This window comes from Pelodiscus sinensis, chromosome 24 (assembly GCF_049634645.1).
Source record: "Pelodiscus sinensis isolate JC-2024 chromosome 24, ASM4963464v1, whole genome shotgun sequence".
Classification (NCBI taxonomy): Eukaryota; Metazoa; Chordata; order Testudines; family Trionychidae; genus Pelodiscus; species Pelodiscus sinensis.
The window spans coordinates 15,602,926-15,733,090 of NC_134734.1; the positions used below are offsets into that span (position 1 = coordinate 15,602,926).

Sequence of the window (130,165 nt, forward strand, 5' to 3'; positions counted from 1 at the left end):
TCACTTGTGCAAAGAGGATTATTTCTTGTCCTACCCTTAGGGGACATGAAGAAGAACTCTTGGGTGGAAGGTGCTAGATATGCTAAAGCTCCTGTTTATGAGTTTCCAGATTAGCGTCTTACATAAGTAATGAGCTCTTACTGAGCGGAACTCTTACTGCAACAACTGCACAGAGAACCACTCATTTTCCCATTTTCGTCAGAGCATGTTTCATCCTGTGGACTCCTGCTCTGAGTCATGGGGTATTAAAAGGATCCTGAAATTCTTTCCCCGTTTTTATTGTGCTCTTTAGATAGTCAAATATTGACTTGTGAAATTCAAGAAGGGTCATGATTTCACTGTTTCCGGAAACTGACTCATTCCCATGGTGTCAAGCCCAACCTCCTTCAGAAAATTACACCTTGCATCAGTTACTGGCACATGAAAACTCCCCTATTAATGTGGGTTAGCCGTGCTTCTATCCTTCCTGAAATGCACTTCTCCCCAGACATGGGAGCCGGCAACAGCAGAGCTGAAGAGCAATTGCTCCATACTTTTTAAATGGGGGGGATGCTGTTCATTTTTGAGAACCTGAATTTGGCAGAGATACATTGAGGGGAGGTGGGCAAGGGGCCAAGCCCCCCTTGACCTCTGACCCCAGCTGGGTGGCATAAAGGGAGAACCCCTATGCTTGACCCAGCTATCCCAGCTGCATGATGGAGCAGTGGCTAAGACCAAATGTGAGTGGCATTGAGATCCTGTGTCTCAGGTCACAATACTATTTGGCTATCCCTCCCTTCAACTTCTGCAGTCCTTCTGGCACCACTGCATATCTACTGGGACTTGCACCAGACCCATACCTCATGCCTCCCCTGTGCAGATATGCACTAATGCAGTGGTCCCCAACGCGGTGCCCATGGGCGCCATGGCACCCACCAGGGCATTTAAGTGCTCCTGCAGAACAATCTGGGCCAGCCTCGCCCCTGGGCGCGTGGCACATGCGCAGTGCCAGCTCCTGGTGCATGGGCGGCCCCTGCCAGCCTGGGCATGAGGCGCATGGGCAGCCCCTGCTCCGGGCACACAGCACATGCTAGTGCCGGCCCTTGGCACGTGGCGCATGGGCGGCCCCGCCCCCAGGCGTGCAGCACATGCCAGTGCCAGCCCTTGGCACGTGGCACATGGGCAGCCCCACCCCCAGGCGTGCAGCACATGCCAGTGCCGGTCCTTGGCACGTGGCGGACGGGCGGCCCCGCCCCCGGATGCGTGGCGCGTGAGCAGCCCCGCCCCCAGGCACCCAGCAGCCCCAAAAGGTTGGGGACCACTGCACTAATGGAACCAGTGACTGAAACTTTAGCTGCAAATAATAGAGAGTAAAAAAATCCAGGCAGAAACCTTGCAACGAACATGACTGGTGCTAAAAGTTTGCATTCCATAGGAACAAAGGAAATTGGATCAAACTTGAAGTCCATCTTCTCAGTAATGCCCAGCACCAGCTACGTCAGAGGTAGGTGGAAGAGCTACACAGCACTGTGGGATAATGTGCCCTTCACAGTAGGGTTCACCCTGGTCTCTGTGTGGCGGTGCGTCGGGGTTCCCCCGCCTCCTGCACCCCCGTAATGGCACGAACAGACTCCACCAGCAACTAGAATAGAGGGAGTTTATTGCTTCTGCAGGATACAGCACAGCACAGATGCAATCCAGTTACAGGGCCAGGCCTAGGATGCCTCAGCCCCCCTTGAGATGGGGGAGACTGGGCCCTTAAATCCCAGGCCCCTTGCTTAGGCTGCCTCCTCCATGATTCCAGCCAGAAACTAAAAAATTCTCTTCCAGCCCTGCCCCCCAGCCAGGTGTTGGTCTCCGTCCTCCTTCCTTTGTCTCTCTCCCTGGGAAGCTGAGCCTGGGTGTCTGGGTTAATACACCTTTGGGAGAGTCAGTCACGGTGCAGGGGGACCCCGGGTCACAGAGCAGACAGCACCCCCACTATGCCACAGGCTATACTGAAAAAAACTCCAAAAAACCAAGCCACCTGGCAATTAGTAGTTTTCAAAGCCAGAATAGAAGCATCCACACAGCTGTTTTCAGCCCGGTAGACCAGGGCTCTGAGACTTGGTGCTGTGGGAGTTCCCCACCCCCACCCCGGGTATCCGATTCATACACTATCAGTCAGAGATCCGTTTAAACACTGAGGCATGAGATAGATAGACTATCCCGTCCAGAAATGTCGTTAGCAATGACTATGCTAACTCTAGTGATAGAAATGTAGCCGTGTTAGTCTGGTGTAGCTGAAATAAAATACAGGACTATGTAGCACTTTAAAGACTAACAAGATGGTTTATTAGATGATGAGCTTTTCGTGATCTGAGGAAGTGGGTCTGGTCCACGAAAGCTCATCATCTAATAAACCATCTTGTTAGTCTTTAAAGTGCTACATAGTCCTGTATTTTATTTATGCTAACTCTAGAAATTCTGGTTATCCACAGAAATACCCAACTCTTCTTTGAATTTTGCTGCATTCTCGGCCCTAATGACTGCATTTAGCAGTGAGTTCCGCAGTCCGCTTGTACACCGTAGGAAGAAGTATCTCTGATCAGTTTTTAACTTGCCACCTTCTCATGTCATTGTTCATTCCACATCACACTGATTTTTGTGTGTTGCTTCCTCCATCTTCAATTGGAAAATTGTATATTTAGAGAGCAAGGTCTTCAGGCAGGGGGAACATGTGGGAGCAGGTACAAAGGGTCACATGATCTCCCAAATATCATGGGGGGGAGGGACAAGAGACCAGCAGATGGCAGAGCCAGTGGCTCGCACTATGGGGGGCCCTGTGAGGCCCAAGGTGGGCTGGGGTATTAGTGGGGGCCTGGCACTGGCAGTAGGGTCGGACCTAGCCCAGCACTCACTGGTAGTGGCAGGAAGCGGAGCAACCCAGCTCCAGCTCACTTGGCTGGCTCTCAGTGGCATTGCTAAGGGGAGGAGGTTTGGGAAAGGGGTGGAAAGAGGAGGGAATAGGACAGGGCAGGGCAGGACAGGGGCTTAGGGAAGGGGTGGAGTGGGAGAGGGGCAGGAGCAGGCAGAGGCAGGATCTGGGGCAGAGAGGGGAGGGGCTGTCCCAGCCCCAGCACCCTCCTAGGGACGGCCCTCCCCTGGCCTGGGGGTGGGGCAGGGAGGAGTCACATAAGTGGGGGATGGTCACTTGGCCAGTGCCCCATTTATGTCCCTCCTCAGCTCCTAGTAATTGCCATCGCCCACCAGGGCTGTTCTTAGAGGGGTCTGGGGCAATCCCCCACCACAGGTCTCACCTCTCCTCCACCCCTGCTCCCCTTCCATCCCTTCCCCCAAGCCCCACCCCCTGCTGTATCCCTGTCCCCCTCCCCTGAGCAGCGCAAGCTGGGGGATCAAAGGGTGTGTGTGTGACGCACAGGGCAGCAGCAGGGATCCATCTCCCTCCACACACACACTCATGACTGCAGCGGGAGCCAGAGTGACCTGGCAGCTTCCTCCACTCTGTTCTGCCCTGCTGCCCTCTCCCGTCCCGCTGTTGCCTGCTTCTGCACAGTGGTGGGAAGCGGAGCACCTTGGCTCCAGGGGGCTCTGGTTCCTGCTGCCATGGAGAAGTGGAGCACAAAGGGCCGAGAGAGCGGCAGGGCGGGGCATAGCGGAGCAGGTTGCGAAGCTGCTCCGGCATCCACTGCCATGATGGATGCAGGGGGAGAGGGGCAGCCTCTGCTGCTGCACGGTGCCAGCCCCTGCCCCAGTAATCCCCTGGGTCCCATCCACGCTGGGGTTGAAGCGACCATTGCAAGGCTCCCCCAAAGCGTGGGACCAGGGTCAGCCACTTTGAATCATCCTATGGATGGGACAGCTCTGGTCACCACTCTCTTCAGGGCGAAGACTGAGTCTTGTTACCTTGTAATGACTGATGGCTTTGAAGCGAATGTTTAAAAAAATGTGCATAGTCCACAGGTTGAGAAAAAGCATTTCTGTACATCTGAGTGTCATGCTTCGACTATCTACAAATAACACGTTTGCTTAAGGGTCATATGATACATACAGGATGTAATTGGCGATCACCAAGACTGAGGTGTGCAAGTTTAACAATAATGTTGAGATATTAGCAATCAATATGTACAGGGTGTGCTCCAGAATACAGGTAACCCCTGATGATCCCAGCTCCAATTATCTGCAATGTGGATTATCTGAAATTTGAAATGTCTTCTAAGTCAGAATTTTATTTTTTTGAGAAGTGTAATTGAAATGGATTTGCTGAAACAACAGTTCCCATTTGGACAGTCCAAGATTCTCTGTAGATGATGATGATTTTAAATTTCTATATTTTTGTACATTCAGAAGAGGCCCAAAGCCCTTTACAAGTTACAGCACAACTAGGCATACAGCAGTCCTGTCTTCCAGCAGGGGGGTGGAGCATAGCACATAGAAACACCATGCAGGAATTTAGGACGGGAAGACTACATATACTAAATTAGCTATCCTGCGTCTTAAGAGCAAGCCCGTTCTATCGAAATTTATCGGACTTGCTATTCCAATGTCTCTGTAAACCTCATTCCACGAGGAGTAAGGGACATTTTGGAATAATGGGTTACTTTAAATTATGAAATAAGATATCTTGAAATTGACTCGAAATAAGGTATGGAATTTGTATAGCTCAGATTGGGTGCAGTGTAGATGCATGCTAAGTGAAGATGTTATGGTTTAGATTGGAATGTGTCCAGGACACTTGGGCTGTGTCTACACTGGAGCGATCTTGCGCAAAAGCAGCCGCTCTTGTGCACTTGCTGCCTGTCTACACTGGCCGCGTGTTCTTGCGCAAGTAAAGTGATATTCTAATGTATGAAATCAGGGCTTCTTGCACCAGAACTCTGACGCTCTTTGTGACGGGGTGAGACCCGCCTACCCCACTGAAATGGGTCCACCTCATACTGACCCCGCGATTGCCCTCTCGCTTGTGGGGGCAACACAGCGGGAGCTGATCGCTTGCGGGTTGTGTAGCGCCGCCGCTCGTCGGCTGAACGGCGGCCATTGCTAAGCAACGCGGATCGCACGGCCACAGGGTAATGGCGGCCAGAAGTGACGGCAGGGGCGGAGGTGACGTCAGACACCCAGGAGGAAGGGCAAAGGGAGGGGGATAAAAGCCCCGAGGGAAGTGACAAAGGGGGGAGAGAGACAGAAGAAGGAAGCAGAGAGGACAGTTATAAAAGAAGCGCGAAGGAGGCGGGGTGGAAGCAGCCCAGGGCAGGGCACGGAGCCGGCGCACCAGTGGGTTAAGGGGACATACCCCCTCCGGTGGGACAGGTCCAGGAGACTCTGTCTTTAGGGCCCTGGGCTGGGGTCTGGGAGTGAGGGTGGGCCCAGACCCCCCACCCCGCACACCCAGCGGAACAAAGTTCAAAAGCAGCTGCCATTCAGCAGCTAGGGAGCGTAAAAAGACAAGGGCAAGAGAAGGAGGCAGGACCAGACCCCCACACGTGGTGGAGAATGTGGGCAAACTGAACCCCAAAGGGTGCCGTTAAAAAAAAAATTGGGGGGGGGTTTCAATAGACGCAGAGGGAGGGTGGAGGGAGGTCCGTTGGTCTTCTTTTTTTTGTGTGTGGCACACGATCTAGGAGTATCAGGTAGCACCTCACCCTGGAAAAGAAGAAAAGGAAAAGACTGACAAAGGCGGAATTGATAGAAGGAGACGTAGGGGTACAACCAGACACCTCACCCCGCACACCCAGCAGAACAAACTTCAAAAGCAGCTGCCATTCAGCAGCTAGGGAGCGTAAAAAGACAAGGACAAGAGAAGGGGGTGGGACCAGCCCCCCACACTCTTGCTCAGGAATAAGCCCTTTTGTGCAACTGTTCTAGCACAAGAGGCCAGTGTAGACAGACAACATGAATTTCTTGCACAAGAAAGCCCTGTGGTTAAAATGGCCATCAGAGCTTTCTTGCGCAAGAGAGCGTCTACACTGGCATGGATGCTCTTGCGCAAAAGCACATCTCTTGCACAAAAGCACATGCCAATGTAGACGCTCTCTTCTGGGAGAGTTTTTGCAGAAGAACTCTTCCACAAAAGAGTTTTTGCATGAGAACGCGTCAGTGTAGACGTAGCCCCAGTTTATGAGCCCCCTGCTATTGAAATAGGGGCATCAATGACCACAGATGAAGTGTTGTGGAGACAGACAGTTTACAGACATCAATAACTTTTTTGATTGCAAGGGAGACTTTGAAAACTGGACTAGACAAAGCAGTGGAAAATGTCCCATAGAGAACAAACTTTTCCCATCCTCAGGGAGATGAGCTGGATAATGTAATAGGTCTTTTCTACTTTGATGATTCAGACTCCCACTGACTTCAGAGGATTTTGGATTAAGCTCCCAGAGAAAAGGGAGAAGACACGGTTCCAGAAAGGGCTTTTTTTTTTGGGTTGCAAACTTTGTTGTGTTAAAAAAACCTCAGCTGGTAACAATCTAGAATTATGGCTAATTCATTGCTTAAACCTTTAATGTGTTAGGACACTCTGGAAGCATTGTTACTGGACATAATTTGGACCACATTCTCATCTGCTGTAAATAAGCAGAGCTCCGTCAGCTTGTTTTGTAAGAGGGCCGTACGTCCCGGCGGGGCCAAGCTGGTGATTTGAACAACTTTTAAAAAAAAAGGTCATTATCCTACTCAGATGGTCTTGCTTATTTCAACAAGCCAGTGCCTGAGAAATGCTGCGCTTCCTATGAATCTAACATTAATTGCAGGAGCACAGCAGGATGTGGCTTGTTCCTCATGATAAAAGGCACCCACATAACACCCTGCATGGGCAAATATGTATATATGGAGTTAGACACAATTCTTGTGATTTATTTATTTTACATTCATCATTGGAAATCCCTTGAAGCTGAGGATGATTGTCTTTCATGAATTGTTCATTTCAAATTATCTGTGTCCCCACTGATGGCTCTTATGGTACCAGTTTAAGCCATAGCACACACTTTCTGTTGCTTCCATTTTTCCATTACGTGTAATTGCATCTGATTCTCAAAGTACTAAATTCCCTGCCTCAAGCGGTTCCTCCCTTATTGTCAGTCCTGGGTTATACATTTCCATAAATGACTGTCAAATGTTGCATTTACTCATATTAGCCTTGAGGACATCCCTGTAGTGTTTTTCCTGCCCTCCTCGGTCATGTTTGCCTTGGCTGAGTTGAGACTAGACGACTTGTCCAGATGCTTGATTCCAGGCTGCCAAACATGGCCTGCCCAGGGAAGTTGATGATAAATTATGAATCACCTTGGTGCATAACATTGGCTTGCAAGAGGATGCTGATATTGGTGCATCTATCATTCATTTGATTTGCAGTTAAAAAGAATCCATGCTGTCACAGCATGGGGACTTGCTTCCACAGCGCCTCCTGCTGGTCACACTGAGAAGCAGCACTGTCCACAGCACAGCACCCCCTTCTGGCCAGCATCTCACCAGTCATCACCCCATGCTCTGCTTTGGAGTTGTCACTTCCAGGCCTACTCTGTCCTCTTCAGGAGACCGCCCTCCAGGGCTATGTCTACACTGGCGGCTTCTTGTGCAAGAACATCTTGTGCAAGAAGTCTTGTGCAAGAAAACGTCCACACTGCCATGTGCACGCTGTGCTTTTGCGCAAGAGCTCCCATGGCAGCGTGGATGCTCTCTTGCCCAAGAAAACCATTTTAGCCATAGGGCTTTCTTGCGCAAGAAATCCCTGCTGAGCGTCCACACTGCCCTCTTGCGCAAGAGCACCTGCGCAAGGGGGCTTACACCTGATAAAAAAAGAGCGTAGCTCTTGTGCAAGGAGCCCTCTCTTACCACGCCATACTGTAAATTTCCTTGCACAACAGTGGGCGGGCAGTGTGGACGCTCTGCAGATTCTTGCGCAAGAACGGCCATACTTGCGCAAGAAGCCGTGAGTCTAGACATAGCCCAACCGTGCCACATAGCCCCTAGCAGGGGGATGAGAAGGCAATCAGCAGTCATCAGTCTCACCTGCCACTGTGGCCAACTGCAACCCCAGTTTAGCCCCTCACCTTAGGGGCAAGCCACAGTCTATACAGACCACCATCTCTGTTGGCAAGGTGCGGTGTAAGGGGGAAACAAGGCCCAACCACTACTCTGGATCCTGGCCCAGCAACACTGTGGCAGCAGCCTCATCCTGCCCTCCTTCACTCCCCTCTTAACTGCTTTCAGTTCTTTGGGCCACTTTCTCTGTGACCCCTGCATCTCCCTAGCCCTGGCATCAAAACCTGCAGTCTGGCAGGTATCAGGTTAGACCTTCACTCTCTCCAGCTCCCCATAGCCTGCCCAGCACTGCTTTCTCTAAGGAGCTTCCCTGAGAAGCAGTACTGCCCCCTTCCTGGTCAGGAGACACCTCCTTTTCTATGCTGAGTAGCGCCTTATATACAGAGCTGCCTCAACAAGCTGCCCTCTAATTGGCTTCTTAAAAGCCTCTCCCTGATTGGCCAGAGCTCTGTGTCGGCTCCCTCTGGCCTGCTTTAGCCCTTTCTGGCCTGTAAGCATGCATAAAGGTTTACATTCATACCAGGACTTCAAATCTACTTTAAAATATACATAACCCAAGTATACTTGTTTCTATCTTACTATAACAAACCCATTAATAACCTTTCTAGTCAGTAGAAGGGGCCCATAATAGACTACTCAGCACATCTATAGCATTGTATGTGTTCAAAGTACTGATACACGCTAAGTAACTGAGCCTCATCACACTGTGTTTGGGCGTGGGGCTGGCGTGCTGCAGCAAGGAGTCTGACAGCAGCATCCTACACCCTCTGGAGTTCTGAGAGCTCTGACTCAGAGAGATGACTAGTTCCAGATTCCTTCGGTGGGACCCAATACAAACAGCACCCATAGAAGAGATGTATATAAGCTGCTGGAAGCTAATAAGACTCTCTGCTTGTGTGACCTTTCCTGGGAGCTAAACAGAATCCATGCAGCCAGGAAGGTCGTGTGAACTAAACCCTTCAGCTCTTACACCCACATGTGTATCCACCAAAGCCCCAAAATAGGTCCAGCAAGATTTGCTATTACAAGAATCAATATTAAAAATAGATTACCTGACAAGCACTCCATCCCATGTGGCAGAATGATTCTGGGAGTTACTGGGTGGCCTTATTCTAGATGCTGTAATTAGTTACATTTTATTTTGCTTAAGGCATTCACTGAGTAACCTCCCCCCAACACATCCTTTAACAATAATACACAAAAAACAGTCCTTATACGCTAAAGAAAAATAATTGACAGCTGTTAAAATAACACAGAATAATCCTGGTAACTAAGATCCAGATCCTCAAAGGTGTGTAGGTGCCTAATTCCCATTTGAGGTAGGCCCCTAAGTACCTTTGGCTTTGAAAGCCGTTACCCGTTGGTCAGTGACAATGCCCCTACATCTGGTCTGCACATATCCTGGGCTGAATTTATCTGTGATGTAACTTCCTTGAAATCAATGGAGTTTTATCAGGGAAGGAGCTGGCCTCTTTTGTCTCACAATAATTAAGCCTGTCGCCTTGCAGTCTGTACTCGGGCAAAGTTCACATTGACTTAAAAAAATATGCATGAACATTAACTTCATTCCCATGTTTGCGCTCGAACCTTTAGACAACACTGTAATGAATCTCAGAAAGCAAAAGCAATTTCAGACAGACAACGCAGCACAAGCAAACAGCAATGCACATGCACCGTTTGGATTCTCAGCCTGGTTCCTTATTGTCTTGAGTGTTGCGTTGTTATTTACATTAATGCAAAGCGGGTTTTAAATTATATTGTTCCAATGCAGGGTAACCATCAATCAAGCCAGAGAGAGAGGAAATCTTAAAGGGCAGCAAAGAGCAGAAGGATGTGAGATCAGATAGGTAATGGAATGAGTGTTATCATACAATCTCCAAACATTATTTCTTACCACTTATACGAGGAGGAGCTATTGGTCCCAGCAAACCTGAAACTAAAACCCAAGTGAGTCAAGTTAGATTTCCTACATTTAGGCCTGGTCTGCAGTACACAGGTCAATGTTAGCTGCCTTGTGGTGATCTGGCTGTGGAAGTGACTTCATTTACATTTGGCTCCGACTGGTGTTTATGTGCCTCTCTATGCCAAATTAGTAATACATCTCCCCAAGCGGCGTAGAGTCATGGTCAATGAAATTAGGGCTGACCCAGCGTCAGTGTAGACACTGAGATACTTATGTCAACTGTTCGTGCCTGTCAGGAGCTGTCTCACAGTGCCCCACACTGGCAATACAATGGATACTAGAGCTCCTGGTAGTATCCACCAACACAAGGAGCCAAGCGTGCATGCACACAAGCAATTCAATAGCTGCAGTGGCTGCATGAAGATGTAAGTTAGGTCGACAATGAGCACTTATAATAATAATATATGGTGATATACCATCTAATAGAGCTGGAAGGGACATTGAGAGGTCATTGAGTCCAGTCCCTTGCCCTCACAGCAGGACCAAGTAACATCCCTGACAGATTTGCCCCAGATCCCTAAATGGCCCCCTTAAGGATTGCGCTCACAACCCTGGGTTTAACAGGCCAAGGCTCAAACCACTGAGCTATCCCTCCTCCTTCAGAGGCAGGCACCTTCGTTTTCCCCTCCCCAGAACATCTCACCAGCCAGAGGGACTTAAGGATCAATTCCCTCCCCTCCCTTCCAGCACCTGGCCTTTACAATCAGCTGCTTTGCAGTGTGCAAGAAGAGCTGGAAAGGAGCACTCAGGAGAAGGGGTAGAACTGGCCAGGAAGAGGCAAGGCAGGGGCCCAACATGGAAAGGAAGAGGCAGGGTGAGGGTGGGGCCTGGTGAAGGGATACAGTGGAGGTTGAGTCTGGGGTTGAGCACTCCTGGGGAAAGGAGGAAGCTGGCACCTGTGTCCTATGGTGTGAAAAAACCTGAAAGTTCCAAATTCAGAATCACAGAACATATTTTAGCAACAAAGCCGATCAAGAGATAATTAGTTCATCATGCATTATTAGCTGAGTTTTGTAAGTTTCTTCCGGGTATATTATCAATCTAGATTTATAACCAAGATGAGTTAATCATGTTGAGAAATCAGAAATGAACACCCCATAACAAAGGCATGCTTCGTGGAAAGTGTTCAAAAAACTTCCGCTGCAGAGACAGTGCTAGTGAGAGTCAAGATTTGGTTTATTTTTCTTTGTGGACCAAATTAATCTCTTGCTGTTAGTGAATGCAATTGCTGTTGACTTCAATAGGATTGGGCATACTGAATCTGGCCTATGGATCTTTGTGTCTTACACTGGGATAAGACCAATGGGCAGATGTATTTCCCATTGGAGGCCACAAACCCATTGTGCTGTGGTGGAATTATAACGAGGAGTCCTGTGACATATTTGTTTGGGCATAAGCTTTTGTGGACAAACCCCCACTGTGTTAGATGCTTACAGTATTTTTTTTGTCCACACACAGGCCCATTGATGGGGAGACAAAGGGATCTGGCAATTCAGAGGGAGTGGAGTAGAAGTGGTGGGAGCCTGGGCCCTGTAAATCACTATGGGAGCACTGCATGGCGTGCTCCAGGTGGCTCTGAGGTTTGGGAGAGAGGGCAGCATGGCACACTCGAGGCCGGGGTGGGCAATAATTTTTGACTGGGGGCTACTTCAGAAATGTTTGAAGTGGCCCCAGGCTGCTGGAAGGGGCGGGACCTCAGGCAGAAAGGGCAGGGCCATGACACTTCAGTGCTTCTCCACCCACAGACTCTGATTGGTCTGGAGACAGGGGAGCACGCAAAGTCTTTGTCTCTCACCCCTGCAGAGAGAATTGCCAGCTCTTCTGAACAGCTGGCAGTTCTCTCTAGGCACCCGTTCCCCAATGGTTGGAGGAGACTTCACGTGCTTCCCCTCTGCTTCCCAAGTCAATCAGGCCTTGGGGGAGGGGGAGCACGCAAAGTTTCTTGCTTCCTGCCCCAGACCTGCAAGGGAGTACCACCCTTAGGCCTTGTCTACACTGGGCCACTTATTCCGGAAAAGCATCCTGCCAATGTAGACGCGCTTCTTCTGGAAATACTTATAACGGAAAACTCTTCGGCTACGTCTAGACTGGCCCCTTCTCCGGAAGAGGCATGCAAAGCAGGCAAGTCAGAATAGGGAAATCCACGGGGGATTTAAATATCCCCCGCGGGATTTAAATAAACATGGCCACTGCTTTTTTTCCGGCTTGGGGAAAAGAGCGTCTAGACTGGCGCGATCCTCCGGAAAAGGAATAAGAGATCCTCCGGAAAAGGGCTTTATTCCGGAGGATTGCGCCAGTCTAGACGCTCTTTTCCCCAAGCTGGAAAAAAAGCGGCGGCCATGTTTATTTAAATCCCGCGGGGGATATTTAAATCCCCTGCGGATTTCCCTATTCTGACTTGCCTGCTTTGCATGCCTCTTCCGGAGAAGGGGCCAGTCTAGACGTAGCCTTCCGTTTTAAGCATTTCTGGAAAAGGGTGCCAGTGTAGACGTAGCCTTAGAGTCAACCGCCAGCAGAACAGCAGCTGGTGGTTGACTTTAAGTACTGAGCTCCTTGCAGGGCAGGAGGAGATTTTGTGCGCTTCCCCCATCCCCAAGCCCTGATTTGCCTGGGGATGGGGGGAACATGCAAAGTCTCCTCCCGCCCTGCCCTTGTTCTGCAAGGAACATGCAGCGCTTAGAAGTGCCGTACACTCCTGGCAGGATGGGAAGAGACTTCCCGTGCTTTCCCCTGCTCCCAGGCCCTGATTGGTCTGGGGGTGGCGGGGGGGGGGGGGGGGAGCACACAAAGTTGCTCATTCCCTGCCTTCTAGCGCATGGTGCTTAGAGTCAACTGCCAGGGTTCACCGTGCTGTGCGCTCCCCCATCCCTAGGCTCTGATTGGCCTGGGGGGTGGGGGAGAGGCAAGGCCAGATCAACGCACTTGGTGGGCCAGATCTGGCCTGCGAAGGCCCTTTTACTCATCCCTGCTCCAGGTGGTGCTGAGGGCTTCCCAATCCCGCCCCCTCCTGTCTGAGGCTCCGCCCCTTCTGGGAGCATGGAGCTGCCCAGCCTTGCCCAGGAGCCCAACAAGTCTGTCAGCCTCCCAGCTCAAACCAGGAGGCTTCATGGCTGCAGGGAAAATTGAAAATAACAACACCTTTAGCATCAAAATCCAGATGGCCAGTAATGGATGATTTTTTTTGTATTACTAGAAGACGAACCCGGCATTGCTCAAGTCAAAAAAGTTTTTTTTTTTTCATTTAAATCATTGTTCTGCAAAGGGGCGTGGGGTTCGGTATTCAGGCTGCCCTGGGGAGAGAGGACCACTCCAGCCCTCTGTCACCGCAGCAGCTTGGGGCCAAGTGAGAAGCATCTGTCCATGGCCACTACAGCTCCAGCGGGCACAGCTAGGGGAGGGGTTCATGTCCCCCAGCTGGGGGGCTGACAGACACACAGACAGGCTCTCTGGAACGTGCAGTAGAGGAGCTGTCCCTGTCTCTGCTTCTGTCCCCAGCTGGCCCAGTGGGGTTCTACCTGGGCAGCCTGGCTTCCATCGATCGCTCGGTGCTCCATGGTTCTCCACTGGCCGCGCCTCCCCGCCTCGATCTCTCGGCGCTCCGTGGGCTGGATTCGCTCGGCGGTGCGCTCGCTCTGGCCTGGGCCAGGCCTGAGCAATCGCTCGCGGGGCCCGGCGGCTGGGGGATGAGCCTGGCGGGGGGCAGGGCGCCGCGGCGCACGGCGGGGAACCGGCTCGCGGGGCTGCTGGAGGCGGAGGAGGATGAGTTCTACCAGACCACCTACGGGGGCTTCACGGAGGTGGGGGGGCTATGGAGGGATTGTAGGGGGGATACGGGGGGGCTGTGAGGTGTCCCTGGGGGGCGGTGGGGGGATTGTAGGGGGGATACGAGGGGGGCTGTGAGGTGTCCCTGGGGGGGGTGGGAGGCTGTGGAGGGATTGTAGGGGGGATACGGGGGGGCTGTGGGGTGTCCCTGGGGGGCGGTGGGGGGCTGTGGAGGGATTGTAGGGGGGATACGAGGGGGGCTGTGGGGTGTCCCTGGGGGGCGGTGGGGGGCTGTGGAGGGATTGTAGGGGGGATACGAGGGGGGCTGTGGGGTGTCCCTGGGGGGCGGTGGGGGGCTGTGGAGGGATTGTAGGGGGGATACGAGGGGGGCTGTGAGGTGTCCCTGGGGGGAGTGGGGGGCTGTGGAGGGATTGTAGGGGGGATACGGGGGGGCTGTGAGGTGTCCCTGGGGGGGGGTGGGGGGCTGTGGAGGGATTGTAGGGGGGATACGGGGGGGCTGTGAGGTGTCCCTGGGGGGGGTGGGGGGCTGTGGAGGGATTGTAGGGGGGATACGGGGGGGCTGTGAGGTGTCCCTGGGGGGGGTGGGAGGCTGTGGAGGGATTGTAGGGGGGATACGGGGGGGCTGTGAGGTGTCCCTGGGGGGGGTGGGGGGCTGTGGAGGGATTGTAGGGGGGATACGGGGGGGCTGTGAGGTGTCCCTGGGGGGGGTGGGGGGCTGTGGAGGGATTGTAGGGGGGATACGGGGGGGCTGTGAGGTGTCCCTGGGGGGGGTGGGAGGCTGTGGAGGGATTGTAGGGGGGATACGGGGGGGCTGTGAGGTGTCCCTGGGGGGTGGTGGGGGGATTGTAGGGGGTATACGGGGGCTGTGGGGTGTCCCTGGGGGTCGGTGGGGGGGCATCAGTCCCTTGTGGAGGTTGAGTTGGGGACTGGCTGGGGTGGGGGCAGTGTGGGTGGGGAGCAGAGGGGCCCATGGGAGGGTAACATGCTTGGGCGAGTGGGGGCAACTCACTTCTGACTGTTGTTTCCTCCCCCCCCCCCCCCATCTCCTGGGCAGGAGTCGGGCGATGATGAGTACAAAGGCGACCAGTCGGACAGCGACGACGAAGTGGACTCCGACTTCGACATCGATGAGGGTGATGAGCCGGCCAGCGACCAGGATGATGATGAGCCCAAGAGGAAACGCAGGGTGGTCACCAAAGCCTACAAGGTGAGGACAGAGCAGCTGGTCATGGTGCTGGATGGCTCCCGCTGGTTCTGTATTTGGCAGCACCCACTAGTCATGGATTAGGGATACCCCCCTGTGTGCTGGGTGCTGTATGGCCCATGAAAAAAATGGTGGTTTTGGCCCCAAAGAGCTTCCAATTTGAGTAGATGACAGGAGGTGCCAAGTGGATACAGATGGGGGAGCACAAGAAAACAATGAGACAACCACAGTCAGTATGATGGGCAGTGTTCTCTACACAACAGCTGGCTAACCCCTGTTTCTGACATAGCCCTGTGGGGCTAAGGGAGGGACCCATATGAAAACTGCTGGCAAAACTCTCAGTATAACCAGATTATAACCTAATTTAGGGGATAACTGGGGAGTTGACAGCAATTCCATTTATAGGCTGTTTTATTTATGTTCTTAGCTGCAGTAGAAGCTTGAAAGCATAGTCTTCCAGAGCAGGAGTGCAGTCTCCTGGGCAGGACTCCTGGGTTCTATTTCCAGCTCTGGGATGGAGTGTGGTCTCAAGTTTAAGCAGGAAATTTGCAGTCAGGACTCCTGAGTTCCATTTTTGGGTCTCTGCGCTAGGTATGTGAAGGACTAGTCAGCTATCCAATAAGTAAACACTTATCGGATAGTCAACAGGATAGTCAACCAGTCACTTCCCCCCCATTTGCCGCCTCTATCAGATAGAGGCAGCAAGGGCGGAGGGAAAAGAGGAGGTACTTCAAAGTGGCAGCACCACATGGAGCTTGGGGTCTGTAAGGCGCTGCTGACTCTGGGCTCTGTAAGGCGCTGCTGCTTTAAAATGCCACAGGAAGCCTGGTGTTGGGCTTCTTGTGGCATTTCACTGCGGCAGTGCGGGGGGAGCCCGCGATCTGCCTGGGCTCCACACAGTGCTTTTGCTTTTGAAATGTAGCAACAGCCCTTAGGGCTGTTGCTATACTTCAAAGGCGGAGGCGCCCTATTGACTAATCAAATAATCGATGCAAAATGCATTGACTATTCGATTAGTTAATTAGTCGATACTTAACATCCTTACTTTGCGGGAGTGATGTTAAGTGATTAGAAACTAACCATAATAAACAGACCATAGTACAGGCAGTCCCCGGGTTACGTACAAGACAGGGACTGTAGGTTTGTTCTTAAGTTGAATTTGTATGTAAGTCGGAACTGGTACATATTGTAGGGGAAACTCTAGCCAAACATTTCTCCAGAGCTCAATTTTATTCCCCCACACCTCACTTCCCTCAGTCCTTTATTCTCAAGCTAAGGTGTCTGCTGAGAAAAGCCGCTCCGTGTCTCCCTGGTCTGCTGGAGGGAAGCAGCTAGTGCGGGGTTGCCTCACCCCGTTTGTAAGTAGGGATCCGATGTAAGTCAGATCCATGTAACCCGGGGACTGCCTGTAATAGTAAAAGTAAATCAGAGACTGAAAATGTTCTTTCTGTAATCAAAGGTGTAACTAGTATTACGGGCAGAGCACTTTTAAAAAAAAAAAAAAAAAAGGCATTTATGTCAGCAAGGGCCTTCTGGCAAAAAGCAGCAGCAAAATCCCTTGTTTAAATAATCCCTTTAATTAAATGGGGCTGAAATCTCCAAAGCAGCATTATATAGTAAGTCCGCAGGAGGTTCTGCCTTTCTGCACATCAGCTCTCATCTGATCCCACTAGGAGCCCATAAAAAGCTTGAGACCCAAGAAGCCCGATACAGCTGCCAGCAGCTCCCAGAAGGCACGTGAGGAGAAATCTGCGCCCCTGGAACTCCAGGATGAAGTGGGAGACAGTAAGTGTGTCTGATGTGAATTAGGATCAAAGTTATTCCCTTCAGGTGAGCAGAAACACATTGTTTGTAAGGTTTCTCTCAAAACTGCTGCATCATTTTGCAGAGCAGAGGTTTGATTTGAGGTTATTTAAATATGGCTGCTGAGCTAGTTGTGACCCACAGAGAGGGAGGAGTCATCGTGGGGCTGCTACACTGGTTTCTTGGGAGCTATGATGTCTCTGCTTCTCTTGACTTTCCCTCCTGCTCCTTGGACTTGCAGGCCGCAAGTACATGCGCCAGTCGACCACGGAGCACACACGTCAGACCTTCCTCCGTGTCCAGGAGCGTCAGGTGCAGTCAAAGCGCAAGAAGGGGGGGCCAAACTATGACAGGCCACTGACACAAGACGAGCTGCTGAGGGAGGCCAAGATCACAGAGGAGATTAACCTGCGGTCTTTGGGTGAGTGACATGGGTGGAAAGGCAAGAGGCTTGTGGGGCCTTCAGGCAATAGCCTTCACCCCAGTGCAGTGGCAGGATTGAGCTACACAAGAGACACGAGGGCCGGGGCTCAGAAAGTTAACTGACTGGGGAGCCCATGTGTCCATCCATCCTTGGTTCTCAGACTACTAGGGAGGAGTTTGCAGATCACTGGTGCCCTGCCGTGTGAGAGCTGTTGGTATGGCACAAGTCCCTCTGTTGAAATGCTGGAGGCTTGGTCACTTGACTGTTGATGGCTCTTGCAGTGGTTCCATATGGTTCCTCCCAATGTGAGGCAAAGAGCTCAGAGCTTTGAAGGCAGTGGGGAGAGGTCAGTGCCTGGGTTGTTGGCTGCTGGTGTTTTCCAAGCGTCTCCATTGCTCCAAGCCCTGCTCTGTTCATGCTCGATTCGCTCGCCCTTGCAGAGAATTATGAGCGGCTGGAAGCTGACAAGAAGAAGCAGGTGCAGAAGAAGCGGAAGTGTGTGGGGCCGATGATCCGCTATTACTCAGGGACCATGCCGCTGATCACTGACCTCGGACTGAAGGAGGAGAATGTAGATGTGGAAGGGTAGGTGTAGGGGGGTTGTATTCTCTCCTCCCATCTCCCAAGCCTGAACTCAAGTTGCCAGCTCCCACCTAGGTCTCGCTGTCCCTGCTGACTCCTGCACTCTAGCTGGCAGGAGCCAACCCCAGTTGCTAGGAGATGCCCCTGAGCCAGCTCTTGGGAGACATCAGCCCTGACTTACAGACAGCAGCCATTCACTGAGTCCCTGTGGCGTCCCAACCTTCAGCGGCTTCTGTGAACTGGATCCTGAGTCCCCACAGCCACTGGTTCATTCATCTCATTGGTCTGATCTGGATCCCCAAAGGGCGGCAGGTGTTTGGGCCCTGGTTAGTCTCCTGCTGAGGACACGGGGCCAGCTGTGCAATTCAGAGTTAGAGGGTCCAGAGAAGAGCAACAAGAATGATGAAAGGTCTAGAGAACATGACCTATGAAAGAATTGGGTTTGTTTAGTTTAGATAAGAGAAGATTGAGGGGGGACATGATCGCAGATTTCAGGTATCTAAAAGGGTGTCACAAGGAGGAGGGAGAAAACTTGCTCATCTTGGTCTCTGAGGATAGAACGAGAAGCAAAGGGCTTAAACTGCAGCAAGGGAGGTTTAGGTTGGACATTAGGAAAAAGTTCCTAATTGTCAGGGTAGTCAAACACTGGAATAAATTGCCCAGGGAGGTTGTGGAATCTCCATCTCTGGAGATATTTAAGAGTAGGTTAGATAAATGTCTATCAGGGATGGTCTAGACAGTATTTGGTCCTGCCATGAGGGCAGAGGACTGGACTCGATGACCTCTCGAGGTCCCTTTCAGTCTTAGTATTCTATGATTCTATCTTGGGTTTCAAACACAGCTTGAGAACCTGCTGATCTCCCAGGGATATCCCAGGTGGGGCTGGAAGGATTAGAACTCAGGCTCGGACAAGGCAGGGCCATGCCTCCTTTCACTGGAACATGCTACCGCAAGCTGGGACTTATCTGGGGTTTTGGGGTTCTCACCCTGATTCATGTTGAGGTTGCCTGGAGATTTTTACTGAACACAAGTGCCCGAGATGTCGTCTGCCTTGTCCCTTCAGGCCCAGAGTCCTGGATGCTCTTGCTCCTACTGTGCATTTGAGCTGATTCTTGTGTTTTCTCCACACCCCCAGGTTGGATCAAGACATGCAGCAAACAGCAGAAGCTCCGCAAAATGCTGCCTCCCCGGTGGGAAAATGCTCTCGCACTTTCATCACCTTCACTGACGACGAGACCTTTGAGCGCTTCTTCCCTAAGGCCAAGCAGCCCAAGCTGCCCGTGAAGGAGATCTGCCCCGTCACCCACAAGCTGGCCGTCTACCGGGACCCCATCACCGACATCCCCTACTCCAACATCCGAGCCTTTAAGATCATCCGCGAGGCCTACAAGAAATACATCACTGCCCATGGGCTGCCCAATGCGGCGGCTTCTGCTGCCCTGGGGGCAGGGCCGCCTGCAGCAGACCCAAACGTCCGGGCCACCAGGCAGAAAATCATCATCAAACAAACTGTCCCAGCCACATAAAGCCTGGGAGCAGCTGTTCCCTTTCCAGGAAAGAACTTAAAGGGACACAGGCACATTTGGGTGACTCAGTATTGACTCACCCCTTCTTCCCTATGTGTCTTTGTCTTTCGACCTCAAGCAGGGGATGGTTCATTGCTCTTCATTTTAATTTTTTTAATTTTTTTTTTACTAAAAAGCAATGCCTGCAGCAGCCCACAACAAACCAGTATTCCCAGCCCACCCCTCCTGGGAAACCCTACAAAAACCCAACCAGTATATACAGCCATTTCACCCTGGGAGATCCTATCAACGACAAAACAACACACCCAGCTCGCCATTCCCAGCAGACTGCACAAGACCAAACCAGTGTGCACAGTCACCTCTCCTGAGAGACCCTACCAAAACCAAACCAGTGTGCATCAGGGGGTGTCACTTTTGCTGTAAGGAGGCAGGAGGGATTTTCAGCTCTAAAATGGTTGTTTGTTGTTTAGCGGTTTAGAAGGATAATAAAATGACAGGACAGACGCTGGCTGTACGGTGCGGCTCCTTGGGCGGTGGGGAGGAGCCAGGGAAAGAGGTCAGATTTTGCTGAAGCTTGCTGTCCTCTTCTCCCTGATCAGCTACAGCAAGGGCAGTGCCAATGTATGATTGCTCTGCCCTGCCCTGCCCTGCCCTGGAGCGCGACTTGTGCCATATGATATGGCGACTTGTGCCGCTCTACTCTGCACTAGTTAGGCCTCAGCTGGAGTACTGTGTCCAGTTCTGGGCGCCACATTTCAAGAAAGATGTGGAGAAATTGGAAAGGGTACAGAGAAGAGCGACAAGAATGATTAAAGGTCTAGAGAACATGACCTATGAAGCCAGGCTTCATAAACTGGGCTTGTTTAGTTTGGAAAAAAGAAGATTAAGGGGGGACATGATAGCGGTTTTCAAATATCTAAGAGGGTGTCACAAGGAGGAAGGAGAAAATTTGTTCCTCTTGGTTTCTGAGGACAGGACAAGGAGTAATGGGCTTAAAGTGCAGCAGGGGAGGTTTAGATTGGACATTAGGAAAAAATTCCTAGCTGTCAGGGTGGTCAAATATTGGAATAAATTGCCAAGGGAGGTGGTGGAATCTCCCTCTCTGGAGATATTTAAGAACAGGTTAGATAGACATCTGTCAGGGATGGTGTAGACGGAGCTTGGTCCTGCCTTGAGGGCGGGGGGCTGGACTCGATGACCTCTTGAGGTCCCTTCCAGTCCTATGATTCTATGATATTCACTTGATTCTAGCTGAGACTGCAGATAGGGTAAAACTCCCACTGCAAAAACCGGAGGGGCAAGGTGCTGTTTGTGCGGAAACCCTGACTCGGGCTGCTGGCTGGAACTTGGGCAGAGCTGTAAAGTACAGGCCGTGCCATCTCCGGTTAGATGTGCTATGTCTACATAGCTTCCCTCGTCTGCAAAAGCCTATGCAAATGAAGCACGGATTAGCACATTGCTGTGCTTCATTTGCATAATGAATTAGGAGCCGCTTTTGCGCAAGAGCCGTTCTTCCTGAAAAAATGAGGAAGAACGACTCTTGCACAAGAGGGGTTTTTGCACAAAAAGGGGCTATGTAGATGGCGCCTTTTTGCACAAAAACCTCTTGTGCAAAAACGGCTCCTAATCACTTATGCAAATGAAGCCCAGAAATAGGCTAATCTGCACTTAATTTGCATAGGCTTTTGCAGAAGAGGGAAACTGTGTAGACATAGCCGTGGTGGCTGTGGCCTGCTGGTTCTCTACTGTGGGCTGGCCAGCCTGCATGGCTCTGATAAGTGCTGGGAGGGCTGGAGCCCTGTGTGTTATTCCTCGGAATTGTCAGGCAGCATCACCAGGCCAGCTGCTTCGAGAAGAGAAGAGAAGAGAAGAGAAGAGAAGAGAAGAGAAGAGAAGAGAAGAGAAGAGAAGAGAAGAGAAGGGAAGGGAAGGGAAGGGAAGGGAAAGGAAAGGAAAGACTGCCCTTTCCTAGGGCAATTGCCTCAGTCACCCATCCAGTTTCCTACTTACACCCACACTGATCTTGCCCCCTCTCGACTCCAATTTGGGTTGAAGTGTCTCGGGCACTGGGGACTCCATACCTCGGGGGCTGAGTCTGCAGTTCAGTACAGCTCGCTAACAAGCCCTTCCTGAGCTTCAGCTGCTATTTCTCCCTCTCACTTCTAGTTACCCCCAAGCACTTCTCCCTCCTTGCAGATGGCTGTCATTATCCCCTGTCCCTTGCCCACAGGGTACATCTGCCTGTGTAGCTTCTTACCCAGCCCCTGTCCTCAGAGTATCTGAATGCTTTGCCTTGGGGCATGTGTTGTAGCCAAGGATGTAGCATTATCCCCATTTTATAGGTGGGAAAACTGAGGTACAGGGCCTCAAACTAACAGCATCAGAGCTGGGAATTGAATCCAGATCTTCTGAGTTCCAGACTAGTACCTTCACTGTAAGCTCACCCTCCTTTCCTTACCCCACATCCTTTGAGCTGTCATTAATTAGCCTCCCCCCCTGCTCCATCTTCCTGCTGTTTCTCTTCACTCATTCAGTTGAATAAATTACAAGGCCAGAAGGGACTTTGATTAGGTGAATTACAGTAGCTACTAGGTGCCCAGTCATGGCCCAGAAGTCCCTGGTGCTTGGTGCTGTACAGACACATCAGAGAGATGATCCCTGCCTCACAGAGCTCCCAATTTCATCTGCTCATCTGATCCAGGCTATAAACTTTCTCTTGCCTGTTTGGCCCTGAGCTAAACCCGGGAATTCCCAGACCCATCCCACTGGATCTGGAGTGAGAGGAGTCCTCTCTTCTTGACTCTACCAGGGTGCCTGTGTGGCTGGCCCTGACCTGCCAGAGCCATTCCTGCAGCTAAGGCCTCATCTTTTGCCCTCCCCACCTGCAAAGCAAAATGCGGGGGGGGACGGGGGGACGGGACCCATTTGTGACTGTAGCCCAGAAGTGCTGTCTGCTTTCAGTGGCATTTCTGGCATGTGACCACTAGGGGTCTGCCAGGCACTGGGAAAGCTGCTGGGCAGTTGGAGTGATTGATAACCAGCCTGTATATGGGATCTCACTCTCCCACCTCCCCCTCTGCCCAGCTGGAGCTAAAATAATAAAATGCTGATCTCACACACTTCGCTGGCGGTATCCCTTGCCTCAGCATTGTGCTGCTGCTACTTTCCCCCAGCCTGGAAAAGCAGCGCCCTGGTCTGCCTGGGAAAGGTAAGCGGGAAGCCCTGCTCCCGAGCGGTGGATTTCTACACGGGGCGTGAGGCTGAGCTAGTAACAAAGCCAACGTTCCGAGCGGCTCATGGAAGGGCCACGGGGCTGGCTTACCCTCTTTGGCCATTGGCTTCGGGCTCTGGATTCTCCCCTTCAGTGTAGGGGATGAGCTGCCCCTGGGGGGATCGGTGCCTGCTTTTCTGTAGGCTGTAGGGCGTGTTTTCCTCTTGTTGATCGGTGAAAGACCCTTCCCTGGAGCTTTCAGGAGCTCTCTCTGCCTGGGACATGCACGGCTTGGACTTGACCCTCGGAGTAAACAGCGTTGTCTCCTAGCCTGGCTCCATGCAAGCTCCTGATGGAGGATGAGGTTTGGCTACTTTTCCCCCACCAAAAGAACATAACAGGCGTTATATGGCTACAGTGCTGCTGTTGCTACAGTGCTCTGCAGCCCAGAGGGCTGTGTAAATGTGACAGACCCATGCAGGTTGGTTCAACTAGTGCTGAAATGTGGCCACCTCTGGGGAGGGCTGCAGCAGCTGTTAGAACCGAGTGAGGACAGGTCCTGACTAGCGTAACTGCAGGAGGACTATTAGGGAGATGCCATCACATTTCCGAGGCTGGAATTTGGCTGGGCCTCCGGGGCAAAAACCTGCTTAAGCACTAGGACGGGTGGGGAACTTTTTTGGAGTCAGGGGCCACTGACCAACAGTCAAATCAGCTGGGGCTGCACAAAAGAAGAAACAAATTTCCCCAAACACAATCCACATTCCCCTATTCCCTTCACACACCAGAGCCTGGGTAGGTGGGTGGGTAGGTGGGGGACAAGCTAGTAGATTTTGGGGGCCCATCTATGCTCTGGGGTTGGGCCAAAAAGGAGTTCAGTGTGCGGGAGGGGACTGCGGTGAAGCAGGTGTGGGGACTGGGCAGGAGGGAGGGTGCAGGAGTGGGATGGGTGTTGGTGGACATGGGAGGGTGCAGGAACAGAGTGGGGGTGCTGGGTCTGGGAAGAAGGGGGGGTTGCAGGGCTGGAGTGCTAGCTCCCCAATGCTGAGCCTTGGAGGCTGGATCCAGGCAAGCCAGGGCGTGCCCCATGCCTGTACTAGGAGATTGCCAATGTTACACCTGCCAGCAGCCCTCTCTATGCTATGCGGGGGTGTGACCCAGCAAGGAGAGCGCCACCTATTGAATCCCCCAGGACTGCAGATGTGGGTGGGTGGGTGTCCCTTGGAGGTCTCCTCTCTGTCTTACCAGCCCAGCCTGTCCCGGCTCAGGGTCTGATCTGGCTGGATCCTAGCCCCATGGGGGCAGAACTGCACTGGATTACTTGGAATAAAACAAGAGGACTGTCGCATTTGGCCCTGCCGTGTTTCTGGGAAAGGCAAAAGGGCTATTGCCAGATTCCCAGGGCCCTCCAGGACACTGTGCCCTTGCTTTGTACTCAGCAGGCAGCCCAACCCCGGTAAGGCTGCGGCTCCAAGTGAGCACCTGGCTGTTCCGATCTCAGCAGAGCAAGGTCAGGCTGGAGCAGGGAGCAGCGTGGCCGGAGGGGCTGTGAGAAAGGGCTTTTTTGACTGGAGCTGGTGCCTGGCTGTGGCTTTAACATACGAACGTGGTGGTAATATCAATAATTCCCTCCAGGGCAGGTACCCTGGGAGAGCGTCTCTGGCCTGTGGCAGGCAGATCAGACTAACCCAGCCGTTTTCAAACTTTTTATCTCATGACCCAGTTGAAGAAAATTGTTGATGCTGTGACCCAACAGAATCTGAGTAGAGTGTGGGCTCCGGAGTGGGGCTGAGGATGGGAACTTTGGGCTGTAGAAGGGGGCTCTGGCTTTGTGTGTGTGTGGTGTCAGGGCTGGGCCAGGAGGAGCTTAGCTTGAGCAGCTCCCAGTCAGCAGTGCAGTGGGGAGGTTTAGGCAGCTTCCTGCCTCTCCTGACACCGCAGACCGTTCCGTCCTAGAAGCAGCAAGCAGCAGGTTCCCAGCCAATGGGGGTGCGGAGCTAGTGCTCAGGGGAGGGGCAGTGCTGGAGCCCTATGCCCTCTCCTGCCCCGCCACCTAGGAGCCAGGCTGGCTGCTTCTGGGGCACAGCGCAGTCTGCGGTGCCGGGACAGGCAGGGAGCTGCCTTAGCACCCCCACTGCTCACCTGACCCCCCTGCGGCACCCAGACCCAGTGCCCGACATTCCACAGCCCAGTCCTGGGTCGCTACTCGTAGTTTGAAAATCTCTGGTCTAACCAATCAGAGCGACTCTGCCTTAGCGGTTGTAAGCTTGACTCTGATTGCTCTGATGCTGGTAAATCGAGAGGAACTGCATGGAAGACTAAGGTGTGAGGTCAGAATCCTTCCGTGTGGCTCTTGGGATTCAATGGAATCCTCGGGCCCTGGTCAGTCCCAGCTGCTTCGATAGTCTGCCCCTGACTCCCAGGGTGCCCATCCCCAGGGGATCTGGGCCCTGTGCCAATGCACCTACGAGTAACAGGCGGCAGCAGGCAGGGCTTGAAGCGGAGGAACGGTCTGTAGACGCTCCCCTTACACTGCCAGAGCTGGGTCAAAGGGCCCGACCGTAAATGCAACTCAGGTTCATTCTTTAAAATGCTTCCCGGCTGCGGCTCTCCAAACACCACCTGTTTTATGGATGGGAAGGCTCCGGGACTGTCTACTCATGGAGCTCATAGATTCCAAGGCCAGAAGGGGCCAGCGTGATCATCTCTGTTACCCAGGCCAGTGACTTGCCCCAGAGGAATTCCTGGAGCGGAGCTTTAGAAAAACACCCCTAAAATGGGTAGTGCTGGAGAATCTCCCACAACCCTGGGTAGATTGGGCCAAAGTTAATTACTCTCCTGGTTTAAACATGCCCCTTGTTCCCTGTCTGACTGTGCCTCGTACCCACTCCCAGCCACTGGATCGCGTTCGACCTCTCACTGCTAGCGCGAAGTGCCTGTTGTTAAATGCTTGTTCCCTGTGTAGGTACTGACAGATTGGGGGCAATTCTCCCCCCCCCCCCGCCATTAATCTTCTGGAGCGTCTTGCTTTAAGGCAGCTTTTCCCACACTTTAATCCTCCTCCCAACTCTTCCAGACCCCTCTCTGATTTATCAGCATGGTGGGAGGCCTCAGATAGCCCCAAAAAACCCACCACATCATGTAGCATTGAGCACGGTGACTTTAAGGCCTGCTTCAGAGCCTGTTCCAGTGGAGGTGGGGTGGGGCGGCCATCCTCCCTGCTCTATGCACAGGTATTGCTGCACACAGGGGTGGGCGCCAAGCTGACCCCTGCCCAGCCAGGTTGGCAGATTCCTGGAGCAGTTGCCTTGGCAGTTTTGGTCAAAGAGCGGAGGGTGCTGGCTGCACCATCTGCCTTGTAGCTTCTACCCCAAGTGCCCCTTCTATGCCCTGGCCTGCCCCCTCCCATCTCCAGGGTCCTCTTCAGTCCCCAGCATGATGCCCTCCATCCCCATGATGCCCCCCTCCATGCCGCAAGGACCCCTTCCATTCTCAGGGCAGACATTCCCTCTCCAGCTCCTGTACCATCTCCCTGCCATCCTTAGCCCCTGACCATCTCCATCCCCATCCCACTTGGCTGTCCCCTCCCAGCATGGCTCCGCTGGAGCTGTGGCCTTCTGTGGACTCTGTGGTGCCTCTGGGGGCTGTCTCCCTGGGGCCTGGGCTCACTGATAGCCCCTGCCTCCTTCCACCCTGAGCAGCGCATCTGTTTCAGACTTGCTCCCTTATCAGCCGGTGCTGATGGCTGCAGGGCTGATATGGGCCCTGGGTGGAGCCGTGGGGGTCTCTGATAAGGGCACTGAGCTACTGCAGCACTTTGGAGGCAGGGAGGGGCAGCTTGTGGGGGTGGGGAATGGGGAAGGATTTCACTATTCCTGGCACTGGACCCTTGGGCTTGGGAGAGGGGGTGGGAGATGAGGGCAGTTAATGCTGCATACCCTTGGAAGGGGACAGGAGGTTCAGCTGTGCCTGACTGCTGGATTCGAGCCCACTGCTACTTTGGACCTTAGTGTCTTTAGACTGCAGGGAATTCAATAATAGTCAATGGCAGGGAGGCCCACAGGCTAGCCTCACTAATATCCAGTGGCAGGGAGTCCCTAGGCTAACCTAATAGCCATACATTGGCAGGGAGTAATCTCATTATTATCCAGTGGCAGGTAGTCCTGCAGGCTAACCTGGGTAATATCCAATGGCAGGGAGTTGCACTGTCTAGTCTCACTAATATCTCTTGGCAGGCAGTTCCACAGAGTGGTGTCATTAATACTCAGTGTCAGGAAGTCCCCTGGACTAACCTCGCAGTGAGTTTCAAGGACTAATTTGACTAATACCCCACATCGGGGAGTCCCATGGACTTATCTTGCTGGAATCTTGTAGCATGGAGTTTCACAAATTAACACCAATCCTGTCCCTTTGCACTGAGTTCCATAGGTCTGTGTGGGAGCAGGGAGTCCCATGGGTGAACCTGATGAAAGCCCCGCCGCAGGGAGTGCCCACACCTGTCTGTGTCCCCACTCAGGCTACGTTTCTGTGCTTGGTCGCTGGGGAGGGGCCACCTCCGACGCCGCTGAACCATGACCTCCTACCGGATGGAACTGGAGAAGTACCGGGACATCGATGAGGAGAAGCTCCTGAGGGAACTTTCCCCTGAGGAGCTGGACCAGCTCGACCTAGAGCTGCAGGAGATGGACCCCGAGGTGAGGTTGCCTGGGGCTGGGGTGGGAAGGGAGAGTTGCTGTAGCTTGTGAGATGCTGACCTCCAGGCTTTGAAGCTTCGAGCCCTGTCCCCGCCAGCCCTGACTCTCACCTGGGCCTTGGTGGGATGGCCATGCCAGTCGAAAACCCTTCAAAACTTGGGCCCGTGTGGATGGGAGGGGAGTGCAGTTCAGTGGTCAGAGCACAGGGTGGGAAGGGAGGACTTCTTGGTTCTATGCCCAGCTCTCACACTAGGTTCCTGGGTGAGCTCCTGCTGGGTGCCTCTGTTTCCCCACTGTAACATGGGGCGTTGGTGCCAGGCTTCATTCATTGCCACTTGCAAAGGGCTTTGTGCCCTCCCCAGGGGTGGGGATGGGGCTGTGATCTCTAGGGGGGGCTGTCCCACCTGTGACTTCTTCCTGCCTCCTTCCAGAACATGATGCTCCCAGCTGGGCTGCGCCAGCGAGACCAGACCAAGAAGAGCCCGACGGGGCCGCTGGACCGGGACGCCCTCATGCAGCACCTGGAGAAGCAGGCGCTGGAGGCAGAGGAGCGTGAGGACCTGGTGCCATTCACCGGCGAGAAGAGAGGTACTGGGGTGCTGCAGAGTGCATGGGGCGGGGGAGGGAGCTTGGCACAACCTGCCCTGGTGCAAACAGCAGACTCCTACATCACCTGATCCCGCCCCCTGACTAAGGGAGATGGGCCCAAGCTGCCAGGAGTCCCTGGCCCTGACATGGGGTCAGTGCCAGAGGGTACATGCCCCCCCCACCCAGGGCAAGGACAGGCTTGGGGGTACAAGTCCACAAGGGCCACTGGGAGGGGAGAGCAAAGATCACTTAACCCCCCCCCCACCTCAACCCTGCTGCTAGTGCCCCCAGAGCCCTCGCTGCTGCTGCAGCTGCTGTCACATCCTGAAAATCAGGTGTCGGACAGTGGCAGGTTTCCCCTGAAGCTACAGCTGTGTCTGCACTGGGAAGGTTTGGTGACAAAAGTGCGGTTGAGACGTGAATGTCACCAAAAGTGAAAACCAGTCAGACTGGTTTGTCTGCCTCCCACTGTTGACATTTTGTGGCCACATTGGTAGGTCCCCTGTGGACAGATAGAGCAAAGCCATGTGGGTCAGCAAACCCCCCCCCCCCCCCCCACTGTGCAGTGTTGCAGGAAAGCAGAGCTGATCCCTGCCGCTGTGTTCCTAGCAGGAGCATTCCAATGATTTGTTCTTTGTTTGTTCCCTCAAAGGGAGCAGCTCATTCAGCTGTCAGATACTGCTCAGAGCTTTGAAAGGGGGGAGGGGCATGCCTGCAGGGCAGCTCAGATCACAAAACACTGAGCAAAGCCATCAGGCCAGACATTGTGGAATACTGGTGAAAGCCAGTTCTCTCGACAAAACAAACAGCAGAGTACACGTTGGCTATCAACTATAACAGAAGGGGAAAAGACAAAAGTCTTTCCTAGGACTGGAAGGTTTTTCTCACCCAAACTGTGTGTTTTTCCCAACAAAAGTTGCATTGCAGTATAAACGCTCTCCCTATTTTGTTGCCAAAAGGCAGATTTTGGCGACAAAACGTGCCTGTGTAGACAAGCCATAAGACCCGCAAGACTCTTCTGGGTGTCCTGCTCTGCTCCATCTCACCCAAACTTCCTCTGGCCCCTGCTCACAGCAGGGCCTCCTGGTCTATGCAGTTTCCTATCCACCCATTACCATGGCGTGTGAGCACATTCCAGGTGTGCATTAAACCACCTGAGTGCCCCCATCACTTGTGACTTGTTCTCTAGCAAGGAGGAGGATTGTGTGTGGGAGGGGATTGTTTTGGTAGAGTTGCTCTGGAGTATTGGGGAAGAGCTGGGTGGAGAAACAGACGGGGTGAGGGGATGCTGGGAAAGTCCAGTCTTCGGGGAGTTCATGCCCGGGGCCTCGCACAGATGGTAGAAAGTTCCACTGGGCATGGAGAGCTGCCACCATAGCTCAGATTTAGGGTTTTCCAGAGCTGCTAGGCCACTGAGCTCTGTGTGAATAAGGCCCAAGGCTGTTCCACAGGACAGAGAGCAGAGGATCTGGCCAGTCCTGATCTCACTGATGTAGGATCTCACACCAGCACCTATCTCAGCGCTCCTGGGTCCGGTGCAGGGTGCCATATACTCACCGGCTACGTCTACACTGGCCCCTTTTCCGGAAGGGGCATGTTAATTTCACCTATCGTAGTAGGGAAATCCGCGGGGGATTTAAATATCCCCCGCGGCATTTAAATAAAAATGTCCGCCGCTTTTTTCCGGCTTTTAAAAAAGCCGGAAAAGAGCGTCTACACTGGCCCCGATCCTCCGGAAAAAGCGCCCTTTTCCGGAGGCTCTTATTCCTACTTCAAAAGGAGGCAGAGGAGCGCTGAGATAGGTGCTGGTGTGAGATGGAAGTAGGAATAAGAGCCTCCGGAAAAGGGCGCTTTTTCCGGAGGATCGGGGCCAGTGTAGACGCTCTTTTCCGGCTTTTTTAAAAGCCGGAAAAAAGCGGCGGACATTTTTATTTAAATGCCGCGGGGGATATTTAAATCCCCCGCGGATTTCCCTACTAAGATAGGTGAAATTAACATGCCCCTTCCGGAAAAGGGGCCAGTGTAGACGAGCCCACCATGTCTGCACTGATCAGGATAACCTAATAATCCCCCTCCCCGGCTTCTGTTCCCCTGTCTGTCTAACTGTTTGCACCCATGGGCAGCAGGTGAAGACCCAGCTGGGGAAGGCAGCTGAAGCCCTGCCCCTTCCACCTAAAGCCACACCCCTTGCCCCAAGACCATGCCCCTTCACAACCTTCCGCCCTCCCCACCAGCCAAGCCCAGGAATTTTATAGAGCAGAGCCCAGAACTCCCCTGTCAAAGGGGTGGGCTTAGGGTTGCCAGGTGTCCGGTAGTGACCCGGACAGTCCGGTATTTTCGCCTCCTGTCCGGTAAAAAAAATCAGAAAATACCGGACACCTGGAATGTCCGGTATTTTCTGGTTTTTCCCCTGCCAGGAGGTGAAAATACCTGACACCTGACAACCCCACGACACCCAGCAAGTGGGCCGGCTCCCCCTGCTAACCTGGTTCCGCAGGGAAGCTCCCTTCTGGCTCGACCAAGAAAACGAGATGGCCACTGGCAAAAAACCTAAAGACCTGAGCAAGGGGAAGCAATGCCTTCCCAGGGTCTAAGTGCTCACCCTCTCCTCTTCCTATCCCTATTCTGACTCTGCACGCAATTAAAGGGGCCATGCTGTTTTAATTTATTTATGTATTATTTTGCTTAATAACTCTTGGGGTCCTTTTTTTTTTGGCTCAACAACTTTGGTCTCCCCCACTTCCCCCCCCAACAGAATTTTTTCCCCGGTGGTGTTGTTTTTTGGTGGGGGGAGAGGGGAGTGTGTTTGGTATTTTTGTTGAAACCATCTGGCAACCCTAGGTGGGCTGCTCTCTCCCATTCTGTCACTCAGCGCTCCCCCCCAGCCCTTTCAGTTGGATTCTCCTTTGCTTCCTGTCCTGAATTCACTGCATTCTGCCCTGAAGCTGGCTGCATCTGTGCACCACCCGTCTGATCTGGGACAGCAGTTCCCCCTCCAGAGCTGGGGGGAAGCAAGCATTCCAGGGCAGACTGCCCTGTGGGAATCTAAGATGCCATCACCAGTCAGTGGCTACGTGGCATCAACAGGCCTCTACTTATAACCCTAGTGTCAGGGGGAATAGAAACCACATCTTCCTCCTCCAAAAATCCTGCCATGGGAGCTGCAGGTGAATCTCCACTGATTGCTGGCAGTAGAGGGCCTATGATGCACATTCCTGATTCCATGCAGCCGAGGGCAGGGGCGTACACACTGCACTATATGATGGTTCTAACCCTTGGTGCTCCCCAGCCCAGACTCTAACCCCTGTCTGTCTTCTTGCAGGGAAACCCTTCATCCCAAAGACCCCCCAGCAAGAAATCCCCAAGGAGGAGCACGTCACTTTGGAACCTGAGCTGGAGGAAGCCCTGGCCAATGCCACTGATGCAGAGATGTGTGACATTGCAGGTACGGGATCTCTGGGGACAGCAAAGCCTGTCTGCTTTGGGGCCACAGTGGTGGGGAGGCAGCAGTGTCCTGCCTTTAACCGAGCCTGGGCCCAAGTATGTGCTGGTGGGGAATACCTGGAGCCCAGGCTCTGGCTTGAGGTTGCTGCCACTGGGCGGCTGGTGTTTCCGGGGTGGATGTGTTGTGACTGGTGCTGAGTGAAGATTGGCCGGATCCTGGCAAGGGATTCAGATGGAGTTGGTGAGATGCTGAGCCCTTGGGCGGGTCATAGGTTCCATCCCCACTGCCAGAGATCTGCTGCCCAAGTGGAAAGGCGGGTCTGTTAGCAAAGGCTGTAGCAGGCTTATCTGCTGTGCATGAGTGTGTGAGGGTTTGGGAGATGCTGACAGCAGGGAACGGGTCCTGCCTGCCCCATAGGCTACGTCTAGACTGCAGGCTTCTTTCAGAAGAAGCATTTTTCAGAAGAGATCTTCCGAAAAAGCTTTTTCCGAAAGAGAGCGTCCACACTGCAAAAGTGCATTGAAAAAGCGATTGCTTTTTCGAAAGAGAGCATCCAGACTGAATGGATGCTCTCTCGCTTGTAAGCTGTGATTGCTATGGACGGAATGGCTACCAGGGCACCTGTGCTTTTTCCTCTTTCCTCTTCTTCCGAAAGAACTCTCTCTTCCCCATCCACACATGCCTTTTTGCAAAACAGCTCTTTCACAAAAAGGCTTCTTCCTCGTAGAATGAGGATTACCAACAGGGGCGGACTGGCCCAGCAGAATACTGGGAATTTCCCGGTGGGCCGTTGTATCCACCCGTGACGGGCCGCCGTTGCCCCGCACTCCAAGCGGCTCTGCGTCCACGCTGTATGCGGTGCATGGAACCTGACCCGCCGCTCGTGCTGCATGCTGGACGTGACGCAGGTAAAGGGGTGGTGCTTGAGGGGCATGGAGGGAGGGCTATTCCTAGGCCTATTTTGATTGCCAGTCCACTCCTGATTACCAATGCTGGAACACCCCTCTGTTCTTTTTATTTTCTTGCGGAAGAACGTGATTGCAGTGTGGACGTTCCTCAAGTTTTGTCAGAAAAATGGCCATTTTTCTGACAAAACTCTGTAGTGTAGACATACCTACCGAGGGCTTGGCTGTCATCATGGGAAGAGCTATGTGACATCAACAGGCTGCGACATACCCTTGTGGTGGCAGGGGGAAAAGAAACCACATCTTCCTATTCCAAAAATCTAGGCCCCTGCCATGGGAACTGCAGGAGAATCTCCATTAGTGGGTGACAGTAGAGGGCCTATGACACACATTCCTGATTCTATGCAGCAGAGGGTAGTGGCACACAAACACCACAGTATTACAGCTCTAACCTTCAGTTCTCCCCAGCCCATACACTAACCCCAGACTTCGGGGCTGAAGACTATGGAGCTCTGGGAACAGGCTGCCCTAAAACATCCCTTAGGGGTGGGAAACAGGGCAGGGGCACAGCCACTGCTGAAATCAATGTTCGGCTGCCAGGGATGGATTTCACCCCTCCAAGCTCCTGTGATTAGCAAGTGGGTCATGAAAACTCCAGTGGGGCTAGTGGCAAGGCAATGAGTTGAGGTTTGGGGTTTTGCTGCATGTGAAAATGCCTGGCCAGACCAGGGAGCTGGGAAGTTTTGTCCAGATTGAGCATGGCAGTGCAGGCCAAGGGAACTTGGTGTGAGATGCTGCTGTGTGCATGCTGGCAGAGGCGTATTTGTGCATGGTGCTTGCATGCACGTCCCCATGTGAATGCATATGGGGGTGTGTGCATGCTCCTGGCTAAGCCTCTGGGTTTAGACAGGCCTGTGTTTTGGGTGCATCCATGCGAATACATGCACTGTGTGAATACCCGCCCCTGTGCATGTGGGCGTACATATGTGTGTGTGGGTACACATTTGTACACTGGTGTGTCGATGCATGTGTGTGTACCTGCATGTTTGTATGAACCTGTGTGAATCCCTGTATGTGTGAGCACATGTGCACGCATGGCCTGCAGTGTGCATACACTCTTGCGTGTGTGTGCCCTCACCGTGCTTCAGGGGCAGCTCCTCACACATTCTGGCTGGCTTGTTGCCTGGCACAGCAGCCCTCTGAGCTCCCTGGGGCAGGGGGTGCCTAGAGGGAAAAGGGGGGTAAAGCGAGACCCGGGCTCACCCCTTGCCCAGTTCAGCAGCACACAGGTTGGCCTGCTGTAACTCCGGGACCCAGCTTTGGTTCCCAGCCTCCCTGCCCCCATGCCGCCTCGGGGCGGTTACCACTGCTGCCCATACAAGCTACGGTGAGCTCCGATTCCCAGAGCTCAGCAGCAAGCGAGCTGGCTGCGAGCCAGTGGGTGGCTAAAATGAGAACGGCAGGCTCCAGGGCTATCCGCTTACACCCGCTGGGGAGATGCTAGGCCAATAAAAATACATGAGGCATGTGGTGAGAGATTACATGGAGGGGCTTTTCCTAAGGCCTCCCATAGCCAGCCGCGATCGGGTTGGGAGCATGGCCACAGGGCTGCCTTGTGGCCTGCTACAATAATAGTGAAGTGCCTTCAATCCCCAGAGTCATGGGGCGCTTTGTGAGCTTGTCCATTGGCTGGCATGCAGCCAGCTCTGGGGTGGAACAGGATAGCTGCTTACAAAACGATAGGCACCCACTATGACCATGCAACCTTCACTGGGGTGGAACACAAGAAGACTTATTCCTCCACTATGGACAGCCAGCCACCTCTGGAGTGGAAGGTTTTATACAGGGAGCACTCTCTCACTGGTGAGATGCAGCAGCTTCTGGGGTGGAATGAGCAAACTGTTTACACAGGGATCCCTCGGCCAGTGCTGAGATGCAGCCACCTCTGGGGTGCAAGGTGGTAACTGGTTAACAGCAAACAGCAACACTGTCACTTAGTGCAGTTTAGGGAGATTGGGAGGTTCCCTTCTGCCAAACAGGGACAGGGTGAGCCCAGAAAAGCAGAGAGATGCAGCAACCACCTTCCGCTACCTCTGCAGCTCAGACCCTCGGCCTTTCCTATTAAACCCAGTGGTCTGTTTACTGTTGCCTCCCCAACAGCCATTCTGGGGATGTACACCCTGATGAGCAACAAGCAGTACTATGAAGCCATCTGCAGCGGCAACATCACCAGCACCGAAGGCATCAACAGTGAGTGCGCTTCAGCCGGTGGGGCGGGAGGTTGTGTGGTCATCCCATGCGCGCACCGACTCCAGTTTGGCCGCTCCGTCTGTCACAGAGCAAGGTCTGGATGCCTAGGTCTGGGCCATTCCCCCGGCGGGGCTGAGAACCCTCTGCCAGAAGCGGGTGTGAAATGCATGACACCAGTGGATGCGGGAGGAGAACAAAATGGGGTTTACGAATTCCTCTCTGTCCGGATTGTTGTGAGTAACGCAGGGCAGGAGATGCCGGGACACAGGGCCAAACTCTCCCAGCATTTACACCGGTGTAAATCAGGAGTGACTAGCCATAGCGAAGCGTCTTTGGCTGATTGATTGGCAGTGTTCCTTTGGCTTTGAGGCCGGCTGAGCTTTGGGGTCCGGTGCAGCGTGAGAGGAGCAGGTTGGTGAATCTTCCCCTGCTGACCTGGTGGTGCATGTGTATCCCTCCAGGCGTGGTAAAGCCGGATAAGTACAAACCCGTCCCAGATGAGCCGCCTAACCCCACCAACGTGGAGGAGACCCTGCAAAAAATCCGGAGCAACGACAAGGACCTGGAGGAGGTCAACCTGAACAATATCAAGGTCAGTTTGTGCCAGGGCAGCAAGGGGCATGGGAGAGGATGGGAGCTCTGGGGCGTGGGGGCATCTGGCCAGGGTGACAGATGGGCCCCGGGGATGCCAAGCAGAATGGGGCCTTTGATTGACTGGGGCCAGGACCTCAGCCCCTCAGAGAACAGAGCCTGGGCCACAATCTTGGGCTATGTTGGACCTTCTCCATCTTGCTCTCCTCTGGCACCATGCAGAAGAGAGATGCACGGAGCAGATCAGCACTGGCCTGGCTGCAGCCTCAGGCATGAAGGGCCTTCCCTTCCTCTTCTACCGCTGCTCTGACAGCACCGTCCGCGTGACCCGTTCTTCTCAGCCACCACGGGCTGCTCTGCCTTGGGCAGTAGCTCCATCTCCCCCAAACCAAAGGGAGGTGGCTGGCCAGGCCTGGCTTTAGAGCTGTGACCCCACCATTAGGAGAGGGGAGCAGATGGAGGGTTGAGGAAGGCAAAGATGTGCAGGGCAGGGAGCTGGCAGTGCCCTGGGGGCTCCTGGGTGTGACAATCCCAGTCCCTCGCCCTAGCTCCCATGAGTCAGGGCGTCCAGCCTCAGCATGGTGCCATGGCAGCAGCCAGTGCAGTGCTCAGGTGGCTGGTTGCTTTTCAGGTGTCCCGAGACACCTTTGCTCTGGCACAGAGGGGAGTAAATAACAGATACATGCTGAACTCAGACCCACTGACTGATCTCTTGGGCTGCCTTCCCTTTGATCCACCCCCCTGATATCCTCCTCCCTCCATCTACCCCTTTAATCCATCCCCCGATATCCACCTCCCTCCCTCTACCCCTTTAACCCATCCCCCGATATCCACCTCCCTCCCTCTACCCCTTTAACCCATCCCCCGATATCCACCTCCCTCCCTCTACCCCTTTTACCCATCCCCCGATATCTACCTCCTTCCGTCTACCCCTTTAACCCATCCCCCGATATCAACCTCCCTCCCTCTACCCCTTTAACCCATCCCCCGATATCCACCTCCCTCCCTCTACCCCTTTAACCCATCCCCCGATATCCACCTCCCTCCCTCTACCCCTTTAACCCATCCCCCGATATCCACCTCCCTCCGTCTACCCGTTTAACCCATCCCCCGATATCCACCTCCCTCCCTCTACCCCTTTTACCCATCCCCCGATATCTACCTCCTTCCGTCTACCCCTTTAACCCATCCCCCGATATCCACCTCCCTCCCTCTACCCCTTTAACCCATTCCCCGATATCTACCTCCTTCCGTCTACCCCTTTAACCCATCCCCCGATATCCACCTCCCTTCGTCTACTCCTTTAACTCATCCCGATATTCACCTCCTTCCATCTACTCTTTAACCTATCCCCCGATATCCACCTCCCTCCATAAGAACGGCCATACTGGGTCAGACCAAAGGTCCATCTAGCTCAGTATCCTGTCTGCCGACAGTGTCCAATACCAGATGCCCCAGAGGGAGGGATCACAACAGGTAATCCTCACGTGATCCCTCTCCTATCACCCCCTTCCAGAGAAACAGAGGCTAGGGACACCATGCCTACCCTTCCTGGCTAATAGGCATTGATGGACCTAACCTCCATGAATCTATATAGCTCTTTTTTGAACCCTGTAAAAGTCTTAGTCTTCACCACATCCTCTGGCAAGGAGTTCCACAGGTTGACTATGCACTGAGTGAAGAAAAACTTCCTTTTGTTTGTTTTAAACCTGCTGCCTATTTATTTCATTTGGTGACCCCTAGTTCTTATACTGTGAGAATAAGTAAACAACTTTTCCTTATTCATTCTTTCCATACCAATCATGATTTTATAGGCCTCTATCATACACCCCCTTAGTCTTCTTGTTTCTAAGCTGAAAAGTCCAAGTCTTTTTAATCTCTCTTCATATGGGACCTGTTCCAAACCCCTAATAATTTTTGTTGCCCTTTTCTGAACCTTTTCCAATGCCAATATATCTTTTTTGAGATGAGGTAACCACATCTGTACGCAGTATTCAAGATGTGGGCGTACCATGGTTTTATATAGAGGCAATAAGATATTTTCCATCTTATTCTCTATCCCTTTTTTTAACGACTCCTAACATTCTATTTGCTTTTTGACTGCCGCTGCGCACTAAGTGGATGTTTTCAGAGAACTATCCACAATGACTCCAAGGTCTCTCTCTTGAGTCGTTGTAGCCAAATTAGTCCTCCTCATATTGTATATATAGTTGGAATTATTTTTTCCAATGTGCATTACTTTATATTTATCAACATTAAATTTCATTTGCCATTTAGTTGCCCAATCACTTAGTTCTGTGAGATCTTTTTGAAGCTCTTCACAGTCTGCTTTGGTCTTAACTATCTTGAGCAGTTAAGTATCATCTGCAAATTCTGCCACCTCACTGTTTACCCCTTTCTCCAGATCATTTATAAATAAGTTGAATAGGATTGGTGCCAGGACAGACCCTTGGGGGACCCCACTAGTTTCCTCTGTCCACTCAGAAAACTTACCATTTATTCCTACCCTTTGCTTCCTGTCTTTTAACCAGTTATCAATCCACGAAAGGACCTTCCCTCTTATCCTATGACAACTTACATTACTTAAGAGCCTTTGGTGAGGGATCTTATCAAAGGCTTTCTGGAAATCTAAGTACTGTATACTATATCCACTGGATTCCCCTTGTCCACAGATTTGTTGACCCCCTCAAAGAACTCTAGCAGATTAGTAAGGCGTGGTTTCCCTTTACAGAAACCATGTTGACTTTCCCCCAACAAATTATATTCATCCACGTGTCGGACAATTTTATTCTTTACTATAGTTTCAATTAATTTGCCCGGTACTGACGTTAGACTTACCGGTCTGTAACTGCCAGGTTGACCTCTAGAGCCCTTTTAAAATATTGGCACCACGTTAGCTATCTTCCAATCACGGAAGCCAATTTAAAGGACAAGTTACACATCACAGTTAATAGTTCTGCAATTTCCCATTTGAGTTCTTTCAGAACTCTTGGGTGAATGCCATCTGGTCCCAGTAACTTGTTACTTTACGTTTATCAATTTGTTCCAAAACTCCTTCTAATGACACCTCAATCTGGGACAAATTCCTCAGATTTGTCACCTAAAAGAATGGCTCAGGTTTGGGAATGTCCCCAATATCCTCAGCCATGAAGACTGAAGCAAAGAATTAATTTAGCTTCTCTGCAATTACTTTATCGTCTTTCAGGACTCCTTTAGCATCTCGATTGTCCAAGGCCCCACTGGTTGTTTAACCGGCTTCCTGCTTCTGATGTACAGGCAGTCCCCGAGTTACGTGGATCCGACTTATGTCGGATCCGCAGTTACGAACGGGGATTTTCTCGCCCCAGAGGACTGGAGCAGCGGGATGCCTGGTCCCACTGCCCGCCTCCTCCGGGGCGAGAAAAGCTGCTCCCCGTCTTCCTGGTCTGCTGGGGGAGCTAGCAGACCAGGGAGACAGGGAGCAAAGCGGCGGAGGACCCGGGCCGGACCCGCGGCGCTTCCAGCTGATCTGGAAGCGCCACGGGTCCGGCCCGGGTCCTCCGCCGCTTTGCTCAGCGTCTCCCTGGTCTGCTGGGGAGGGACGCAGCTAGTGCCCCCCCCCCAGCAGACCAGGGAGACGTGGAGCAAAGCCCGGGGCCTGTGGTAGAGCAGGTGGGGCGCTGCCGGTTGGTCCCGCAGCACCGCTCCTTGGCGCTACTGGATCAGTTTCAGCAGCGGCTGAATCAGGACGCCTGGGGCAGAGCAGCTGGGGTGCTGCTGGGTTGGTCCAGTAGCGCTGAGGAGCGGCGCTAATGGAGCAACCCAGCAGCACCCGAGCTGCTCTGCCCCAGGCGTCCCCAAGTTAGCCGCTGCTGAAACTGACCAGCGGCTGACTACAGGAAGCCCGAGGCAGAGTTGCTCTGCCCCGGGCTTCCTGGAATCAGCTGCTGATCAGTTTCAGCATCGGCTGACTTGGGGACGCCTGGGGTTCTTAAGTTGAATCTGTATGTAAGTCGGAACTGGAGTCCAGATTCAGCCGCTGTTGAAACTGATCAGTTTCAGCAGCGGCTGAATCTGGATGCCAGTTCCGACTTACGTACAGATTCAATTTAAGAACAAACCTACAGTCCCTATCTTGTACGTAACCCGGGTGTACTTAAAAAAGAGTTTACTATTACTTTTTAAGTTTTGGGCTAGCTGTTCTTCAAACTCCTTTTTGGGCTCATCTATGTGAAAGATTCGACAGAGGATATGCAAATTCTGCAGGAATTAACATATTTTCTTCCAATCTCACTTTTGAAAGCAGAGCTTTGAAAGTGAAAGTAATGAAGACATGTTTTTTTCAGCAAACCTCCCCCTTTTTCGAAAAGCTGCTTTTCCTAAAAAATGAGGTTTTTGCGGCTTTTCAAAGAAGGGGAGGGGTTGCCAAAAAAACCCATATCTTGATTACTTTCATTTTTGTGAGATCGAATCTTCTGTGTAGTCTAGATGAGCCCTTTGGCTTTTCTTATTATATTTTTACACTTAATTTGACAAAGTTTATGCTCCTTTATATTTTCCTTACTAGGATTTGACTTCCACTTTTTAAAAGATATCTTTTTATCTGTGTCTGCTTCTTTTACCTGGGTGTTAAGCCATGGTGGCGCTTTTTTGGTTCTCTTATTGTGTTTTTTAATTTGGGATATACATTTAAGTAGGACCTCTATTATAGTGTCTTTGAAAAGTTTCCATGAATTTTGCAGAGATTTTACTTTTGTCACTGTACCTTTTAATTTCTGTTTAAGTAACTTCCTCATTTTTGTGTAGTGCCCCTTTCTGAAATTAAATGCCACAGTGCTGGACTGCTGAGGTGTTTTTCCCACCACAGGGATGTTAAATTTTATTACATTATGGTCACTATTTCCAAGCGGTCCAGTTATATTTACCTCTTGAACCAGCTCCTGTGCTCCACTTAGGACTAAATCAGAATAGCCTCTCCCCTTATGGGTTCCACAAGCGGCTGCTCCAAGAAGCAATCATTTAACGTATCAAGAAGCTTTATCTCTGAGGTGACATGTACACAGTCAATATGGGAATAGTTGAAATCACCCACTATTATTGAGTTTTTTAATTCGATAGCCTATCCATCTAACCACCCCTGCAACCCATCCCCTGATATCCACCTCCCTCCATCTATCCACCTCTGTGACCCAATATCCATCTCCCTCCATCTATCCATCCATTCAACCCATCCCCTGATATCCACCTCCCTCCATCTATCCACCTCTGTGACCCAATATCCATCTCCCTCCATCTATCCATCCATGCAACCCATCCCCCGATATCCACCTCTCTCCATCTATCCACCTCTGTGACCCATTCCCCAATATCCATCTCCCTCCATCTATCCATCCATGCAACCCATCCCCCGATATCCACCTCTCTCCATCTATCTACCCCTGCGACACATCTCTCCCCAATTGTCCCTCCATTATGATGCCAGAAAGACCAGTGAGGCTCCTGTTTTCTCGCATTCTCCTCTTGCAGAACATTCCCATCCCCACGCTGAAGGAAATCTGTGAAGCCATGAAAACCAACACCCATGTGAAGAAGCTGAGCCTGGTGGCGACTCGGAGCAGTGATGCGGTGGCCATGGTAAGCCCTGCAGCTCCCGACAGATGGACGCTCTCCAGGGAGCTGCATGGGGCATCTCCCTTGCCCCCCTGAGCTCTGACAAGCCACAGCTGGCATCGAAATGCCCCAGGGAGCCTGACTCTCCAAGAGGGAACCAGCTTCCCTGACAGGAATTCACACCTGGGCTGGATTCAGCAAAGCCCTTAAGCAGTTGCTTAACTTCATGTACCCAGTTAGGTGCTGTTGGCCTCAGTGGGTACATCTGCAGTGCAGCTGGGAGGTGTCAGGGCAGCACCTGTAGATGTGCCCCAGCCAGTGGATCTGTGAGCTCGAGTCTCATGTGTCAGCGACGCTGCAGCAGCCCAGGCCGTGGCCCCTGCTCGCTGCTTGTGCATGTCCCCAGGGACCTGGTGGGGCCAGTGCAGCCACTGGTGCTGCTGTAGCTTCCCTGCTCTTTGGAGTTGGGCTAGCTTTGATCCATTCTAGCTAGATCCCAGCCAGCTCTGGTAGTTCGCTTCCCCGTAGCAGTGTGGACACCATCTTACGCTCGGGTGGGGGGATGTCAGGGGACGGGTGAATGGGGTAGATAGATGGAGGGAGTGGATGTCAGGGAGGTGGATAGATGGACAGAGATGGAAACATACTTTCTAGCGGGAACCCAATGGACAAGGGCCGTGTAAGAGCCGGGCTCAGAATACAAGCTACAGCTGAGGAGCAATTCCCTTAGCTACCACTAGAGATCCCAGGGTGGTCCCGTCCATAAAGCCCTGGCCTTGGAGTGGGTGGTGCTGTTCCCACTGAGTCATTGGGTGACCGTGGCCATGTCACCTCACCTCCTTGCGACTCAGTTTCCCAGCTGTACAATGCCGGTGACAATGCTTACCTCCCTTTGCCATCTGTGGATGCTGAGCAATAGGTAAGAGTTTGGGGTTGTTATTACTCTGGGCCCTTTCAAAGCCTCTGGCTCGCAGGGGACGGTTATTAGTGACTGGAACAGGTTCCTGAGGGTTGTGGCTGAGTCTCCATCGCTCACAGTGTTTCAGGGTGGACAGGCTGTGTCTAAGAGATCTGCTTGCAACCTTGTTTCGGGAGCTTCTCTGGCCGGTGCATGCCGAGCGTCACAACTGCCCCTTCTGGCTTTGGAAGTGCTGAGGCTATGGAAGGTGGTGGTCGGGCTTAGTGGCCCAGGGAAGATGGCTCAGCTCAGAATCTTGTGCATTGTTAGAACGCTTCTGGGACCATCCTGCAAAACAGGCCTAGTGGGAGTGGCGTGTACGTGCCATCCCTCAGCCGGTGAGAGTGGGGAGGGCAGCTGAGTCACGCCACTCAACAGCCACCCCGATTACTACCCTTCTTGACTTCCAGCCAGCCAGGGTCCCGAGAGAGGTGGCTCGAGAACAGGCCAGAGACATATTAGCAGTGTTCTGTGCCAGGGGCTGCATGGGGAGGATGTCAGACTCTGCTCGCAGGCTGTGACAGGTCGATACGACTGACTCTGGTCTGGGACTCCCACAGGCCGTGGCTGAGATGGTGAAAGAGAACAAGACCCTTCGGAGCCTCAACATTGAATCCAATTTCATCACTAGTGCTGGGATGATGGCTGTCATCAAGGGCGTGCAGCAGAACACCACGCTGGCCGAGCTCAAGGTGGACAACCAGGTACGGTCACCAAGCCCAGCTGCCAGAGAATGCTGGGGCAGGGGGCCATGTGCCGTTTAGTGGGGACATGGCATTGGAATGGCTTGCAAGTTGTTGGACAGCTTGACGGATGGTTGGGAAGCAAAAGGTGGGGCCAGTGGACATTGGATGTCGTCGGTGTCTTGGATACAGACTTGGGTGCTGGGAACTTTTAATTAATTCAAGCTCAGATTCTGTGGGTATGTGGAGTCAAATCCTGACCCCACTAATGTCAGCAGGAGGGAGGGATAGCTCAGTGGTTTGAGCATTGGCCTGCTAAACCTAAGGTTATGAGTTCAATCCTTGCAGAGGCTATTTGGGGTAAAAATCTGTCAGGGATGGTACTTGGTCCTGCTGTGAAGGCAGGGGACTGGACTCAATGACCTTTCAAGGTCCCTTCCAGTTCTAGGAGATAGGCAATCTCCATTATAAAAAAAGATTCTAATAGGAGGGTGAGTGTCCCCTTGTGGCCTGGGATGGCTCTGCAACATTCCTGCCTCAGTTTCCCCTCACTCAGGGTTTTGTGAGTCCAGGTGTTTATCAGTTAGTCCTGCCCCCTCAGGCTAGGAGGCTGCTAATGATGACACTGGCTGGACTGGCTCCATTTCTCCTTAAAGGATGCAGTCTGCCTGTGATTAGGAAGCTGGCCATTCTGTGCTTCAGTTTCCTGCAGGTAAAACGGGGATAATGCTACCCGGGTGTGTACGGAACGTTGACACCCATAGCTGGGATTCACACCCAAGGGCTGGGATTGTCTTTCTGGGGGTTACAAGAGTTCACATTTGTAGACAGAGGCTAATTATCTAATTATCCATTGTCATTGGCCAGCTGCACGTTGCTAATCGAGGGCCCAATCCAGGGAGGGGCTGAGTTCAGTCTGGACCCAGTGGGTCTGGGGAGCAGAGGGGACACAGCACTGGTGGGCTGGGTAAGGAGAGGCCCTATGAAATGAATGGAAATGCTCTGGTTGACTCCAATAGGCCCCAGTGAGTCAGGGCAGCCAGAGGCCAGGACTGGATGTCTGGTCCGGTCCCAGAGCAAGGGATCTATGGAGGGTACAACTGGGAACAAACAACCATCTGCCCACACGGCCCAGTCTGGGATGGGCACCACGCTGGGGCGCAGGCCCTGGAGAAACCCGATCCCTCCTGCTTTGGGGGGAGGCCAGAGCTCGATAGATCCCAGCTTCTGGCCATGGAGGCGGGAGCTAGGACCAATATTCCCACTTGCACAGTGCTGCCCTGCCCAAAGCTGCTCCTGGCACCAAAACCCCATGGGCAGGGAACCCAGCCTGATTACCGCTTGGCCCTTCCTGCACACTGAGACACAGAAACGACGGCTTGATCCTTTTGCTCTGGGCTACCCCCGTTGCGAGACACCCAGGAGCCAGTCCAGGCCGAGGTCCTGGGCAAGCTCAGGTGCCGAGGCTAGGAAGTGCCCTGGAGGCTCGGGTGCCTGGTGGGACCCCAGGCACCATAACCCTGAATTGCCATCTGCACTTTTCTGCCAAAGCCTCCTGGAGGCCTATGTCTGTCCACAGTAGCCCCTGTTTCCTGGGGCTGAGTAATGGGAGACAACGCCTCTCACGCTAGGGGTCGGCTTGGAGCTGGCTGCGCTTCGTAGTCACCCCACAGCAGCTGGTGTGGGACGAGTCTGGCGGCTGTCAGGCGAGCTCCCAGACGCCTGGCGGCCTCTGCCGAGACCCAGACTCGGCTGGGCCGGGCCCTGGAGGCTACAGCGTGGGGTGTGTGTGTGTGTGTTTCCAAGGCTACCCAGGCCTGCAATCAAAGCAAAGACAGCTGGACGGGTCCCTGGGGCCATGCCCCCCATGGGGCTGGTGCGGCCTGTGTCAGACTGGCCAGTCAGGCTGGGCTGGAGATGGGAGCAGAACTCCCCGCCCCTGGGGCCCAGCTCAGCCGGGCTGTCATTTCTTTGCCCAGTGTCAGCGGCTGGGGGACTCGGTGGAGATGGAGATGGCTGCCATGCTGGAGAAGTGCCCCTCCATCATCCGCTTCGGGTACCACTTCACGCAGCAGGGACCAAGGGCCAGAGCCTCTATTGCCATCACCAAGAACAACGAGCTCCGTAAGTAGCAGGCTAGGAGAGTGGTGGCGAGGGGACAGACTGCTCCTGCCCCCTGCCCCTCCGCAGCCGCTCTGGGAGCCTGAGCCCCCTTGAATTTACAATGGTCCCCTCGCCCAGAGTGCCCCCATTGGCTCAGCCCTGGTGCACTCCGCTCTGGGGTGAAGTGCCTGGTGATGCTGCTCCCCTCTAGTGATTAGACGCCACACAACGGGTGTGTGGGTGTTGCTAACTAGGGATGTGGAAGGTTAGCCAGTTAACTGGTAAGCAGCCATCACCCTTAGGGGGTGATGTTTATCGGTTCCGGTCCAGAGCAGCCCCTGTCCGCAGCGAGCCCAGGCACGTCACCGGCAGCAGGGCCACGTCAGCCCGGCTGCGGTGAGCGGAGGAGTCCCACTGCTCTTTAATTGGTTAACCAGGTAAATATCACGTTTAACCGGTTAACCCATTAAATGGGATTTTACATCCCTAGAGCTAACGGTGCTGGTTCTTTAAGTCAAGCAGCATAACGCATAAACCTGTGCATTGGGAGGTAGAGGTTCAGGATTCAATTCCACGCCCCCAGCCAGGCGGTGGCCTTCCCTGTGCCCCTCGTTAGGACAAGAAGTGAAAGCTCCGGTAGCCAGCAGAGCCTGCAGCGTGGGGGTGGGTCAGACTGGGAAAGCAGGCCCTGGGCTTTACCCAGGACTGGGCGATTAACACCTGGGAGTGGTAACACCCCCACAGATGATCCTACTAGGCCTCTCATTCCTGCTGGATGTCAGCCTCCTCACTTCCTGTCCTACTGCTGAGGGGCATTTCCTTCCTGCTTGTCTCTAGGATGGGCTGGAACTAGCTCTGGGGAAGGGGGAGAAGGTGCAGACAGGTTGTTAGTACTGGAGATTGACAGAGGGTGGGGTGCACTAGGGAGGGGTGGGGACTTCTGGGCTGAGCTGTGCCCCCCAGATCCAGAACCACTTGCTGTGTGTCTGCCCCACAGGTCGCAAGCAGAGGAAGACATAATGCCCGGCGCTGCTGTTTAACGCCTCTCTGTGCCTCGAAGCCATTGGCCCCGGCCGGCTGGTGCCCTGCGGCCAGGGCTCTGCCTCCAGCTCAAAGCAAAGTGGAGCTTTTGGTTCTTTTTGTAGATTTCCTGGAGCCGACCCTCAGCTGTTGCCTCCCCGCCCCCTCTAGCACTTGGAGTCCCCAGCTCAGGTTACTCTTTCCTAGGAAGAGAACTGAAGCGAGTATTTTGGTTATCACTGTAAATAAAGAGATCGCCATGCGGACGGAGGCTCAGGACTGGGGTAGGGGTGAGGTGCCCCTTGGATCCCTGCACCTCCTGCCTTTGCCCCTGGATCCTTGCCCTGCCCACCCTCCCCGCTTTGCCCCTGCATCCTGGCCCCTCCCTGCCTTTGCCCCTGGATCCCCTGCCCCCACCATCTTTAACATTAGATCCCCCCGCTTCACCCCTCCTTTAACCCTGATTCCTCCACTGCCTGTGCGGCCTCTTCTTTAACGTCCTCCCCCTCCCCCCACAGCCTCCAGCTAGTACATTCTTTGCAAGGATGCCTAGAGGCTGCCCCTAAGCTTGGGGCCCCGTGAGGCCAGGCCCTGCCTGGAGGTGCTCACCCTGTAACTAGCCAAGTGGTGGGAGGGGAAACTGATGGGCTGAGCGGGGATGTGACATACCCAAGCTCACCTCCTACTGGAACAGGGCCTAGACCCTGTGGTGGAGCTGGGGCCCTACCCCCAGAACCCCCCCACCCAGCTTGTGCTGCTGACCTGACACAGGCCCCCTCTTCTGGCAGGCTGCCCAGCGCTGCTTGTCTAGGGCCTAGCGCAGCCTCGGCTCCAGCTGCCCCCAGCTCTTGCTAAATCCTGTGGCCGGAAGGTCATTTTAAGGATGCCCTCTCCCCCAGCTGGCCAGTGTGCATCCGCCTCCTCCCAGCCCCTGGCCCCTTGGGGCAGCTCCTTGGGTGATAGAGTGGCTGAGAATCAAGGGGTACCATGGCAAGGGGGGGGGTTCCCTGCAGCACAACCTGGCAGCCTCATTCCTGCTCACCCCAGAGCTGGCAGCACCCATCAGGCCTAGCTTTCCCATCCAGCCTAGCTCTTGACGGCTGGGCCCCGCTAATCATCGTCTATTATGGGTGGCCCCCCTCTCTGCTGCTAGGTGGGGGGCGGCCCTACCTATCCAGAGCTGGGGATACCAGGGAACAAACCCCCGCTCCGGGGTAAGGGACCTGGCTTGGGGGAGGGCCGCTGGGGCTGGCCTTGTGTGCCCTGGTGCAGCGTCCGCAGGCTAAGACACCCAGCTGGGAGCTGACCGATGGGCTTATATGGTAACATGGTGCGTTGGCCCCCTCCCTGTGCCCACAGCCGTCACATCCCCAAGCCCATGGGGGCAGGTGGCATTAGTCAGCAAGCGTGTCCGGTGCCACGCTAAGCCCTGCCCGCCTCGTAAACAAGCTGCACAGCTCCCACACGTGTGTTTCTCTCAGCATCAAAGGACTGCGGCCCCAGGCCACGAGGAGCAGGGATGACTGATGGGGATGGGCAGGAGGCAGGGGGAGAACAGGGCCTGGACAGCTGGCAGGGCTCTCTCCAGGACAGTCACTCGTCTGGGTCCCTGCATCGGTAGCCACAGGCGTTCCCCTGGCAGCGCTACTAGGGGCAGCACTGGAAAGGGCGATGGAGCTGGGCTGCCTTGTGGCCCCTTTCCAGGTGGTGGCCACACCTGCCTGCAGCAGAGCCCCGAGTCCCAGTAGGAGGAGAGGGGCTGGTTTGAACACAGGACACCTGGGTTCTGTTACCAGGCCCGAGGAGTCCTGCCCACCGTGAAGGGAAGGGGCAAATCAGAGCAGCAGCTCCAGAGCTTTAGAAATAGGAGGCAACATTGTCCAGCGGTAAGATCAGAGGTGGGAGTAGGGGAGGAGTAAAGACACCGGAGTGTTATTTCCTGCTTTGCCATTGATTCCTTGTGTGACCTGGGGCAAGGTGTATCTGTGCCTCAGTTTCCCCTTCTCCTGTATGTGGGCTGCTGATCCTGCCTGGCCTCCGGAACTTGCTTTGAGATGCTCAGCAGCAAGCACTCTGAGAGCAGTGTCCCATGGACTGCTGGGAGCCAACAGGGGGAGGAGGCCCCGCCCGTCACAGGGGATCCAGCCCCACTTTCCCTCTAGGGCAGCAGCTCCGATGCAGCTGGCCCTCAGGGTAGGATAAGTGGGGGTGTGATTAGGTGGCCGTTGGGTCATAGCAGAGAGGGGGGAAGACGCCCTCAGCTTTGGCGTGTGCCTGCGAGCCAGTGGACGCTGGAGGCAGAAGTGCAGGGACTTCGTGATTGAGCTCCGGCTGTCTCCACGGGTGCTGGGCACTTGGCAGGGCTGAGGCAGGCACAGGCCCATGCAGCATCCAGGGCTGGCCCAGCCCACAAATGGCACCACCCTGGGCTGCCACCCCAGGGCACCATCCTGCTTGCTGACCCCTCTGGCTAAGCTGTGGCATGAACGGCTCCCAGAGCTGTCACCGGGGGGACGGCGGCAGGCAGGCAGGCAGGCAGCCTCGCGGCCAAGCGCCCCATGCCCTGGTATATTTATACCCCTGGGATCAGCCTGCAAAAGGCAGTGAGGGTGATCGGGTTACGGGACAGCACAGAGTCACCCTCAAGGAGAGAAACGAGGCCAAAGGTTTGCTGGCCAGCACTGGTCCCCACACTCAGGAATTGGGGCTAGATTCTACCACCTCCAATGGCACCTCCCTTGCTTTCTCCTCTTCCTCAGCTAGACAAAGGCTGCTGCCAGTATACCCTCCCCCCACAGCTGCCCCTCGGCTGCTATCAGTCAAGTGCATCGTTCGGCCTTCCCAGCCGGAAAGGTTATAAGCCCTAAAATTTACACGTCTAGCAGCTGGAAACAGCCTATTAAAGCTGGCGGCCCAGCTGTCCTTAGGGACGCTGAGCCGTGTGTGTGTGTGTGGCAGAAAGGAGGGCAGGCTCATGGGGGATGAGCCAGATCATGCCAGCCTCTGGTGGGGGGCACCACAACCAGGGCCCATCTGCTCTCTGGGTGCTGAGTTCCCCCTGCCTGCCATTAGCGCCAGTAGGCCCAGCAGGCCTGGGCCCCAGAGGGAACTCCAGCTCCTGCCACAGCCAGGGCCAGCACCCTTCCTGCAGCCTCGGCCCCTTTCACACCCTGCTGGCACTGGCACCCAGTCCCATGTTCTTCCCCTGCAGCACTCTGCCGGCCATTCGGGGCGATTCATCCCCGGAGCATGACCTCCAACCACAGGGACCCCAGAGGGCATGGCAGCCCGACACCCACTGCCTATTTATAGGCAGGAGCCTGATCTATGGCCAGCCAGGGCCTTGTTCAGGACCAGGACGCATGGCAGAGCGGTGCTCACAAGGTGTCTGCAGAGCAGCTTCTGAACTGCCTCTGTCTAGGCAGACTCGGGGCAGAACCACCTCCTGCAGCTCTGGCATTGTGCCAAGCATCCCCCACTCCCTCCTGAGGTACTCCTCCATGCCTACTCCACCCCCAAGCCCAGGGTCACAGGGAGTGTGAATTCCCTCTGTGGCCTTGGACATGGGTTAAGGGGAGCTGGCCAGGCCCTGCCTGTATTCTGGGTGTGTCCATGTGGTCCTTTCATTCTCACCCTCTGGCGCACAGATTAACAGCTCCAGACTCGGAGCCCGCTCGGGGTCAGGAGGATCCAGCCAATTGGCCCTTTCCCCCTCACTGCATTGGAGGCAGAGCGCCTGGGGGTACAGGCTGAGAAGCAGCACCCGCCGTGAAGCTGATGCCGCCAGGGAGGAAACATTCCCACAGCACAGATTTGGATTTAACGCTGATGGTAATGGCTAGATTGGGGCCCCCTTACGCCAGGCACTGCAGACCCGGCCTGCGAGACAGCCCCTCCCTTACAGCGCTCATAGGCAGATCCACACAAGGTAGGAGGGGGCAATGGACTTGTCCAATCTCATGGAGCAGGCAAGTAGCAGAACCAGGAAGAGTTTGGCTGTCCTGTGTCCCAGGCACTAGAAATGTTGAGGGGGGAGCCAGCAGACTGGCTGCGGCTGCACCTCCCCGTAACTGAGCTTTTGGCGCCCTCTGGGAGCTCTGAGAGCTGCATGGAGGAACACCAGGGCTGGGAACTTCACAACCCTTCCCCCCGCCCCGCAAGCTCTGGTGCAGATCCAGAGAGTCTGCCCAGTGCTGCTCTACACCCCATCCTCGCTGAGCTGAAGAAGACACAAATCACGTTCACAAGCAGCTCTGAGGGGGGGTCGAGGACTTGGACTCCCACCCTTGATGGTCACTTTCCAAGCCGAGCTGATCTCTCTCTGCCTGAGCTGTCCCAGGCCACGGCAGCCACTGCTGAAACAGAACAGCCCCATCTGGCCAGGCAGTCCAGCCCCACCCATTCCCAACACAAGCTCTGCACCCCCAGCAGAATAGCGACTGGCTAGCTAATCCCCTGGGCTCACTCCTGGCAGTGTTCAAGCTGTATTAATGAGTGCTGGAAACCCAGAGAGGCAAGTGCGGGAGCTGGGAACTTCCAGGATTCAAACAGCTGCAGTGGCCCGGGGCAAGTGGATCTAATGCCTGGCAGGGCCATGAGGCTCTGTGATCTGCCGACACATGGTATCTAGAAAGCTCAATGGGACCCAGGGCACCTGGCGAGGCCGACCCCAAGATCTTACTGCTGCTCGAGAAGGGAGGATGCTGGCTCAGGGAGGCTAGGGATGGGGATAGGAATGAGCCAGGATGTAGACTGAGGGCTGACTCAACCTGGAAAGCTCAGCTGGGTCAGTGGGAACCTCAGGCATGAGGCACTGAGGCCAGCGAGTTACACCGGTCTGAATGGCTAGGGAAATGATCTGGTCCCTGTGTTTCTATCACTGGGTCTAGGGATCCCTGAGAGCTAAAACCAACTGGGAGATGGTGAGCTCGAGGGGCAGTGCCTAGCACCATGGACCCGGCTGGCCCCTGACTAGGGCTCCTAAGCAGTACCATGATACATGTACAAGTGCCTAGCATCTTGGGGTCCTGGCAGTGTTCCCATTAATTTCTCCCACCCAAGTGGAATGAATGTTCTTATTGCACCAATGCGGAGGGGATGTGTGACGGACACTGGTGCACCTAACAAAATGCATGTGGCAGGAGAGGAGCCAAGGGGTTCTGAGTGCAGGAAGGGGCTCGGGCAGAAGGCTGGAGCGCAGGAGTGTGAAGGCTCTGGCTGGGGATGCAGGCTCTAGGGTGGGGCTGAGATTGAGGGACTCAGGGCTGGGACAGAGAGTTGGGGTACAGGAGGAGGGTTCCAGGTTTGGGAAGGGGGTCAGGATTGGGGGTGTGGGCTTTGGGGTGGGTCCAGGGATGAAGGTTTTAGGGTGCAGGCGGGTGGCTCAGGGCTGGGGGGGAGGGAGGGTCAAGGTGGGACAGGGGGTTGGGAGTTGGGCTTACCTGATAGGGATAGCGAGGGAAGCCCCTTTCCCCCAGCCATGGCAGCACCAGTCTGGGTTTGGCAGGGAAGAGCTCTCCTCTGCCAGCCATGGCAACTTGAGGGCTTGGGGAGAGAGATCTGTCCCTGCTGCATCCCTGAACCCGTGTGGGGCTAATGGAAAGCTGTGTAGCTTAGGGGGAACATAGGTCCTGGGCCACAATTGAGCTCCTAAGTACTACCATGATACACAAATAATATACAGCACCTAATGCAAGAGGGTCCTAGTTCATGGCCAAGGCTTTATGGTTCTACCGTAATACATCTAACAAATAATTATTTTAGCCCCCTGCTCTAGAGGGGACTGATCTCCTATTCACAGTTAAGCACACGTTCAAGGGCTTTGCTAGCTCAAGCCAGGAACACCGCACAGAGAGCACCGCCCCATTTCGTCAGCATGAGTGGTCACTGGAGGAGGCATCAAACAGTAGTGTGAACAGGAAGGTGCTCCCTTCCCAGTGGGCTGCTGCAGGACAGGTCCCAGGAAGCAGGAGAACAGATGCGTGTATGGCTTTTTAAGCATCAAGCCACTCCCAGAGCAAGGAGAAACTGATCCAATTTTAAGATGGACTTTTTAAAAACAACTTAAACCACAGAAAAAAAAAAGGCCACAGAACTGCCTGTTAGGAGACAGCATTGTCCAGCGAGATCAAGGGCTAAGAGCGTCTTTGCGCAGCGCCCAGCCCAATCCAGGGCCGAGGTGCCCAGTGCCACCGTAATACACCTAATAAAGGTAATCAGAAGTGAGAGTCAGGGCTCCTGACTCTTCCCATGGACTCACGTGCATGTTGCTGCCGGTTGGTGCCTGTTTCTCCATGTGAAAGGGGCATGATGCTTGCTTCCCTCTGGGAGACGCTTTTAAGATGCTAGGTGAGACCAAAGCACTGACTTCCTCTGGCACTGCCCCTTTCTTCTGTGTCCTGCCGAGAGCTGCATCTCAGCCTTGGGTTCATTCCCGAGACAGAACAGGCCTCGTGCTGGGAAGCTGCGGTGGTGGCGATAAGACAGCTCCCAGTGCGGGTGACCCCAGTGGTATCCCTGGATATTGTGAAGCAGTTACGGGGGGAGGTCCTAGGAACTGTTTGGAAACATCCTTCTCCCCCAGTGATTTATATCTGAAGTCAAAGCCATGGAGGAGGATGGGAGGATGCAGATAGGCTGTTCCTGACCCCCTCTGCCCGTCCCAAGAGTTCGGTCAGTGTAGCTTAGCACCAGGCCTGGCCGCTAGGGGTATCCTGCTAGCTGGAGAGGCTGGGAAGTCAGGATGGCGACAGGATTGGTGGCGCATCCTCATCAGAGTCAAACTCCACATTCTCGTCTTTCACCCATTTGCCGGAAGGGTCCTGGATCCAGCCTGAGCTGCAGGAAGGACAGACTGACAGGGTTACAAACACAGGACAGGGGGATGCCAATTTAAGAAGACAGAAGTATGGTGCTAAGGAGATGGTTTGTCTACTGACCGGACATAGGACAAGAATCCAGGACTCCTGGTTCCTTAACCAATTCTGTCAGTGCCAGTCACTCCATCCCATGCCCTGTGCCTCAGTTTCCCTCCACCTGTGAAGCCATCCCTTAGTAAACATTTAGAGACGGATGGCTGGGGAGGGCTCTATGAGACTGCTGTCCAACAGCAAAGGGCTTGGTAGGACTTAGGGGGCTTTTTCCCCTTTGCTGAGTGATGAGACAAGCTCTTACCACACAGTCTCCAGAGATCAGACCCCTGCCCATACACTCTGCTGCTTGGCAAGGAACAGGCAGAAGCCAGCTCACCTTCTGAGCAGGAGATAGTGCTCCAGGGCCTGGCGTTTCTCAGGGCTGATGGCTTCAGGCTTGGCAGACAGGCAGGATTTTCTTTTGCTGCTTCTCTTGATCTTTGTAGAAGGTTCCTTTTGCAAATCTAGAATGAGAAGAAAGGGGCAAGATGAGGCTGTGAGGCCTTGGAAGGTTGGGAGCATCACTGCCCATCAGAACCTCTGTGGAGACCTCACCACCTCTGTGGACGTACCTAGATCCAAGCTGAACCGTCAGCTCATGGCAGACGGAGATCCGGGAGCTCATTCAACAAAGGTAATGGCACTTTGGCATGTTTACAGTGATCTGTAACACTGCTTACAAAGTGGAGTGACAATGATATCTTGCACCCCACTAGGGAAACCAAGGCCTGGGTGTTTGCCCCAGAGAAACAGCATAAAATTGGTGGTGACAATAAAAAGAATCCAGGAAGCCTAACTCCCTACTCACCCTCACCCCCCTCCCCACACACTCCCCTTCCAGAACTGGAGCTAGAACCCAGGAGTCCTGACTCCCAGTCCCCCACTCTAACAAGCAGACAACAGCAATGGAATTTCCAGAGGATTACAGAAATATACAAGCTGCAGAGCCCCTCAGGCTGGTACCTGCTCGAGGGCTGGCATGTCCACGAAGCTGTGTGGAGGGAGGAATGTCCTCAGCAGCACATCCCTCTTCGCCTCTTGCCACAGAGCCTCCTGGGTCTCCTGGCTGCTTCTCCACAGCACCTCTTGAGGCAGCAGGGACAGCAGACTCTGTCCGAGAAGAACTGAAGCTTGAGCTGCTGCCATCAGACCTAAAACAGATGGCAGGTCTCATGAGGACAGTGGCAACCAGCTGCCCACTGTGCATGGCCACAGTAACAAATCTGGGACAGCATCTTGCTCTCTAGAGTCGCATCTATCAGAAGATTCCCCAAGTGACTCCTGGACAGGGAGTAACCCTCAAAGCTCCCTGTATAAGGGAAGTAAATATTCTCTCTGGCTACATCTACACTGGCAGCTTCTTGCGCAAGAACAGTTGTTCTTGCGCAAAAACTTGCTGGGTGTCTACACTTCACATACGTTCTTGTGCAAGTACATTTACAGTACAGGGTCAGAAAACAGGGCTTCTTCCAGAAGAGTTATTCCTCTCCCCACGAGGAATAAGCCCTCTTGCGCAAGAGGGCAGTGTAGACAGGCAACATGAATTTCTTGTGCAAGAAACCCCTATGGCTAAAATGGTCATCAGCAGGGCTCGCCGAGCGGCAGCGAGCCCCGCTCGCCAGCCACACGGTTCTGCGCTCTGTGCATGCACAGATCGCTCCACGCCGGCTCTTCTGGGGTGTAATCTATTTGCTACAGGTGAGGATTACACTATCTGTCGAGCCCTGGCGTGGAGCAAAAACAGTTCTTGCGCAAGAAGCTGCCAGTGTAGATGTAGCCTGTGTGTTACAGAGGGGAAAACTGAGGCACAGAGGGATGGTTCTTCCCCCCAATTTCCCATTCTAACCACCAGACCTGCTTCCTTCTTTGATCTGGGAACAGAATGCAGGATTCTTGGCTCCTTGCCCCCACTCTAACCACTAGACTTCATTCCCCTCCCAGAACTGGGAGAATCCAGGTATACTCCTAACCCTTTGCCCTAAGCACTTAAGGCTGGGAACAGAATCCAGGACCCCTGCTCTGACTGTCAGATCACACTCTTTTCTCAAAGATGTTGCCTTTACATGATACATGTTTTGCTGCTGAAATGTAAAGCAGGCACAGCAGAGACTCGCAAGCCTCTGCTCCGAGACCATTCCCACTGCACTCTTAGACTGGCCCACCAGGAGAACTTAAGGATTCAGGGACTGATCCTGAGCTGGTGTCAGCACCATGCCATAGATATCCATGGAGCTATGCTAAGTGACCCCAGCTAGGTGAACGGTCCTTACAGAGGGACAGAGCAGAAGAACCTACTGCTGTGGAGATGGTGGCACTACCTAGCAGCGAAGACTTAGCCAAGACCATGCCTGGCTCTTGTACCAGCCCCCCATGCCATGACAAACCCTTGACCTAAGCTGGCAGGGAACGCACAGGTATTACCTGTTCCTTCGGCAGCAGCTGTTGTAGGGAGAGGCCTTCAGCAAAGCATTCTGGGCAATTTTCCTGGTCTGAGCCAGCAAGGGTGCAGGGCATGCAAGATCCTAAGGAAAACACAGACAAGCTAAGGACAGCTAACTAGGTAAATGCTGTAGGAAGGTTTCCCGATGGGGACACACGCCAACCTGTGTGCCTGCCTCTTCTGCCCGCAGGAACTCCTGCTGCCGCCGCTTCTGCACCTCATTCTCGTGCGAGCGCTTCTTCCCATAGAAAGTCTGCAGGCCTGGGACACACAGAGACAGACACAGGCTATTCATTTGGTGGTTCCCCATTTTTTCTCCACTCATCTGAGGAAGTGAGGTTTGCCCACAAAAACTCATGACACTCTATACATTTTTGTTAGTCCCTAAGGTGCTACAGGCCTACTCATTTTTTTACAGGCTAATCCAGGCAGCACGACTCCTCGCCAGGCAGTCTGCCACCTAGCTGGGGGTACATCACCACTGGGATACCCACAACATGGCTAACATTTTGGGATGGCATGAACTGCCACTGCCTGCCGTGTTTCAGGGGACGGATGGCTTTGAGCAATGCAAGCACCAAACCTTCCAAGGTCATTTCAGTTTGTCTTTCCCAAGACAGGTAGGCAGATCACCCTGAGAGCACAGATTTTGAAGGGGTTCATGTCAGTTACAACTGATCTCTATTAGGCACCAGGAAAAGCCTTATGGAGAGGCAGATTCTCTCACATCTGTCAGTCACACCTGCCTCCGAAGCACCTGGCACTGGCCACTGCTGGGCTGAGGATACTGGCCGAGAAGGACTTTGGGTCTGATGCAGCCTGGCAGTTCCAACAGTGGTAAGACAGCTCTTTTACATCCCAGCACCACCAACTGCCCCTGAGCTCTGGGAGTCTAGCTGGATTCTTCCTTCTGCACCATCCCCACGACCCAGGATCAGCAGTTCCTTGAGCAACCGAGCCCTTGGGGCTGACTTACTAGCTACATGTTTCTTGCCAGCCCTGTGGACTGTCAGCATGTCAAGTGTGTCGAAGACCGGACGGTGGAAACACACTGTGCAGGCATATCTGAGGAAGAAGAGGAAAGATGGTCAGATCAAGCCAGGATAATCCCTGCCCCCTCATGCATACCTGCTAGGGCAGTTGGGCCCAGCCTTTCTTATTAGCATTAAGAGACAGTGCACTTGGTAATACTGCAAGTGGGAGAGACATTCACTAGAATAAATGACCATGGTCCTCAAAGTCATTCAACACAGTGGGATTTCTACAAATATAATTGGCCAAGGTTCCCAGAGCACAGCTAGCCAGGATAAATGTTACTACCCCATCTTACACGTGGGGAAGCTGAGAGATTTGCCCAACAAGTCATGATTCCCACACCAGTGTCCTGGATGCTGGACCACATGCCCTTTATTTTATCATCTCCAGTTTGAAATTTAGGGAAACAGGTCAGAACTTAAGTGACAACCAAGGAGAGTCAAGAACTGAAACCCAAATTCCTGGCCCCATGGCCACTGGTTTATGCTCATTCTCTGCTAGGCATTTAAAAGTTTGAAAGCTGTATTCACTCTGTTCGCTTGTTATGTTGCACATGATTTCTACTGCCCTGTACTGTTCTGTAGTAATCCCTCACACCTCGGTGACACCTGTCTGAGTCTGTAATATTAGCCAGAGGCTCTCTTGGGGGCATGTGGCTCTTTTATATCTGAAGGGAAACAGGAACTCTCTGCAAAGCCAAAATGAAAACTAACCCAAAAAACAAAACACCCCAGATCAGCCTCAATGCACTGCACCCTGGATTTTGGTGGTGTTTCAAGTCCAAAGCTAGATCCAGGTTTATGTTTTACAGACCATCTTTATTTTTATAATGGGCCTGAGCAAAACATTTCTGAATGCTGGAAATCCAGATCAGAACATTTAATAAACACCACCACCCCTAGGCGAGCTCTTATCAAGTGCTTTTCATCACTAGATCTCAAAGCACTTGAGAAAGGAAGGGCAGCATTGTTATCCCCATTTTACAGATGGAGAAACTAAGGCACCGAGTGATAAAGGGATTTGCTCATGGACACAAAAGAGGTTTGTACCAGAACAGGAAGAATCCAGGTGTCCTGCCTCCCACTTTGGTACTCTGTGCATTAGGTCACGTGGTCAATTTTGCAGCTTCAGCCCCCCAAATATATGCAGTAATCAATTAATTGAACTGGTTCAAAGATTCATCTGTAATCTGATTCCTATGGCACATGGTCCTCTCAGAACAATGCTGCCTACCTTAGAATAGATCTAACATACCTGCCGCTCCTTAGCAACAGTGCCTCATCCTCAGGGATATAGTTTGCCAGCAGATCTGCAACTCTTCTTTTCTGAATAAATGAACAGGCCACGTTACTGAGGAATCAATATTTTGGGTGTGGGCGGCATAGCACCTGGCACCAGGATGAATTGGGCCCTTCCATGAAAAATGAGTCACGGACCATGAAACCTAGCCGTCCATTGTGAAATCTGGCCTTTTGTTTGCTTTTATCCTATACTATACAGATTTCATGGGAGACATCAATGTTTCTCAAATTGGGGGTCCAGACCAAAAAGGGAGTTGTGTGTGTGTGTGTGGGGGGGGGGGTGTCATGGTAATGCCACCCTTATTTCTGCGTTGCCTACAGTTGAGTGGCCATAGAGCCATGGCTGTTGCTGGGCACCCAGGTCTGAAGGCAGCATCCTGCAAGCAGCAGCACAGAGATAAGAGAAGCAATACCATGCCATGCCATCCGTACTTCTGTGCTGCTGCTGGCAGCAGCTCTGCTTTTAGAGATGCTCAGCTCTGAAGGCAGCACTGCCACCAGGAGCAGTGCAGAAATAAGGGAAAAGTACCACAGTCGTCCCTTCCCCCCACAACTCCTGCTGCAATTACAACACCTTGAAATTTCAGATTTAGATAGCCAAAATAAGTAAATGTATTATTTTAAAAATCCTGTAACCATTAAATTGACCAAAATGGATTGTCATTTTGATAGGGGCCTATAGAACAACCACCACCACCTCTAGATCTTATCTAGTGCTTTTCTACTGTGGGACTCAGAGCACTTTACAAAGGAGGCTGGTATTATCATTATTACAATTTTACAGATGGGAAAATTGAGGCACGGAGCAGGGCAGTGAAATGCCCAAGGTCATCCTGCAGACCAGTGGCAATGGCTAAGAATAGAAGCAGGAGAAGGGGGCCAGAAGGCAGGCGCCAAGGGCTGAGGAGTGTTGTGGGACCACTCTGGGGATGGGGAGTAAAGGGGAGGGGGGAGTAGCAGGGAAGCAGCCGGGTGGTCGCTCTGGGGCTGGGGGGAAGGGTTGGGAGGAGGGCAGGCGATTGTTTGGGGGACGGGAGAGCAGGGGGAACAATGTGGGGGCAGGAGAGTGTCGGGGGGGGCAGGGGAATGGCTGGGGGAGGATGGGAGGCCGGCAGGGAGTTGAGGCGATTGTTTTGGGGAGGGGGCGTGGCGGCGCTGAAGGGGGGGCGGGGAGAGGCTGGGAGGGGAAGCAGGGGGCGCTCTGGGGCTGCGGGAAGGCTGAAGGGAGGACAGGGGAACGGGGCTGCCAGGAGTTGGGAGGGGCTGCGGGAAGAGCCAGCGGGGCGGCGTTGGGGAAGCTGAGGGGCTCAGGGAGTTGCTCTGGGGATGAGGAGAGTTGTGGGGCCCGTGGTGGTTGGGGGGGGTCGGTCGGGGGGCGGAGCCGGGGTGTCCCGCCCCGCCGCTCACCTGCAGCACATTCAGCTGGCCCGAGTCATCCCCCTCCCGCTTGAAGGACATGGCGGCGCCCCGGGAGGGCTAGACCCCTTCCCAACCGGCGGTAACCATGACAACTGGAGCCACCCCGCACTTCCTCTTCGGTTCACTTCCGGGACTACCCTTCCCAGCATGCCTCTGGGCGCTCGGCACCGATAGGCCTCTGGGGTCAAAACCGCCGTGATGCGTGGAGAGGGCTAGAAGGCGAGGGGCATGCTGGGAAATGTAGTCCTCACCCACGTCTCTGCTTCCGCGAGGCGACGCTTGTGGCTGGGTTGGGGGGGAGGGGGGAGATGTTCCCCGCTGTGCTTCTCCTGTGGCCTCCAAAGGGGCGGAGCGTTGTTAGGCGGGGAGGAGCTTGCTAGGGAGAGACTATGTTCCCAGAGGCCTTTGCGCGGAGTGGGCGGGGGTTGGCCCCGCTCCGCTGTTGGGGCGGGGCGGAGCGGAGGCAGCGCAGACTCTGGCTGCCCTGCGCGGGGTGGCGGGGTCCGTGGGGTGGCTGGATTCCGGGGGGAGGGGAGAGTAATTTGCCCCTCCCCCCGAGTAAAGGGGGGGCGGCGCGGATGAGATAGAGGAACCCCCCCCCCTTATCCCTCTCCGGCGGAAGGGGTGGGGAGGAAATCGAGGGACCCCCTGCACCCCCATCCGTGCAGGCTGCGTTTTGCAGTGTGGGGCGGAAATTGGGTGGCCCCCTGCCCTGGACTAGAGGCCGAGAGGGGGGAGAAGAAGCAAGACCGGAGAGAGACCCTTTGGGGGGGGGCTAGAAGCGGGGGGGCTAGAAGTGGGGGGTCCCTAGTCTGCCTGGGAGGCCCTTGTTCGTTCTGCCATGAGCACCCCTCAGGAAAGAGGGTGCTGGCAGGAGTCCTGACCCCTCCAGGCCCCTCTGCCGCCTGCACTGGTTGCACCACTGACTGGGGGCTGGGGGGGGAGATGGCCTCCCCCTCCAGGCAAGGATCCCCTGGAGGGGCTGGTTTGCTCTGTGGCAGCAGGACCCGGTCCTACGGCAGCCTCATCAAGTCGACACACTCCCCGGTGAGGGAGAGGAGGGTGGAACATCGTCTGGAGCCGGGGGACACCTTGCAGGGGCTGGCACTCAAGTATGGCGTCACGGTAGGTCTGCGCAGCAGCTTCCCCTTGCGATCTGGGGGATGTAGCTGGGGTGCCCATGAGGTCCCACTGTTGGAGCAGGGGGCAGTACCAGGACTCCTGGGTTCTGTTCCCAGCTTTGGAGGGGAGTAGGGTCTTGTGGATGGAGCAGGGAACAGGAAGCCATGTCTTCTGGTTTCTGGTCACCACTCTATACCTTTTTCTCCGTTTTATAAAAAAAGCTATTCCCATGGATGTACCTTTTGTAAAGTGCTCGATACCTGACCTGTCCCGGCTTCCCTTCTTTCTTGTGTCAGCCCTGATCCTGCAGCTTGGGGCCTCATTGATTTCCACTGATTAGGGGGACCCCATTTTGTACTGTGCTTTGTGTGTCTTGGATGAGGAGTTCTGCTAAAATACTCAGCATTACTGCTTTTTTGTTTGCTGAATGTCTGGGGTGAAGTAGGGAGGCTCCCATCATGAGCACCCCTAAGAAGAGGGGCTGCTGGCAGGAGTCACCTCTCTTGCGTCCAGGCACCTCTGATTCCCCTGTGGTGGGATCTCCTGGTTCTTGGCTGAGGCTCCTAGAGGCTTCTGCAATACACCTAATGATTCATAATAGTTTATGGCACTCCAGAAGGGGATTGGCAGAAAATCAAAGCCATAGTCCAGCGTCCTGATCATGGAACTTGGAGTGGGCACCCCACTGGGGTCCTCGGAGTATGGGTGGATGCACGGGAGGGCTGAAAGTCTGAAGTCTCATGCAGATTTAGGTCTGAGGGTTCCAATCCTTCAATTGCTGTCTCCTCATGGTTGCCCAGGTGTGCTGTTGCCTCTTCATGTGGCTGATGGGATCCGGCTAATGTGCACTTGTGCATTCACATGAACTTGCACCCTTCTCATTTCCTGTATTTTGCAACTTTGTGTTCTGTGGCCCCAAGTGGTTTTCACAGGAGTTCAGTGTATGCAGCAGAAATTCCCCTGGTGATGGGAACAAAATCCCCCCCCTCCCCCACACACACATATCCGGCTGGGCCGGGCCAGCTTTGCTGTCTGTGGTGTGGTCAGGCAGTAGTGGCCCTCAGCAGTTTAAACCTTGATAGGCCTGGAGCCTGACCACAGCAATTCATTCTTCCCTAGAACACATGCATGCTGCTCGCTGCAGGAGTGCCTTGCCGTGCAGCTGGAGGGGCAGGGAAAGAGGGGAGCTTTCTCTGGGGCTGCCAGCCAGGGGGCCAGCTTTATTTCAGTGCCAGTGCTGAGAACCTGCCAGCTCATTTTGCAGGGACCTAATGAGCAGCCAGTAAGGTAGAAAGGAGGGTTTTTTGGTCTTTGGGCTGGAGATGAGGCATGTGCCGTGGTGAAGGGTTTCCAGGTTGTCTTTCCTCATCCCTCCCACCCCCAGCAGAGCATAGGAGACCGGTGGGGTGGACCCGCTAGCAGACTTGTCAATGGCATGGCCCTCTCCCCTCCAGTGAGAGAGCACAGACTCATCTGGCTGCATTGAAACCTGAGCCTCAAGCATGCGGAGTCTGTCCCCCCACATCCTCAACATTAAATCTCTAGTGACCTCCAGCCCTTCTCCCTGCCAGCACAAACCCAGCATTTGCAGTCCAGGCCAGCTGTGTGCCTGCTTTCTCTCATTGTGTGGTGTTCTGTTTGCTTACTGGTGCCCTCCACCCCAGAAGTGGCTGCATTTTGGTAGTGACTGATATTAGGCACCCAGCTTGCAAAGTAGCTTTTAGGACCATGCTCTGAATAGAGAAGGTTGGTGATGTCTGTCGCAGGCTAGTGGGCTTACAAGTCTTATGGTGCCTTCCCAGATGGAGCAGATCAAGCGGGCAAATCGTCTGTACACCAGTGACTCCATCTTCCTCAAGACGACACTGCACATCCCTGTCCTGGTGGAGCCCGAGGAGATGGTGAACGGCTTAAAGCGGGAGGAAGGAGCCACACAGCCTGCCACGGGAAAGGAGACGCTGGTGCTGAAAAACAGCTCTGCGGCCAGCGCAGGCTCCACCCCCCGTCATGACCTCTCGGCCACGGATTTCTTACGAAAGCTCGACTCCGAGATCAATCTGTCCAAGAAGGCCGCGGTGAAGAAGCTGAGAGAGGGGGAAACAACGTGAGTGCCACCCTGCAGTTACTGTGGCGCTAATGTGGTGCCCGGGCTGTATAGGCAGGGGGTGGAACCCCAGTCCTGTTGCTCCAGCACATAGGCCCCTGCTAACAGCATAGAAGGAGAGTCTCTGCCGGCTGCCCTTGTGTTTGCTCTGATATCCTCTGTGGGCTGCTATGGGCAAGGGGACCCCACAAGTTTCAGCTGCCTCCCATAGGAGGCGCAGTGATGCCCGAGCACCCGCAGCTCAGGTTTGACAAACCCATGGGGGGGGGGGGAGAAATGAAAACCCTGTCAAATCAAGTGCTGTGCTCATTTAAAAAGAAAGGAGCCCGCAGCCCGAAACCTGTGAGACCCCACTCATGTCCTGCCCCTTAGCCTGCTCCTTCCCCACTGGCCCAGACTTAATCAGGAGTCCCCAAGAATGGTCTCTCTCATTTTTTCCCATCCACTTGAGGAATATATTTTATATGCACCAAGGCATGTGTCAGTGTGCACCACCAATAGAAACATGCTGCCAGCTGTTTGCACTGGAGGGCACTCTGCTAATCCACTGGGTGGCATTTGAATCTCTCTTGGGTGGTCACCTCGGGGCTCAGCTTTCAGGGAACACTGGTCCCCAAGGCTAATGGGCAGTATCCTGGTGGGGGCTGACGTGAAGAGAGCTCAGGCCTGAGGGGGACGGCGAGGGGTTCTTCATTGCTGACTGGGCAGAGGTGATGTATGCCCCAGGCTTTGGCTGCTCCGGGCCTCCCCAACCCCCATCCTGCCCCTCCTCGTGCTGTACAGTGGCCAGGCAAGTGCAGATGCCGCTGGCGTTGCAGCTAGGGATCCGGCGCGGGGAGGAGAGGCTTGATTGCGCGTGAATGACGAGGAGTTATCTGAAGGTGATGAACAGCCGCGCACGGCAGCGTGATGCTGTTTGGCCCCTCCCTGCCCCCCCCCCCCCCTCATCTCCTATTGGCGCTGTGCTGGCAAGAGCTAAGAAATCGTGTCCTGCCAGGCTCGTGCTGCGCACTGCCGAGGTGGGAAGGAATTCACCAGGGTCCCAGGCTGTTTCCTGGGTCCCTCCAGGGGAAACGGCCCTTGGTCGCTCCTGAGGGGGAGGACACGCTAGGTGGGATGGATCCAGTCTGTCACTGTCTGTGGCTCACGGGGCAGAGGTCCCCGTATGGCTTGGATTGTTAGAAACCGCCGGGTTCTTGTCCTCCCCTTGGTGCAGAGCTGCAGGGGGATCCGCTGCCAGTGCCTTGGCTCAGAGCGTAGCTGGAGGAGCCTGTGGCCACTGTCTGGCCCCCCACTGGCTGCTGTACAGGGAATCCCCGGCTCCGAAGCCAGCTCCGCTAGACTTGGGGGCCACTAGAGGGCGCCGTTGCCTGCGGTGAAGTTCTCTGCTCGGAACTGAGCAAGGTTCCAGCCCCTAAATCCGCACCCGCAGCCCCCTCCTTTCCCAGCCCTGGGCTCCTGGCCCTCAGTCTTAGCCCCAGGCCATGGCCCCCCCACCCTGCCCCCAGTTCTGCTGGTTCACACTCTGCCCGAGGTTCCCGAGCCATGTGAGGGTTTTGTTGGCTTTGAACAAAGATCCCACAGAGCTTCTACAGTCGTCCCTCCTTCCCATCTGTACTCGGTCCTCTCCGGTCTATTGCACCCCTAGGAATCCCGCCCTGCCCTGGATCCTTCCCAGCCCCAGCTGTGGGCACTGTGCTGGGTCACACATTCCCTAGCAAGGCACAGCAGAGGGATCCCCGAGCAGGGTCTGTCTGTGGGGGCCATTCCCCTGCCGAGATCTAACCCCCTCTTCTCTCCCTGCAGAATTGCTGGGATGGAGCCAGGAGCAAGCAGGACCATTCCCTGTCGGAGCGAGCCCTCTCCTTCCGCTCAGCAGCGCTCCCTGCTGGGCCCCGTGCCGCTCACCAAAACCACGCGGGCCGCCACGTTGCGGGACAAAGAGGACGAGATCTTCACACTCTGATGGGCAGTGTTGTCTTGCCTCTCACGGGCCTGCCTCTCCCCTCCATCCCTGCACATCCATCCGCAGGGGGTGGCACAGGATTGGAGTGGCTGGTTTGGGACGGCCCTGCCGTGGGGCCCCCAATCCTGGCAGGAACCTGTGGGAGCCCACCAGCCGCCCACGTCTTCACGCCAACCTGCAGAGGGTTCAGCTGGCTGCAGAGGACTAGGAGGGGAAGGAGAGGGGGTGTGCACTGAGGTGTGGCATGGGGGTGACTGGCAGAGCACCCCGTTGGGGCAGGGATGTCACGGCAGCCCGCTGTAACGCTCAGCTCTTTCTGCACTGCTCCCAGCTGGCCTTTCCCACTGCCCATCTCTCAGCCCTGCTAGAGCAGCCAGCGCGCCCGCCTCTCCCAGTTTGTCCTATCAGGTCGCCGTGTTCTGAGACAGCCCAGTCGCCTACAGCCCCATTGGGCTTCTTGGCTTCTCTGCTGAAACTTTGGGGAAAGGACTTGGGGCTAGGTCCTCAGCCTTGCCCCCAGTTATCTCCTGAGACCCCCTCAATCCTGAGCCGCAGGCTCCCACCCCCGCTCTTCTTGTTGAGGGACCGTGGCCTGCCAGGCACCTTCTCAAGCTGACATCCCGGGGGGAGTGGAAGGACCCCATGATGCTGATCCTACAGGGTGCCTGGCAGATAAGTGTCAGCAAGGCCCATAAGCATTGTCACCTGCAGCTCCCCCAGCTGTTGTGCCCACCTGGGGCCAGGTTCCGCCATAGAGAGGACTCAGCACTTGTGCTGAAACCTAACCCCTGGGACCTGAGCTGAAATCTGCCTGAGCCTTTCCATCGAATGGGGCTTTGGCTGGGGGCTAAGGGGGTGAATTCTTCACGCTGCTCAGCTTCCTCTCCCTGAAAGTAATTGGTATAGTCCCTGCTATCTCTGCTCCCCATGGCTCTGCCCCCTAGGTCTGCCAGAGCTACACTGCTTAGGGTTCTGCTTAGCCAAGCTCTGGGGGAGGGAGCCGAGGCCTGGCCCTGGCAGCCTCGCGTAGCTAGTCTGGCTCCAGGGCAGGGAGCCAGGGTCTGTCCCTCTTTGTGGGCCATGAACCCAAGGGCTGATCAATCCTTTCTCCCCAGCTGGCCCACTGGGGCTAAATGGGGCACCATTAGAGCCAAGAGCCGGTTCATATCTCCTTTGTTACTGGGCATGAGGTGAGAGGGAAAACACCCAGCTTGACTCTCAGCTCCCCAGCTGAAGTTTCAGGCCAAGGGTAGGGAGATGGGCACAGGTAGTGGTTTGTAACTGGCATTTGTGGCCGGGGAGAATGGAGGGACACCCTGAACAGCCCCTCCTCCAAAGGTGATAGCCACTTGAGCCAAGCTAGAAGCCCAGTGCTCTGTATGGGGCAGGTAAGTCGCGCCCCAATTTGCCGCTCGTGTTTCATTCGGCCTTGCTGATTTGAAACCCTTCGCCGTCCAGCCTGGCCCAGCTCTGGGGAGAGAAACTGAGTTAAAATAAAACCTTCCCACGGTTCCATCTGTAAAGCCAGCTTGCACACGGGAGGCCTGGATCCCCTTTACCCAGGGTCAGGTACTTTTCCTACACAAGACTGTGATCTGCTGCCCCGTCAGCGGCCAGACGACCCTCCAATAAAAGTCTCCCGTCCTGATTGCTCTTTGGCCCTTGGAACAAAACACGCAACACGTCTCTATGGTAAATCATTTCTGTTCCTCCCCTTTATTTCTCTGGTGAGGCACAAAGTGAGTGCGGATTGGCCTTTGTGCAGCAGCGGTGCTCATAGGGGTAGGGAGAGGGGAGCTGCTCCAAACGTGGGCCCGATCCTGCTGCCCTAGACACTTGCCTTCTGTTTCAGTGGGCGGCTGGTGTGGGCCTGGCATTGGCTGCTGCCTCGTTTGTCTTAGGAGCCGGGTTGCAGTGAGTAAGGCCTGTGCTAGCCTGGGGTGGGCGCGGCAGGTTGGGATGGAGGGGCAGCGGCGGAGCTGTGGGCTGTGTGGTGGGAGTGAGGGGCAGGGATGGGGGGGCAGCTGAGTGGGGCAGGGTGATGGGGGGCTCTTGCGCAAAGCTGTCCTGTCCGTAGAATGAATTGGGGTGACCGCCCCAGGCCCCATGCTTTTCGGGGCCCTGCAGAGGCGGCCCCAACCCTTCTATGGATGGGGAGCGTACAGGGGCTTGGCGCGATGCTGGCTGCAGGAGTCACGTCTCCTCCCATCCTGTGGGTGGAGGGAGCCGGAGCGTCCCAGCAGCCTGCTGCACGCAGCTTCTCAGCTGTGGCCCGAAGCAGAGTGTCCCGCCCCAGGGTGAGCTGGTTCTCGCTGCCCATGGAGAACTGAAGTGCAGTGGCAGCATGGGGGGCAGAGCAGGCTGCTGTGCTCCAGCTCCTGCTGCCCACGTGGCAAGTGCCCCCATTGCTTGGGGGAGGAGACGTGGGGGCTCTGGGGGAGGGGTGCCCTAAGCCCCATGCCTGGGCACTGGTGGGGGTGTTGCCCCAGGCCCTGCACCGCAGCACCCTTGGGACATCCCTGCACCTGCATGCAGGAAGGGGGCTGTTCATGCAGTGAGAATGGGGCAATTGATAACCTGGGTCTGCCATGATGGGACAACAGGACTAGTGCTTCCCCTTGGCAGAATCCTGAGCAGCTCTGGGCCTGATCCTCCAGTGACTGCCTCTGTCCTGCCCTGCCCCTGGTGCTGGCATGTCCCATTGCTCCACCATTCACCTTCGCTGCAGTGGAGCTTTCCCTGGGATTGTACGAGTCCTGCAGGCATCGTCTCCTTCCCTGGCCTCTGCCCAGCTCACCCAACTTCTGCTAACCCTTGACGGTCCACCCATGTGTGGAATAATTTTTTTTCATGCATGGAGGCACGTGAAGATGTGCACCACCAGGAGAACCACCTGCTACCAGCTGTGGGCACTGCTAATCCGCTGGGTGCCATTTGAATCTCTCCTGGGGGCTGTCCAAGTGCACAGCTTTCAGGGAACACTGCCACAGACTCCTGGCTACTTCTTCCCCACCTAAGTGAAATGGGGAGAAGGGGGTCAGATACCCATGCCAGGGGCTGGACTGAGAGCCCTGGAGACCTCTGGATCCCTCTCGTGCTTCGGGGGGGGGGCACTTTTGTACCCTGGACACGTATTGCCAACTGAGCTGAGACCCATCGAATTTGTTCCATGCAGCCCACTTCATAGTAACAGTGTCTTAATTGCTGTAGCCCCTGAGGTTGCTGTAGCCGTCCAAAGGTTGACCAGGTTGGGCCTGCTTAGCTTGGGTGGCTGAAGAAATGTTTGGGCAGCAAAAGCCCTTGGTTGGGTTGGTCTCTTTGGTGACAGCCAAAGCTGTGGGCTGGGAGTCCTGGGATGTGGGTTCTATTTCTGGTTCTGCCCAGGGTTCCCTTGGGGGATTAAATATTTCTTAAGGCCTCAGATTCTTCTTTTCACTCTGTCCAGCCAATAACTTGTCAGGGCAGGGGCTTGGTCTCACTGGGCAGCACTCAGCATTGTGTGGCCCCAATCTTGAGGGCCCCCCGTGTTACCATCACACACGTAACAGCAATCAGAGCCCAATGACGTGGGTCCCATATGAGGAGAAATTAAAGAAACTTGGACTTTTCCGCTTGGAAAAGAGGCGACTAAGGGGGGATAGGATAGAGGTCTATAAAATCATGAGTGGTGTGGAGAAAGTGAATAAGGAAAAATGATTTACTTGTTCCCATAAGATAAGAACTAGGGGCCACTAAATGAAATTAATGGGCAGCAGGTTTAAACCAAATAAAAGGAAGTTCTTCACACAGCGCACAGTCCACCTGTGGAACTCCTTGCCTGAGGAGGTTGTGAAGGGTAGGACTATAACGGGGTTTAAAAGAGAACTAGATACATTCATGGAGGTTAAGTCCATTATGGTTATTAGCCAGTATGGGAAAGGAACGGTGTCCCCAGCCTCTGTTTGTCAGAGGGTGGAGATGGATGGCAGGAGAGAGATCGCTTGATCATTACCTGTTCAGTTCTCTCTGGGGCACCTGGTGCTGGCCACTGTCACCAGACAGGATACTGGGCTGGATGGACCTTTGGTCTGACCCAGTACGGCCGTTCTTATGTTCTTACTTTTCTGTCCAAGCCCTGCTAATCGCTGATAAGACGTGAGCCCTGTTAGAATACCATGAGAGGGGAGGGAGGCTGGGGTGGCAAAGTCCCTCACCCGAGGGGGTGTTGAAGGTGCAATGTCCTTTCCTGCTTTTAATGATCTCTGGGAGGATCTGAAAGCTAGTTACATTTCTCTGGTTAATTCACACCCACCTGGCTGTACTGGGACGAGGGCAGATGTTCATCTGCAGGGAAGATTTTGCTTTAGGGGACTAACATCTCCCATAAAAGGCAGCTCGTGGAAGGGGGGGGAAGTCAGCCGCTCCCCCAGCCCTGTAGTTACCATACCCCTGGGGGTTGGGCATTGGTGGGAATTGAACCTGTAACCTCTCCATTTGCAAAGGTGCCAGCCAAATCAAAACAGAGAGCCAGGGGGTTCTGTAGGGAGGAGCTGCAGAGCTCTAATTTTGGGGGGGGCCTCAGTCTGGGAAAGTGCATGGGGTGTGCCCCCCCACCAGGTTCCTTAAGGGCTTACTTTAGTGAGGGTTAAATGGGATGAGCATAGGCTGTGTATTCAGGGCAGCCAATTCAGCTATTTCTTGGTGCTAGAGTGGGGAGGAGGGGATTCTAGTCCCTGCCTGACAGGGACACAGGGCGTGTTTGGGAGGAACTTGATCTAGCCTCCTGATACTGTGCAGCGGGAAATGAACCCAGCCTCACCCCTGCACGCCCACCAGCCTCCCAGACCGAAGCATTGAGGTTACTGTCCCGTGGTGGGCTGGGGGGAGGTGGAGCTTTCAAAGGGATGCAGCGCCTAGGCGGGACACCCCAGGCCGGCCCCATGCCCCTGCACAGCAGACCCCACCCCATGACGAGCCGGATGTGGCGTCTCCCTTCTTAACATGTTAGTAAACAACAAGCTGAGCATGTCCAAAATCAACAGCTCTGCAAGAGTCACGGAAGGGGAGAGAGAGCTGGAGACGGGCCAGCCCACGAGGCTGTGGAGAGGACTGAGGTGGGGGGCAGTGAGCGCAGGCCATCCTGAGCGTAACTGGTCCGTGCCTGAGTCTCGACTGTCCCGCTGGATCATCTAATTCTCCATCCCCGACAACCCTGAGGGCCCTTCTAGGGTTTCCATAGGTACCAGAGGGAGCGAGGTGCTTCCAAGCTCACGCCGGATACAAGCCTCCAACTCCCATAATCTGTGGCTGGCTGAGGAGGAGGAGAAAGGCCAGGCCCCTCCCAATCCACTTCACAGCTTCCCCTCCTCTATCAGCTTGTTCAGGCCTTGGCAGATCTTCTGCAGATGGGGGCGGTAGGGCTCCCCGGGGCTGTAGAGCTGGCTGAGCAGGTCGCAGTTGGCGAAGTGGTCGAAGACGTGGCGGATGCGCCCGTGGGACTTGGCCGTCAGGTGCTTCTCCACCAGCCGGAGCAGCAAGTCCCGGCTGTCCTGCAGCAGCTGGGCCAGCACGTCCGGCTCGAAGGTGAAGTCCACCTCGTAGAAGCTGACGGCCGTCATGGCGCCCTGGTGCAGCTTGCGCTTGAACTCCTCCGCCAGGTCCAGCTCGCCGGGGCTGAAGCGGTTGTTGCGGTACAGCACGCTGATCTTGACGGCCACCTTGATGAGGTTCTTGATGATCTTCTGGGCCTCGGTCCGGTTCTGGGTGTGCAGCTTGGAGACCCGGTACAGCTCGTCCAGGATCTCGCTACTGGTGTCGTCCAGGAACACGTTCACCACCGACTTGCTGGCCATGCGGCTCAGGATCTTCTTCTCTGCCTGCATGGCCAGGTTCCTGGAGCTGAACGTCTCCATCGTGGCTGCGGGGGGGCAAAGAGACGCTGTTGTTAGGGGTGGAGAAGGGAGAACGGCAGAGGGCTGTCCATGCTCTAGTGCTGATCTAGGAAGGGGGAGATGCCATTCCTTTCTCCCCGCCTGAGGGTGCTTTGGGGGGAGAGGGGGAGCAGCGTCTCTGCCCTGAATCTCCAGGGGCCTCCCTCCATAGTCTCTGCCTGGCTTTAGAGAGCTGACAGCCCAACTCCAAGGGAGTATCAGCCCAACCTCCCTTCCCCATACGGTGGGCTAGGGGTTAACGCACTGGACTGGGATACCAATGATCTGCACTTTAGCCTGTGCGCATCTGAGAGTGATTCCCTCCCCGCTCTGTGCCTCAGTTTCCCCTGCTGTACGATGGAGCTGTTGCAGCCCTCCTCTGTAAAGTCTTAGGGAATATTTGTGACAAGGAGTCCTGTGGTACCTTATAGACTAACAGATGTATTGTGCAAAGACCCGCTTTGTCAGATTCATGTAGTGGAAATTTCCAGGCAAGTATAAATATGCAGGCCAGAATAAAGCTAGAGATAACGAGGTTAATTTAGTCAGGGAGGGCGAGGCCCACTTCTAGCAGCTGATGTGGAGGTGTGAACACCAAGGCTGTGTCTACACTGGCATGAATTTCCAGAAATGCTTAAAACAGAATAGTTTTCGTTATAAGTATTTCTGGAAAAAGAGCGCCTACATTGGCAGGCTGCTTTTCCGGAAAAGCCCTTTTTCCGGAAAAGCATCTGTGGCCAATGTAGACGCGCTTTTCCGGAAAAGAGCCCCGATCGTCATTTTCGCGATCGGGGCTTTTTTCCGGAAAAGACTACTGGGCTGTCTACACTGGCCCTTTTCCGGAACAGTGTTCCGGAATAAGGACTTATGCCCGAGCGGGAGCAGCGTAGCTTTTCCGGAATAGCGGCTGATTTTGTACAGTAGAGCGTCGTTGCTTTTCCGGAAATTCAAGGGGCCAGTGTAGACAGCTCGCAGCTTATTCCGGAAAAGCAGCTGATTTTCCGGAATAAGTGGCCCAGTGTAGACACAGCCCCCATGATGGCCAGTGGTGTTCTGTTGGTTTCTTTCTTGGGCTTTCTTGGGCTTTCCAGGTGGAGGAGCGGAGTGCTGCCGGGGAGGCGGAAGTGCGGCGATTCTCGCTGCTAGGCTGCCTACATGCAGCTCTGGCACGAGGAGGCGGGGTGCAAACCAGAGGGCGGGATGCCAGCAGATGCCAGGACGCTGGTATGACGTGGTGTCGTGACATCACGGCCGGCGACTGCTGGATTTAAAAAGGCTCCAGCAGCCTCGCAAATTGGAAGGCAGAAGCCAGGTAGAGGAGGGGAAGAGGCTTGTGCTGAGGGGAGCAGGTCAGGAGAAAGGAGAAGGCACCAAGGGGCAAGGTGTGTTCGGTATTTTTTGGGAGAACATCCCTACTTGCGGTCCGCAGCTGTTTTCTTTGGAGTAATATGGCCCTCGCCACTTTCCGAGTTGTGCAGGCCTGCGCCAACCTGAAGCAAATTCTCACCAGCAACTATATACCACACCACAGTAACTCTAACTCAGGAACCAATCCATGCAACAAATCTCCGTGCCAACTCTGCCCACATATCTACACCAGCGACACCATCACAGGACCTAACCAGATCAGCCACACCATCTCTGGTTCATTCACCTGCACATCTACCAATATAATATATGCCATCATGTTCCAGCAATGCCCCTCTGCTATATACGTCGGCCAAACTGGACAGTCCCTACGTAAAAGAATAAATGGACACAAATCAGATATTAGGAATGGCAATATACAAAAACCTGTAGGGGAACACTTCAATCTTCCTGGACACACAATTGCAGATTTAAAGGTAGCCATCCTGCAGCAAAAAAACTTCAAGACCAGACTTCAAAGAGAAACTGTTCATCTGCAAATTTGACACCATCAGTTTAAGATTAAACACAGACTGTGAATGACTAGCCAAGTACAAAAGTAGTTTCTCCTCTCTTGGTGTTCACACCTCCACATCAGCTGCTAAAAGTGAGCCTCACCCTCCCTGTCTAAATTAACCTCATTATCTCTAGTCTTATTCTGGCCTGCATATTTATACCTGCCTGGAAATTTCCACTACATGCATCTGACGAAGTGGGTCTTTGCCCACGAAAGCTTATGCTCCAATACATCTGTTAGTCTATAAGGCGCCACAGGACTCCTTGTCACTTTTGCAGATCCAGACTAACACGGCTACCCCTCTGATAGGGAATATTTGTTACCATCAGGCCTTCTCCAATGACCCTCCCCCGTCATTCCGCAAACATCCTCAGTTTGTTTCTTATGGCCCCCTTTACAGACAGCATGAGTTGGGGGCACAGCAAACAGCCTCTGTCCTTGAGTACCCTCTGCATCCCACCCCATTGCCATGAACAGCGCTGTCTTCTTTTTCCCAATGCTCCAGAGCAGCATGTGTTCCACTGGGCTAGTTGGTAGGGGACAGCTGAGGTGGGGTGGACATGGCTCAAATTGTCCCTACACAGCCCGGGTACGCCACTTGCAAGTCTCACCCCAGGCTCATAGATGCCTCTGAAATTTAGTGAAACGCTGGTGAGACACGGCTGCCCCAGGCCCGTCGCACAGGTGTTCTGTGTGGCTCTGTAGCCCCATTAGCAGGGAATTTATTCCTGGTGAACCCAAGGGCCACTGGGTATTAATTGCCCTCTCTCCATTGTCTTTGGTGCCAATTTACATAGAATCAGAGAACCATAGAGCTGGAAGAGACCTCAGGAGGTCATCAAGTCCAGCCCCCTGCCCAAGACAGGACCAACCCAACTCAATCAACTCAGCCAGGGCTTTGTCAAGCCGGGACTTAAAAACCTCAAGGGATGGAGATTCCACCCCCACCCAAAGGAACCCATCCCAGTGCTTCACCCCCCTACTAGTGAAATAGTTTTTCCTAATATCCAACTTAGACCTCCCCCACTGCAACTTGAGACCATTGCTCCTTGTTCTGCCATCTGTCACTGCTGAGAACAGCCTCTCTCCATCCTCTTTGGAACCTCCCTTCAGGAAGTTGAAGGCTGCTACTAAATCCCCCCTTGTTCTTCTCTGCTGCAGACTAAACAAACCCAAATCCCTCAGCCTCTCCTCATAGATCATGCATTCCAGTGCCCTAATCATTTTGGTCGCCCTCCGCTGGACCCTCTCCAATGCGTCCACATCCTTTCTGTAATGGGGGGCCCAGAACTGGACACAATACTCCAGATGTGGCCTTACCAGAGCCGAAAAAAGGGGAATAATCACTTCTCTAGATCTGCTGGCAATGCTCCTCCTAATGCACCCTAATAGGCCATTAGCCTTCTTGGTTACAAGGGTGCCCTGTTGACTCATAGCCAGCTTCTCATCCACTGCCATCCCCAGGGCCTTTTCTGCTGAACTGCTACCTAGCTAGTCGGCCCCCAGCCTGTACCAATGCTTGGGATTCTTCCATCCTAAGTTCAGGACTCTATACTTGTCCTTGTTGAACCTCATCAGATTTCTTTTGGCCCAATCCTCTAATCTGTCTAGGTCACTCTGGACCCTATCCGTGACCCATCTTCTGAGGATCTGGCTGAAAGCCTGAGCAGGGCCCAGCTTAGGCAAACAAAGGGCACAATTTCCAGCTCTGCCGCACCCCCTCAAGTCCTGCCGTCTTGGAGGGGATGCCCTGGGAGCATGAGAACTTTACGTCTGGCTTGACCGGAAGGGGAGCAGATCCGTGGGTAGTCGAGGGCCAACACTGCTAACCGGAGTTTTACCCACTTCTCCTTTTGGGGCCTATGGCATTTGCCTACTTCTCCTCTCAGCACTTGCTCCTCTGATAAGCAGTGTGGCTGCACGACCTGCTCCCCCTTCCCCCAGTGGATGTGCGCGTGATCTACCAGCTGGTCATGCTCTGCAGTAGCTGTGGCGCGGGAACCGTGGCGAAGCCTGCAGCAAGCCGTGGCTTCGCAAAGCCTGCAGTGCACCGCACGTCTGGCTGGACTGGAGTCATTTGCCGATGGCCACACCCTATAGTTCACCCACCGTGCTGGGCTAAACCCTTTCAGAATCAGAGCCTCTCTGCACCCAAGTACCTGGAGCGCCAGAAAGGCTCTTTTGCTTTGCCCAATTCTGGATTTAATGCCAGGGCAGCGAGGGGCAGCCGGGCTGGGTTTGCAAGTAAGGATTTGCCAGAGAATGGTCTGAGACTCCTTTGGCACTGCCACGTATCTGGAGGCCGACTGGCTCATGGGTCCTTTGCAGCTGTGCCAGTCTAGTCACGAGAGCTGCCCTCGATTGTACTGGCTTTCGGGGGTGTCAGTCCTGGTGTTAAATCCAGATCTCTCTCTCCCTTTGTGATACAAACCACTAATCCCGGCAGGGTGCCCCGGGTGCTCCTGGGCGCTCTGTTATCGTGCTTAGATCTCAAAGTGCTCAACAAAGGAGAGGCAATTTGGCTATTGGGGAAACTGAGGCAGAGTGCCTTGCTCCAGGTCATCCATCTGGGAATGGAAAATAGGTCTGGAGTGCCCCAGGCCAGTGCTCTGTCCACACAGCCACCCTTTGGTAAATAGTTACAGTGCTCAGGACAGAAAGAGCATCCTGGACTATGCAGTGGAAACCTGCCTAGGTTAGCAGTACAATTAAAATGTGGCATTAGGCCCACAAAGTTCACTTAATGGCAAGAGCCACTGGCATGGTGGGGGTGGGGGCACTGTCCCCATACCCCAGAGATAACTGGTGCAAAGCCATGCCCTGCTGACCCCCAGCCTCCTTCTGAGCTGCAGGCTGGCCCAGGGGTTGGGGTGCTAGCTTAGCAGACCTGGATTCAAGTCTGTCCTCTGCCACAAACTTCTGCCGTGACCTTGGGCAAGTCAGCTAGCTGCTCAGTGCCTCAGTTTCTCCACCGGCCCAATGAGGATAATTGCCCTGCCGCACAGAGGTGTTCTGGGGAAACGTTACAGATGGCGAGGGCCTCAATTCGTATGGTACGGGGGCTGGGGCTACGTCCAGAGAAGCAGACAGAACGTCTTGCCTCAGAAAAGAAGCAGCTGTTTGGATGAACAGCAAGAAGCATCTGCAAAGGCACTGGCCAGATTGAAACTAACAGCCAGGATTTTGTGTAGTGAGGATTTGGAGAGCTTTAATTTCTGGGGGCCTACTCCTGAGAAAGCACTGAGCATACCTCCTCACTCCCCCGCATCTAGGTTCTTTAAGGGGTCACGTTAGCACAAGTGCTATGATATTTGGTATTTTTCTTCAAGCCTCAGGCCCCGGAGTCCTGGGATTACACGAGATTCTCAGCGTCCATTTCAAAACAAAGTCAGTTTCTAGCCCTTGTGGCTGCAGAGGAAAGCTGGATCCCATCTCTGATTCATACAAAAGCTCCTTCCCCCAAATGTATACATCTCATGTGTTTGAAGCGAAGCTTGTTGGGTTTTTTTGGGGGGAGGCTGTTTCATGACATTTCAATTGCTCAGCCGGGAGCCCCAAAATCACCCCTCTAAATCATGGCCTGTGTTACTGTCTTTCTGATGCTTTTCATCCCCAAAGAGTCCAGGCAGAAATGCAGCCCCCTTGGTTCTCAGCACACAGCAGCTCTAAGCCACGTTATGGCAGGAGGCATCAAAGACTACGGAATGGGGCTGAAACCACAGAGGGTCAGTCAGTGGCCCTGGGATGTTTTTTACAGTGGGGGTGCTGAAAGCTAGTGGTTCTCGCCGCCTCCCTCTCTTAGTCCTGTCTGTCTCCTCCCACCCCAGAGCTGGGGCCAGGAGTGGGGCTGCGATTCTGGGTAAGTGAGTGAGAAACATGGACAGAGTTAAGGGGATCAGGGCTGGGACCCCACGTGCAGGGCTGGTGGCAGCCGGGACCCCATGTGCAGAGCCCTGGGAGTGAGGTTGGTGGAAGTCAGGGCCCTGACGGTGGGGCCAGGAGCAGAGCCCGGGGCATGAGTCCTGAGGTAGCCAGTGCCCCGCAGCCCACATGTGGGGCTGGGAGGAGAGCCCCGGAAGGGTATGGCAGGTACAGGGCCAGGAGTGGAGCCCGGGACACTGGGAAAGCAGCACCAGGCGGTGGGTGGAACCTCACAAAAACTGGGGGGTGCTGCTGCGGCACCCCCACAACCCCAATAGGGTCAGTACTAGCCGTGAGGGGAGCGTGCCACCTATTGGAACACCCACCCTGCTCCCTGCCGCACAGCGCCCCCTAGCGCCGCTCCCCAGCAGTGCCCTAGTGCTGCTCTCCCCATGCTTTGTGACATGGCTGGATCCCGTCGGGCTGGGGATGGGATGAGGAAGAGGAGCATGGATGGGCGGGGAAGAGGAAGGCTCCCAGTTATTCTGCCTGGGGTCCCAGCTGGGGGAGGGAACAGGGAAGGTGCCCCTGCCAGTTTAACAGGCCTTTTTCGGATAATTGCAGATTCCTCCTTGAGAGAATTTCCAGGTGAGGTCCCAGGCGGATTCCCCAGCTGGAAGGGGCTATGGGCAGCCAGGGTTCCCTGGGCGCTGCTGGCTTTGCGTGGGTTTGGAAGGGGAAGCTGCTAGCAAGCCATGGGCAGGGCAGAAGCCAGAAAGGCCTGAAGACAAACGGCCCGACTGGCAGAGGATGGAGGAACTTGGCCTCCCTTCTATTTCTGGATCGGCCCCCACTGCCCAAGTGGGTAAATCAGAGCAACTCTCTGTGCCTCAGGCCCCCTCCTGGAAAACAGGGCTTGGCAACATCTCATTTTGAAAGAGAACAGCGCCCCCTAGTGCCACACTGAGGTACGCCCCAACTAGGAAGGGAGAGCGCCCCCTACAGAGCCCCAGTCTGCTCCCTGCAGCACAATGCCCCCCCACCTCCACACAGGGGTCACCACTGTCTGCAAATGGACAGCACCCCCATTCGGTGCCTCCCGCAAACTCCCTGCAGCACAGCGCCCCCTAGCAGTGCACTGGGGTCAGCAGTGACTCAGAAGGGAGAGCGCCCCCTACTGAGCCCTCCCACCTTGCTGCCTGCAGCACAGCTCCCCTAGCAATGACTGCAGCGTTCAGCTCCCTATGGGCCTGGGGGATGGAACAGGCACCTCTTTGCTTTAGGACCTCGTGGAGGAGAAGATGCAGGGATCCCCAGGAAAGCAAACGCCCTGCTCTGCAAACTCCAGCACATGCCGAATCCCACCTTCCTCCTCCTCCCCGCCCACGAGGGGAACCACGGTCACAGCCCCCTCCCCTCTAAAGCTCACTATGAAGCAGCCCCTCTCTGGGCTGGCCCCTGATACTCAGCATTTTATTGGTCTTTGGGCACCACTCTCCTGTGGAGCTCCTTGGGAGTTTGGTGCCTTTGAGGAGCTGGGCCTTGCTTCCTGCTCAGGGGCAGGGAGGCCTCAAACACTCCTTTATGTTTCTCCCGGTGCAGGGCTGCCCCAGAGCAGCAGAGCCCTGGCTTAATGCAGGGGGAGAGGGAGCTGCTGTTGGGGTGATGCAAAGTGGGGAGGCTTTGTAAAGGGGATAGTGCGGTGACTGGGGTGGTCAGGACTAATGCAGAGGGGTGGGGCAATAGTGCTGCAGGGGATGGTGCAGTGTTAACAGGGGAAGGGGTGGTACAGGATCAGGGAGCTGGAATTGCAGGGGATGGTGCAGTGGGGGGATGTTGCAGGGTGGTGCAGTGTCAGAGGGCTGGCATTGCAGGGGCATTGCAGTGTCAGGAGGATGTTGCAAGAGTGGTGCAGTGGGGGATGGTGCAGTATTGGGGGCTGGCGTTGCAGGAGGTGGTGCAGTGTTGGGGGAACAGTGCAGGATCGGTGCAGGTCGGGGGGGTGGCATTGCAGGGCATTACAGTGTCAGGGGGCTGGGTTTGCAGGGGCAGTGCAGTGTCAGGGGGATGTTGCAGGAAGTGATGCAGTGTTGCAGGGGTGGTGCAGTGTCAGGGGGCTAGTGTTGCAGGGGGCAGTGTAGTGTCAAGAGGACATTTCAGGGGTGGTGCAGTGTCAGGGGGACATTGCAGGGGGCGGTGCAGTGTTGGAGGGCTGGTGTTGCAGGAGGGGACATTGCACGGGGAGGTGCAGTGTTGGGGGGGCGTTGCAGGGCATGGTGCAGCGGCAGGGGCTGGTGTTGCAGGGGCAGTGCAGTGTTGGAGGGCTGGTGTTGCAGGAGGGGACATTGCACGGGGAGGTGCAGTGTTGGGGGGGCGTTGCAGGGCATGGTGCAGCGGCAGGGGCTGGTGTTGCAGGGGCAGTGCAGTGTTGGAGGGCTGGTGTTGCAGGAGGGGACATTGCACGGGGAGGTGCAGTGTTGGGGGGACTTTGCAGGGGATGGTGCAGTGTCGGGGACATTGCAGGGAGCAGTGTAGCATTGCAGGGCCTGGGGTGGCCCAGTATGGAGGAGCGGGAGGGCACGGCGCTGCAAGTGGGGGAGGAGACAGGGCAGGATCTGCCTGCGTCTCAACGGGCCGTTTCGACAGCGCCGCCCACACAACCTGTCTTCAGGCCTCCAGCTCTCCTGGCTCCGGCAAGGAGGGAAATTCCCAGCGCGTGCCAGAACCTGCAGGGATGGAACCGACACTGCGCCCCCCAAGGGGTCTCCCTTTGTGTCACTGCCCACGCTGGACCCATACCCTACTGCGTGCTTCTAGGCCAGCCGGCCAGAGCCTGGCCACCCCACCCAGCAGCCTGGGTCCCCTCCCTTACCACAAGCTGCCAGGAAGTGCCTCTTACCACAGGAGAGTTGCAAAAATAAGCTAGCAACAAACACTCGCTCTTCCCCTCCGCCTGAGCCCGACCTGGGGAATCAGACCTGATTTCTAACCCAGCAGCCCCAACCGCCCTCCGGGCTCCATTGTGCTGGGGCTGAGACTCCCTGCCCTGAACAGCTCATGACTGAAAGAGACCAGGCAACCAAAGGCTCTCCTATGTTAACTGAAAGGGGAAACTGAGGCACAGAGCACTCCTGGGAAGGCTCTCCTATATTAACCAAGGGGGGAAACTGAGGCACAGAGCACTCCTGGGATAGGCCCCCGGGCAGAGTGGGGCTCTGAACCCTCTCGCTTGCTAGTGAGCACCCTGCCGACACCACGGCCAGCCTTCTAGTTGGGCTGGGACGCTTAGTTAATGTTTGCAAAGCTCTTCGAGATCCTTGGTGAGAGGCTGTTAGAGAAGGGGAAAGTTTCGCTCTCTTTGTCTCACGCACACTCAGCTTTACTTCCTGTTTTTCTCCTTGCCTTTGAGTATAACAACCCCGTCTCTTCCTGAGCCCCCGTCCGGTGCTTCCCAGAGAGGCCGGATTTGTCTGACCCCTGTTCTACCATCCCCATTGTCTGTTCCATTAAGATGATATCATGGGAGTTTAAAGGGGGAAGATGCAGGTGTAGGAGGAGATGAGACCAGGAAATGGGGATTCTGGTAATAGGGGCCCGGGTTGGGGGCATGGTTCTCTAGGTTCAAATGGGTTGGTACTTATTTAGTGTCAGTTTTCATTTTAAAGTTTTAAACTAAGTTAAAATCCTCAAAAGTTTTGAGAGCAGGCATCAGATCTGGACATGTCCATTAAAAAATGCCCAGCCTTAAAATAGTTACCCATCATCATTATGGTTCAGAGTTAACAAGGTAATTTACATGAAATGGGGCAGATCAGGCCATCAACCCCACCTCTGCACCCACCAGCCCTAAGCTCTCCTACAACCCCAAGCTTAACCCACTGAAAACAATTGGATTTTTGGTGGCTAAAAAAGCAAATAACCTTCATGTTTACACCTGCATCATTAGGGTTCAGAGTTAACACAGTGCTGAGCTAAAAGGCGTCACTTATGCCCTCCCTTTGAGCTATCGATTCAGGCTGCCCTGTCTGCAGCCTCAGGAAGCCAGCACTGCCTAGGGCCGCAGTAGGATACTTGCTCCAGGATCTTTCACTAGGCGCTTTCAGTAGGCTGGCTCAGGCTGAGTGGCTGCATCTCCTTCTGGGAGACTGGCAGCCCTGCCGAGCTGCTGAGGTGGTGCGGTGCTGCCATGGCAGGTCTCACGGGAGGGATGGACGCCTGCCGGGTGTCGTTCGCTGGGGTAGCTGCCAGAGGCTGATCCAGTGAACACGATCGTTGGGGACAATAGCTGCACGTTACTGGAGTCCTGCATCCCATGCAAGGCACGGGGCCTCCCTGCGCTTGGTCAAACAGCCTAGAGAAGGGCATGCTCTGTGGAGGGAGTGTGGTCTAGTGGTTGGAGCAGGACGCCTGGGTTCTAGTCCCAGAATGGGGTCCAATAGTTATAATGGGGGGGGCTAGGAATCAGGCTTCCTGGGTTCCGTGCCTGGCTCTGGGAAGACAGCGGTGTCTAGTGGTTAGAGAAGGGGGCCTTTAGGATTCCTGAGTTCTGTCCCTGGTTTGTGTTGGGGAGCGGCATCTACTGGTTACAGCAGGGCGCCTGGGGAGTCAGGAGGCCTGGGTCTGTTCCTAGAGCAGCTGCGTGACTGGTTGCTGCCTATCTACTTGCTCTGGTTCAATTCCTGCTCAGAAGCTGCCGTCTGCATGGCAGTGTAATGTGTTCAGTTCATTCCTGCTCTCCTGGGCTGCCTGGTGATGCCTCCAGCAGATGCATCCTCTGCTCCCCAGAGCCCTCTTCCCCTCCTGCAAGGAGCCAGCTCTTTGGGAGGAGGGTGGGGGCCCTGGGTACATTGTTTGCTCCACTAGCCCTGCAAGCTGGCTTGGGTCCAAGGTGGGGAGGGGCTCCCCTGTTTGGGAGGATGGCCGGCTCAGCAAGGCTGCCAGCAGGTTGTCCCAGCTTGGAGTTTTTCACATGGACACTGGCAGTGGTGGCTAGTGGTTACAGCAAGGGACCGGAGGGCCGGACTCCTAGTTTCTGTTCCCAGATCTGTGCAGGCTACTGGCAGTGCCCCTGCTGCTCCTGGGCACGGCCCTGTGGGAGGACGTTTGCCCTGCAGCTGTTTGGGCTGCACCCATCTGTGGCTAGGGGGAGGCTACGAGCCACCTGTCTGCTACCCTGGGGCTGACCTGTCCGCCCGTCCCCCGCCCTTGTGCTGTGGGGCGCCCCTCTCACCGCTGCGGGTGGCTCCCTTTTTCAGCTGCGCTTCCCAGTGACCTGGGGCAAGTCGAGTTCTCCCTCGATTCCACGCCCTCCCGGCCTGGTCCCAAGCCCGCGGGGGAAGGTAACATCGGGCAGAGAGGCCCCAGAGCCAGAAGGGGAACCATCCAGCTCAGCCCCCGGCAGCCTCTGCAGCCTCTGTCTGCACAGCTGAAGTGCGGAGCAGCCCTGAACCCCCAGGCTGCCTGCAGCCCCAACCCAGCAAGGATTTGCAAAAGGCTGAGCCAGTGGCCTTGCTTGGCCAGCGTATTTGTGGCTCGCTGAAGCCAGGCTCTGCCCCGGCCGTTCCCTCTTTGCTTGCTGCAGGAGCCGGGCTGATGGCTTCTTCTGCACCCTGCTCCTTTTCTGCCCTGGCCCTAAGGCTGCTGTGTTACTGACCCCTGGTTCCAGGGCTCTCTGGCTGCTGGGAAGGGGCCGGGTCCCACAGCAGTTCTAGGGACAGAACCCAGGAGTCCAGCCCATGTGCAGTAGCCTCATGGGCAGTTAGCGCGGGCAGCCGCTGTGTTAGGGAACCAGCGTCTGGTGAGCAGACTTGGCCGGGGAAATCCATCCCCACCCCAGCAGCTGTGGGTCTCCAGTCTTCATCCCACCCCGGGAGCTGCCACCAACATTCCCTGTAAACCGGGTGCTCGGGCAGCCACCCAGGAGAGAATCAAATGCTGCCCAGCTGATTAGTGGAGCGCCCACAGCTGGCGGCCTGTGTTTCTACTGGTGGTGCACAGCCACACATGCCTCAGTGCACATAACAAAAATCATTCTCTCCAGGGATGAAAAAATTAGAGGGAACTTTGGTGCCTTCCTGCCTCCCCCTGATGTGCCCTTTGGACCAGGAAGGGTAACACATGGGGCCCCCCCCATGGAGAATAACAACCAACTACGGCTGCCAGCCAGCAGTGCTGCCCTTTTAGCGCCAGGTGATTGACAGTCTACAGTTGGCCAACTTGTTAGCTGCTGTTCCAAGCTGCGTGGGACTCTCCTGCTACACAGCAGTGTCCCTGGAGGACAGTTAATCAGCCGAGGCAATTGGCTGGACAGATGAGCATAAAGCCCAATTAATCAGCCATGCAGCGGTGCATGAGGCAGGACTGGATTGACAGGCACCACTAATGGGATAATGTGCCCTCCTCAGACACCTTGCCTAGGGGTTAGAGCATGGGGAGTGGAAGAAGCCAGGACGCCTGAGTTCTGCTGGAGAGCGTTTCTAGGAATTAAAGTAGGGGCGATTTGACATCAGGACCCCTGGGTTTTAGTCCTAACTTTGATGTGCCCTCTGATCTTTGGTACGGCACCATGCCTCAGTTTCCCCATTCCTCCACTGGCCATAAACCTGACCCATTCCGACAGTGGGGCCTCTGCAAAGCTCCTCCATGCCAGGGCAGACCTGGAAGCCACAACAAAATCCTCCTGAGCCCTTTGCAAACACAAACTACCCTGCTGCCAACCCTGGGAGGAAAGCCCCGTTGTCCCTGCCTTATCCACGCGCAACCTGAGCCATCCAGGTGAAGTGACTTGCCCCAGGCCTGATGGTGAGCCAGTGCCGGAGTTGGAATGCGATTCACAGCCTCCTACTGCCACCTTTCTAACCATATCTGCTGGGCCTGAGACTTCCTGGGAGGGAACCAGCAGATCTGGGGCTGGAGGTGCCGGTGGCATGCGTTAGTCACCCTGTCTACACTGCATCCCTCTTGCGGAAGAGGAAATGCAAATGAAGTGCTCATTAGCAACGTCTCGCACTTCATTTGCATATTCTCTTTCGATGCTTTTTGCGGAAGAGGTTTTTGCACACAAAAAAGCCATGTAGACGGGTCTGTTTTGCGCAAAACCCCCCTTTCATGCCAGAACGTGTAAACCTCATTTTTTGAGGAATAAGGGCTCGTGCGCAAAGGGGTCTACACTGCATTTTCATCATCTAATAAACCATCTTGTTAGTCTTTAAAGTGCTACCTAGTCCTGTCTTTTGTTTCAGCTGCACCAGACGAACACGGCTACATTTCTATCTCTCTTCCGCAAAGAGCATCAGAAGAGAACATGCAAATGAAGTGCGAGACGGTGCTAACGAGTGCTTCTTTGCATTGGCTCTTCCGCAAGAGGGATGCAGTGTAGATGTAGCCAAGGGCTCCCAAGGAAGTCTGCAAGGAAGTAATTCTCCTTACGTCTATTGAGGAGATTTTCGTGGGCTTCCGCCAGCCTGACGCGCTGCCACAGGCCCTGACTCGCAGGACGGCAGCCTGAGCCGCCCTGCAGGCAAACGTGCAGCGGAAGCAGAGCTCAGGCAAGGCCCAGGGACCAGCTGGGAAATGTTGCTGTCAGGCCCGCTCCCTGGCACTCCCAGCCCCCAGCAAACCCGGAGCAAACAGGAGGCTGGGTGCGCCCCAGCTGCAGCCTCGCCACAGGGCTGTAAAGCAGGCACCACCCGGACTCCTGGGTCCTATTGCCACACCGAGGGGAGAGTGGTAGCTGGTGGTTTTAGAGCAGGGTGGATGGGGAGTCAGGACCCTTGGGTTCTACCGCTGGTTGTGGGGGAGGAGTGTGGACTAGTGGTGACAGTACAGGACTGGGTGCCAGGACCCCTGGGTTCTACTGCTGGTTGTGGGGGAGGAGTGAGGACTAGTGGTGACAGTACAGGACTGGGTGCCAGGACCCCTGGGTTCTACTGCTGGTTGTGGGGGAGGAGTGAGGACTAGTGGTGACAGTACAGGACTGGGTGCCAGGATCCTGGGTTCTACTGCTGGTTGTGGGGGAGGAGTGAGGACTAGTGGTGACAGTACAGGACTGGGTGCCAGGATCCTGGGTTCTACTGCTGGTTGTGGGGGAGGAGTGAGAACTAGTGGTGACAGTACAGGACTGGGTGCCAGGACCCCTGGGTTCTGTTCCTAGCTCATGACAGGAATGTGGTTAGTGTTGACCCGGACCCCTGGGTTTCTATTGCTGGCTGTAGGAGGGCAGTAGGGTGCAGTGGTGAGGCCTGGAGCGATGAGCCAGTACTCCAGGCTTCTAGTCCTGTCTCTACCAATGGCTTGCCTGTAGCATTTTGTTCACATTAAGCCTGCTCGGTGCCTCAGTTTCCCCAGTGTAAAATGAGTGTTCCGTGGCTTATGAGTCTCCTAGGTTTTCACATCCCCAGAGCAAAGACCTTGGGAAGCGGAGCTGCTGTGACTCAGCCGCTTTGCCAAGCTCAATCACACCTCTCCCAGCTGTTGGCACCGCAAACCCTCCAGCAGACCAAATTGCCTTCTCCAGGTGGTTTAATTTAGTCGCCTGCCTATGAATATTCCAGAGAAGCATCCGGCAGGGCAGTGGGTTGTCAGAAAGCGAAAAGGGGCTTCCCCCCGGGGACATCCCACAGTGACAGAGTGCAAGGGCTGAGTCATAACCAGTCCTAGCTCTCAAAGCACTTCCCCCAGGAGGTCAGTCTGGTCACCCCCATTTCACAAATGGGGAAACTGAGGCTCGGAGGCACGACGTGTTCACCCTGCAGACCAGTGCTCTAACCACTAGGAAACACTCCTCCCTGTGACTGGAGAGTGGCTGCAAGACATCTGCCATCTTGGCTGGTAGGCTGAGGGTGGAACCAGGGATCTCAGAGCCCCAGCTCAGGCGGAGGGGCTGGGCCGGAGGCTTGGGCACAGCTGACTCTACTGACCAGTGGGCTACAATCATCTCCACTAGGACTCTGTCTGGTTAATCCCTCCTCCCCACCCAGACCCACGCTTGTGGGGAGAGCCATGCATCCAGGCTCTTCTCTCTACCCTGCCCGCAACTGCCCCCTGCACCTCCCCACTGCCAGCTCGCTGGGCCACCCTAATGGGATGCCAGGTGGCAATTGTCCTGCTACCGACTCCGGTGGCGAGCCATGGCTGGGCCCACAGCCCCGCCAGGGGTGCCGCTCTTGGGGTGTACAGCCCCCCCCCACGCTGGGCTGGGTTAAGACATGCCCTAAGCGATGTCAAGTGTAAGAGGCCCCCAGCAGGGCCACACCGATGCGCCTTGTTCTCCCAGAAAGGGGAACGAAACCAGAAAGACTAAAGTTTTGCATTTGCGTCTACGCCGGTCCGTAGGCGAGGTGCAGCTGCAAACGAGTCCTTCTGGGGAGTTACATGCTCCTCCTGATCTCAGGCCCTAAGCTGCAGCTCGCTCAGCTGTGCCTAAATCTGGCATTGCCCCCACGGACCAGCAAATGCCTGAGCTTTCATTGCCCCGGCTGGGATGCATTTATCCTGGGTCAGTGGGTGGGCAGAGCTCCCCCTCCCCTCCTGCCATGGGCAGATCGACCCCTCCCAGCTGCCCACCAGAAGACACACTCCTGGGGAACAACCGTCCTTTGCACTCAGTGGACCTGGGGTATCCAGGCCTGGAGACCCTTTGTGGCTAGGGTCACATGCATAGTCTTGGGCTGCCCCCCCGTCGCCCGGGAGCAGGCGATCTGGCGGGACAGGCCTGCTTCACCCGGAGGAAAGCAGAGGAGCTGCTGGTGGAGTGAGGCACACGTGGCTGCTCAGAAATCGTCGGGGATCCCCCGCCCCCTCTTCTGGCAGAGCTGCCCTGGTCTTGAACGCAGCTTCTTCCCCTATGGGCAAAGCCACCCCGTCTGGAAATGGTTAAATCTTCCCAGGAGTCCTCACTCCCAGCCCCCTGCTCTAACCCCCATGGCCCCACGCCTCTCTTAGGGCTGGGATCCCGGCGCCCAAGCTCCCCGCTCTAACCACTAGGCATGCTTCCCTGCCCACACGCAGGACCAAAACCCCGGAGTCTTGACTCCCTGCTCCCTCCCTGTACCATGCTTAGTCGTGCCCAGGCTTCCCTCCACCGGCATCCTCCCCTCTCCCCCGCATCCTTCTCTCCATGCCCGGCTCTCCCAGGTGTGTGGGGGGAGGAGGAAGGGCAGGAGCGTCTGGGCGAGGAAGGAAGTGAGTGAGACACCCGGCCCCGTCGCAGCACTAACCACTGCCAGGAGCCAGCCCCGTGTCCCAGCCAGCTCTCTAACCGTGCCCCGAGTCCATCCCCGCTGACTCAGAGCTGCTGCCTGTCCCAACATGTTACGGCAGAAACCGAACGGAAACCGACGGGCCCCCCCCAGCCCCGTGCCCCGCAAACAGCCCGCGTTCAGTCCCGGTGGGACGGGATGCTCAAACACGCCCCCTCGCCAGCCCGTACGCCACTCACCGCGTCCCCGGCTCTCGCCCGCTGGTTCTTGCCGCTCATGCAGGCTCCCCTGGAGCAGGCTTGGGCATGAAGGACGGCAACCCCCCAGCGAGGCAGCACCCGGGCGAGATAAACTTATTGAAACTTCCTTGAGGAACCGTCGCTGGGGCCCGCCCTTGTCAGCTGACGGGCTGACTTGCTTCGGATCGTGAGCTGCTCCCTGAAGACACAAAGAACAGCTGGCAGAGTGGGTCAGATACTGGGGAAATTTTCGTTTCCTCTCTAAACTTCCTGCGATCTTTGTCTTAAGGCGCATTGGCCTTGGTTCAGCCTCATCTCACGAGGACAAGGAATCTTTGCCCTTCAGTCTGGCAGTCACAGTGGGACTGCCAAGATCAGCCCCTTCCCAGCCTGGCGGGGCTTTTAATCTCTCTTCAGCAGAGGGGGAAACTGAGGCACAGAGAAGGGGAAGTGATTTGCCTTAGGTTGTGCAAAGTGTCATAGCCCTGGGAACACATCCTGGGTGTCCTGCCTCCCAGTCCAATGCCCTACCCACTGGGCCAGCTGCAGCCTTAATCCTGTTAGTCTCATTATATAGATTGGGAAACTGAGGCACACAGAGGGAAAATCATTGTCCAGGGCCATATAGCAAGTCAGTGGCCAAGTCCTGAATTCCATCATTTCTTCCAATTTCAGCCCTATGCTCCCTCCATGAATTAGGTCCAGAACACTGGAGTCCTGACTCCCAGCCCCTCCCCACTCTAACCACTAGGCCCCACTCCCCTCCCACAGCCATGGGTAGAACTCAGGAAATCCTGGCTCCCAGCTCTAACCACACATGCCACTCCTCTCCCAGAGCAGGGAAAAGAACCCAAGGGCTCTAGCTCCCAGCCTCTCTGCTCTAACCACTAGACAAGCTCTGCCATTGAGGAGCTGATACTAGCCCCTCAGAGCTGAGGCAGGGTGGCTGAAACCTCGTGCAGGGGTCAGAGTGCCAGGGTTGGGCCGGAGGCAGAGGAAACAACCCCCCCTGGTGTGCAGGTGTGGGGTACTGGCTGTTGGGAAATACCAGCATTGAGTCCGTGGCTGAACACAATGGACCTAGCGCGGGCGAGGCTCTCCCCCGGGGAGTGGGGCAGGTGGTGGCCGCTATAGGTCTCAGAGCATCATGCTGGAGGGGCTGCTGGCGGCACAGCCTGGCCCTCTGCCTGCACATCTGACCCAACCCCCTGCTGGTTTCTCCCCGGCTTGCCCCCTCCTGCCAGGCCAGATCACGCCACTGCTCCAAGCCTTACCCCCTAGATCAACCGGGGACCCTGCTTCCTGCATGCCAGAACTGGCCCCTCGCCCGGCCCGAGTCTGGCCCAGGACAGCCAACACTGCTGCAGATCCCCCCTCCCCGAAGGGCGCCGGGCGGATGTCCGCCTGGACTCGCTGGCAAGCCCTGAACCGGCGGCCTGGCTGTTCCCGAGGGAAGGGAAGGGAGCTCCGACGCCGGCTGCAGCCAGCTGTCTGGGATCCACGTGGCCGCGGCCCTTTGCAAAGGCGAGGGGGCGTCAGGCTGCGGTGCTGAGCACCGGTGCCGGGAAGCTGGAGCGCCTTCAAGCCACATGGTCATGTGGGGAAATTTTTGGGGTAATGGGGGGGAGGAGATGGGACGCCACCCTCGGGCAGCAGCAGTCCCCACGCAATCTGCTCTCTGGCACGGGGAGCCACCATGAAGTCCTGCCAGCCCCGGTCCCGACCTGCCGCCAGTCACCCAGGAACGGGTGGGCAGAGACGTAGGGAGGGGGTGATGCACCTGGGGGCAAAGGAAAAATTTGCACTCTCCCCGACCCCACTGCTGTGCGGTGGGGTCCCAAACCTGGTGATTGGCTGAGCCTGACCCTGGGGCGGGGGAGTGGGAGGGAGGGAGCTTGTACCGTGTCTTCCCCCATCCCCTCCAGTTTGGGGCCCGGCCCCCACACGCACTAAACCGCCGGCGGAGATAGAGGAGTTGTCGGGCTGGGGGGAGAGAGGCAGGGAGGAGGCTGCAGCCGTCACTGGAGGGTGGAGGAGGAGCAGGCGAGCTGGGGGATGACGGGGGGGAGCGGAGGGGGACTAAATTGGCGCCCCCTAGAGTGGCACCCGGGGGCAACTGCCCCTCCCCTCCTTGCTACGCCACTGCTGGTGGGTCTGGAAGGGCGTGAGTGGGATCAGGCCTATGCCTGTGGCTTTTGAGACCCAGAAAAAAGGGACATCTAGGGTTACCCTACGCCCATAACTCCAGCTGGCTGGCTGCAAGTGCTGGACTCCCGGACGGATTTCCCAGGCCAGCTGCCTCCAGAAAGGAAAACGTGGACAAGGGGCAGCCCTACTCAGGCCGGGGTGGGGGAGTGAGGCCAGATGGACCTGGGGAGGACGGGATCCGGGTGCGAATCCTGTCCATGGGGGTGAATCTCTTTCCCCAGCGGTTTTAAATCCCGACGGGGTGTTTCCCTACAGTCGGGGGCCACACAAAAGGGCTAGCAGATTGTGGGAGGGGCTGCCAGGACGCAGACTTTGGGTGTGGGGTCTGGGCAGACGGGAGGGGGCAGGAATGTGTTGGGGGTTGGTGGGCCTGGGAGGGTAGGATGCAGGACCTGGCTCGGGGTGGGAGTACTGGGCTGGAGGTGGGGTGCAGGAGTGGAGGTGGGGTGCAGGACTGGGCTGCGGGTGGGGGTCTGGATGGGAAATAGGAAGCTGGTGCTCCAGCCCTGTGGTGGTGTGGGGGGGGGGGGAGTTTACGGGGGTGACACAGGGCTTGAACACCAGTGCTGGCTCTCTGTTGCTGTGGGGGTAGCCCTGAACCTTTGGGGGCTGGATTCAGGCAAGCCAGGAGCTGGGTCTGGCCCCCTGGCCATAGGTTCCCCACCCCCTGCTAAAAGGACAGGGGTTGAAATATATTCCCATGGGCGGAGGGGTGGCTGAAATGCAGAGGATGGGTGAGTGGGGAGAACCTTGGGTCGGGGTTCTGGGTTCAGGCAGTCTTAGTGGATAGAGCACTGGGCTGAAGCGTTGGAGAGCATGGCTTCTAGTCCTGGTGCTCTCAGTTTCCTGCCCTGTGCCTCAGTTTCCCCAACGATACAACAGGGCTAATGTACCTGTCTGCCTTTGGAAAGTGCTGTGGGTTCCATGGCTGGTAAGGGGAGGTGATTATTCCATTGCAGGGAGCAGGACTGAGGGCAGCAGGGACCCAGTCCTATTCCACAAGGGCATGTGGTGAGGCCTGAGGACAAATAGGGGTGGGTGGGCTCTCTAGAGCCCCCCGCCCACGATCAGCAAGCCAGCAGACTCCCCCCCAAAGCCAGGCACTCTGCCAAGCACGTGCACTTTAAGCCTCTTCCTTTATCTGCCATCTGCCCCCCACTTCCCCAACTTCCTCTTCTGAGCGCTCGCACCGTGAGAGGCCAGCCCCGCTCTTCCTCTTGCAGCTCGAGTTAGATGGGGCCGCGCCGCTGCCTGACAGCTCTGCAGGGCAGCGCTAGCTCGGGGAAGGAGCCTGACCGAGCTAGCGGCCCCAGATCCCATGGGCAATCCATGAGCTTTGGCTGCCCAGCCTTGAACCGCGCCCCCCCTCCGGGGGCCTCAGTTTCCCTCCTCTCTAAAATGGGGATAATAATATTTCTGCCTTTCTCCTGCTCTATGTCTGCCTCGTTTGTCCAGAGTGGGAGCTCTTCTGGCCGGGGCTGGCTCTCGCTCTGAGAGGGCACCAGTTTCCATTGGGCAGGGAGATCCAGCCATACAGAGGGTGCTAACCCTCCTCCTGCCTCCCCTCCCCCCACAGGTGCCTCCTTCCCCAGCACTGTCTCATTCATTAAGCAAAACAAACCCGTTTCCTGCCGGCTTCCTGTCTCACATGATGGCATCTTGCAAGGAGGGGTCTGCTGAGAGCTTTGGCCCCCACATCCGAAGCCACGGGATTCACCTGGGGCAATCCCTAGAGAGGCCGAGTGGTCTCCGTCTCCCGCCTCAGCCTGGGGGGGTCACGACCCACCAAGGCAGTCGCAAGCAGGGTCCTCACCCTTTCATTTGGTGTCCCTAGCCCCGAGAGTTGTGAGCAAACCCCCAAACCGCTGAGCAAAGCCTGCCTGAGTCTGCAGACAGCCTGGTGCCAGAGCGCTAAGGCAGGGCTGTTTGCCGGGCGTGGGGGAGGGATTGTCACCTTCGTGGGCAGCCCGTAAGCTAAGCAAGGGAAGGCATTGCCCTCCCAAAACTACCTACACTCCCTGGCCGCTGGGGATCAGGCTGGGGTCGGGTGTGTTATGGCGCCACCCGGAGTGGGCGGGGACATTGCTGAAGGGGTGTGGCCTGATGTGGAAGGGGCGGGGCTGGACCCATGGTCACCTTCCAATAAGAATCAGAGACTCAACATCTGCTGCTGAATGGGGGAGGGGATCCGGGCCAGATGAGGGGGAGTACTGGCAGAGTGAGGGTGGTGGGGAAAAGAAAGTTCCAGTATAAGACCCACAGCCTTTGAGAGGGGCCATTGCAAGAGGCTGTAGTGGGCCTTGCTTTGGTTGCCTGTGGTGCTTATCAGCCAGCTAGGGTGGCATTTCCCATCCCTTTGCCCCCGGCTGGTACTAAGAGAGGGTCCAGGTTGCAGGTGCTTTGGAGGACAGGGTCAAAATTCAAAATGACCCGGACAAACTCAAGAAATGGTCTGAGGTAAATAGGATGAAGTTTAATAAGGACAAATGCAAAGTGCTCCACTTAGGACGGAACAATCCGTTTCACATACACAGAATGGGAAGCGACTGTCTAAGAAGGCGTCCTACAGAAAGGGATCCAGAGACCACAAGTTAAGCGTGAGTCAACAGTGTGACGCTGTTGCAAAGAAATCAGACATGGTTCTGGGATGCAATAACAGGAGTGTTGTGAACAAGACACGAGAAGTCATTCTTCCACTCCCTCAATTGGAATATTATGTCCAGTTCTGGGCACCACATTTCAAGAAAGAGGTGGAGAAACTGGAGATGGTCCAGAGAAGAGCAACAAAAATGATGAAAGGTCTAGAGAAAATGACCTACGAAGGAAGGCTGAAAGAATTGGACTTGTTTAGTTTGGAAAGGAGAAGACTGAGAGGGGACGTGACAGCGGTTTTCAAGTGTCTAAAAGGGTGTTACAAAGAGGAGGGAGAAAAAATTGTTCTCCTTGGCCTCTGAGGACAGGACAAGAAGCAATGGGCTTAAATTTCAGCATGGGAAAATTAGGTTAGAAATTAAGAAAAATTTCCTTACTGTCAGGGTGATTAAACACTGGAATAAATTGCCTAGGGCGGTTGTGGAATCTCCATCTCTGGAGATATTTAAGAGCAGGTTAGACAGAGACCTGTCAGGGATGATCTAGATGGGGCTTGGTCCTGCCGTGAGGGCAGGGGACTGGACTCGATGACCTCTCGAGGTCCCTTCCAGTTCTAGGGTTCTATGACTAGCCAGAACTGGTGCATCACCAGCTGATTGGGATGACACCTGAGGCCAGCCTGCTTTCTGCTTTGCCTGCCAGGTTTCCATGCCACCTTGGCTGGGCTGTGCCAAGTGACACCTTGCCTCCTGGCACTAGCACAAAGCAGCAGTTGTCTCCTAAGGCCCAGTGAAGGTGCATCTGTGCAGGTTCAAGCTGGCTGTCTGAGCCTTGTTATTAAGGTCCAGCCGGGGGTTCCAGTCCTGGCTCTGGAAAGGGAGTATGGTGTAGTGGTTAGAGCAGGCGAGCTGAAAATCAGAACTCCTGGGTTTCTAATCATATCTGTGGGAGAATAGTGGTTAGAGTAGACAGTGCGGCAAGTCAGGACATCTGGTTTCTAGCTTGGCTCTGGTAGGGGAGTAGGATCTAGTGGTTAGAGGAGGAGAGAGAATCAGGATTCCTGGGTTTTCTTTCCACTGCTCAGACGAGTAGGAGTCAGCACTCCTAGGCCAGGTCTCAATTCATTCGTGGTGTGACCTGGGGGGAGATATTTCCCTTCTTTCATTGTGCCTCAGTTTCCCCCTCTGTACAATGGGGTGCTAACGTCCTGCTGAACTGAGTTCTGTGAAGTGCTTTGTGAGCCTGAGGCCGGCGTGTGCTAGTGACAGGCAGGGAGGCAGTCACCAGGACTGCTCTGAGCATGTTTTCAGCGTGAATGAATTTCCTGTCTAGGAGACTTGGTTGGGGAGGGAAGGGGGAGAATGAGCAGAATCCCCCTCTCTGGCACCACAGAGCCCCCCACTGGCCCAGCTCTTTGTTAATCCCAGTCTTCTGACCATGGCACCCCAGGCAGATCTCAGGTGATGGCTGGTAGCCACTGGTTGCCTACATGCCCAGCCCAGTAGCCAATGGGGCACCATTGGCCAGCTCTTTCAGCACCAGGGACAGGGGCTATGCAGCACCTTGAGTTCCCCCTCTGCCCCGCCCAGCTCCCACCCCAGGTTGTGTGGGTCTCCGGGCCAGAGGGCCAGACCCAGGTGCTCCCCAGAACAGGTGGAGCTTGGGCAGAGGCAAGGCCGGCTGTCGCCCCCTGCAGGGAGAGAGGGGAGCTGAGCCCCGTCTCCCCTTGGCCTCTGCCAAGGAGCCGCCTGCAGCCAGGTGTCTGGCACGGGGGGCCTGGGAAGAGGCCCGTGCTGAGTCACTCGGGGTTAGTAGTCTAGGCTGCAGGCTCTGGGTATGTTCTCCTGCTTGCGCCAGGATTCCCATCCCCTTGGGACATATGGAAGCCACGGAGGGCAGCAGGAAAAAACAGCCTCCCAGCTGCACTGCACTGAGCTGGGCTAGGGAGCCGGAGCCAGCCTGGCAGGATCCTCTTTTGCACCCCTGCAGGAAGGGACTTGGAGCCCAGCCCGGCACAGTCGCTCGGTCCACCGGCTCCGCTGGCAAAGGGAGAGAGAGGCAGGAAGGGGGCAAGGCACACGCCTGCATGTGTTCACACCAAGCCTCATCCCTATGCACTCAGCCCCCCACGTGCACGTGCACGTGCACATGCACATGCACCCCCCGTTGTGCATACACACTCACACGTTTTGATGCACATACCCCACCTCATGCACCCTGCACGTATCCACACCCCCATGTGCATCCATGTGCATACACACTCACCCCGACACATGCCTATGCACATGCCAGGGGTGGCAGGTATTATAGGCAGGGGAAGGCATTGCAGTGGCAGAGACTGGGGATTGTGCCATGCGGCCTGTCCTCTCATTGCTGGGACTGGTGGCAGGCATGGCACGGGGAAGATGGGGCCATGCCACCTGACTCTCATCTCTGGCACTCCAGAGCCTGTGCTGCCCACTGGAGCTCTGAAGCTGGGACCGAATGCAGCCATGCTGCCCGCTGGCTCCCTGCAGCTCCGGCACTCTGCTATTCCTGTCTGGGGGCCAGCGGCCCCATTGCGTATGCAGGAGGAGGGGGCTAGGCAGAGGCCAACAGTGGTCACAAGGGTAGGGCCTCGGGTAAAAGGGGTGGGGCTTGGGGGCTTGCCTCCACAAGCCGTGGGGTCGCCCATCGTCCATGGCACATACCCCACTTGCCTATACCCCACATGTATGTATCCACACCCCATGTGCACACACACTCACCCCTACAAGTAGCTATAGGAAGAGCCCTCCTTGTGCATGCACACTTACCCCCATGAGCCTAGGCACCCCCTATGTGCACACACTGCCCCATGTGTCTAACCACACCCCAGTGAATACACACTCACCCCCGCACCTGTGCATATGCACACACATCCCCACACATCAATACACATGTGCATGTGCCCACACCTGCATGCACGTGTGCCTATGCGCACACACTACACACTTGTGCATCTGCATGTAACCTCACAGAAACTCCAAACACAAGTATTCTCGCTCCCTCACACCCTACCACTGAACACTTAAACTCAGATGGGCTCAACCCCAAATGTCATGTGCACATGAACACACCAATCACAAGCCCCAAACACAGGTGCGCTGCACAATTGCACACACATGCTGTTCCCCCCCATGCCCGCAGACAGACATATGTGCAGCCACCCACACCCATCGAGGGGCACACGTAACACACGTGCGCACAGGCGTGTCTACCTTCACACACACACACATAACGGGCCAAAGTGCCAAAGGGTGTAGATTGTCCCAGCTGCGCTGCGGCCAGTGAACCTGGCCCATCCCACCACACGTGTGCCCATGCGAACATCCACACACGTGCACTCACACCCCCGTGCTATCACACAGACGGACCCACAGCCCCAGAGCTGCAGCCCCCAACACCACACACAGCACTCAAGGAAAGCCTCTCAGATTGCCACAGCCCCTCTGACGTGGCCATGGCCTGTCACGGCTGCTTTTCTCAGAAATAGCAGCGTTTCGAAGCCAATAGAAAGGGCTGCCGATGTGCCTGGCTCCGCGGCTAGACCGTCTCAAAGGTAGCGTTGGGGGCACTCGGTCACCATGTTGGCAACGACTTGGAGGTGGTTGCATTTGCCCCATGGGGAATCCTAGAGTCTCCATTCATGCCCCAGGTGGACGCCTCGTTCATGGAGTATCCTAAAATGGGTGAAGCTCATCCACTGTCTTTGGTGGAGCAAGGAACCAGGGGACAGAGGGAACTTTGGAGAGATGCTTGCTGTTTCGGTCAGATCCAGCCCACTGCACCCACTGGGGGGCTTCTGGGTGGCCGCAGAGAACCTCTCCTCCCGCTCAGAATGGCTCGTGGGACTTGAGGCGAGTGGGCGGCAGATGAACAAGCTGGTCACGGGGCAGATTAGCTGGGGTTTTCTTGTGCTTCCGCATGGGCGCCCCCTCTGACTGTCTGCCTGCAGGAGGGATGTTTGCAAGGCCTGGAAGCCAAGGCAGTGGAACAGAGGCAGGCCACTTGGTCACTCCGTGCCTCAGTTTCCCCATCCATACATGGTGCTGTTATGAGGCTAAATACATACAAGGCGGGGGGGGGGGGGGGAAGTGCTTTGAGCTCTATTGAACTGAGCTATCTAGGAGCTGAGGATTATCACTTCCTCATATTCAGGAGCTTCAGAGGGCAGCCAAGTTAGTCTGTTACAGAAAAAAGAACAAACAGTCTGATAGCCCTTTATAGACTAATGAAACATGTAGATGGTATCATGAGTTTTTGTGGGCATGAACATGAGCACTCCTACCCCACTTACATGCACACTTGCCCGCTCACAGACTCGCGCTCACATGCTCCCCGTAGGGAAAGCTTTCCTTGCTGAGCTAGGAAGGGTGTGATGGAGTGGGGATTGTGTTCGCTCTGGTTGCTTTGTCCTGCTGTAGGTGATTCCTGCGGTCCTGTACTGTGCTGTTGTAATCCCATGTATGTGTGCCTCAGTTTCCCTGGGCACTACGCTGGTACCTGGCTTGGCGACGGGAATATTGGGTGTGGCTCTCATGGAAGAGAGACTGCCCCAAGCTGCCCCATTTTAGCACGTCCATAACAATAGCTCAGGCTGTCTTGTAACCTCAGACTGGGTGGAAGACCAGGTGACACCTTTTGTCCAGGAAGCTAGACAAAGGAGGAGGGGGGGTTGCCTGCAGGGTGGGGACGGGCTGCTCAATGTGGGAGTTAGTCTCCACAAGCTTAGGATGTGGGGAGGGGGCCCAGGGCCCTGGCCCCTCTCCCTCCAAGTTGGATTGTACTGACTGCATCTGGCTCCTGTGCTAATAACAAGTCTGTGCTACGCTGTATCCCTGCGAGCCAATAAACTTGTTTTACTTGCTGGCCGAGAGTCTCATCTGACTCCGGTGACTCCCCACTGAGAGGGCCACTGACAGTCTGGGCAATGGTAGCCGGGCCCACATCAGAGAGCAGCGGGGGAGAGGAAAAAAAAGTTTGCCAATCTCTCCAGGTCATGGGACCCTGCCCCCTAACACCGCCATGGGACCCTGCTGTGTGAAGGTAGCCCAAAGTGGGAGATGCTGTGAGTCGGGGCCCCAGCCTGCGGGTGTGCTCGGCCTGAGAGGTGTGACCGTTTCTTTGCCTTGTGCAGCTCGCTGGCCGCCCGGAGCAGGCACTGGCCTCTGCGCCTCAAAGCAGGAAGAGAAACTTGTGGTTCCTCTGGAGAGGGGCAAGGGGCTAAGAACAGAACTCAGCACTTCTCCATCTTGTGAGGAGGGAGCTCGGAGCCCTGAGCCCCTCCCCCCCTTCACTACTGGTCTGCGGGGCAGGGCTATGAACTAGACACAGACAGAGGAGGTATCAGCAGGACCGTGATGATCCAGGAGACCTGACTGCCCAGTTGCTGTGCTGTTTATTATTAACATTGATGATGGTAACACCTAGAGCCTAGTTTGAATTCAAACTAGATCAGGTACAAAGAAGGGCCACTAGGATGATCCGAGGAATGGAAAACTTGTCTTATGAAAGGAGACTCAAGAAGCTTGGCTTGTTTACCTTAACCAAAAGAAGACTGAGGGGGGACATGATTGCACTTTTTAAATATATTAGAGGGATAAATACCAGGGAGGGAGAGGAATTATTTAAGATTAATACCAATGTGGACACAAGAACAAATGGATCTAAGCTGGCTAGTAGGAAGTTTAGACTTGAGATTAGACGAAGGTTTCTAACCATTAGAGGAGTGAGGTTCTGGAACGGCCTTCCAAGGGAAGTAGTGGGGACAAAAGATCTATCTGGCTTCAAGATTAAACTAGATGGGTTTATGAAGGGGATGGTTTGATGAGCTAACATGATCTTGGTAACTAATTGACCATTCATTATCAGTGGGAAATAGGTCACTGGAGGGATGATAGGAATTATTAGAGAACTTTCTGGGTGTCTGGCTGGTGAGCCTTGCCCACATGCTCAGGGTTTAGCTGATCGCCATATTTGGGGTCGGGAAGGAATTTTCGTCCAGGGTAGATTGGCGGAGGCCCTGGAGGTTTTTTGCCTTCCTCTGTAGCATGGGGTACAGATCACAGCTAGAGGATTCTCTGCATCTTGGGGTCTTCAAAGTATTTGAAGGCTTCAATATCTGAGATATAGGTGAGAGGATTATTCTGGGAGGGGTGGGTGAGATTCTGTGGCCTGCACTGTGCAGGGGGTCAGACTAGATGATCATAATGGTCCCTTCTGACCTTAAAGTCTATGAGTCTATGAGAGGCCCAAGCTGCACAGACGCAACATGAGAGACAGGCCCTGCCACAAAGAACAGACTGTCTACAAAGACCAGACAGACAGAACAGCAGCTGGAAAGAGGGAAACCAGAAAGAAGCCCAAACTCTGACAGTTCAAGTGGAAAAGTACAAGAATGCAGGCCAAGAAGAGCAACCAATCAAGGAGGCAAAAAGGAACGTCCATTTTTGTTTAAGTGTCTCAGGAGCCCACCGGGCGATTGACACGCTAAACGAGCACTCAAGGACAATAAGGTCATTGCGGAGAAACTAAATGAATTCTTTGCAGCTGTCTTCCCAACAGGGGATGTGAAGTTGAATCCTGTACCTGAGCCATTCTGTTCAGATGGCAAATCTGGGGAACTACCCCAGACTGAGATGTCTGCAGAGGCAGTGTTGTAACAAACTTGGGAAATTAAACAGTAAGGAGCCACCAGACTATCCTCCAAAAGTCCTGGAAGAACTGAAATATGAAATTGGAGAACTGCTAATTCTGGTATTCAACCTAGCATTTAAATCAGCCTCTGTATCAGATGACTGGAGGACAGCTAATGTAACACCATTAAAAAAAAAAGACTCTAGAAGTGATCCTGGCAATTACAGACTGGCAAACCCAACTTCAGTGCCAGGCAAGTGGGTTGAAACTGTAGTAAACAACAGACTAACCAGATACATTGATATGCTGTTGGGGAAGCGCCAACATAGCTTTGTTAAAGGAAAATCACGCCTCACCAATCTACTAGAATTCTCCGATGGTGTCAACAGACATGTGGACAATGGTGATCAGTAGACACGATGTACTTGGAAGCTTTTGATACACTCCTTCACCAAAGGCTCTTAAGCAAAATGAGCAGTCGTGTGATAAGAGGGATCAGTAACTGGTTAAAAGAGAGGAAACAAAGGGTAGGAATAAACTTGTCAGTTTTCCGAATGCAGAGAGGTAAAGAGTGAGATCCCCTAAAGGTCTGTACTGGGACCTGTGCACCATATTCCTAAATGATCTAGAAAGAAGGGTGATCAATTATGTGTCAAAATTATTTGAAGGTAGTGAAGTCCAAAGCAGACTGTGAAGCGCTACAAAGGAATTTCATAAGACTGGGTGACCGGACAACAACATGGCAGGTGAAATTCAGTGATGATAAATGCAAAAGCACAGACATTGGAAAACAGAATCCCAACATGGCATGCCAAATTATCTGTTCACTCTTAAGAATTTCAGTGTTAGTCTGGAATAGAAAAAACGTTTTAAAAAACTAATCGTCCTGCAGCACCTTAGAGACTAACAAACAATGTGGCTGGTATCATGAGCTTTCGTGGACGCAGTCTACTTCTGAAGAAAGCTCTAACGCCAGGATGTACGAATGTGCCAGACCTGCTGTGTTGTATGCCCCATGTCGCCCAATCAGTGGGAGAGCTAAAGAGGGCCAGTCATCCTGTAGGAACCTGGAATTACTGGAGAGCTGCCCTCCCCAGGACCTGCGGAGGAGTTAGTGAGGCTGTCGCTTTCTCTTTCCACCCGTCCAGGTTAGCCAACATCTGCCGGGTCTGGTGAGCCCCCAGGGGAAGTGTTTCCCAAGAGGGGACTTCTCCTTTTCAGCCGCGTTCCAGGCAAGAAGCAGACAGCTGCTCAGCCTGATCACTCTTGCTGGAAATGCACAGCCTTCCCCCCATGCATGGTTCCCTAGAGTCCTGCCTCAGTCCCCCTCTCTAAGCCCTAGTTCCCACTTCCTTCCCTAAGCTGGGAACGGAACCCAAGAGTCCCCTGCTGGAAGCACTAGCCCAGGGACTGGCAACCTTTCCAAACCAAAGAGCCAAACTACATCAAAAATTCAGAACAAGGGGTCAACAAAGAGCTGTATAAACGTGCCCATTGGATTGACTGAAAATAGACAACTTAAAATGATGAATTGACATGCTGATGAATAATAGTGTAGATGAAACACTGTACCCACAAACTTTATTGAAAGGGACTTCTGCGGCTGCATCTTTTTGCACATTTCTTTGACACCTACATCACAACTGGTCAAATCCAGCTTCCTGCATGCATTCAGGCTGTCTTCTGTCAGTCTTAAGGCAGGGGGCTGGGGATGTGGAGTGCAGGAGTCTGGGTTCGGGTGTTTGATGGACTCACGGCACAGTGTTGGGGTGTGAAGGGGGGGTGCAGGTAGAGAAGATAAGACAGAAGCTGGAGGCAGGGTCCTCCAGTGGCCTAATGGGTAAGTTGGGAGCCTGGGGTTGTGGGTTCAATTTCCTCCACTGCCCACCCAGGAGCAGTTGAGTGGCCACTGCCAGCTTCCCAAAGGTTGGAAGTGCCACCAGCTGAAGGTAGGGAGGTGGGGCACCAGCTTCCCTGGAGCTGTCAAGGATGGGGTGGGTAGCTTGCTCTAGGGCTGTGCTCAGCCAGCATATAGCCTACCCTGGCCGTGTACCAGAGCTTGGCTGTGGTGCATCCCCACAGCAAGATGGGTGCCACTGGGCAGCACCAGTTTGCCCAGGGCTGGAGCTGGCATCTGCTGAAGGCAGGGAGATGGGGTGGGTCCTTCAGTGGCCTAATGAGGAAGGCATCAGCATGGGGTTGTGGGTTTGAATCCACCCAGGGAGCAGCAGGGCATCTGCCACCCTGGGCTGCAAGGAAGGTGGGTCCTCCAGAGTATGCCTAGATTACAGGCTTCTGTCGACAAAGAGCATCTAGACGACATCCAGTTCTGTCGACAAAGCAAGCCGCTTTGTCGACATGAGAACGTAGATGCAAAGGACAGTGTAGATGCAATAACACCTTCTGTCGACAAAAGGCGATATTCCTCGTAGAAGGAGGTTTACCGCCGGCGACAAAACTGCGAGTTCTGTTGACGTCATGTCGAGAGAACTCAGCGGTAGTGGAGACGCAGGTATCGTTTTATCGACCAAAGTCCACTTTTGTCGCAAAACCCTGTAGTGTAGACGCACACCCAGTGTCCTAATGGGTAATTTGGGAATAGAACCTTGGGGTCCTAGTTCCCAGCTCTCGCCATCAGACACCACTCCCTTGCTAGATGCCCATACTGTCTCCAGGCATTGTTCCTGGTTCACTGGGGCTCTGTGACACCCAGGGCCATTGTTGCCACCGCCCCCACACTAGGGTGCACTCCGGCTTCCAATCTGCCGTGGCTCCGTGTGGCCAGCAGATGTCAGCTGAGCACCAGGTTAGCCACGGCCGCATGGGCTGTAGGAGGCCAAATGCGGATAATAACCCTGTTCTACCCTGACATAGGAAGTGTGGGCCTGCCGTGCCCAGAGTGGGAGAGGTGTGTGGGGAGGGGCCAGATAGGGGGAGGCCACGGGGAAGCAAGTGGGACCCAGAGAGTTGCTGTGGCTCCCTGAAGTGAAGGAAGGCCACGTATGGGGCCCACTTCCTGGTTTGGATTACCCATCCCTGAGCAAGTTAATAATTGACTGAACTGCCCCTCTGGTCCCAAGCTCTAGGGGGCAGTGTGTGTGTGAGAGAGAGAGAACGTCTGCCACCTAGTGGAGAAAGGGAGAACTTTGCTGTCCAAGCTACTCATGAACAACAGAGGAGATGGGGTTAAGCTGGGTTTGGTCCAGTCTGGCCTGAGCCCCCTGCATTTGGGATATAGACACTGGGCCAGCTGGCATCTGCCCACCCCTCTCCGCTGCCCCACGGTATCCTCCCCACTGAAACTATAACTGCAGTCAGCAGGGAGAGGGGGATGTGCTTCTAACTCTCACTGAGCATCAAAGACCCCTGGGTGCTGAGTCATTTTCTGGGCCTGCTCCCTTTCCCTCCCACCCTCAGCTGAGCTGGTGGCAAAGGCAGGAGAATTGGGGATAGACCACTGAGCCTAAAGCTCCCGAATCCGGCACAGCTGGGAGCAGCAGCTTTCAGGCTAGAACCTGGGTGAGGGGAGGGGAGGGACAGGTTTGGACACTGGTTCCATGACAAGAGCTGCTCTTAGCTGCCTTTGACTCACACCCTGGCTCTAAGGGGGGATGGGCTAAGCCCCTGATTCAGCTCACCTCCCCCAGCCCCTGGACGCAGGGTGGGAAATGTTTCCTGTCAGCGTCCTGGTTTCCCCGCCAGGGGAGGGCTGGGGTGGGCTGAGGGAGCAGTGCCGCAGGCTGGGGCTGCGTTAGCCCACGGTGACCCTGCGTCGGGACGCCATGCCCTGATCTCCCCCCGGGGCCCAGTCCTCAGGGTGGGTCCTCCCCTCCCCCACCCATTCAGAAAGGAGTGTGCGGGGGAGGGGGGGTCTCTCCAGAGACCCTATTTTGCTGCAGAGAGCTGGCCACAGGGTTAGGCAGGGAATGGACTGAGGTGGATTGAAGTGGGACCCGCTTTCCCTCCAGGCTCCTGGCTTGACCCCCGGGCAGGCCTTGAGCAGTGGGGTATGTAGGGTAAAGTGCCCCAAATCCATAAAGGGGGGCAGCTGGAGTGGGGCTTCCCACTTGCTGTGGGGGTGCAGCTGGGGGGCATGACACCCACTGAGGGCCAGGAGGCAGCCAGAGGGCTCCCCATGACTCCTACCACCCAGGGAAGCTCTTTGGCTCCTACCAGCCCAGCCAGGGGATTTGTCTCCCTGCAGAGATGGGCCCAGCCCGGGAAGGTGACTCCCTCTCCCAGGTGGGACCAGCCTCCTGAGCCTCCCAGGATTATTATCAGCTGGGGAATCAGCTCCCAGCAGTGACTGGTTGGGCCAAAGTGGGACTGTGTGTGAGCTGCACCTATCAGTCCATGCCAGGTGCTGTGTTAATGAGGCAGGGCAGGTAGCCAAGCGTGGATCTGCCCTTATCCCCCAGAGCTCAGGCATCCGACTGACTCAGCCCCAAAGAATCAGTTCCAGCAGCAGCCCTCTTGGCGCCAGTACATGACAGGGCCACTAGGTGTCCCCCTCACCTTTCCCTGCTGGCTTCACCCCCCTTCCCAGGGATCAGCAGGCTGGTGTGTGCGGTGGGATCATGACCGCAACTCCCCTTTCCCCAGGCCTACAGGGAAAGGTTAATGGCTGCCCCCTGTGCACTGCCCCAGGCGAGCTAAACCCTGCCCTGCAGGCCTTTTAATGTGGCTCCGTCTGCATCGTCTCTCCGCTGTGGCCTGAAGAGCCAAGTCGCATGCAGAGGGGCCTGGTGGTAGCTGACTCTGCTGTCTCCTCCGTGTCTCTCCGCCTGTGTGTGTAACATTCCCCAGCAGCCTCCGACAAGCTGCACTCTACAGGAGACCGGGGGCCTGGTGTGTAGCTGGGGGAATCAGGGCAGAACTCCCGGGATACACCCAGCTGCAGGAGGGATGCTGGCAGAAGAGTGTAGCTCAGAAGTCAGGGCACCTGGGTTTTCTGGGGCTCCCCACAGGCTATCTGTGTGTTGTTTCCCCTTCTCTGGGGCAGGCGGAGGGCCTCTGCTGTTTGCACAGTGCTCTGCAATCCCCAGCAGGAGCGAGAGAGGGCTGGGCTATTCCCAGAGGGCCTGGCAGGGGTTTGTGGTGCCCAGGTTTCCCCTTCCAGGTGGTGAGGCACATGAGGAGCAACGCCTGAGGATACAGCACTGATTTACCTCAAAAGGCACCTTGGGCTGCCACTGCCACCGCTTCCCCCTCGCTGGCCCTGTGCAGCAACTAGACATGGAGCCCGGGGCTGGGGTGTGGTTGGCTTCCTCCTGCCCAGTGCCTGGTGCTGCCATGCTGGAGCCGCAGGGGGTAGGCTCTTGTTCTGGTCAGGTTACGGTGGGAGGTGGCTGGGGTTGGGGGTTCTGTTCCCAGCTGTGACAGAGGAGTGAAGCCTAAGGGCTAGAGCAGGGGGAGGTTGCTGAGTGTCAGGACTCCTGGCTTCTATTGCCAGACCTGATGTTGCCCTGAGCAGCCCCTCAGCCTGTGTACTGTGTAAGGACGCTGTGGGTCGGGTGTGGGGGTCTCATTAACGCTTTGCAAAGTGCTTTGAGATCAGTGGGGGGATAGCGCTGGGAATGGCCTGCCTGGCATCAGGGTCTATAACCAGCTTCTTCCTCTCGGGTGGATGGAGCCCCGTGCTAATGGGTGAGCACCCAGGCACAGCTATTGGTTCCCCATGGCACCCGGTCAGCACCCGGGCACGGCTATCGGCTCCCCACGGAGCTTGGTCTGCTCCGTTTCCTCTGTGCCTTCCTTTGTGCGGCCAGTCCGAGGGAAAGTGGGTGCATGATTGGGGGGTGAGCGGGCAAGCTGAGCGCAAGTTCTTGCTTTGCCACAGCCACCTGATGTGACCTTGGGAAAGTCATGTAGCTACTCTGTGCCTCAGTTTCTCTGCCTGGACAATGGGGATATCAGCCCTGCCTCCTAGGGAAGCTAAATCAGTGATACTCTGAGTGAGGCTCAGGAGCTGCGAATGGCTTTCATGTGGCTCTAGTGACTCTTTGCTGTGATTTGATTATTGTGACAATGCTTTTACTATGTTAGTAACCAATCATAGACTGCTTGGCCAGCCGTGCTGCTGTGAGGATCAGCTCTATCAGTAGGAAAGGAAACAAGGAATTCACACACCGATGGCTTTTGGGACACTGCTGGTCGCTGATTTGGCTCCTGGACCACTGAGATGTGAGTGTCACGGAGCTAAATCCATTGAAACACTCCGACGCTCCAGGAATGGGGGCGGCATCCTTAGGAGACTCCGCCCTAGATCATGTCCCTCTTACTCTGCTTCTCCCCCTGGGGCTGGTCTTTTCTGTGAGGTTTTCTCCCATGGGGCTTGGGGGAGAGGAGAGGCAGAGGCCCAAGTCAAAGGGGGTAAAACTAGCGAGATGGGAACCTGCTCCGGTGACAAGGAGGAGAAGAGCCAAGAGCAGCCCCTCTGCTGAGTGGAGAATTTTGCCCCAGGCATGTAGGGCCAGGACCCCAACTTTGCTCCCATTATGGGCGAAAGTTCCCAGGGGGAAACAAAGGGCCGGGCTTCCCAAAGAACCCAACCTGCCAAGGTCTTCAGACAATCTGCCCCCACCTCCTGTCAGGCTGTCCTTAGCAAGGCTGGTGCCCTGCGCAGCCCAGCCCCCTGCATCCCCCAGGAGGGGCTGTGGGGGGCAGGGAGGCTCCCCTGCAGCCTCCGGAGCAGGCAGGAGGCGTGGGTTGGAGCTGAGCTGAGACTGGAGGAGCAGCGGGTGGCCGTGCCGCCGGTCAGAGAGAAGAGGCGGTTTCCCTTTCTGCTGCACCGGGGAATGGGGCTGGTGGCAGGAGCCATCTCTGAGCCTGTGGCCGGGGCGTGGCCAGGGGCTGAGCTGATAACCGGCGCCAACATGCACCATGCAGCTGCACCATGAAATGTGGGGCAATTTAGTGCCCCACATGTCCTGGCGCCCCACACAGCTGCATCGTTTGCATATCAGTAAGGCCGGCCTTGCCTCTGGTTTCCATGGGAACACCCTCTTTGTTCTCTGCCCTGGGCTTTTGGGGTGGCCACCCCCCGATTCACCCTTCCCTGGGGAGGAGAGCGAAGCGGCTGGCTCTCTGGGTTACTGGTGCACTGGTGATTTGTGTGTGAATGGCCAATCACAGAGCTGACGGGCTGGGAGGTCACCAAGTCAGGCCCCAGCACTGAGGCAGGACCGAATACGCCTAGTCCCTCCCTGCCAGATCCTGTCGCCTATGAACATCCATCAATGCCAGCTGAAGGCTGCGGCTGCCAAGGGCCGGCGGTGAAAGGAGGCGCCTACACTGGCAGCAGTTCCTGGAGTGGCAAACAGCAGCACAGAGATAGGAGAGCAAACCTCAGTGAAAACACCAGTGCCAAGAGTGTGCACAGCACCAGCCGACTAGAACGGCAGGCTCGCACGTCTGCTTTGCACTAGTGTCAATGGCAACAGGAGGGCTGGGGAGAAAACAGAGACGGTTTTACTTGGCACGTCAGCTCAGCTTGTGTGTTGTGTGTGTCTGTGTGTGGGTGTGTAGCTGAGCAAGGGTAATGAATAGGGTGTGTGTGTGTGTGTGTGTGTGTGTGTGTGCAGCTGACGGGACAACGAACAGGGTGTGTAGCTGAGCAGGGGCAATGAACAGGGTGTGTGTGTAGGCAAGCAATGGCAAGGTATGGGGTACAAGCGTATGGGGGTGCATGGAGTCTGCCCACAGCCTTGTCCCCCTTGTATTCACCTCCGCTCCTCATTCCCTAGAACCCACAACACTCAGTTCTTCCAAGGGGCAGCAGAGCTGGGCAAGTGGGGAGGGGGGGGGGAGAGCAGCAGAGCCAGGGGGCAGTGAAGCCGGGCAAGCAGGGAGCAGGGTGCCAAGCAGAGCCAAGATGCGCATGTAGCCATAAAGCAGCCTCAGCAATTTAAACCCAATTCTCATTCAGCGCAGCGGCTCCACGGGGCTGTTTCCGCTCACAGAGGCAGTGGCTCCGGGGTGCTGCTAAACTGCTCTTTGCTCCGGCCCGGGCCTGTGTGAATCCCCCAGCTCCAGGGGCTTCAGAATCCAGCTCGCTGGGTGAGTTGGGGGAAGGTCATTTACAAGCCCGGCTTTACCTGCGGTTGGGGGTGGCGTATTGTCCAGCTCACATTAGGTGCAGTAAAATAATCTGATCGCTGGGGAGTCTGGGGAGCGGGATCTGGTTCAGGGAATGCAGCCCCAGGAGAAAATGACGCAACATCGCTCTGGAAAGGGGGGATCTGAGCTTTTTGCAGCCCTTGCGGTGCTGGATTCCAGGTGATTTCCTCTCTCTGCATCCATTGACACCAGGCAGCTGCCCTGGGGCACATGGGGAGGGCAGCAGGCATGGGAGGGGCTGTGAAAAGGGAGTCCCCCTCATCCCCCCTCCCATGGCTGAATCCTTGAGGAGGTGTGAGATTTCCATCCCTGGGATGAGACAGGGGGATCCTAGGGAGCAAAGCTATTTCCAGCTCCGGGCCAGCCCATGTTCTTGTTAGCAGCCTGCTGGGCCATGCCCGAGCCTGCGTTGGGGAACAGGGGTATTTTTAGGTTGAGAAAAATCACATACACACACAGTATATGGAAGGAAAGTGCTGACTTGGGGGAATGCAAATACCAAGGCGGCTGGGTTTGGGGAGGCTTTTTGTTTGCAGTTGGCGAGGGAGCTGGCTTCTTCTCCATGGGGCAACTACCAGGGATGGGAGAACACGGTGCCTCAGCAGTTAGCTAGGCAGTCTAGCTATCCGTCCCCGAAGATCCCCGTCTGATTGTCTCTATACCCTCCCTCATGTCTTTGCAAGCATCAATGCCTCCCCCACCCCCTTTTTAACATAGGTATGGGGCATAGAGTGATCACGTTACCCACCAGCAAATTGCAACCACTTCTGGGGAGGACTAAGGCAGTAGTCTAGCGGCCCACAGCAACGCTCTCTGGTTTGGGCCAGAAAGTCTGTAACCATGGGGGGAGATTCAGGGAGGCAGAATCTAAATGTGGGAAGTGAGCTGCAGGCAAGGGACCGTGACCGACACCCCTGCGGGTTCCCAAGCGCTCAGAGGGCTTTGAGCAGTTGGCATCTCACTGCTCATCTGCGGGCAGTGTGGCACTTAGATGTGACCCACCCAGATGTCTGGTGCCCCGGTTGCCTGCCTCTAATTATAATGGGTAAGATCTGCAGGCAGAGGGAAGGAAGAGGAAAGCGGCCAGGGGAGTTGAAGGTCAATTCTCCAGGGAGCTCAAATCCTCCCCCTCAATTTGTCTCTAGTTCCCTCTCTCTCTCCTCACTCAGCTCTTGTCTTCCTCCCACCCCCTTCCAAGACTCTTGGAGTCAGCCTGTGTGATCACTCGGAGGAAATTATCTTCCCTTCTTTTAATAACTCTGGCTTGGGCTTTGCTGTCGGGATCCTCTGTGAGCAGAAGTGTGTGTGTGTGTGTGGGGGGGGGGAGGTTCAGAGTCAAAGCTGCAGGACTCGGTGGCTAAGAAGACCTGCCAGGCGTGGGTTGGAGCAGGGGGAAGCCCCTTCTTAGATCAGCCCAGGAGGCCTCCTGGCTTCTATTTATACCGCACGCTGCTGCGAGAGATTTTCTCATACTCATCAAAGCCCAGGCTGTGGTCTTGGCCCCTCTTGGGCCAGAAACTGCTCAGCACTGGGCCCCAGGAAAATATTTCCCCTCCAGCTGGGGAATCCTCAAGCCGGACAGTGACACTGAGTCATCCAGAGATGGCTGGGAATTGCCTGCCCTGTCCAGGACTTGCTGGGCTCCTGGCTTCCCAGCATGCTTGGAGCTCGGGCCAGGTTCCCGCACGGTTCATGAAACCTATGAGCTGGGTTAAGCCCACCTGGAGAGCTGCAGGGTCATCCCTGGCTGCCTTTCCTGAACCCCTCACCGAGCTGTGGCCATCTGAGGCCGCAGCTGGTGATGGTCTCTTGGGTATTAGTAGCAGCCTGGCTAAAACTCACATTGTCTGCCTCCAAAGGCTCAGTCTCCAACTCCCGAGCTAAAAGAGAATCTCTACTAACCAGTAGCACTACAGGGCATCTGACACAGTGTTAAACGGTTCTGATGCCATCCTGTAGAAAGCAGTGGTTGTTCATAAAAATCCCCCCCACCCTCTCCCACCAGCAGATGACAGGACAGTACAAGCCATTCCAAAGCACTTTTCAGACTGCTTTTATCCCACTGTTGAAAGGCAGCCACCTCTGGGGCGGCCCAGGGCAGCTGTTTTAATGAAGACAGTGCAAAGCCCTTTTGCATAGGAAGTGAAGGAGAATCCTGTAACCCCCCCCCGGCAGGGGGAGTGTATTAATCATCTCTCAGATTTGTGCATCTGTCTGACTGTGAATCTATCCGCAAGTCTGTTTGTTCAAGAACTCCTCCTAATGGTAAGAGCTAGGATCGCCACATTTGGTAGACAGTTTCCTCTTCTCCTAACTTAAAGCAAGGTCAAGGGTTGGTTGTGCCCGGACAATGGGATATGCCTGGAATTTGATTGTTTTCCATAACATGGAAAGGGAGGGAGCTGAGTGGAGGGATGCGATACTCACAATTACCACTGGGGGCAGCTAGTGCAGGGGAGAACTATACTTCAGAGTGACCACTGGGGGTGCCAGCAGGAGGCCTGTGCCTGTCTCCACCCTGGGCTGGGCCCTCCCACCAGCCCAGGGGTGGGTCTGGAGAGCAGGACAGGAGGCCTGTGCTACACGCACCCCGCTTGCCCCTGGACCAGACCCGAGGAACAATGGGTAAGTCTTCTAGTAAAAACATATGAAAAGCCAGGAGCTGTACACTTATTACATGTATTACGGTAGCACTTAAGCGCCCCAGCCGTGAACTGGAACCTGCCTTGTTCCAGGTGTTGTAAAACCCTTCTCCCCGCACTGATTTGCCAAAGGGCCCAGCTCCAAGTGGCTACAGGTTGAGCGCTTGAAGCTCTGGCCATGTATCCAGACTCCTCCAGCTCCCCTAGGACTCCTGGGTTCTTTCCCTGGCTCTGCTGCAAAACTTGGGTAAGTCCCATCCCCACTGTGTGCCTCAGTTTCCCTCCTCAGCCTTTGCCTGTTTTGTCTGTTCAGATGATGAGCTCTCCAGGGCAGGCCCTGGTTCTCGCTCTGTGTTTGCGCAGCAATGTGTCCTCCCCTTGCCCCCAGCTTGGTGGGGGCCTGGAGTTGCTACTGTCCTATAAAAGACGGGGAATGATGCAATATGCACATTCTGGAAGAGCTATTAAGCCTCATGCTCAAGCTGGCCTCTGCCTATTCGGGCTCAGGATGAGAGCTCCTGTCAGGGGGCAAATGATCTTGTGTCTTCTTCTAGAGGGGTTCACAGCTTCCTATGCGATGCAGGACACTGTCAGAGCCAGGATCTTGGGCTGGGTGGGTCTCCAGGCTGACGCAGTCTGGAGAGTTCTACGACTCAGAATCATATTCCAAACGCTACAGTTACACCCCAGCTCCGGCTAATCAAAACCTGCTCTCTATATCCTGATCAAAGACGAGCCCCCAAAGGGCAATTTACAGGGGAAAGAGTCTGGAGCCCATTCCCGGTCCTCTCCCTACCCCCTCCTTTGTCCCTGGAACAATCTACTGTGGGAAAAACCACTTTGTTTCCCTGACACCTCGGTGCCTTTGCAGAATTGTTTGCAAAATATTATTTGGGTTGCTCCAGCCGGCCGTATGATAATAGACTTTCTAATGGGCCAATTTTTCCTACTCAGTTGATTTCTTGCAACCTCAGCCGTCTCTGGAATGGCCATATTTTTCATGCTCTTGCTCTAGCTGGTGCTTTCTCGCCTAGTGCTTGGTAATATTCCGTCAGCCGGCAGGCTGCCTTCCCTAGGAAATGGATTAGGCAATAAAAATATAACTGGGGCAGAAAAATATATCAGGGAAAGGGGATTTTGATGGGAGGCCTGGAATGAGGCTTGGATTGGAGCATGACGCCTGTTTGCTTTCTAGTCAACTAGGGTTCTGGGTGTGAACCGAGGATTAAAATATGCAAGTGTTCTTGTGCATGACGAAGATGGGAAAGGAGTGTGCAGCTGTGTTGCTGGATATTGCAGCAGTAGAAGGCACCTGATGGATGTTCTAGGTGCATCCAGGTAGAGTCCAAGTGCTGTACCGTTGAGCGTTCTAGGTACGCCTAGGTAGAATCCCCTTGTTGTGCTGCTCGATAGTCTAGGAACATCCAAGTAGAACCTACCTGCCATGTTGATGGATGTTGTATGACCATGTAAAACTCACCTACAGTGTTGTTGGATGTTCTAGATACAGGAGGCCCCCGACTTGCGACTGCCCAAGTTCCGCCCCTCCCCCCCCCCCCGCACTTACAACCATTTTTGGTGTGAGTGTGGAAGGGGCCTGCATTTATGATGGCGCTTATCGTAAATGAGGGTTTGAGTTATGATGCCCCCAACTTGCGACGCCTCCCTAGGAACCAATCGTGTTGCAAGTCGGGGGCCTCCTGTACATCCAGGTTGAACCCATCTGCTGTGTTGCTGGTTGCTTTAGGCACATCAGCACATCATAAAATTCTATTAGCTTCAGTGGACCACAGCAACACATAGGGGTGGAATCAAGGATCCAGGTCCAAAAGCATTAGGCTGCACCCTCTGCTCTCACCTCTACAGTGAGGAGAACTCTGGGCTGGATTGTCCAGGTGTCACATGGGGATGGCCACAGTCCCATGGGGAGGAAGGGGAAAGGACATTACCACTAAACCTGCCAGATCCTGAGTCTTAACCAGCAGTAGATCCTCTCCTGCCTGGTAGGGAGAGAGCAGAAGCCGGACAGGTATGTGGGGGAGACCAGTAAGCATAGCAGCGGCAGAGTGAGCTATCTAGCAGAGTCAACGGCAGCTGGGCTCTGAGCTAGCCACACAGTGGCAATGAAGGCTGGCGGAAAAACAGAGGGGGGCATAAGAATGATGGAGATTTGGGGACATCATTGAGGAAGAAAGCAAAAGTCCCCAGCTGGGGCTGCTAGAGATGAAAATGCCCAAAAATAAGCAGGAAACTGACCAGTTTCTGTCCACTACTGGATCCAAGTGAAGCACATGGGTGGGACTGAAGAGGCAGTGTTCCCTGTAAGCTGTGCACTTGGGCGGCCCCCCAGGAGAGAGTCATGTTCTACCCAGCTGATTAGCAGAGCGCCCACATCTGGTAGCATGTGTTCTCTGGGTGGTGCACAGTCACATAAGAACATAAGAACGGCCATACTTGGTCAGACCAAAGGTCCATCTAGCCCAGTATCCTGTCTGCTGACAGTGGCCAATGCCAGATGCCCCAGAGGGAGGGAACATAACAGGTAATCATCATGTGATCCCTCTCCTCTTATCCATTTCCAGACAAACAAAGGCTAGGGATACCATTCCTACCCATCCTGGCTAATTGCCATGGCTGGACCTAACCTCCATTAATCTATCTAGCTTTTTTTTTAACCCTGTTCAAGTCCTAGTCTTCACAACATCCTCTGGCAAGGAGTTCCACAGGTTGACTATGCGCTGAGTGAAGAAAAACTTCTTTTGGTTTGTTTTAAATCTGCTACTTATTCATTTCATTTGGTGACCCTTAGTTCTTATATTGTGGGAAAACATAAATAACTTTTCTTTATTCACTTTTTCCACCCCAGTCATGATTTTATAGACCTCTATCCTATACTCCCTTAAGTCTCCTCCTTTCTAAGCTGAAGAGTCCCAGTCTTTTTAATCTCTCTTCACAGGGGACCCATTCCAAACCCCCTCATCATTTTTGTCGCCCTTTTCTGAACCTTTCCCAGGGTTCTTGTTTGGATCATTTTTTAAATGAGGCACCCATATCTTTACACAATATTCAAGATGTGAGTGTTCCATGGTTTTACATAGAGGCCTCAGTGCACATAACAAAATGTATTCTGCACATGATGGAAAAAAATAGAGGTAACATTGCTGGAGGGGGACACTGGATCGCTCCCAGCCCCATCATTCCCACAGGGAAGGGCCTTGTTTTTCCTGCAGACATCTGGGGCTGGATTCTTGGGTGTGTCTGTTGGTTTGTTGAGGGGGTGGAGTTCAGAGGTCCCATTACAGCCCACCCCGATCCTAGGACCAGCCGGGGAGTGAGCTGGGCCCTAGCACAGAAAATAGCCCTGTGCCCCTGTCATGTTCCCAGCTGGCCTCTTTTTTGCAGTGATGGGGAACCCCTGGGACGGGGAATCCCACAGCTGTTTGAGCGGCTCAGATTTAGCGCTAATGAGAGGCCAGGCCTGGTTGTGTGGGGCAGGGATGTGGCCACAATTCTGTGCATGGGGTGCAGGCAGCAATGGAGATGGGAACTAGGCCAGGCACAGATGGGCAGGATTTTCATTAATTGATTTAGGTTGTTAATTGCTCCAGGCAGGCGCAGTCAATGGAGCTGTTAAAGCAGGTGAAATTGGGTCATTTAGCTCCCCAAGCAACATGGGGGGTGTTTGATGGTGGCGATGTGAGGAGTGGGCAGGGAGTGCGAGTGGATGTGAAGGGGCATATGTGAGTGCAGGTGTCTATATGAGCTGCTGTGTGTGTGTATATGTGTTTGGGTGTGTGTCTGCGAGTGGGTATGTGCATTCCTGTGTGTGTGTGTGTGTGCATGCACGGTATGTTTGTGTATGTGTTTACGTGCATGCATGCAAGTGTGTGCATGCGTATCTGTGTGTGCAGCGGTGTGTGCATATGTGTGCATGGGTGTCTGAGTATGTGCATGTGCACGTGCATTCGCATGCAGAGGTGTGTGCATGGCTCTGTGTGTGCATGCATGTATGTGTGTGTGCGCGCAAGGTGTGTGTATCTGTGTTCACATATGTGAAGGTCTGTATGCATACAGGTGTGGGTGTGTATATTTGTGTTCACATGAGTGAAGGCATGTGTGCACACAAGTGTGGGTGCATATGGATGTGTGTGCAGGTGCAGGGTGTGTGTATGTGTGTTCACATGCATGAAGGTGTGTGTGCACACAGGTGTGGGCATGTATATGTGTGTATATTTGTGTTCACATGTATGAAAGTGGATAGCCGTGTGCAGGGGTGTGTACATGCAGGCGCATGCAGGGCTGGGTGCGTGTCCCTGCATTCACAGCAAGGACTGAGAGAAGAAGACCGCTTGGGCCTGCGCTCTCTCCGCTTGCCAGCGGTTCTCTACAGCAGCCAGAGACGGCCGCGCGCTGAATAGAAAACCAGGCCCCGTTCCTGCCGACTCTGTGGCCTCTGCACAGTCCCGGCCAGGGGCTCAGATCGGGGAGTTCCTCAAGGAGGAAAGTTCCTCCCCCGCCTTGGACGTGTGGGTGCCACGTTTAGCCCCCGCGCGAGGAGTTGTGCCGAGAACCGGCAGCCCTGTACAATCTGTGCACTGCACCGGGGCAGCCTTCCCTGGCACGCTGGGATGGGGGCACGTCTCTGTGGCCCATTCAGTCCCTGGCCCCTCTGCGGGGCCTGCCACAGAGGGGGATGGTGAACGTCTACGGTGGGGTGGTTTTGCGGCTGCTGGGACTCAAACAGAGACCCAGCCAGGGTCCAACAGATGCTGGATGCCTGCAGGTTTTAGTGCCCACCAACGAGGGCTACGTTCATGCTGGGAATGGTTCAGGGGCCTGACGGATGGATCTCTCCATACTCCTCCGGCATTTAAATGCCAGGCTGCTGTTGCTGGTAGGGGCTGGACCATTACAGATCTCGCTCCTGGCTTGCAGGACTGGAATGGGGCCCAAACCTCCCCAGCTACTAACAGAGCCCGGAAGGATGGCGTAGTGTACTGGACGGGGCAGGGTCCCCCGAGCAGCGGCACATCTGCGGAGCTCAGTCTGTCTGTTTCTCCAAAGTTCGTAAACACATAGAGTTGGAACCCAACTCGGGCCATGTGGTTATCTCATAATCTTCACACGTTCCGAAAACAGAGCACGACAGATGGTCCTGCAATTAAAGTCCTGGAATGGAAGCCTTGGCTTCACTTCTTAGCTCTGCCACCGACTCCACAGGTGACATGGGGTGAAACGTGATGTCATTCGGTGCCTCGGTTTCCCCCAAGGAGGCGACTGATCCTGCCTTTTGTCTCTTTTGTCTGGGAGCAGTGGCTGTCGGGTTGCAAGCCCAGCTCAAAGGGGCCCTGATCACCCCTCTCCTAATGAGGGCTGTTTGGTGGCCTGGATTAAATGAGTTTGTTGGGTCTCTGCACCTATTAGCTAGGGTGATGTGTTACAAAGTTTACCCCTGAGGCTTAGTCTACACTGCAGGGTTTTGCGCATGCAGCCTTTTGCGGAAGAGTTCTTGTGCAAAAACTTCTTGCGCAAAAGTGCATCCAGACCTCAAAGTGCAAAAAGCGATGTGCTTTTGTGCAAGAAAGCATCCAGACTGCATGGATGCTCTTGTGCAAGAAAGCACTGATGGCCATTCAGAGAATGGCCATCAGCACTTGTGCTTTTTCTGATAGGGGTTTCTTGTGCAAAAACCCCTCCAGAATGTCCATACCTGCCTTTTTGCGCAGGAGTTGTAGCTCAAAAAGGAGTAACTCTACCGGCAAAAGCCTTCTTTTCTGTTGATTTTCTTGCACAAAAACACGTTTGAGGTGTGGACGTTCCGCCGATTTTTGCACAACTCCATGGCCCCACTCCAGGAGCACGGCTGTTTTTGTGCAAAAACTTTGTAGTATAGACATAGCCTAAAGGTATGTCTACACTACAGAGCTTTTTTCAGAAAAACGGCCGTTTTTTCTAAAAAACTTCACTTACGCCCACACTGCAATTCCATTCTTCTGAAAGAAAATCAAAAGAACAGAGGGGGTTTTTCCGACATTGGTAATCCTTATTCTACGAGGAAGAAGCCTTTTTCCAGGGCTATGTCTAGACTGCAAGCCTCTTTCGAAAGAGGCTCTTTCGAAAGAGCCTCTTTCGAAAGAGAGCGTCTAGACTGCACGTTGAACTTTCGAAAAAGCGGCTTGCTTTTTCGAAAGAAAGCATCCAGTGAGTCTGGATGCTCTCTTTTGAAGAAGCCCTATTTACATTCAAGAACGCCTTCTTTCGAAAGAGGAACTTTCGAAAGAAGGCGTTTTTCCTCGTAAATTGAGGTTTACCGCCATCGAAAGAAAAGCCGCGTTCTGGACACAGAGCTCTTTTGGGAAAAGGCATGTGGAGACGGGGAAGAGGGAGTTCTTTCGGAAGAAGAGGAAAGAGGAAAAAACACAGGTGCCCTGGTGGCCATTCCGTCCATAGCAACCACAGCAGAAATCAAAGCGCTTTTTCGATGCGCTTTGGCAGTGTGGACACTGTCTTTAGGAAGAAGTTTTTCCCAAAGATCTCTTCTGGAAAAGCTTCTTCCGAAAGAAGCCTGCAGTCTAGACATAGCTTGAGACTCCTCCTGCGCCTTAGCCGCCGAGGACAGAACGAGCCATAGAACCACTTTTCCGTGGATGGATTGCTCCCAGGGCAGAGGCGAAGCCCACTGGTGAAGCAGCCACAAATCTGGGTACCTCTTGCCGGTGCTGAAATCAATCAAGAAACGGAATAGAATTCTTATCACAGTTCCATTGCCTGCTGGCAGGAATCCGCACGGGCTGCTTTCAGGGCGGAGGGAAGGAAGGGGGACTGTTGTTTCTCTGGATCCCACTCCAGGAGCATGGCCTGCAAATCCAGCATTCTGTCAGTGAACAATAATTCCAGCCTCAATTGCTCTGTTCCAGGGGAAATTAATAGCTTGGAATTCTCTGCAGTGAGATTTGGCCAGTTCTGAAGCACGCTCAGCCCAAAACTTTCCAATTAATGTCTGGTATAACCCTGTCGTCTCTCTGCTGTTAATACAGGGTTGCCGACTCTTGTGATGTTTAGTGTTTCCCTTCAAAGCCCCAGATCCTGTGATCCTGTGATTACACGAGACTCTCCGCTGGCATCTTTAAAAAAAAAGGCAGTTTCTAGTCCTTGTGGCTTTAGAGAAAAGCTTGAAAATGTTTTTCAAATGGGATCCAAAAGGCTCAGATGCCAGAAAGCAAAGCAAAAGGACCCCATGGAGAGTGGTTTTTTTTTTTTAAGTCTTGTGATTCTTAAACCAGTCTTGGGACTTTGTGTGGCCAAACACATGAGTTTCAAATATTTGGGGTTGGTGATCTTATATGTAGTATGGTAGTGTCTGTAGACTCCAAGTGAGCTCAGGGGTCCAGCATGCTGCAGGGAGAGACAGGCCCTGCTCCCAAAGGGCTCCCAGGCTAGACAAAGAGTGGGAGGGGAAACTGAGGCACAGAGCAGGGGCATGACTTGCCCAGTGTCAGGGACAGAACCAGCAAAGGCACATGGGGGCTCCAGTTTAGAGCCCAGGCAGGGTGGCCGTGTCGCTCCTGAGTGCCCTGATCACGGATATTTCTGCATGAGCTATTAGAGTTACTCCCCTACTGGGCGCTAGGGGGTTCTTGTACCTGCCTAGGGTGCCTGCTGCTGCGGGGTTGATGAGTCACTGTGACAGCTCAGGATCGGGTCCTTTTCTCATGGTGGCCTCCGTCTGTGGTGTCGTCTTTGTGACATCACAGCATATCGTCACGGAAGCCATTCTGAGGTCACAAGCGCAGGGCAGTGAGATCATCATTGATTGGGACAGGCTATCAGGCAGGTCCCCCCCAACGCACTCCTCTCCTCCACCCTTCAGGGACCCCATTTAGAGCTCCACTCCTGTCATGAGCCTCGTGTTCAAGGCCACCAACGCATGGGCAGCACCCGCCAGCTGGGCGCCCGATTGCCAACGGAAAACACCAGATTGACACGTTCCAGAGACATGCTTCGATTTCGCCAATTTCATGAAATATTGTGACGGGGAAAGGATCAGAAGGTTTTATATTGACATTATTGTTTCTAGGCTGTAGGAAAGCCTAGACGGCCTTGCCTCGACAATTATGTGCAGACCCCTGAAAAGCAAACCCCAGGCCTGGTTCAAGTCTGGTGTGCCCAAAAGCACGCAGGCAAGGCTGGGGTTAATAGGGGAGCTGTGAGAGTCAGGAATTGTTTTGCATAACAATGCAGATTAAGCTCGGTACAGTGAGATTATGTCAAAAACACACAGGCAAGCAGCCTTGTACTGGTACTTTTGTTCTGATAAGCAAAAATTACAGAGTACAGCCATGAAACTGTTAATTGCACAGATAGTTTTAGCAATATCCTGCATGGCAGAATGTACTCCAAATATGAGCATAATAGGCGCCTTATACAATGCGTAATCGATTGGTAGAGATGATTAGAATGACCAAGTCGAGTATAAATATAGGGGTAGAACACATAATCGGTGGAGGTCCCCACTACTTTACTCACTGCAATTAAGTTGGTGCCTGTTCCTACCAGCAAATGCATTGTGGATGCCTCTATGCATGGGGAAAGAAAGAGGCCACGACCTTCTGTCTGACAATTGTAAATTGCTAATGGTGGGACTGTGTGTGATTTATAGCAATAAGTACATGTCTGCTTATATCTGTAAAGTTAAATATCTTGTGTACTGCCCTAGGTGTAGGTGTTATTATATTGTCTGTGCCTATCCCATCCATTGGAATGAATTTATGTAACTCTGCATGTCTTTCATTTACTTTTCTGTGTATAATAAAGTTAGAGATCTAGTTTATCTTTGGTGTTTACTGGCTCCTCTCCTATCTAATACCCTGAACACACAACATAGGCTCTTAGGGTGTGTCTAGACTACATGGCTCCGTCGATGGAGCCATGTAGATGAGGTTTCTAGACAGGGAAATGAAGCAGCGATTTAAATAATCACCACTTCATTTACATCAAAATGGCTGCTGCACTGTGCTGATCAGCTGTTTGGCGGCACAGCGTGGTAGTCTGGACGCTCCGCGGTCGACAAGGGAAGCCCGTGGAATAACCCTTGTCAACCGCCCCAGACTGCCCCGCTGTGCCGCCAAACAGCTGATCAGCACGGCGCGGCAGCCATTTTGATGTAAATGAAGCGGCGATTATTTAAATCGCCACTTCATTTCCCTTTTTCGAGTACACTAATCTACATGGCTCCATTGACGGAGCCATGTAGTTTAGACGTACCCTTACAGACAAAATATAAGGCTCTTAGATGGCTAGACCAGTGGTTTTCACGCTAGGGGTTGCAACCCAGGACTATGTCAAGCTCTGGGTCTCCTTGCTGCAGGGGGATCAGGTGAGCAGTGGGGGAACTAAGGCAGCTCCCTGCCTGTCCTGGCACTGCAGACTGCGCTGTACCCCAGACGCGGCTGGCAGCCGGCCCGGCTCCTAGATGAGGGGGGAGAGCACACAGGCCTCCACGCACTGCTCCTGCCCTGAGCACTAGCTGCGCACTCCCCTTGGCTGGAACCTGCTGCCAGCTGCTTCTACGGCAGCATGGTCTGCGGTGCCAGGAGAGGCAGGAAGCTGCCTTAGCCCCCCGCCCCGCGCTGCACCTTTGACCGGGAGCTGCTTAAGCTAAGCTCCTCCTGTCCCAGCCCTGATTCCCCCCCAAAGCCAGAACCCCCTTCCTACAGTTCCCATCCTCAGCCCCACCCCGGAGCCCACACTCTAGTCACATTCTGTTGGGTCGCAGCATCAACAATTTTCTTCAACTGGGTCATGAGAAAAAAACTTTGAGAACTGCTGGTCTAGATGACAAGTTGTGGTCTTGTCATCTGACCTCAGGTAGGACCCAGGCCCTAGGACAATGACGGGCAACCCAGGCTAGTAAGTGGGCTGCATAAGTGGGCCTCTTTCATCTCCGTGGACCACAAGATTGTCATGACCAAGACAGTCTCCCAGGACAGGGTAGTTTATCTCACTGCGCCGGCACCCCTCGAATTTGCAGGGTGCCGATGGAACTGTAGCCATGCTGTGATTGGCTGCAGAGGGAGCACCCGGCTCTCAGTCAGTGCTGTGTGCAACCAGCCTGCACCTTCCTTCACGGGCCCTGGCTTTGTGTACATGTCACTTTAGTGACACCGGTAGGAAAAAAATGACTCAGACGGAAACCAGTGGAATCTGGCAACCCCGTCCATGGGCAACAGCCAGAACCCTCATGCAGGCTGCCCACCACTGCCCTGGGACGAGCCTGAATAAATTCCCATCGGAACTAGAGCCGATTTCTTAGGAAAACAGCCCATCGTGCTTTAAAAATCACCCAGGATGGAGAATCCACCCTTGGGAAGTTTGCTCAAGGATGCGTTCCCCTCACTGTGGAAAATTTGCGCCTTTTTTCCCAGTCTGACGTTGCCCAGCCTTGATGCTCAATGATGTTTTTGTTGCATGAAACAACTCAGAGAGTTTTGATGTCAGGACGAAAGCCATTTTTGAACTCTCCCACAGGGCAGAAATGTTGGGTTTTGGCTCGCTTGTTAGGGCCCGGGGCAGGGGTGGGCAAGATCAGGCCTATGTGCTGGATCTGGCCCACCAAGCCACTGGATCCGGCCTACGGGTTGCCCAATCCAGCTCCCGGGCTGCCCGCTTCAGAGCAGCCCCATGCCTCTTTAAGGAGCTGCCTGTTCCCGGTGGCTCTCTGCTCCAGGTGCCGGCGGGAGGCGGAGGCTTCATGGAAATCGGCCAGTTTTGCTGGGAGCAGGAGCAGGGTGTGAAGCCTCCCCCTCCCCCCAGCACCTGGAGCAGAGAGCCACAGGGAGCAGCCAGCCATTTTGAGCAGCCTAGAGCTCCGGCAGACAGGGAGCCTGGCTCAGGATCTTACAGGACCGCTGGCTGGGAGCCTCCCAGATAAGCGCCTCCCGGCCACAGCCTGCCTCTCGTACCCCAGCCCTTCCTTCCCCTCAACTCTCTGCCTCTGTACTCTCCCTTTCCTCCCCCAGGTCACAACTCCCTCTCAGATGCTGGATTCCTCCTACACCGATTAGCCAGGCCAGAATCCTCTCCTGCACCCATACCCCCTCCTGGACTCGGCATCCCAATCCCCTGCCCCAGGTCACAGCCCCCTCTTTCACCCAAACTCCCTTTCAGACTCCACATCCTCGCCTACATCCTAGTCCCTTACCCCAAGCTCCCTTCTGCACCCAGCTTTCGACCCAGACCCCCTCATGGAAAAGAGTGGCCCTTGACCACTTACCAAAATCTGTGCCCCCCGTCAAAAATTATCGCTCAGCCTGGCCTGGGATGTAGGTGATCTGGCCTCTAGCGGTTGTGGCTGGTCATGAGGGGAGGGCAGCCAGGAGGCGGTAATCAGTAAGCAGGGATTGGAGCAAGCTCTGCAGCCAGGATCAATAGAGGAGAGCTGGAGTCAGGCTGGGGCTGGAGATCAGAAAGCTAGATGAGGTGTGACATCGCAGCCCGCCAGACATCGGTGTGGTTGCTCAGACAACTTGCTGGGACGCCCTCTGGGTTAAATAGTTAGTATGGGCCAATCAGAAGGCGGCAGGGTGCTGTCACTCTGGACCCGTTGGGCGGTACTTCCTGCAGTGCCTACTATAGTGCTCTTTGGATGGAGCTCTGTATGGCCTCCTCGTGGGTGGTGGGTAACACAGGCAAGGGGAGGCATTGCCTTCCCCAAACTGCCTACCCTCTCCATTGGAAGAGCTGGGGCCCCAGTGTGGCAGTTGGGGTGGGGCCATAGCCTGGCTTCTCCATCGCCAGACCACAGCCCAGCAGTCTGGCTCTCCAGCTGACCAAGAGGGATCAGGTGTCTGCCCCAGATGCTCTGGTCACCTGGGAAGGGTGGGGCCGCACCATCTGCTGGGATGGGGACATGGAGAGGGCTGGGGGCAGTAACCTAGGGTGGGGGCTGAGCTTGGTTCCACAGGGGGGAGATAGCGGAAGGGGCAGAGTTTTAGGAAGGAGGGGCAGGTCTGGGGCTTACCTTCCCCAGCTGGGTCCTCACTCACCACCCATGGGCCTCCTGGTGGTGATGTCAGCTTGTTATGCTTATAAGAAGCTGTAATGGACAGGGGGAGTGCTGACCAGGACCCGGAGAATAAGGGGTTAAGCTCAGATAGCTAGCAAAGGTGTTTGCCAGGGGGCTGGGAGAACCAATCGAGATAAAGGGTTGAAATTTGAATTGGATGTAGGTTCCTTGCCTGCTTTCTTGGTGTGGGAGAGAGAAACAGAATGATTTAAACCCAGGCAGGACTACCATGTCTCCAAGGAATTCAGGGCATGGGAGAGGACTGAACAAAAAGAAAAGTAGAAATAAGTAAAAGGGAAAAGTGAATCTAGTGGCGTTCAGGGTAATTTTCTTTATTTTGTGGGTTGGTTTGAACTGCTCTGTATGACTCTATGCCTCCCCATTGACTACCTTGCTTTGTGCCTTGAGACTTTTCGCTGTGTCTTTTTTAATTTGTTTTCCTCAGTGCTCTGTAACATCTAGCAGCCAAGTTTGCTTTATCAAGTTTAGCTTTTGTTTTGTAATAAAAATAACTGTTTTTAAGGTGATGATTTGATTCTTGTGTCCTGGAAGGTCTGTCTGTGTGTATCTGCAGGCCTCAGAGTGAGGTCAGCTACCAGAGACTGCAGCTTGTTTTTCTCTTTTTTTCAAGATCTTTTGGAGCAAAAGAGCTTGGGATAACCCTGGGGGTGGTTTTGAGTGTTCACCCCTGGTTTTTAGGGATGAAAAAGCACTTGATGGTGGCAGCGATTCCCCAAATCTGTGTATTATGATTCTGGGGGGAAGTTTTGGTAACCAGTGCCTGTAGAGGCAAGGTTTTGAAGTGCGCGCACACACACACACGGTGCATAGTTATGCAAGACTGATGACCGACTGAGTGAGCAGTCGGGTTCTTGTCGATTGCAATTCAAAGCTCCTCTGAGGCTTGCTTTGCAGGATTGAACCCAGAGTCTCATGGCAAGAAGTCCCCAGTTTACACATGTCAATTTCCATTAGAATCTGTGGGTTGCAGTCATCCATCCTTAGAAGGTGTTAATCTGTGTTTTCCAGAGCTATCCTTTGTTGGCAATTGTCAGGCTTCCCATCCTTGTCTCTCACTCTTGGGGATCTCTGCCTGTCTCCAGGGGCCCATCAATGCTGCTAATTCAATTTAGCCTCAGACACAATGGCTGTTTCCTGGTGATCTTCAGGATTCCCACTTCTTGACCACTTGGGCACACACTTACACATACTTCGCGTATGTCTACACTACAGAGTTTTGTCGGAAAAACGGCCATTTTTCTGATAAAACTTGAGGAACGTCCACACTGCATTTGTGTTCTTCCGCAAGAAAATTGAAAGAACAGAGTGGGTTTTTCAGCATTGGTAATCCTCATTTTACGAGGAGGAAGCCTTTTTCCGAAAGAGCTCTTTCACAAAAAGGTGTGCGTGGACAGGAAAGAGGGAGTTCTTTCGGAAGAAGAGGAAAGAGGAAAAAGCACAGGTGCCCTGGTGGCCACTCTGTCCATAGCTATCACACTTTACATGCGAGAGAGCGTCTATTCAGTGTGGACGCTATCTGTCAAAAAAGCAGATGGCTTTTTCGATGCACTTTGGCAGTGTGAACGCTCTCGTTTGGAAGAAGTTTTTTGGGAGATCTCTTCCGAAAGAAGCCTGTCGTCTAGATGCAGCCTTACATTTGCCACTCACACCACACAATTGTGCAGCATTTCAGACATGATTAATAGTTACTAAAGCAACAGCAAAAAGAAGGGAATCTTGCACAACTTTGTGATACAGACAAGGGGTACATAACTCAATGTGTAATGCTGACAGGAAGCCAAGACCTGACAGCAAACATGATCTAGTTAAGAGAAACAGGGCGAAATAGAAGCCTACAGAACGTATAAACAAGTCATTATAATGCACCATACTTACAGTCTTGTAAACAATATTAAAATACATATTTTTGCTACAGGCTATCCCTAGGCTCTGTGACCTGGGTCCTAGCCCTGAGGATCCTTAAGCAGCTCTACCTGGTGTTGTTTGCAAAGGGACAACTTATCCCTTTCAGCTCTGGGCTGAGACTCAGCAAACTCATCTCATGCAACCACCCCTCCCCCACCACCTGCCCTCCAGTGATAACCTACTTCCCGGCCTTGACTTGGTAGCACCTGTGATCTAGGGCCTCTCTTTCTCTGCCCTGCTTCTGTCAGCTGGTTCCCCCCGCTGGGTCATGCTGAGCGGAGAGCACGAGCGCGTGTGTACGAAAGGTGCTTTGGTGATTGGCAGAGATGTGGTGGAAAAGCTGACACTTTCATGAGGATTTGGATACTGGCTCTCTGTTGGCAGCCGCAGCCTGGTAGTGTCTAGACAGAGCAATATGTCACTGTCTCTCCCTTCACTCCGTGCAATCACTTTTCGCTGTCCCCTCCGGCAGCTATTGGGCAATGGGTCGCAGGGGCAGCCGAGGGCAGCGGGCTGGTAGAATTGCTGGCCCTCGCTGTAAGCTCTGAGCTAGCGCTGGACAGTGGGTGAAATTAACCAATGCTGCCTGGGCCCGTAGCTGTTGCATTGTTGTGACCGCAAGGGCAAGAGGCGGGACCCAGGAGGATAGATTTGATACAGGATGTCAGGCTGGAATCGATGCTCAGAATGGTGCCTGGCTGGCGCTGACATTACAGGATTCCCCCCCCCACACACACACACCTTTCCACATCTGCTGGGTGTTCCAGTCTTGCCCTGTCTTGGGGCAATAGAGTGATCTGCCTCTTTGCTGGAGCTGCCGGTAACGGGGCTGGGTTGCGCCAAAATTGGGGATGCTGGGGACCTCGATGCCGGGCACGTAACCAGCCCTCAGGACGGGGGGTGGAGGAGTGAGATGGAGACCTGTGACCTGGCTGTTAGACAGCTGGCAGATTCAAACACGCCTCCACGTCAGCAAGCCGTCCCTGCTCCTGGGGCTGCTGTGTAGCACGCCACGTGGCTTTGCTGGCCAAAGCAAGACAGGGCACGTGCTAGAAATGCCACCCCCGAGGGGGTGAGCCATGGTGCTTTACTGCATGCACAGATGATCAGTGGCCATATTCCCGCAGTGCCTGGAGGTCACAGCCGAGACCAGGGCCTCATTGGTACCAGGGGCTGCACAGAGGCTGAATAATCGAGATCCGGGGCCTATTGGGGTTGCCAACTTTCCATTTGCCAACATGAGCCACAGCCTGCCCCCCCACAGCCCCACCCTTGTTCTGAGGCTGCTGAGGGTGTGTCTACACAGCAGGGCTAAAGCCGAAATAAGCTACTCAACTTGAGCTACGTCAATTACGTAGCTTATGTCTTGATAGCTTATTTCGGCTTCTGGAGCTGTCTACGCAGCAGGACGTCCGAGTTAGAGCCCTCTTCCTCCAACTTCCCATACTCCTCGTAAAATGAGGGTTACAGGCGTCGCGGTAAGAAGTCCTCCTGCTTGACATTATTTTGACATTATGTCGAAATAACTGCTTGTGGTGTAGACACGGACTCTGTTATTTCGGAATAACTAACGTTATTCCGAAATATCGCTGCTGTGTAGACGTAGCCTGAGGGGTTAGGGTGCGGGCCCCACGAGGGAGTTTGGATGCAGGAGGGGGCTCAGGGCTGGCTTGTGTGAGGAAGGGGTGCAGGTTGTGGATGGTGCTTACCTCAGGCACCTCCCAGAAAGTGGCGACATGTCCTTGTAGTTTCTAGGTGCAGGGACGGTCAGGGAAACTCCGAGCACTCCACCTCCCCCCCTCACAGCACCACCTCTGCAGCTCCCATTGGCCTGGAATTACAGCCAATGGGAGCTGTGGGGACGGAGCCAGGCGGGAGGGCGTGAAGCCTTGGCTGCCGGCTCTGCAGCTCCCATTGGTTTGGAACTGTGGCCAATGGGAGCTGCAGGGCAGAGCCAGTGCTCAGGGGCAGCGTAGTACCTCCCAGGCCACCCCTGTCCCCGAAGCTACAGGAACATGTCACTGGTTTCCGGGTGACTACTGAAATGAGTGCTGCCTGGAGCACACACCCCACCTTGACCAGAGCCACCAGGGTCCCTTTTTGACCAGGTTTTCTGGTCAGAGTGATGACAGTCTCTGCCCTGAAAGTATGCAGTCTGAATAGAACGCAGTGTTGCCATCGCTTCCAATTTTATTGAGAATCCCATAATATTGGGTGTGTTTCTTATAGCCTCGGTTCTGGGAGTCATGAGACTCTCCGCTCGGATTGAAAGAAACGGGATATTGTGAATGGGAAGAAGAGCTTGACGTGAGCCAAGGTCTCTCCTGCAGCCTCCAAAACCAGGTGGAAGGAGCCAATCAGGACCTGATGTTTACTGCAGTTGTTAGAAGATTCTCTTGATTTTTGAAGCTGATTGTATGATTGTGGAGCGGGCAGCAAACGGTGGATCATTTCTCCCTTTCACAGATGGAGCATGTAAGGACCAGAGTAACGGAGCACATCATAGGCCTTACTGTATTTAACATCACAACCCCCTGAGGCATAGGGCTGTTACCATCATTGCACAGGTGGGGAAACTGAGGCACAGAGAGGTCACGTGAGTTGACCAAGGTCACAGGGAGAGTTTGTGGCAGAGCAGAGCTTTGAATCCAGGTCTCCTAAGTTCTCAGCATCAGAACCCAGGGGACATTGAACAATAGGTGTGGGGGCTCAGGGAGGAAGCTGGGGGCCCAGGGCAGAGCCTAATTTAGTGAGGTCTGGCCCCCCTCTCTGCTGATGAGTCACAGTGCAGGTTGTAGCTCCATTGGGAGTCGGTGTGTTGCGGGAGTTGGCTTGTCTCTCATTTACTCCTCAGTGAGTAACCTGCCTGCTGCAAGCGAGAGGCAGGACTGCATCATGATTCGAGCGCTCGCCGTGAACTATTCCTGCTTTGCTGCAGACTTCCTGTGTGACCCTGCCTGCTATGTGGCCACTCCATGCCTCAGTTTCCCCACTTGGCTGTATGACAACTACCACAACGCACCATGGTCTCTCTTCCAGTGCATCATGGGAGTTGTAGTTCTGGGGTCCTCATCCCCTCCCCCCATTGTCTCAATAGACCAGAGCTTTGGCTGAACTACATCTCCCATGACATACCTCAGACTCCCTTGAACCAGTGGAATGCATCATGGGAAATGTAGTTCTGACCTGGCAAGGAGCATGGGGGGGCCCTGCACTACAGCTCCCAGGAAGCTCCACTGCAGCTTACGGGGGCACAGATTAATGTGAACGGGGATGGAAATTCCAGCTCTAACGACTCTTCCCATTGGAGCAGATGAGGCTGCTGCCATGGCTAGTGAAACACACCGTCTCATACGCTAGGAGGCCGAGAGGGGCTGCGGGGTCTTGTAGCCTGACTCGGATGGCTAGTGCTTCCGTCTTCCTTGGCACTGGAGTCAGGGGGCTGCGTCCAATCCGTCTTCTGGGGTATAAGCGGGAGCTATTCCGTGGCCATATCCAGGTCTGTGGGATTGTTATGGCAGCTCGGGGCTGAGATCCAGATCTGGCCCTGGATGCGGGCAGCTGCCCTAATCTCCCGGGGATGTGCAGCTCTCTGTTCCACACTGTTAAGAAGAAATGCATGGTGCTTGCACTTCATAATCAACACTTTGCAAATTAGCAGCAAGTCCCAGCCAAGGACTGCACCACGCTCCACCTGCGCTAATTAATTTAAACTCCTCCAGGGGATGGGAGGCTCCTTATCACCATTTTACAGATGAGGAAACTGAGGCTGGGGACCCAAGCCGTGCCCACAGATCTGTGGGGCAACTGGAAATAGAACCCTAGAGCCTGGGCATCCCAGCCCCCTACCTCATGCCTCTCTTCTGGCCCTGAAATTACTTCAAGTTGCTCTTCAAATAGGATCGCTGTGCAGGGAGCCAGCGCCTCCATGTGGGCTGCAGCCACAGGTGCTGGAGATGGTTTTGGGGGGAGAGTCATTGTTCCCCGCCCCCACCCCCAATATTTTTAACCTGACAAGGAAGGAGCGCGTTGCAACCTGGCCCAGTTGGCTGGCTCCTGGGGAAAGGCTGCATTGGAAGCAAAAGTTGGGAGGAGGAACAGGAGTTCTGGGAGGTCAGGGCTGGTGGGGGGAGGTGCTTTGTGGGGGGGGGGGAAGCTGGCAGTAGGAGCAGGAGTTCTGGGAAGGTGTGGGGAGCAGGGTTCTAGGAGGAGGTGCTGGTCATGAGGAGGCAGAGGCTCTCAAGGGCGCTGGCGGGAGGGCAGAGGACTCTGGGAGAGAGAGGCTGATGGGGGGAGGGTCCCCAGAAGGGTGAGGCTGGTGGGGAGGGAAGGGCACCTGGGGGCTGGGTTTGTGAGAGGCGGGTGTTCCAGGAGAGTTTGACCGGTTTGTGAGGGCCTTGGTCTCCCTCGCAGTTCTTCCAGCACCGGTCGCTAGAGGCTGCACTGTAGGGCCTGGGTTTGGGTTAGTTTTTCCACATGGAGGTTTATTTCATGACAAAGTGAGTAATGATCCGGTGGGTGAAAAACGCCCTCTCCAGATTGATCAGCTGTCTCCTTTACCCTGCCCCCATCCTGAAACCATGAGCCCTGGGCTCCGACTCCTCCTCCTTGGCGGGTGCTATGATGCCAATACCCTGCTGGAGCCCCTTTAACTGTGGCTTGATCTCTCCTGTGGTCAAGACCTGACTCATTTACAGCTCTTTGCTCTCTACCCTTGGGGCTTGGATGGGGGGGGGGGGGACTGGCTCTGAGACTCCTTTGTGCTTCCTCTTTTCTGGAGCTTGTTTGTTTCCCAGGGCAAGTTAGAGCAGCCTCAGGGTTGCTCTACATAAGAACGGCCAGACTAGGTCAGACCAAAGGTCTAACATAGCCCAGTATCCTGTCTGCTGACAGTGGCCAATACCAGATGCCCCAGAGGGAGGGAAGACAACACGTGATCTCTCTCCTGTCATCCATTTCCAAACAAACAGAGGCTAGGGACACCATTCCTACCCATCCTGGCTAATAGCCATTGATGGAGTCTTCACCACATCCTTTGGCAAGGAGTTCCACAGATTGACTATGTGCTGAGTGAAGAAAAACTTCCTTTTGTTTATTTTGAACCTGCTGCCTATTAATTTCATTTGGTGACCCCTAGTTCTCATATTGCGGGAATAAGTAAATAACTTTTCCATATTCACTTTTTCCACACCAGTCATGATTTTATAGATCTCTGTCATATCCCCTCCCCCCATCCAGGGTACGTCTACAATGCTAATAACTAGCATTATTTCGAAAAAACTTAGTCCATATCTACACAGCAGGCAGTTATTTCAAAATAATGTAAAAATACTGTCAAGCTGGACTTCTTCTTCCAGCTCCTGCAACCCTCATTGTACGAGGAGTAAGGGAAGTCAGAGGAAGAGCGCTCTATTTTGAAATAAGTGCTGTGTAGACACTCCCAATTTTGAAATAAGCTATGCAATTGACGTAGCTCAATTTGCATAGTTTATTTTGAGTTAAGCCCTGCTGTGCAGACGCACCCAGTCTCCTCTTTTCTAAGCTGAAAAGTCCCAGTCTTTTTAATCTCTCTTCATATGGGACCCGTTCCAAACCCTTCATCATTTTTGTTGCCCTTTTCTGAACCTTTTCCAATGCCAATATATCTTTTTTGAGACGAGGCGACCACATCTGTACGCAGTATTCAAGACGTGGGCGTACCATGGTTTTATAGAGAGGCAATAAGATGTTCTCTGTCTTCTTCTCTGTCCTTTTTTAAATGATTCTTAACATTCTATTTGCTTTTTTGACTGCTGCTGCACAGTGATGAGTGGATGTTTTCAGAGAACTATCCACAGTGGCTCCAGGATCGCTCTTTTGAGTAGCTGTAGCTAACTTAGTCCCCATCATATTGTATGTACAGTTGGGGTTATTTTTTCCAATGTGCATTACTTTGCATTTATCCACATTAAATTTCATTTGCCATTTTGTTGCCTAATCACTGAGTTTGGTGAGATCTTTTTGAAGCTCTTCACGGTCTGCTTTGGTCTTAACTGTCTTGAGCAGTTTAGTATCGTCTGCCAATTTTGCCACCTCACTGTTTACCCCTTTCTCCAGATCATTTATAAATAAGTTGAATAGGATTGATCCCAGGACAGACCCTTGGGGGACCCCACTAGTTACATCTCTCCACTCTGAAAACTGGGCATTTATTTCTGCCCTTTGTTTCCTGTTTTTTAACCAGTTATCAATTCACGAAAGGACCGTCCCTCTTATCCCATGTGTGCTGCTCCCCATCGCCCCCTAGGGAAGCTGGGAAAAAGCAGAGGATAGCCACAGTGCTGTGTGCTTGGACTACCCTCAATATACCCCATAAGTAGAGGCTGGAAGCAGGGTGGGTGCAGGGTACTTTTGTCAGCCCCTTGCTAGCTGTGGTGGCCCCGGTGCAGGAGGGATCCTTGGGGGCAGGTGAGGGGTATCTGTGTGTGTATGTGTGTAGATGTGCCTGCAAAACAGAGTCCGTGGAGATGTGCCTCGGTAACAGTGTGCACATGTATAGGTGCATGTTTGTATGTAGGTGCGTGCACATGTACCTGTGTATGCCTGTATATGCATTTGTACATGTGCAGAGGCGTGTGTAAGCATGTGTTCCCAGGTGCCTGCATATGTGTATGCATGTGTGTGTGCACGTGCGTGCATGTGTGTGCGTTTACACACCTTCCCAAGTGCCTGCACTTGTGTGTGTGTGTGCACTCGCGGGTGCATGCCCATGGGCCTGTGCCGGATGGAACGTGGAGGTGGATAACCCTGGGACGCTGGTGATGATGCTGTGGGAAGAGCTTTCGCGCCACTGCTGACTTTTCAAGACATTTCTTTATGGAAACTATTTGGGACCCATCAGGGATCTGTCCTCTGGGAATGAGACTCACGTTGGGGGAAGGGGCGAGATCCTGGAGCAGCTGCATTTTCCATACCACAGTCTGTCTGTTCTTCACAGGCTAGAATCCTCTCTGAGCATCTTCGCTCCGTGGCTGTCTAAGGGCCGAGACTCAACGGCTGCGTCCTCAGGCAGGAGTGAGCCCGTCTAGGATGGGGAAACCGAGGCAACCAGTGACTAGGGGAATGACTTTGAGACCAATTCTGTTCAATGTCTTCATCAACAATTTAGATATTGGCATAGAGAGGACGCTTATTAAGTTTGCAGATGATACAAAGCTGGGAGAGGTTGCAACTGATTTGAAGGAGAGGGTCATAATTCAAAATGATCTGGACAAACTGGAGAAGAGGTCTGAGATAAATAGGATGAAGTTTAATAAGAACAAATGCAAAGTGCTCCACTTAGGAAGGAACAATCAGTCTCACACATACAGAATGGGAAGCGACTGTCTAGGGGGGAGTACTGCAGAAAGGGTCATATGAAGCTAAATATGAGTCAACAGTATGACAATGTTGCAAAAAAAAGCAAACATGATCCTGGGATGCATTAACAGGAGTGTTGTGAGAAAGACACGAGAAATCATTCTTCCACTCTACTCTGTGCTGATGAGGCTCAGTTGGAGTATTGTGTCCAGTTCTGGGCCCCACATTTCAAGAAAGATACGGAGAAATTGGAGAAGGTCCAGAGAAGAGCACCAAGAGTGATTAAAGGTCTAGAGAACATGACTTGTGAGGGACGACTGAAAGAATTGGACTTGTTTAGTTTGGAAACGAGAAGACTGAGAGGGGACATGATAGCAGTTTTCAGGAATCTAAAAGGGTGGCAGAAGGAGGAGGGAGAAAAATTATTCTCCTTAGCCTCTGGGGATAGGAAAAGAAGCAATGGGCTTAAACTGCAGCAAGGGAGGTGTAGGTTGGACATTAGGAAAAAGTTCCTAACTGTCAGGGTGGTCAAACACTGGAATAAGTTGCCTAGGGAGGTTGTGGAATCTCTATCATGGGAGATATTTAAGAGCAGGTTGGACAGACATCTATCAGGGATGGTCTGGACGGTACTGGGTCCTGTCGTGAGGGCAGGGGACTGGACTCGATGACCTCTCGAGGACCCTTCCAGTTCTAGGGTTCTATGATTCTATGATCATACCAAGAACCATTGGCAGAGCTAGGAATGCCCCCCTGGTGTCTGGGTGCTCGGCTGTAGCCACTAGACCACACTCCCTCATAGAACTGAGGATGGAACCCCAGAGTCCGCGCTCGGCCCCTTTCTCAGCA

At 54.4% G+C, this 130,165-nt stretch overlaps 5 protein-coding genes across 6 annotated transcripts; 3 read left to right on the forward strand and 2 right to left on the reverse strand.

Moving 5' to 3' along the window:
* Positions 1–13,574: 13,574 nt before the first annotated feature.
* VPS72 (vacuolar protein sorting 72 homolog) lies at positions 13,575–19,808 on the forward strand. The gene is made up of 6 exons (XM_075907580.1): positions 13,575–13,779; positions 14,820–14,972; positions 16,643–16,754; positions 17,014–17,193; positions 17,637–17,781; positions 18,914–19,808. The coding sequence occupies exons 1-6, from the start codon at positions 13,666–13,668 to the stop codon at positions 19,302–19,304; spliced, it is 1,095 nt and encodes a 364-aa protein (XP_075763695.1). The 5' UTR covers positions 13,575–13,665; the 3' UTR covers positions 19,305–19,808.
* A 2,544-nt stretch (positions 19,809–22,352) lies between these two features.
* On the forward strand, positions 22,353–45,607 carry TMOD4 (tropomodulin 4). The gene is made up of 10 exons (XM_006113930.4): positions 22,353–22,512; positions 27,032–27,209; positions 27,641–27,797; positions 31,120–31,242; positions 34,308–34,397; positions 34,859–34,989; positions 40,494–40,601; positions 42,096–42,239; positions 44,198–44,342; positions 45,319–45,607. The coding sequence occupies exons 2-10, from the start codon at positions 27,087–27,089 to the stop codon at positions 45,339–45,341; spliced, it is 1,044 nt and encodes a 347-aa protein (XP_006113992.1). The 5' UTR covers positions 22,353–22,512; positions 27,032–27,086; the 3' UTR covers positions 45,342–45,607.
* Positions 45,608–51,374: 5,767 nt separating this feature from the next.
* On the reverse strand, positions 51,375–58,644 carry SCNM1 (sodium channel modifier 1). 2 transcript variants are annotated; one of them, XM_014568962.3, is made up of 8 exons: positions 58,436–58,644; positions 56,982–57,052; positions 55,669–55,757; positions 54,856–54,953; positions 54,674–54,774; positions 53,216–53,403; positions 52,590–52,716; positions 51,375–52,173 (listed from the first exon to the last, which is right to left on the reverse strand). In XM_014568962.3, the coding sequence occupies exons 1-8, from the start codon at positions 58,484–58,486 to the stop codon at positions 52,119–52,121; spliced, it is 780 nt and encodes a 259-aa protein (XP_014424448.1). In that variant the 5' UTR covers positions 58,487–58,644; the 3' UTR covers positions 51,375–52,118. The 2 variants fall into 2 exon arrangements, with proteins under 2 accessions (XP_014424448.1, XP_006113991.1); XM_006113929.4 differs by having other exon boundaries at positions 51,375–52,178; positions 58,436–58,639.
* Positions 58,645–58,920: 276 nt separating this feature from the next.
* Positions 58,921–65,319, forward strand: LYSMD1 (LysM domain containing 1). The gene is made up of 3 exons (XM_075907582.1): positions 58,921–59,572; positions 61,372–61,673; positions 63,480–65,319. The coding sequence occupies exons 1-3, from the start codon at positions 59,393–59,395 to the stop codon at positions 63,637–63,639; spliced, it is 642 nt and encodes a 213-aa protein (XP_075763697.1). The 5' UTR covers positions 58,921–59,392; the 3' UTR covers positions 63,640–65,319.
* Positions 65,320–65,329: 10 nt separating this feature from the next.
* Positions 65,330–85,971, reverse strand: TNFAIP8L2 (TNF alpha induced protein 8 like 2). Its single transcript, XM_006113927.4, has 2 exons — positions 85,772–85,971; positions 65,330–69,535 (listed from the first exon to the last, which is right to left on the reverse strand). The coding sequence occupies exon 2, from the start codon at positions 69,528–69,530 to the stop codon at positions 68,970–68,972; it is 561 nt and encodes a 186-aa protein (XP_006113989.3). The 5' UTR covers positions 69,531–69,535; positions 85,772–85,971; the 3' UTR covers positions 65,330–68,969.
* Between the last annotated feature and the right edge of the window lie 44,194 nt (positions 85,972–130,165).

Bases quoted from the DNA above. Each gene is read 5' to 3' on its own strand.
- VPS72 (XM_075907580.1), top strand. From the start codon at position 13,666: ATGAGCCTGGCGGGGGGCAGGGCGCCGCGGCGCACGGCGGGGAACCGG. The intron at 13,780-14,819 runs GTGGGGGGGCTA...TCTCCTGGGCAG, and splicing joins CCTACGGGGGCTTCACGGAG to GAGTCGGGCGATGATGAGTA. The intron at 17,194-17,636 runs GTGAGTGACATG...TCGCCCTTGCAG, and splicing joins GATTAACCTGCGGTCTTTGG to AGAATTATGAGCGGCTGGAA.
- TMOD4 (XM_006113930.4), top strand. From the start codon at position 27,087: ATGACCTCCTACCGGATGGAACTGGAGAAGTACCGGGACATCGATGAG. The intron at 27,798-31,119 runs GTACTGGGGTGC...GTCTTCTTGCAG, and splicing joins ATTCACCGGCGAGAAGAGAG to GGAAACCCTTCATCCCAAAG. The intron at 31,243-34,307 runs GTACGGGATCTC...CCTCCCCAACAG, and splicing joins AGAGATGTGTGACATTGCAG to CCATTCTGGGGATGTACACC.
- SCNM1 (XM_006113929.4), bottom strand. From the start codon at position 58,486: ATGTCCTTCAAGCGGGAGGGGGATGACTCGGGCCAGCTGAATGTGCTG. The intron at 57,053-58,435 runs GTGAGCGGCGGG...TCATTTATTCAG, and splicing joins GCCAGCTGAATGTGCTGCAG to AAAAGAAGAGTTGCAGATCT. The intron at 53,404-54,673 runs GTAATACCTGTG...CATCTGTTTTAG, and splicing joins AGCTGCTGCCGAAGGAACAG to GTCTGATGGCAGCAGCTCAA.
- LYSMD1 (XM_075907582.1), top strand. From the start codon at position 59,393: ATGGCCTCCCCCTCCAGGCAAGGATCCCCTGGAGGGGCTGGTTTGCTC. The intron at 59,573-61,371 runs GTAGGTCTGCGC...GTGCCTTCCCAG, and splicing joins CACTCAAGTATGGCGTCACG to ATGGAGCAGATCAAGCGGGC. The intron at 61,674-63,479 runs GTGAGTGCCACC...CTCTCCCTGCAG, and splicing joins CTGAGAGAGGGGGAAACAAC to AATTGCTGGGATGGAGCCAG.
- TNFAIP8L2 (XM_006113927.4), bottom strand. From the start codon at position 69,530: ATGGAGACGTTCAGCTCCAGGAACCTGGCCATGCAGGCAGAGAAGAAG.